The following is a 137,223-nucleotide window of genomic DNA, read 5'->3' as shown; positions in this document are numbered from 1 at the left end:
CGTCTTGTTCGTTGTGTTGGTCTCAGCAACACAAGTGGTAACGAACAGGATTTTGGTTTTGGATCGGATAACACCTTCAGTAAATAACGTGTGTGTGCGTAAAAAGTCGTACTTCGTGTCATACTACCGTATATATGAACGTTATGCGTTTCATTTCATGGTATGCTGACATAATTCATGACTTCGTGTCAGATTGGTACGTCCACTAAACAGACTGCCTGTCGTTGGAAACTGTTCCAAAAATGATGTAATGCTCCCAGAGTGCATTAAAAATGGTGATAAAACGCAATTATGACTAACTCATGCCCTCTGTATTAATGGAAATGTTCTGGCAGTGTGGGATAAACAAACATACCTACCGGGGTGGATGGGGGGGGGAGGGTGTGTGGTTTAAACGTTCATGTTTTAAAAAATAAATCATTAAGAGTTCATTTTCAAAATACATTTTGCGTCATCAAATTTATACATAAGAAAAAAGGCAGGATAGAAACAGAACGACAAACTGGTGACACTCGTACAAATGTAGAGCTAAAATGAGTGAAAGCTTCATGTCTTAATGCACACCAGCAGTTATTTGTACAAAAATATTCATTTGTTTGAAGTTGTCGTTTAATTGCGAGAGTTCGAAGAAGATTCGGCGCAAATGAAGGAAATGTAACTAAAATTCAAAATGAATCAGTAACACACTAGACTGCATGTGTAAGTAATGAATGTTGAAACATGAGGTCCGCGGTCTGCCGGGGATCACAACAGGCTCAGAGACAACGGTCCACCGATCTCTGCAAAAAGAACAAATGACAGTTACTTAAAGCCGCATAAAAATTACATTTATGTTATTAATGTTAAATGAATGTTATTACATAGGGGTACTGGTAAATTATACCAAAGGATAATTAGCTAGCAATCAATTTGATTCAAACCAGAAATAGTCCCACACAGGGACATTTATCATGTCTTCAATTCTTCGATAAAGAAACATCAGTATTCTGTCTTTTTTTTTACAGTTTCTAGTTTATTTTAACCCGTTATATTTCCCATTAATATTTCTTTTGTGGCTCTTTTGGGTCATCTGAACTTTGTACTTCCCGCCACTGTGGTAGATATTTGGTAAAATGAGGAGTTTAACAAAACTGCACCTATTGGGGGGGGGGGGGGGGAGTTCGAGCTCCCAGCAGCTACAACCTGACTGCACCACAGGCCTGTCAATCAAACAGACACGCCCCCAAGAACATGTCATTTTGAAATGTATTTTCTAATTAATGACGGGATTATTTTCAGATGGACCTCCAGAAAAACTAATAACAAGTTGCGACTTTAGCTAACAACACCGAGATAACTCGTGCACAAAATGTATTGACTTAGAATTAAATCTTTACTCGTTGAATGGGAGTCTATGGAGCCGGAGGCTTTTTGGAGCCGACCTCTAGTGGCACTTGGTGGTATTGCAGCTAAAGGCGCTTCCGTATCAGCCTCATTTTTCAGATCCGGAAGCTACGAACACTTTTATATACAGTCTACGGTCTGACTAAAAGGAAACACAGAAATTAGGCACCTGAAGCAACCATTTTACTACCTTTATCTCTGGATACTTGCCAGCTGACCTAATCACCAGACACGCATAATTACATTAGTGCCTCAATACGCAACTCCGGGTCTCCCGACTGAAGACTGTAAAGTTCGCCTGACCCACAGAGAAACGGCAACCACATTAATGGGAAACACACCGGGTTGAAATAAACGGGATTTTAAAAAAAAATAATTTTATTCTCTTACTTTAACCCAAATGAAAGGTCGAGGAGTCTTCTAGCTGCACGTCTTTGCAGTATTTAGAGTACGGGAGCTCGCCGGGTTTCTTTGTCTTCCTCCAGGTTTCCATCTCCGGCATCCTCCTCCTCCTCTTCTTCTTCTTCTTCTTCTTCTTCTCCTCCTTCGAGCACTCCTCCCTCTCTTTCCTCTCCCTCTCCTCTTCCTCCTCCTTCTTCACCCTGTCCTTCTTCGCCTCCTGCTCCCTCATCTGCTGGTTAAATGCATCAATCTAGAAAAAATAAAAGCGGTTCAGGAGGACAAAATAACTTTGTAAAGTAATACCAAAATTTAAGGTTTAGTTTAACAGGATTGACAACTTTTTATTGTTGCCATTGTCTAAATATCAATTATTCTGTGTAATATTTTGCATGTACAAAACAAAAATATATCATTTTTAGTGAGCTGACTTGTGCACACAAAAGATTTCTTTCTCTTAAATATCAATAAAGTGTTTCAGGTTCAGAACCGTGCTAACAGCTAAAAACACTTCTACCTCGGAGTAACCTTTGAGAGTAATTTATAAAGTTTTCGACACAGACTCTATTATTAATTGTTGACTAAATTAAAAATTTGCGCTCCATCCGTAAAGCGAACGATAAGTGGAACGTAACAAACGGGACAGAACCTCATCTCAAATGATTTGGATCAGGGAGTCGACCAAACCAACACTGGACCGACCTTCCTCCTCAGTTTGGCCATAATTTCCTCCTCGGTTGGCGGCTCCTTCTCCTCTTCCTCCTCTTCTATCTGCTCTTCTACCTGCTTGGTTTCACCCCCCCGCGGTGCGCCGACCGCCGGCGCCGGCAGTCCACTCTTTCTTGCTGCCTTTTTTTGTTTCTGCAACGCCACCCACTTCAGTCTCCTCTTCTGTTTATTGAGGGCGTCCCCTCCTCTCCGACAGCGGCCCGACGTGAGCACCGTCAGGCAGCGCCGCCTGTTCGTCTGCTCGGTGTTGATGACCGTCAGGCAGCGGCCCGCCGAGGACCCGCTCTGACCTTCGCTCTCGGCCAGGTCGGGATTAAAATACGAGACGGCGTCGTCTCGGGGACCTCGGTAAGTCCTGTCGGGTGCCACAGCGGCGCCGTGGTGCGGGTAGAGAAGCCAGCTGCTCTGTGGAGAAGGAGGAACGGCGTCCTGAGCGTACGACCAGTGAGAGCTCGCGGCGCTGCTGTAGGCGGCGTAATCCGAGTACTGGGACGAACTGTAATCTGGAAATGGGGAGGCGGCGGCGGGGTGAGGATGAGGATGAGGATGAGGATGAGGATGAGGAAACGTTTGGTTCTGTGGATACAGGTGTTGATAAGAAGGAATTTCTGCAGAGTGGATTTCGTCTTCGTGCCTCTGTGCGTCTCCGCTGTCCTGATGCGTCAGTCCATCTCTGCTTCTTTCTCCGGAGCGGCTGCGTTCGGACTTTCGCTTTTGTTTGTGTGAGGGGCTCCGACTGAAGCTCCTAGAGGTCGACCTCCAGGGGGAGGAAGAGGAGGAGGAGGAGGAGGAGGAGGAAGAAGAGGAAGAGGAAGACTTCCTGTCATCCCTCCGCTGGCTCTCCTGCTCCCCTCGGCTGTCAGTCCCCTGTCGGCCCTCGCTCTTCTTCCCGTACAGCCTCTCCTGAGTCCGATCTGCCATTTTGCTCATCTCCTCCACTTCCAGACTCAGCCCCAGAGTTTTGAGAATGTTCTGCAGCTGTTGGTGCTGCTCATCCCTCTTTGGGTTTTCCTCTTCCTCTTTCTTCCTCTTCACCGCCGGGGGGGACTTCGATCTACTACACGAGCCCAAGCTGCGCCCTTTTCTGCCCTCCTTCTTCTTCTTCTTCTTCTTCTTCTTCTTCTTCTTCTTCTCCTCCTCCTCCTCCTCCTCCTCGGCTTCAGGTATAGGCGGCCTCTCAGCGAGGGGACGAGCGGGCGAGTCCGTCCTCGTCTCCACGCCGTTGTTCCGGCTGCAGTCCGGCAGCGAGGGGCCACTGTCCGACCACCGCCTCTTGCCCCCGAGAGGCGCCTCGGACTTCTTCTCCACGCCGGCCGGTGGACTGTTCACGAGCTCCTCGCCGAGAGGAAGATCATCCGCGTCATCGTTGACGATCCTGCTGAGCACGTTGATGTCCACTCCTTTGTTGAGCACGCTGAGGAAGCGCTGGAAACCTTTGTCCACGCTGTTCTCCACCTCTGCCGGTAAACTGGGCGGCGGCGGTGCGACAACAGGGACCTGAGAGAAGTCAGATACACAACAACCGTTTAAACATTCATCTTAAAAAGCAAAGTACCGCGACCTGTTTTCATTCCCGTCTCTTACAGGTTTGTAGGAACGAGTTCAGAGAGGCTGAGAGAAAAATAACAAGACGTTCTGGAAGTCTTTCAAATTAAATTCTACTTTAATCTATAATCAGGATTGTGGTGTGTATTTTAATAACGACCTGATGCTTGATTCGCACTAAACAAAAAAGCCACTGTATCGTAGCCCAGATGTGATTTTTCTTGACATCGTGATGGTGTTTAATAAAAAGCTTTATAACCAACCTGCTCACTGGCGCCGCTACATCTCCGCCTCATGAGCGCCTTCACTCGGCGCTCCAGCGGATGTTGTTGGCGCGGAGAAGCGTCTTCACTCGGGCTGGATGAGCTCCTTCTCTCCTCAGGTGACCGGACCTGAGCACGAGAAGGGAAATAAGAGTGTTTTTATGTGGACGGGAAGCACACTCTGAAAGTCAAGACTACAACTCCTCACCTTTGAGAAAAAGCTTGGAGGATGCCGCTGCTGCAGAATCTCCATCACCCGGCCTCTCAGAGCTTCACCTCCGCACGTACCCGACGGCTCGGTGCAGGAAACGCCCGGCGGCGACGTCTCGAACAGCCCGACTGTTTTCAAGGCGATGGCAGCTTTCTTGTGGATAATTCGGTCCTCTATGTCTCTGAGCTCCTGCTTCTTTCTCGTCAGCTCCGGATCTGCCTCGTCCTCCTCCAGCAGCTCTCCGTCCGGGTCCTCCGACCCCGAGTCCTTACTGTAAACGGAGGGAGGACTTTCTTCCTTCCGGGCCACTATGCTGCTGTGCGGCCCGGGGTATTCGAGGAAAGCGTCCCGGTCACCGGTGCTCCCGGAGGCGCTGCTGTGGACGCAGCTCCGGTGGTTGGGGTCCAGGAGTGTCTGCAGTCTTTGAATGGAAGCTGTCCAGTCGAGTGGGTTCATCGTGAAGTCTCTGAAGGAGAAGCAATGTGGGGAGGAGGAGGAGGAGGAGGAGAAGGAGGAGGAACCAACGTGGGTTAATAACCACAGACTTGTATGAAATAATATAAACAATAATAACAAGCACCAACCAGATGACACCAATCTCTCCCAACAGTGAAGCTTACATGTTGACTGTTATAGACAAAAACAAAACTAACTGTGCTATTGTAACTTGGTATAATATGAATTATTTTGTTAAATATGACAGCATGATAATGCATATAATCGTATCGTGTATATATTTAGCTTAGCAGGGGCAGCTAACAGACGGTTTACCTGGTCAAAACCGACTTCTTCTGCTACATCGCGATAAATATATGCTTTTCAAACGAGTCTTACTCTGACGGAAGAAGGATTAAATTCCCATATTCTTATAAAAAAAAATTAAAAAAAAAAAAAAAACATTGCAGAAGGAGGTCAGGAAGACTGTAAAGTTAAAAGAAGAAAATAAATAAAACAGCTTGAAGTGGGAGAGCAGAAGGGACCGAGGCTGACCGGAGCTCCCCGGTAGCGCTGTAAGAAATGGACGTGGTTGGCAGCGCCCCCCGCTGGACGGAGTACGAACACTGCAGGGATTAAAAAAAAAAAAAAATACAAAAATACAAAAAAGAGATAATAATCAGCTCCTGTGAAGGTTTCCGATCGTTTCCAGGCTTGTTCTCGTGTTTTACTTCCCTCAAATGGAAAATCAGATTATGCACATTAAAAACAGCAAACATTTCAACGATCTGTAGCACTTTGAACACCTCGTGGTTGATGCTTCAGATGGACATCCGCCTCCCACACTGCATTCCCGTTTGGTTTCAGACAGCTGGTCAAGATATTTCAGCCACAGAAAACTGCTCTGCGTCTACTATTTCACCGTTTACCCTCCACCCCAAAGAAGCCCTCTGTGGATGTTTCCTCCCTTTATCTAGCCCTCACCTAATCAGTTCATTTTATGGACAACAATCATCATTTTTAAAACATTACACATGGAAATGTTTTTTGTTTTTTTTAACCGTTTCCATAGCTCTAAAACGTCTCTAGCCAAGGTGACAGGGGTGAAAATGACAGAAATCTAAAGTCTCCAAATCATAACAATCTTTGATGTTGGGGTCGGTGTCTCCGTGTCACAGCTAACGCTGTAAAATGTTTATTTTAAGCTTAAGCTCATTAATGCAGGCCGTCACTCCTTATTCAATGTTCCTTGACCTCATCTAAGCCTTTGACACAGTGGACGACAATGTTATAATCAGCGACCTTAAAAACACACTGTTGGCATCGGTGACGAGTCCTACGTGTCCTCTTCCTCCTGCGTTATTAACTCAAGTGCAGGTGGACTTTTTTAAACAAATCTTTTCCTTTCCCTAACCAGATAGTTTTAGTCAGACAGACTGAAGTGCTTCTTATGAGCATCTGACATTTTTTGAAATTATTATTCCTAATGTGAAGTTTATTGAACCTACAGACTTTGGCATATATAAATATGCAGAGAATATATATATATATCTATATAGATATATATAGAGTGTGATTTACCTGGAAGTATAGAAATAGATACGTGACATGACACTTTAAAATCCTATTTAAAGTCCTATTCTGATGTTGTAATAAACCGATGCAGTCACACAACTCTTCTTCATCATTGACTTTGAATTATGTTTTAATATTATGCCGTTCAGTATTCATACAACAGTTTTCTGCACAGAAAATAAACCTTGACAACAGAAGCTTACAGTGGGTGTAGATCATGTTTTGTGAACTGGTCAAAAACGGCGCTGAGGACAAATTTCAACAGCAAAAAATCATAACGTATCAATTTATAAATGACAAAATCAGGTAGGCAGAGTGCTCAAATCAAATAAAAATTAAAAAAAAAACATCTCCTGGACACTATTTAAGTGTTTTTCTCCAGCGTGAACATCTGCAGGTTTGTCATTCAAGTATTGTTCACGTCACTGGTCCGGTTGATGTTCAAATATGTGAGATTTGCGGATAAAAATGGGAGATTCCCCCGAAGGCCCTGCGACACGTCGGTCAGTTCATGAAGTCTCATTTTGAGCCTCATCCGGGCTGTTTGGTTTCTATCACCTGCAGACAGCGGCGCCTGATCGCTGGTTTGGATTTCTGCGTGCTATACACGGGTTTAAAAGTATTTATATTTGGTAGATTGAAAAGCGGTGGGTTGCTGAGGTGCGGCGGGAGGAAGGGCGTCGTTGGAAACACGTTCAGAGGTTGGGCACGGGGGTGAGGGAGGAAGGGAGGCAGGTGAGGCACGAAGAGCCCGGGTCCGAAAGGGGGCACGACGGGAGGCAGAGCGGGAGGAAAAGCGGGAGGAAAAACCGGACGAAGGGCGGGAGGTAAAGCGGGAGACAGAGCAGCGTACGGCAGCGAACAGCTGACCGGAGAGTACGTCGGCATCACGGGAGCAGCGGGCGGTTCGGTGCCGGCGTACGCGGGGTTGGTGGAAAATGTTTGTAATGCGGCGGTGCTTTCCTGAGAGTTAGTTTCACTCTTCTCGGCGTCTTGCGAAGCGCCGCTGCTCGTCGTCCCGCCGTATTCGTCGGACTGACGCGGCTGCGCTCGGTGGGCCTCCGTCGCGCCGTAGGAGTCGTTCTTGGAGTAACGGTCCCCCGCTAGAGGGCTGACGGTCGATCGGCTCGACGAGGATCGACTTCGACGCCGGGGGGAGGGCGCTGGTCTCGCGCCGCCCTCCTGGCTCGCTTTGCTTTCCTTCTTCCCGTACAGCCGCTCCCGGATCCGGTGTGACATTTGTCCGAGCTCTTCGAATCCCAAATCCATGCCGATGGCCTGCAAAACGTCCTGCATCTGCCGGCGCTTGCGCTCATCTTCGGGCGTCAGCGTCGCCTTCTCCGCCACCGGGGGAGACTTGGACCGACAGCTCCGCCCGTCACCGCCGTCCTGCGGAGACTTTTCCTCGGGCGGAGGAGGGCGCCTCTGCGGACTGAGGGACCGCTGACGAGGCTCGGGAGAAACCCGTCTGAGGGATCCCTCGCTCTCACTCCAGTAGCACTTATTTTGGTGGCTTCCCGCTCCCCTCTCGGCAGAACCGGGAGAACACGGACGAGCCGCGGGTTTGGTGAAGGACCTCGGGGAAGGCGGTCGATCGTCGACTTCTGAACAGGTCTGACTCAGCACCTTGGTGAGGACGTTGACATTCACGCCCTTGTTGAGCACGTCGAGGAACCGCTGGAAGCCCTTTGCCGACTTCTCCTCGGGAACAGAAGCGCTCTGGGTGGTGGCATCACTCTCGAAGGACTGATGGGAAACACACAGAGGACACTGTGTTTACAGAGGAAGTGAGGTTTTAGGAAAGGTGTCTCCAACCTTTTTTTTTTTTTTTTTACCTCCGAGAGCTATTCATGTTTATAACATTTATTAACATAGCTGAGCTCCACTCAAACCAGCTGAAAAATAACAAATAAATACTCAACACAAACATTTTGTATTACAGCAACATATGCATGTTTTTTTCGGCATGCTTTTAATTTAAAGAAGTTGCGTCATCCAGCCGACATGCTTTGATCTCTCGCTCACTCGCTGACAGACCCTCTTTATAGCTCTGCCCCCCTCCCCCCTCCCGCTGTTGCAGTCCAGACAAAATCATTGTATTCATGTTATTAACCTAATTTCTGAGCAGCCGTTTGTTTTCCAGCTCAGTGTGAGAGTCTTTGATGTGTTTCTGTCCTCTGATCTCTGTGTGTCTCACTGTGGGTGGAGCTCCACCTCTGCTGCACTGACACTTAGACCAAAGCAGAAGCAAATCAAAGGATGGATTTTTTGTTTTACTTCAGGGTGTTTCTAAGTGCGTGTTTGGAGCTCTGCTGGCTGAAACCGCACCTTCTTAAACATGTGAAATCGCGGCGGATACGCGGTCGACGCACCTGTCCGTTAGATCCATTCAGCGTAAACCGTGTCCTGCTTTGATGATAATCTTCAGGGTACATCGATGCGGGAGGGCTGTCGGTCTTCTCTCTGGGTTTGATGTAATTCTGTGAGGTAAATTCATGTTATTATTAGAACGCAAAAGACAAAAACACCCCCGACGCCCATTTAAAAAAAAAAAAAAGAGGACTGACCTTCGTGGAGCGATCCTGCGATCGTGTCCTCTCTTGTGAACGCTCCCCGCTCCTTTCACGGCCGTCTCGATCTTTGTAGCAGCCGGACGACCGCCCGTAAGTCGACTCGTCGTGCCGTTGCATGTACGTGAACTCCTCGCTCCGATGCCCGTGTCTCGAGTCTTGAGGCGTTTTCCTGTATTGGAAATTCTCCTCTCGCGGCGGAGTGTCTTTAAACTCCTTGTTTCGATGCGCGTGTGAAAAGCTGTCAGCTGACTGGCGGTAGGTGTTTTCCTCACACCTGTATCTGTAATCCTTTTCATCATCCTCCGCAAGCCTTCGCCATTTATTTTCAGAGTCGTCCCGGACGGGGGAGGACGCGCGTCTCCTCGCCGGGCTCATTCTGCTCCGGTCCCTGTCCGACGAATCTTTACCGTACGGCCTCTTCGGCGAGCCGCTGTACTCTCTGCTTCTGCTCGTTCTCTCCGCGCTACCGCGTCCCTCCCCGGCGTATTTGTGATAGGGATCCCGCGGCGCGTCCCGGTGCGGTTTCCGTCTGTCCTCGTATTCATCCCACTGCCGGGAACTTCGGTCGCCGTGCTGCCGCCTGTGGCCGTACTCGGACCTGTTCGAGTACATTCTAGATTCTCACCTGAAAAAATGGGGACAGGGATTCAGTGCATCTTCAACTGAACTGCAGGTGGGAAGACAGGGACAGATAAGGTCAAGGGAGGGGGGGTGGTAGTAAACAGAACAGAGAAATAGTACACGGAAATAAAATAAATGGAGCATGGCTCAAAAATATATATAAATATAAATATTCCTAAGACCGTCTGTGCTGAACTTGGAGGCTCTTTGTTGGGCAACACACGTACCTGGCCCACCATCTGATCCATTCACACCTGCTTCAACATGTACAACATCTGGAGCCCCCCTCCCCCCACAATACTGACAGCACTTGTGTTTCAATGTTTGTAAAGTAAATTACCAAAGAAATTCCACTTATGTCTTTTTTTTTTTAATGATTTATGACATTGTAATTGTTTTATACGGCACAAACAAAAAAAAGATATGATTGAGTTCTTTTACTTCTAGTAATGATTGCGCTATTTTACACCACTTTTTTTTTTACACTGGTTCAGTATAAAAAAAAAACGAGCCCACAGAGGTTCAGAGGCTTTAAACAGATTTTAGTCTGACATGAAGCCTAAAATAAAAATTAGAAAATTAACACACTCATTTCGTCTCGATTAAAGAATAAAAAAAAATCCCAATAAAAAATGTACAGCAGGTGATCTCAGCTGTTGGCTAAAACACAATAAAGTAAACAACTGATTTATTTTCATTCTGAAACTAAACTACACTGAAAAACACTAAAAATAAAAATAAAAATGATGGAAAAACATTTATTACTAACAGGAGACCAAACTGTGTTTTGGCAAGAACTAACCAGGCTGACAAGAGACGCTGTTCTTCCACTAATTGTTCAGTAAAATAAAAAAAAAATAAAAAAAATAAAACGACCTGCTGTTTACATTTTGTTTAATTTAATTTTGTTTGTTTAAATGTTTACATTTGAAATTCGTGCTGAGCTCCGACGGACAAGTTTGTACATATTAGCATTAGCAGCATTAGCATTTTTAGCTTAGCAGAGCTTTAGCCAGGAATATTTATTTTTAATTTTTATCAAACTTACAGTTATTATCACCGGCAAGCGAGTTTGTCCAGCTAACAGCGACGTGTTTGTATAAATCATCTCGGCCTCGCGTTCAGTTTAATCGGTTTTTATCAGGATCGCAAACGTTTTAACCGATTTAGCGACTCTCAGCCGACTGAACGTTAAATTACCTTTTCCGTTGGACGACTCCACTTTCTCTTAAGAGGGGGGGGGGAGTTAAATTGAACCACGGGTAAATGTTTTAAACTATGTTTTGCAATTCATAAAAGTGCCAAAAGATATGAAGAAAATAAAACATGTTTTATAGCAGTTTGCCAACATTTGAAAGCAATTTGTGCCCGAAGCCACCGGGATATGTTAGGTCTTTCACCCCTCCCCCACCCCACGCCCACCACTCAGGTTGGTTTATACTACCGCCACCTCTTGGCTGGAGGGTGAACAACCTCGTGTTTTATCCAACTGGGTTTAATCTGCAAGTAAATCTTACAAAATCAGAAATAAATGTCAGATTTTCTCACGGCAGGCTTCTAGTAGTGTTCAGATTAACTCATGATACACATTAAAATAATATGGTTTTCGGCTATTCCACTATTCAATGAAAGCATCACAACATCGTTCTAAATATATTACGAATGTCTTATTTTACTTTGCATTGAATATTAAAACAGTAATTGAGAACTTAAACCTTCCTTTAATTTATATCAAAGCATGAGAGATAGATGATGATAATAAACTCCAGGAAGGAGACGAATGGTTATCAATTTTTACCAAACTATTTTTTTTAAATTAATAATACAAAAGTATTTTTGGGATAACTTGTGCTGTCAGAGGATATTTACAAACAAACATGACTGGAAAACATGAATTAAATTTTTTTTTTTTGAACATTTCTGTTGTTGCTCACAAACACAGTCATATGCTTGGAGCATTAGCATTATCTTCATTATCTGAATATGCTGCATGTGTAAAATAAACAACACGTTCATCATTTCAACTCGATGTCATGTTCGGATCTTGTTTCTGCTGCTCCCAAGTGGCCCCAAAAAAAACAAAAAAAAAAACAGTCATCGTGAGTTGAATAATAGTTTTAATTTACCTGTGAACATCTAACGAGGTCCAATGAGTTTCAGAGGCTTTAATCTTCAAGTAGAATTGACACTAATGGTAAAATCCGGACCTGCGGGTGTCTCTAAAATGAATGAAAAATCTAAAAAAATCTAAACACTCATTCGTTTTTTTCTTTTTTATTTGACAGGCTGATCGTGAACTGTGTGTCCGATCGTCCCTGCAGCTTCGTCTTTAGTGTATGTGTGACCGAAGAAGCTCACCACACACTCGGGGCAGACTATGCACCTTCTTTATTAGATCCTTCCCTACAGGCAGCCAACAAATGACAACCCATTCATTTGCAAACAAGAAAAAAACAAAACGTTAAAACGAATGCCATACTCACTGTATTTTGTGCAGCGTCGCACAGCTCTACGTGGGCGCCTGCGTAGTCTACGTCTTTAAACTCACTAATGAGGTGCAGCCATTGCTCCCTGGGTGATACAGATGATACAAATGCTCCAATCACGTGTGCCGGTTTAGACATTTAGGTCTGTGTTGATGATGGAATGACGGGGGTGGGGGGGGGTCAGAGGTCAGAGACTCTGTTGTGAGGCGGTGGAGGCCAATCAGACGACGGACGCTGGAGGTTTTTCAACATGTCCCGGGGGGGGGGGCTTCTCCTGCAACGCTGCGAGCGCCGGGGGTGTCCACCTGAGGGCGCTGTGACAGAGGACAGAGAAAACGCAGCTGGTGTTTTAGCAGCTTATTTATCCTCACAGCAGCAAGCGCACAAGTGTGACTTTCACGCAGGGATATTTCTGAATGCGAGAAGTTTCAAGTTCCTACATTCGCTGTGACCTTTTAATCTGACTTTCTAACTGTAGATGTGTGTTTTACGTGCTTCGCCTCTGCAGGGATGCTGTCAAAGAATCACTGGCTGGTGCCAAAAATACACCAGAAGACTGCTAAAATCAACTTCATGTGCACTTCACAGCTGCCGGGCTGTAACCAGGTCAGGCTACAGGATCCTGGTCAGATGCGTCCGTGTTATAACATTCAGTAATAATTTGTACGAGGAGAGTAGGTTCCTTTTTCAGACTCTTCAAGAATAGGATTGAATCAGACTCTCTTTTCTTACCCTCACTTAATCACCACATTTTTTTATTCAAATAAACATTTTTATTGATATAAAGAATTGAGTACAGGCGTTTTACGCTTTTCTCAGACTTCCCTAACACACAAACTTTTTTGATTTTATGTTGGTTAAGTTAATGAAATATTAGGTTTTATAATCGGGTCACAAACTAATTTACACCTCTTACGAGCAAATTATATTTGCAGGAATACAATTCTCAAAACTAAGCCCCAGTGACCATTGGGAAGACGAGCAGGGTGCTGTATGAGGGCCACTTTGTTGAAAGTTTCCAGGGAGCGCTATTTAGCCATTTTGCAGCACTGCAGGCCTATAAAAGATTTACATTTTTGCCACTTCTGACACGTGAGATTTGGAGCATACTTTAATCTTCAACAACAACAACTTCCCGTGTTGGTCTGGTTAATTCTGTTTGTTAAAATACAACATGTAAAATTGGCAAAAATGGACACTAAATTCAATATGGCTTGACTACCTGTTGAGTTTAGGTGGCTATGCACCACCCCTGAAAGCAGTCTGCACTTTAGGGGGCGCTGTCGAGCCATTTTGTCACACCCATGCTTGAAATCAATATTGCATGTCAATTTTTACCAATTATGACGTGTGCACCAAGTTTCGTGAGTTTTCGAGCAGCTTCAATCCTTCGAAAATGCAACTTATTCGGGAGATGAAAAAGAAGAAAAAATACTTCCTAGAAAAACAACAGGGCCTTTGCAACATTTAATGCTCGGGCCTTAGATATGACAGTTCTGGTTAATTAAAGTGTTTTTACGTATTTAGTTTTGTACAAGTCTGAGTCCGAGCTTTCCAGCTTGTTGCACGACGTTGATACACTTCAATTAACATTTAAAAGTAAAATTTTGTTGAACAAAGCCAAAAAATAAAAAGCACAGTCAAAATTGAGACAAGTGAGATGAAACAGGTTAAGTTATTCAAAGATCTGTATGTCTGACTTAGTCTTTTGGTTCTTTTCACACCACAATAACCAGCTGTGCAACTAGGAGAGATTCTTTATCACAGCCAAGCATTCGTGCTCAACTTTCTTGGCATCTAAACCGCATGTTTAAACTAAAGAGTCATTCATCAACAATTTCCCACCTCCTCACTGGTAGAACTTGATCTCTGTGTCCACGCAGTCGAAAAACAAGTCCCCGAGTTCATCTCCGGGTATCTCTCCGCTGAGCATGGCCGAGATCTCGCTCAGACACTGCGCCTCCAGATCCCTCAGGATGTCGTACACGGCGAGACCTGCATCCTGAGCCGGAGAGCAAACACAGGGAGAGACGTCAGAATAACAGGGAACACCTCGGTCAGACGTATGACATGAAAAAAAGATATGAACAATCCCCGTGCGTGAAAAGTGCTACTGGGTTTTGCACACAGCTTGGAAGACAAGGGAATTATGTTTTTATTTTGTCACTCTTCGACACAAGTCTTTTACGCCTTTAGCAAATATATCGACATTTAAACCAACACAGACATCCCAAATTATTGTTTTGAAAGATTTTTGCTTGTTTTGTTTCAGTCTTTTTTTACGAAAAGCTTCACTCGGTGAGAAAGGAGCTACTGTTGGCCCGTTTAAAAACAGTCTGATTCAGCCAGACATCTGTGGTGGGAGTCGCAGTCTTAATAACAGCAGTTACACACCTGCTGTCACACACACCTACATTTCCTCTACAGGCAAATGAGCAGGACGCTCGTACAGAATCTGGCTGCACAAAACAACAGCCAATAGTAACAGAATGTACTAAGATCATACTCTTTCTGTTAAGTTTAAGTGCTTAACTGCTTTGTATTAGCATTAAATATATGAAACAAAATGCATCAACCAAACAGCCAAATTAAACTGTAATGTGGTTGAAGGTAAATAATTGAAAAGTAGCCGGCGAGACTGCTTAACTTTTTAATGAGAAAAATAACTTTCTTTAATTTACAAATGAAAAGCTGAAATTGTTATTAATATAATACACCAGTGCTCACTCAATTAAGCCTCCAATTCAGAATTTATCTGTCGCCATCTTGCTAGTTCGGAACAGGAAGTAACCATATTTGGACAAGCTGGGGGAGGAGCAAGCGGTGGATCTGACTGATCTGATTGGAAACGAGACGATACTACGGTGGAGACACCCTCTAGTGGCCCTCGGTGGTATTGCAGCTTAAGGCACTTCCGCATCAGCCTCATTTTTCAGAGCTGGAAGTTACGCCCACTTTTATATACAGTTTATGGATAAAGTAGCAAAATCCAGGTTGAGGCTTTCTCCAATAAGAATGGAAACTCTAAGAGCTCCCAGATGGGCTTCTGTAAAGTAAAGAATTAGTGTCTGACTACTTTTGTAAAACGGAGATTTCATTTTTCAAACAATTTTTATCATATTATTGCTTTGGGTCTATGTAACTATGGGTTACTGAGTTTAGATTAACAAAGAAAGGTCAATTGTATTCCTTTAAAATTAAACTGGCAATGAAATAAAGTGTCTGAATGCTCTCTGAAGCGGCTATCAAGTTACAACAACCGAGTTCTTGTTTATCTCTACATACAAACACCAGGTTTCAGTGCACATAGGACACCGGCCTTCCTGTGACTTCCAGTTGACCTCGTAATCATGCAAGTAATCTCAGACAGGACTTTAAATGCCTAAATGAAAAATGATCTTGAAGCACTTTGGTTGTACAGATTGAAACCCTGCTCTTTGGTGTTTAAATGTGCACTTGTAGTGTGTTTATGTTTAGTCTACCGTGATGTCATTGCGTCTTGTCTGCACTAACGTTGAGGTTGCTGTTGTGTTTTTTTGCTCCGCGCTGGGAGTGTCGGCCTGTAATTTATCATCAACAACCAGATCGACTCTGAATGTAGATGGAATAAATATGAACTTGTCGCTCTGCCTGGATCTGTGCGAGACTATCATTGACCTAGGTCGTGCGTCAGTGCCCACCGGGTTGGTCTCCATGGTGTTCAGCGCCACCTGGTGGGCCTTGTACAGGTCATGTCTGCGGTCCACCTGGCTCTGAAAGCGAGGCTGCTTCCTGACGGGGTCGTCTGGGCCGAACTGTGGGGAGACCACCCTCGACACTGAGTTGGAACAGTCCGAGAAGATAAAAGGCTTGAATATAGACCTACCGGGGTGGGATGGGTGGGTTGACATGGAGAGAGACGGGAAAGAGAGAAACCAATACTCAGAAAAGTCCCATCTCACCCAAAGTTGAGATGCAAAGTAGGAAAAGCAAAGATGAGGAAGGAAAGAAAACTGGTGTCTCAACATCCTTGTTAAATATGCATGTTTTATGCTTTGGGCATATTTATTCTGTAGTGCAGTCTTTTGCTTTTAATATTAGGTTGACTTGTGTGTTTTCCATATTTTCTACCCCCAATAAATCAGTTACTATAAGCCACTTTTGTGACTTGCATTGTTTATTCAATAAAGCTATTTCTGCTAATGCTAACGACTTTGTTTCTGATATCTTACGGTGCCTGTTCCCACCTGGCATTAACTTCCGGCCTCGGGGATTCAACCACCAGTGGTCAGCTCAAAGTTCAAGTGTGAACGCAGCCAAGACCGAGATCCAATCTGTTTAGACCACATTCGGAGGTGTAAGAAAAACACAGGCCGTCTACCTGACGCTGGTTTCACCAAAGACTGCTCTGGGTTTAGTTCTTTTTTTTTTTTTTTTTTTTTTAAATCAACTTAGTTTGTATATATAGCCAGAGAATAGCCCCACCCCTGCACACAGTTCATTTATCCACCGCAGCGCACAGCCTGACAATTCAATAATCTAAGTCTGAACCTACGTGATTGGGTGGAGTCTGACGGTTCAGGTTGTGAATTACAAACTCGAGCGTTCAGACATTTACTAACTTGAAATATGTCATAAATTTCGAACAGACGAAGCAATAAAATGAGGCTAAAAAAAAGCAAGGAAGTCTCCTTCGGTTAAATAGCTGTTGCTTTGACGGCTCTCCTTGTGTTTCTGAACGATTTCACGTGTTTATTTACTTGTTTAGTTACGTGGGGTACGTGGTCATTTGCATATAGATCAGGAAACCAATCACAAGTGGTCGTTAATGCCAGGTGTGAACAGGCAGCAATGAAAACATCACTTTCATTGCAGTTTTTTTTTTTTTTACCTAAAAAGAAGCTACGACACACCAGGAACACAACTAATATGAGAAGTTTTTGCAACCTTATCCAGTGTTCCTCTAGTTAAACAATATTTCAACCCCTACTACTAAGATTGAATGGGAATAAGAATGAAATGCATCTAAAACACAAAATAAATTTCTGATAATTTCCTAAAAGTTTCCCAGAAGAGAGTTATGTCAATGTGTACAGGGTTACATCAAGCATCGGCAAAAAATTTTTTTTTTAAAAGGTGGTGAGACTATTCATTCAATTGGATCAAATAGTTGTGTTGAACTTATCATTGATTTTTAGCACAATTTTCCTGATAAAACTAGAGTAAACATGTATTCATTGCTCACTTACTATTGGAAACACTAAATGAAAGTTTGTAACAGTTTAACTTTTCATTTAATTGGAAAAATCTACCGGAATTAGAAACTTCTGGGCCCTTAAAGTCAGATATCTCGACCCATATACGAATACGTTGGGAGTATAAACTGGTTAATGTGGCATTACCTGGTGTTCAGAAACTAGATGGAGTCTTAGTTTAGTTGGTGACAAACCTGGAGGGGTCCGGGGTGGCAGTGAAGAAGTGGATGCACGGCAGGCTGGCGTCTCTGGGCAGGATGGACACCATGCTGCCTGTGGTGCAGAAACCTCCAGAGTCCATGCAGATGCCGCTGGGCTTATCCCTCAGGATGGACATCATCACCTCCGCCGTCACGGAGCCTAAAAAAACACGCCGAGGACAGACACACAGAGTGGGCGACAGGCAGAATGCCAAAAGAGGAAAATCCCCGACGGCAGAGTGGGAAATGTACCGTCGTGCTGTTGGAGGAGCTGCGTGCCTCCCTTGTAGCGCTGCTTGGCCAGCTCCATCCTGGCCGGCGGGTTCTCGGGGCTGAACACCTGAGAGAAGTTGAACTCTCCCTCTCCGTCCCACCAGCCCTGAGCCTGGGCGACGCTGCGCAGCTCGGGGTGCTCCGCCGAGATCTCGGCGCCGATGGTCAGCTGGTTGGAGATGTTCTTCACGCCCTCTGAAAGGAGCAGTTAGCGTGTCAGGACAGCCTCACGATGTCGGCTGAAGTTACGACAGTCTTGGTTCATACACGCGCATAAACCTTTTAGTGCCAAAACTTTTACACATCTTCACACGTACCCGAGACTTTCTGCGCCACCCACAGCCGCCCGGCGGTCTCCAGCACCCAGGCCTCGTTGCGGTCCACCAGCAGGAAGGTGTTGTGGTAGCTGAAGGGCTCGGGCTCCTCCCTGCACTGCCCCCCCTGGCCGTGCTGCTCCAGGAGGACGGTGATCGCCATCAGCGCTGCCCAGGCGCTGTCGCCGCGCTCCAGCCCGAGTCTGGGTGATCAAAACGCACGCCGGGTGATGAATGAATTTACTTGTAGCTATCGTTTAATCAGTTTGACAGGGTTTTTTTTGTTTTCTGAACATGCTCATACGCTGCGCTGGCATGTGTTTCGCAGGAATCAGTTCGAAGATCACTTGGCAGCTCTCCATGCCGGTTGAGTATTTTTATACACAGCGATGAACAGATACGGGCTGCTCGTCAACAGCACTTACTCCACCTGTCATAACATGCTCGAGACGATCTGCGCTCCCTTCTGATCAAAGCCCGAGAGGATTAAGTCAGAGCCTCCGCTGAATGCATCTCATCCATATTCTATTTAATGAGGATGCAGCCAGCAGTCAGATTAATTCTCCTTTATTTGATAAGCTTATTTTGATCCAAACATGTTTCTGAGAGAACAAATGAAAAGGCTTTCTGCAGCTCACCGGACCAGGTCCATGCCCAGCAGGGCCTCTCCGGGGGCCACGGCCTCCCGGGTCCACACCGCCTCGTTCCCGATGCACACTCCCTGGTCGTTGGCTCCCATCTCGGCCCCCCACATCCAGGCGGGTTTGCTGAGGACGACGGCGTGCGTCTGCTCCACCTGAGGGATCTGGATGTACGTGCACTGCAGATAAAAGACGCAGGAGGGAGAGGTTTTGGTTTAAACTGCGGGCTCATTGCATTTTTAACAAAGATTTCAGAGTTCTGTGTCGGCCTGCAAAAAATAAAGCGCGACGTGTTGGGGCTCAAAAGTGACCAGAAATCGAACCTGCCAACGAGGATGTCTGAGGCAACTTGAAACAAAGACGCTGTTGTATTGGGTTTTTTTTTACCAAAGAAATGAAGTTTCTTTTTTCAAGCGTAGCAACCCGGTATCACGGCAAAGCGTGAAAAAGAAGCGCCAGCCCGCTGCAGCAAACCTTTATCCTTAAAGCTGCTGTGACAACTCAATTTCCCCGCGCTGGGATTAATAAAATCTTATCTTAAATAAAAAGGCTGAAGTGGGAAAAAAAACAACAACAACTGAGAACAATACTTATCAAAAATTAATATTAGCTGATATTTAGGATTTTGTAAACTCCTGATATCAGTGTGAAATTCTGGTATTTAGATTCAGATATAAAGCCGAGCTAAAACATTTTTACTCTAACTGCACAGAAGGTGTATTAACTCCTCTGTTAAAGGACAGTTTCACATTTTTACTTTCTTGAGAGTTCGATGAGAAAACAGACAACAAGAAGGCACATAACCTCCATAATTTAAATTAACATTTAACGTGACTTTAAATTTCTTTTTTTTTCCCCTGTTTAAGCTAAGCTAACTGTCTCCTGCCTGAAGGTTCATGTTTAACAAACACATGCGAGAGTGTTGTCGACCAACTCGTGCAACTCTCTGCAAGAAAGCTAATAATTAACACATCTAGACGTTGGTGTAATTTGCAAATACGACCACTATAGGATGCTAAATGTACGAGAAAGACAAAGAAAACTGAAATAAAAGGGGGAAATGCAGCGGCAGTCGTTAATGCCGCTGCATTTCGAGGACACATTAAGGCCACTCTGCAGTATGCAATATACAATTCTGATGGGGAAAAAAAAAAAACTTATATCAGAACTATGAATTTATCCAAGCAAAAAAAAACAAACAACAGCTTTGAGAGCACATTTCTGGCTTGATTTGCAACCAAAAAGTCTAGTTTCATGAGCAAAAATCTGAATTATGTGACCAAAACTAACAAAACTGTAAGCGCATATGTGTGTAATGCAAATAATTTGATCTATTTTTACTTAAACACTTGATTTTTGATTGCAGTGCAAGCTAGACAGATCCATTTTGCTGGATAGAGAATTCCATCACTAACTCCTTACCCATTAACCGGTAGGAATGTAAGTACATGACGTCTGTGTGTAAATGATCAACCGCTCAGACTCCAGCTTCAGATAGATTAGATTTTGAAAGGTGATTTTTTTGACACTTGAATTTGGTGGGACTGATTTTTTTTCTTTTTTTTTACCTGCAGCGCGGAGCCCTGAGGGTGGGATGCTGCAGGATAGTGGGCCACCTCCTGCACCTCATCCCGCGGACGGTCCGAGTTCTTCCCAAAAACCACGTGGTCATCAAGCGAGCCGGGGGGCAAGGACACAAAACAGTCGCATGACATGGGAGCTTCTGCCATCCTGCAACAACAACAACAACAACAAAATACACCAGTTTTGAAGTGAGGGGAAAGAATTCAAACTGATCAGATGTAAACAAGCTGACGTCAAACTAATCACGCAGAGTCTGACAACGCGTTTGACATCCAACCTCCCTCCAGGGCATAATGTGCATGTGTGGAGTGAAGAGGAAGAGCTCCTTCCACTCCCCACCGTGCCTTTTTTTTTTTTTTTTTTTTTTTTTTTTTTTGGTGTGCAAAAAGTCAGATTCAGCCGGTGCACTGCCCATCCCTTTCACACAGGGATTAGGCGCCAGTCTTGTGCAGAGCACTTTATTGACTGTAATCTGCACAAATCCGACCGCCACGTTGCTCTGTTACCGCTTTCCTCGCGCCAGTTTTTCTTTCTTTTTTTTTTTGCGACCGTGAATCGCTTTTCATTCCGGAAATAATGTCGCCCACCCACCCCTCAAAAAAAAAAAAAAAAAAAAAAAAGAGTGATCAGCAGCTGCAGCACCGGCGGCGGAGCTCGGCGTGGGATCAGTGTTTCTTACGGAGATAAGGCCCCAACGCGGACACTTCGCGACTCTCTCCGGAGCGAGCGACGCGCCTTTCGCTTCGTGTCATTTCGCCTTTTCTCGGGAGGAGGGGAGAGCCGAGCGCGAGGTCGAATTTAAGGGGGATAATGGTCAGTAAACTCGAGCTAGGCGGCGGATGCTGCTGCAGAAAAATGTTTACCTTTTTTTTTTTTTTTTTTTTTTTTTTTTGTCTCAATGGTTGAGAGCGGACAGGACCGGCTGGGAGAGAGAAGGCAGGTTGGAGCTCCCGAGTCACGTGACCGAGAAATCCAAAGGTCTGTACTTAAAGGTCTCGTCTCGTCTGGCCACAAGCACAGCTCACCGTCTCACGGAGTCCCAAGTCCACACCTGTGCAAAGCTGCACGGCAGGCCTTGCTGATGATGATGATGCAGCAGCTCTTCATCATGAGTCTGCCCCCCCCCCCCCCTTCCCTCCGTCTGTTTAACCCGCAGCCGACACGATAATTACAACTAAATTCGTGCTCGTAAATCCTGTCTTTTTAACACTCAAAAGTTCCCACTAATAAGACATCAATAAAGTAAATTTCCCTCTTCTTGCTTTTTTTTTTATTGGATATATATATATATAGAGAGAGTGTATAACTGTATAATTAAAATGCCAAATGGTTATCAGCTTCCCTCATGAGTTCATGTCTGTGTGACTTAAAGGATGAGCTGGACAAACCTCTTACTCTGCAAAGTAAACAAGTCAACATTTTCAGAGTTAAAGGAGCACTGCACTCATTTTACCAGCTCTCAGCCTCTAAAACTGTTAACTTTGGAAGAAACTTTCCAAAATAAATAAACCCTCCTGATGTCGTCAGGTGCACTATGGGTAATGTAGGAACTAATCCATTACTGAGCCTTTAAAAATACGGTTTGATTAATTCTATATTTTAACTTGATGTTATTTTATTAATGTGTTGTTTGAACCTCTGCGCATTTCCATGAAGAAAAATGCAGTGTGAATGCTGCAAGAGCTTGCTGGAAACTGTTGAGTGAACTTTTGCTGCTCTAGGTTTGCAGCAGTTGCATCCTTTTCGGATGGATGCAAACATGAATAAAACTGACAAATGTAAAATGGGTGGAGTGCCGTTTAATTCTTATGTATATGTTGACTTGTTTACTTAAAAAAAAAAAAAAAATGCAGAAAAGAAAAGCAGCGTGAATGCTGTAAGAGCTTGCTGGAAACTGCTGAGTGACGTTCTGCTAAACATGTAAATGTTACGCCTAGGCAGGCCAAAGCGTGTCTATTTCACGTTTAGCTGTGATACCGGGTTGCTCCCCCCTCGCATGAAATTTACGTGCGTGTAAGTGTCACGCTTCCAAAACGTGTAACTGTCACGCCCGGGCAGGCCAAAGCGTGGCTATTTCACGTTTCACTATAGTGGGCCCGGCATGTCTATTTCACGTGTTGCCGTGATACTGCCCCCAAGTGGCTACAAAAAAACAAAAAAAAATCGATTTGACTTGAACTTAAAATGCTGTCACTGCATTTAGATAGAGGCAGAAAAACACCACAGCTAGATATCACAACAAGTGACTGTTTAAACTGATAATGCAGCTCACTCACTGAACATTATGTTAGCAACATTGATAAGGTCACTTGCTCAAAGTAATAAGGTGGACCTGCCCAACTGCATTACAGCGACTTACGTCATTCTCCATGATCTCATTTCCAATTTCCTAACCACACTATTGTTGTGTCAACAATCAATATGCATACCTCTAACAATCCCATTCTCAAAACTGACTCACGTTGCATCTATAAAGTTTTGGTGATGCAATCAGATTTGCTGGTGCAGTCTAATAACAGGTGAGCAGCACATATATATAGGAAGCAAAGGAGCGCTGACGTAGCCGCTCCGAAAAGGTTGTGTTTGGAGATGCAACACCTGGGCCCTCACTTGGTGCTCACTTGTGCCACATTGGGAGGAGGTGTTGAGCGATGTGTCGAAGCGGCGCGGTGGTGAGTGGCGTTTTCCCTCGTGGCTCACGAGGAATGCTGGAAGGCGACCGGACGGAATTGTCGAGAAATTTCTGAAAAGACAACCTGTTACCTGAAAGTCAAGTCGGCCACTTCCACTCCCTTCTCCGGCCTTTCATCTCCCAGGAGCGTGCTGACAAGCACCGCACATCCTGTCTGCCCACACGCACAAAACACCACGAGAAGTAAACACTCACCTGAGCCAAAAAGGCAGACACACCCAGGCAAGACCTCGCACACGTATATAGTACACAAATACACACACACACACACACATACACACACACATGGGGGTGCAGCAACAAGCAGGGACAGAGTGAAACTAACCAGACCAGTGAAAAACAAAGCTTGTAAATACACCTATACATCAAACCGCCCTGACAACAAACAGTTCTGATGAGTGATGAGGTGATAAAAAATGATTTAGGACACAGGTTCAATCAGGCGCAGACAAAAACAAAACTCAATCTGGTCGGGTTTTTTTTTTGTTTTTTTTAAACCTTTTTTGTCTTTGTTTTTTTTTTTGCTTGAAATTTAACATCTGTTTCAGCTGAACCTTCAGCTAGATATTTATAACTCTGATAAGAGTATGAAATTACATCCGTCTGGGTCTGAGCTTCTTCAAGTGGGTGCAAATAAGACGGTGTAAACCACGCAGGCTCAAAGATTTCATCAACTCATCAACGTCTGGACACCGGGATGCGTTTCGAGTTTTTTTTTTCGGCTCACCTTTGTGAACGCACGCACACGCGCACACACACACACACACACACACACACACACACACACACACACACACACACACACACACACACACACACAATCAGCGCTAAAGCCTCGGACCTGTCCCGGGAGACACGCAGGCGTTGTGGGCCCAGTTTTGTGAGCCCTGCCATGTGAAGCGGAGGGCCGGCCGGTAGAAAGATGAGGGGTGTTAAGGGACGGAAACAGCTGGTGAGAAGCCCAGAGGATATTAATCTGAGGGGAGGGGTGGGAGACAGGATGGCAGCAGAGGAGGCTGTCTAATAAAGCATGGTATTACTGTTGCAAAAGGTGTGTGTGTCTGTCTGTTTATCTTCCTGGAGGATTACTGGGGAGCCAAGGAAAAAAATAATTTAAAAAAAATAAATTAAAAAAAAATATTGGGAGTCTGTGTCCATGTGGCTACCAGAAATTAAAAAAAAGTTTCTATATGAGCACTTTTGTTGTTGTTGTTGTTGCGTTTACAGCTGTCAGGAAATCTGTGATAATCTTCTACTTCATCCGATAAATCCAGCAAGGCAATTTCAAGTTTTAAAACCCACACACGCACACAAAAAAAAAAAAAAAAAAGAAAGAAAAAAAAAAGGAAAGGGACAGAAGGGGGGTTTCGAAAATTAGATAAAATGAATTTTCTCTGAGCAATTAAAGTTCCGGTTAAAAGGCAGAGGTTGGAAGATGGGAGGGGAAGCTGGGCGGCATCAGTCGCACAGACTGTAATGACGGCGCCACTGCTGTTTAACAATCAAAGATGGGAGGCGGGGGCTCGCGAGGAAGTCTCTCCTCGAAAAATACAGGTGTTTGGTACAATCAAAGCTCAGCTCGAAGAAATGACTGGGTTTGAAGTTGAAAGGGGAGGCAGGAGGAGAGGAGGGGGGCGGAGGTGGGGGGCAGTGTGGTGAGTGAGTGAGTGCCTGCATGAGAAAAAAGAAAAGAAAAAAAAAAAAAAAAGGTGACTCAGAAGACAACTGTGGGCCGGGATTTTGAATAATTAACAAGGATAAGGAAGTTGACTACTAGGTGCTTACTGTTTACTTTGCTCGTTTTTTTTGTGTGTTTTTTTTTTGGCTGCCTGTGGAGGGGAAGTGGGGCTTTAGCCGGCCTAGCTCTCTGGAGGCCGCCCTGTTGGCAGGAGGATTTGTCTGGGACACCGGTGTGGGTTCCCGTGGGACTAAGGAGGAAAGTCAATCCAGCCACTAGGCCAGGCCCAGAGAACCAGAATCAGAACCAGCTTTCACGTGGTGGGAAAGCTTGTATACAAAACACGTGTCTTTAAGAAAGAAAAAAAAAAAAAAAAAGTAAGGTCCCACAGAAATAAACTCAGCACACACAAAAACCGTGATCTCAAGAATTCAGACGGCTGTAAACTACTTCGACCTTCGGGGGAATTCAAGAAAAAAAAAAGCTCCGAAAACTTGTTCCCCTCTAATTACTGTAATTAAAAATACAAAAGATGCTAACAAGCAAGGATATAGTCAGCTGAGGGTGTGTCTAGCATGAAAGATACCAAGTCAGCAGCTTTTACAGCTATCAAGAATTATTTTTGTGGGGTTTTTTTTCTCCAAAAGTCAGAAGAAAGACACCTCATGGATATCTGTGTGTAATATGAAGCTGGAGTCAGGAGGTGTTGGGTAACTGCCTCCAAATTCCTGACTCTAAACCGGGTTTGCCAGATTAGCAGAGTATAGTGGAGATTAAATTAAATCCACCTGCACTTCTAAAGCTAACTTATTAACATCCTATCACATTTGTTTAAATAATAGACATAGTCACTTTTCTTGGTGAATCCACAGAGATTTATCACCCAGCTTTACATCTCCACTCAGGTCTACTTGTTTTTTTTAGCATTTAGCAGCAGCTTTAAAACTTGATATTTACCTAATACGCTGGTGGAGACCAAAACGGATATAAAAATAGGCTGAATATTGGACCAAAAAAGAAGTCTGCAAATACGGTCTGTTAGATGTGTAATTAGGCGATTGTTTGCCAACGTGTGGCAATATGTCATGTTAACTGTTTAGTCTGCTGCCCCCAAGTGGCCAAAAATGAATTAATATTCACCTAAACCTGAACACAGCGACTTAATAATGTGCTGGAACCATAAACTGTTTATAAAAGTGGACGTAGCGTCCGTGAGGAAAAATGAGGCTGATTCAGAAGCGCCTTAAGCTGCAATACCACAGAGGGCCACTAGAGGTCGGCTCTGAAAATGCTCCGGCTCCATAGACTCCCATTCAACTTCTCTCATGAAATACAAAGGCAACACATTTTTTTTCCACAAGTCAATTTGGTGTCGTTAGCTAAAGTCGCTCCTTCTTATTAGTTTCACGGTGGTTATAACAAGATGGCGAGGGACAAAATAATCAACTCCAGGCTTCATAAAGTCTGTTCACAAACCACCGTGTGACGTCACTGTTGGTTTCCGCTTCGTTTCAAACTGTATGAAGACACTTTGTGAGGTTCAACTTGATTTTTTTTTTTTTTTTTTGCACGCTGAAACTTTTCGGACAAAGCTTCTTCCTTCTGTTTGAATCTATCTGTTAAGACCTTTAAAAGTATTTTATTCTGATGTAACTGCAGCGATACGAAGGTTAGCTTCATAATCATTGTTCAGACACGAGAGTAGTCTCATCACCTCTCAGCAAAGAATTAAATAAACATATTTCAGCACAACGTATTTATAGAAATGGAATATTATTCTTGAAAAATGAAATATTCTTAACCTTCACTCACTTCAGTAATCCCTGAATATTTTGTATTCTTTAATTTCTTTGAGTGCTGTTCTGGTTTAATATGACTTTTTAATTTCATTTAATATTTGTCTTTTATTTGTTTTACATTTTATATGCTCTGTTTAAATTATGTTTGAAGTTGTGCAGAACTTTGGTCAACGTATATATTGCGTTTAAATTTGCTGCATATAAATTAAATTATTTTATTTTATTTTTGCCATATTTCAGTCCTATAATGCTCCATATCAGCTGCATAGTAATTCACAGTGTTAAAATTACAAAATCTTACTTTGGTGATTTTTTTTTTTTAAGTGTCTTACAACAGCTTCAAGTAAAGGTCAAACGTTTCTGCTTATATTTCTGTGGTTTCCAATATTGAATATTAAAGCACGCACCCTGAATTATATTATATTTTGGTCTTATAACTCATATACTTATAACATTTAGTGAGAAGTAGCCGGCAGGAGCTGGTTGGGGTTTGGTCTGAAGACAACTACACTTTTAATACGTAAAGGTCAAAGGTCACACAGTCACACAGAACGTCACTGAAGTTCAAAGGGATTCTGACAAAAGTAGACGTCAGCACTCTTTCCCTGTGAACCACAAACATTTTCATGTACACACGGCACAAAGTCATAAACAAAACAGAAAAAAGGAGAAGAAGAAAGGAAACGTAAACAGCGACAGAAATTTAAAAAAACAAAAACGGTCAAACAAGCTATCTAAACACGTTTAAATCATTAGGAGAATTTGTAAGCGCTCCCCGCCTCCCCCCCCCCCAGCTTGAGATGCCACTGTAATTAAATGTTATTAAGCAGTTTTCTTTCTGATTGTGCTGCGTTGTATTCGCGAGGAAATATGTCGGACTATTTAAAGACGTCGGTAAACAGCATTTAGACGAGGTGTGTGGTCTTCGGTTCAGTGGCCCGAGCTCCTGTGTGTGTGCGTGTGTGAGATACGAACTCATATTAATTTGAATTCAACTTCGTTAAATCGTCTGGTCAACGTTTCCACTCTTTAGATCCCTCGAGCCGCATGGCGAATCACGATATCGTCAATATTTCCATTCACATGAAGCGTCACGCAATCGGCTCAAACTCAGCACATTTGGTAAAAAAAAAAGTGCTGTTTCAGAGAAAGAGGAGCAGAGCGGGTAGGAAGTGACTTCCCGCCGGCCTGTCTGTGGTCTGTGTTTGTCAGTTGATTTGAAGCCGCTCCACCGACATGCCGTGACAGGAAAGGAATTAACTCAGCCAGGAGACTAAATCAAAAAAAAAAAAGAAAAAGAAAAAGAAAAAAGGACCTCAAAGGAAAAAAAAAAAGCTGCTAAAATCTATTAAACGAGTGATGAACATTCAAGGCGACTGCCGTCCGTTACAGTTTGACGTGTTGCAAGAAATTCAACATTTAGGACAAATATAGAGGAGTTTTGATCGTCGTATTAAACACAGACTGTTTTTTTTTCTGTCGATATAAGCTGAACTGGTGCAAACACAGAACGAGCTGTTTATTTGGGAGGTTTTGAATATTATTTCTGCTTTAACTTGACAAACCTCTCAGGAGTGTCCGCAATCACAGGATCTGATTCACAGGCTGCAGACACTCACAGGTGGATGCAACTTTTTCCTCAACATCACTACGATTCACGTTTATATATTTCCTTCGGGTGTCAAATTGTTCGCAGTTTAGAAAATGATGTCTAACAGGTGTTTTCAGTTGGATTTGCTGTCTCAATATGAACTATGTTTCCTCGAAAGCATGTGAAGAGTCGGGTGCGATAAAAGCCCATGAAAAGGCCGTATGTTATTACTATAATTTTGATTGACTTGAATCCTAATTTTAAAAGTATTCATTACGCATTAAAGGGAATTTAACTCTACTTCAACACAACCGTGTTCAGGAGGGAAAACACATGAACATACGAAACGAGGACAACGAAGCTGAACACAAACATGATTATCAGAGACATATTTATATGGAGCCGATAATAGAAACAGTAGGTTGTCTACAGGTGAGTGGAAAGATTTAAGAAAGGCTACATCGATCTTTACAAAGACAAGCTTGCAACATAAAAAGATCATTAATAAAAAATAAAAAAAATACATAAAGGTAAATAAAAGAGAGAACACATACATGCAGAAATAGTCATTAATCATAACTAATTAAGAACAGGAGTTCAGTGTTTAAAAAATAGTATAAAGTGACTTAGTGGCAGCAAAAAAAAAAAAAAAACATTGTGCAGCGAGTGCTGAAATAAACATGACTTGGTAATAAATTAGGTGACTCTTAGTATTTTTTTGGGGTCAAATTATTGTTTCCATGCTGGATAATTGTTTTCCTTTTTAAGTTGTGTTGACTAATATTTGTTGTTTAATTTGCTGATTTTGTTCAATTGATCTATTTCCTAAAGAGTCCATTTGCCTCAAAGCTGATTTCCGATTTTCTTCCAGTTCTTTCTAGTATTCAAATTAGACTTTACACAGAAGAAACAGATGTCTGCACTGCAGCTGGGAAGACGGAGGAGTGACAGAAAGTGAAATATTATAATCTAGTTTTGACATTTGAATTTGAAACAGTTTGGGAATCACTAGGGTGCAAAGGATAGTAAAAATCCTACACTGTATATATATATTTATGTACATTCAAGCTGTATACCTGTTTATTTATTTCTGTTAAAATTCGGATTCTGGAAAGTTCGCAATCGTCAGCAAAATTAAGTAGAATATAAGTAATATAAGTAGAAAAGTAAAAATTTGTCGAGCCAGAAAGATTTTTCTCCCTCTTTACTTCAAAGCGTTTTTTTTTTGTTTTTTTTTCTTCCAAGTGCTATGGGAAGATGGTGTCTGTGTTAGATTAATCATCTTTATATTGCATATTGAACACCAGTCTCAATACAAAATTTTAAAAAAAGCCTATATAGGCTGGGTTATATGAAAAGAAGAAGAAGAAGAACAGATCCCCTAAATCTACATTAAAATATAATTGCTGATGCCTTACTGTGTCCCCTGTAGTGTTTTTACTCGAACTGATTTGGAGCCAGTTGACGTGCCTGTTGATCAGATTCATCTGTAACTCATTATCTTAAGTAATAAAAAAAAACTATAATATATTCCTCTGAATTGTTGCGAAGAAGTCATGAAATGAAAAATACTACTCTGGGTTATGTAATGTAATTTTATACACTTTAAATTTTTTCTTGATTGTTCCTCCAGCAGTCTGTCCCTCTGATCGGTGTTTTCCCAAAGCGAGCCATTTCCTCACCTCTAGCCGAGGAGGACGCATCTTCAAAGGTGGAGGAGGGGGTGGGGGGGGGTGGTGGTGGTGTAGAGGGGGCGGAGCCTGCGGAGCTGCGGATCCTCAAGACGCACAGCCTATCATAAAGTTTGTCACTGCTGAGGACGCCGCTTACCTGTGTGGCCAAAACGCCGACATCGCCTCACACCTGGGAGCGTCCGCGATGGAGAAACTCACATCAGAGATATGATGAGGATTTTAATATTATTATTGGTATTATTATCATTTTTTTTCTGAGCGCATGTTCCGACGGAGGGAAGAAGAAGCAGAGCTGAACCGAGACAAGAGTTGTTTTTGTTTTTTGTTTTTTGTTTTTTTTTTATCTCAGAGAGGAAACAGCAGCAAGCAGCAAGCAGCAGCAGCAGCTCCAAGGACGGACAGGTAACTCCGGAGTTTGCATTTTCTGTTCCCGTATCTCTTTATGTTATCTTTATCACCGGAAACACACTTTATCAATCATAAATTAAAGTGTAAAGACTTCCTGTCAGCTACGGAGAGCGACAGATTTCTGTGAGAAAATTCAAAACATAAAAGGAGACAAAAGAAAAAAAAAAAAGCTTCAGTAAACTCAACACGCGCTAAAACTGCTTCAACGTGGAGACAAGACACTAAAAATGGACAAAACCGGGGAGTTAACTGGAATATTTTCACTTATTGTTCTGTTTGAAGCTCTGATTGGGTCAAAAAAAGTTCCGGTTAAGTCACGTAGTAAATAAAAGATGAATGTAGATGCAGTATAAGAGTATAACAGCACCGTTTTCTGTTATAAAAACATCAAAATGAACTTTTTTTTTTTTTGCAGTGGGAAATAAACTGCACGTGTGACATGGGGAGTTTCAATGTGATGCTGTAATGTTTATTTCCTTAATTATAGATAATTAAGCAGATTTTCTATCTTTAAATATTTGTTTAAATTATATTTCACTGAACAAATTTGAGGGAAATAAAATCAAAAACTATCTGGTGTGAACGTTTTATATTCAGTTTTAATGTCTTATCTTTTTCTATAAAAATTACATATAAAGTGGAAAGCTATGATTATTTAATGTCCCGAAGTACGTACAATCCGACATTCAGTAAAAAATGGAGAGAAATTGAAGATTTAATGCAGTAAATTCAAATGGAAGAAGATTTCAAATTAAAATTCAAAGATTATTTGTGTATTAAGGGCAAACTGTTATTACACTTTAAAAAAAAATAAAAAATGATAACACCCATTAATATGATTCTTTTCACACTAATCTGCAACTCCAGTTTTTATTAAATCATTTTGTATAGGGATGAGTTTTACTCAGAAACGGTATTTTAAATGACGTTTTTTCCTCCACTAAAAGTAGCCGTACAACACAGTACTCAAATTTTACACAAGAAGAACAATTAGCAACAAAATGAACCTAAACTCGCAAAAACCAAAGCATCAACACAAAGAACGGTCTGTCATATTATTGAATTTTTATTAATGTAAGTGGTATTTTAACGTTTTAAATGATGTACGTGGTGTTAGTTAAAGGTATTTTATCTACTGTTGGGTAATTTACTGTACAACAGTGCTTTATATTTTATACACTGCTTTTTTTTTTATACGTAAAAGTACAAAAGATGCATAAAATGGAAGAAAGTCAATGAAAATTGTACTTAAGCATTGAAATAAATGTTCTCAGTAACTTTCCGACACAGTATGTTTGTGTCTTGACGGTTACATTTTGATGTTTTTACAGACCAGGAGACCAGAAGCTGCTTTTCTAAAGATTCAGTCGCGTGAAAAAACTGTCTGCACGGCTGTTTGTCCATTCAAACTTAAAACCACAAATAAAACTTGGTCCAGAGGAGTTTCTGCTGAAAAGACAGCGTGTGACTGAAGAGACTCAGAACTGCAGCCCGGTTGTCGCTCCTCGAACGGCGTCTGAAAACTCTTCATATCAGCATTTCTGCTGCCTTGCGTCTAAAGCGTTTGTCTCCAGGACTGCTGTGTACGTTCGATTAAAACATGAATTTTATGGAGCTGGGTATAAATCAGTGTCACACCGAACTCTTAAATCACTCCGGATGTGAAGCTGTCATCCGTATCTAAACTACCCACCTCATCACAGAGGAGCAGATTAGCAGAGATTAGCCAAACCTCTCGAGCTCAAATTTAATCCTCCACTCGGGTGTGTAAATGGTTTCAAAATCAGCATCAGGATTTTTTGAAATTGTTTTTTTAAATGTTTGTTTTAACATGTTTTTGCACAAAGTTGACATAAACAATTAGATTCGGAGGGAAATGAGTTTAAAGTTCATCACGTTACACCTGCTCATCTCCAGCCGCCTGGCACCCCCCCCCCCCCGAGCAGGTCAACACAAACTACTCGTTGGTGCCGTTTGACCCAAACTGGTCTTTCTGAAGTGTCCACAGAAAAGACAACCATTTACATCTGGGATGAGAAAGGACGACAGACTGAAAATTCAATTGGACCTGTAGATTCCTGAAGAAAACCGACTTAAAATCTTAAACTTAACTTCTCGGGTTTTCAAATCCCAAATATTTAGAGGATTAAAAGAAGAATGTAGCTCAAACTCAGGAGGAGCGCGCTCATATAAATCAAGCACCGGTAGAGAGACGAAGTTTTGAGACGTTCCCTCCTCGTCGCCCCTTCGTCGGGCCTCCTTCTCAGACTTGTAAACCGGGGGCTGTGCTGGGTCTTGGTCGGGCAGGTTTTATGACCAGAGTGCTGTCATTGCTCTGTACCATCCTCCTCCTCCTTCTCCTCCTCCTCCTCCTCCTCCCCCCACCATGCCAGCTGTTTCCCCGAGGAGCTCGGAGCGCTCCCAGCACTTTTGGGCGAGCGGAGGAGGAGGAGGAGGAGAAAGAGGAGGAGGAGGAGGAGAAGGAGAAAGAGGAGGAGGAGAAGGATGCTGTCTCGGTTTGTTTACGGTTCTGTCAGTAAGAGCGTCGGCGGGGAGGAGGGGGACCATCCCGCCATGCGTCTGAGTCGCATTCTCAAAAAATTACAGAGCAGACGGGGTTTTTCTTTTTTCTGGCTGCGGGCCGACGTGAAATAAATCAGCTTGACCTTTAACACCGGACCTTTCATTAGGGAATTCCGAACTAATTGCTTTACGATTTCATTGGGGTCTAGGGAGCATCTCCGAGCGGCTTCGAATCAACGTTTGAGGAGGAAGTGTAATCCTCTCGGTTTGAGCTGTATTGACTCAACAAATTGGAATCTACCGAGAAGATCCTTCACTGTCAGTCTGTGAAGTCGCTGAACCTCGCGCACCAGCTTCCTGCCCCGGCTGTCGGACGGGTTTGTAGGTCGACTTCTTCTTCCCGGACGGTCTCGCGCGGGTCGGGTTATCGGATCTCGAGGCTGAGATACGGGCCTCCGTAAAGCCTCAGACTGCTTTACAGTTTCCTGCCGTAAAGATAATTGTCGACGTCGGCGTTTTTTTTTTTTTTGTTTGTTTGTTTGCTGGACGTCAACAAGACTTTGTTGGACCTGTTTGGAGCCGAGCGCCAGTCTTAGAGGCCGGTAGCTTCTCGCCGTAAAATTTCCACAGCCTCGTTCGACTTTAACAAGTTTCCTGTCACCTGAAAATCGGAGCCCCCCCCCCCCCCCGCGCCGGCTCGCCCGCCATGACGCGGGCGAGTGTACATTCCTGGAGCGTGCTGGGGACAGGATGCCGCTTTGGGAGCGTGCGCCCATAATTATATCCATAAAGTAATTGTTCTCGTGTTATGGTTGGACTCCCATTCTCAGGCTTCCTGAATGCCATCTGTGTGCAACTGTTGATGCTTTCTGCCGCCGGTGTGTAAGAGGCAGGGCGGGTTTTTTTTTTTACAGCTCTCCCCTTTTGTAACATGCCTGCAGGGCTGTTGTTGTAAATCATGTGTGATTCACAAAAAAAAAAAAAAAAAGAACTGGTTCTTCTGTCTGCCAGGTTTCATCTCCACAAACCTCAGAGACGTACAAATAGGCTTTGGCCCGGAGCCATACCTCCCTGGAACTTCTTACTTTACCAAAATGCTCCCCTGTCAACACTCTCCTTCGCTCTCGTCCCTCCCTCTCTCTACCCCCGCCGTCCCCCCGTCCCCCGTCCCCGCCCCGTCCCCGACGCTGCCTCTGCGCACGGCCGAGGATGTTGTTTTCTTTGACCGTCTTCCATGGGAAGTACCTGGCAGCGGATGCGTGCGGCAGGCCTCTGCCTGGACACGTCTGCCTACCCCCCTCCCTCCGTCTCCACGGCCACGCAGCGTGAGAACTGCGATATCCATGGCGATGAGGGAGGTGTGCTCGGCGGTTGGTTTATCTAAAATGTTGTAGACGGGAGGATTTGGGCCCGAACACGGGACCAGCTGAAGTCGAGTAATTTCAAAGCCTAAAAAAAAGTTACAAGATTTTCACTGGAGAAGGAAAAATGTGAGAAAAGACTGAGTTCGTGAGGTAACAGTTTGTCCGTTGTTTCTCTCTGCAGGTTTTTTACTGCATCATCCTCCCACCATGTGGTAATCTCCTCGGTTGTTACCCAGAAGACACTGATCAACACTCGGAGCGGCTGACCTCATCCACAGTCTTGCACCTGCACCAGCTGCTCTCATGGCCCACCCGTACGAGCCCTGGCTACGGACAGCACCACCTAGTGGCAGCTCAGAAGACATGAACATCCCGTCGTGGTGGGACCTTCACAGGGATGTGCAGCCGGGCAGCTGGATCGACCTGCAGACGGGGCAAGGTGTGGGCTTACCGTCGGTGAGTCCGGGGAGCTCCATGGGGCTGCAGACCTCTTTGGGGCCGTACGGCTCCGACCCTCAGCTGTGCACGCTGCCGCCGGCTCAGCACGCCCCGGCCTCGCACTCGTCCCACCTCTTCCCCCAGGACGGCTTCAAGATGGAGTCGTTGGCGCCCGAAATGCTGCAGCAGGAAACGTTCTCCTTGGAGGAACCTCAGGAGACGTCCGTGTCCGCTCGCCCCAAACCGCAGCGGCGCTCCTCCTCCAGGGGCGCCGGCCAGGCCGTGTGCCGCTGCCCCAACTGCGTCCACGCCGAGCAGATGGGCCAGAGCGCCGACGACGGCCGGACGAAGCACATGCACAACTGCCACATCCCCGGCTGCGGCAAGGCCTACGCCAAGACCTCCCACCTGAAGGCCCACCTGCGATGGCACAGCGGCGACCGGCCGTTCGTCTGCAACTGGCTCTTCTGCGGCAAGAGGTTCACGCGCTCCGATGAACTGCAGCGCCACCTACAGACGCACACCGGCGCCAAGAAGTTCAGCTGCGCGCTGTGCCCCCGAGTGTTCATGCGCAACGACCACCTGACCAAGCACATGCGCACGCACGAGTCGCCGCCGGGACACGGGGAGGAGCGGGCGAACGGAGACGGCAGGCTGGAGAAGGGCTTCGACGCGCCGACGGCTCCGCAGCCGCCCTCCAACGTGTCGGCGGCCGACAGCTCGGAGCCGCCGCTGAAGCTGAAATGTGAGTCAGACGCCTCCGTCTCCGGCGTCACGGGGCAGTCCGGCTAACTTCACCACCCTTCAGAAGGTTTCTGAAGGTTTTACCGCCCCGGTTCCCTCTCGAACACAGAGGTCATGATAGTTTTAGAATAGAGAGTAGAAGAAAGGTTTGGACAGACTTTTACAGATGAAAGCCGGATGGAACAAAATACACGGCCCTGTGAATCGGTGATAATCGTGATGTTGCGGCTCCCAGAAAAACAGGAGTTATAGTGATTCTGTGCATGAAACTTTCCTCTGTGAGTACAAGAAGGGAAAGGAGGCGACTGCAGGAGCTGCTAGAGCTACAAGTAGACCAGGACACTGGGACGAGTTCATCAGAAAGTGGACTGTAACTTGTTTACAATGAAATCAAGCAAAACTGGAAGAGATGAGCGGTTTAATTTCAGACTGTCACTGCGTCTGTGTAGCCAACTAGAAGATATTACAGCAGTTTGTCTTTTTAAAGTCATAATGGATGGGTGACAGTACAGAGCATGAAACTGTGTGTTATTAAACTGTAATTTTGTGCTATGGCAGCCTGCTGTGATGCAACAAAATTATGTTGATTTAATATAGTAGAAATTAATATAATATAAACTAATATAACATAAACTAATACAATATAATTTAATATAATGGTAAATATAACGTATTTACCTTATTAATGACAGTGATCACACAACAGGAGAATGTGAACAGGTGTTCAAGGTGGAACACGACAAAACTAAGAGCCACTACGGTGACGTGAAACCGTTGAAACGGACAAAATCGCAACGAACTGGAGCCGCAGAGGACGGAGGTAAGAACGTGGACAGGAAATGCTCCCCGGTTAAATGAGTCCCGGGTTCTGCCGGGATGTGCTAACGAAAGCGACGACATTGGACGACAATATAAACTCCGCAGATACAACGCTTCGTTTAATCCAGAGCCGGAAGTCCAAAGGTTTAAAGCCACACTTAAGAACAATTTTATGGTCAAAATGGATCAAATGACTGCGTAAAATGTGAAAGAGGTCACTTTTAGTGATGAATCCACAGAGCTTTACAATTCCACACAGCTGTTTTCGTTTTTTTTAGTTTTTTTTTTAGCATCTTTTAGTTTTTTGGTTTTCTGGCCCCTCGACTTTAAATCGTTTTCAGCACCCAACTTTCTGTTAAACCCACTACAGGTTCGGTTCCCGGCGTCAAAGACCAAACAGACAACGCTAGCGCCGAGCCAATTAGCATTTAGCAGCAGCTTTAAAATTTGATATTTACCTAATACGCTGGTGGAGACCAAAACGGATGGAAAAGGAGGCTGAATATTGGACCAAAAAAGTCTGCAAATACGGTCTGTTAGATGTGTAATTAGGCGATTGTTTGCTGACGTGTCACAATATGTCATGTTAACTGTTTAGTCTGCTGCCCCCAAGTGGCCAAAAATGAATTAATATTCACCTAAACCTGAACAGAGCGACGTAATAATGAGCTGGAACCATGAACTGTATATATAAGTGTTCGTAGCTTCTGGGTCTGGAAAATGAGGCCAATGCAGAAGTGCCTTAAGATGCAATGCCACCGAGGGCCACTAGAGGTCGGTTTTGAAAATGCTCCGGCTCCATAGACTCCCATTCAACTTCTCTCATGAAATACAAAGTCAAGAAATGTTTTTCCGCGAGTTATTATGGTATCATTCGCTAAAGTCACTCCTTCTTATTAATTTTCTGGCGGCCCATCTGAAAAAAAAAAATCCCGTCATTAATTAGAAAATAAGCCTCAAAAAGAGGGCGTGTCTGTTTGATTGACAGGCTTGTGGTCCTTTTAGGTTTCTGCAATAGGTGCACCGCTTGCTCCTCCCCAAATACGGTCACTCATGGCTCCCAAACGAACTGGCAAGATGCCGACGGCCAAAATAGCTTTATATCAGCCTATATGAGCTTGTCCTATAAATACAACATTAACATCCTCCGGATATCATTATTCGCATGTCGGATCTTGCCCCAATTTTCAAAACAAAGCATGTGCGAAGGGCTCATCTCTCAAAACAATTTATTAGGAGCTGGTGGTACGTCTGAAGCGGCAATTTTTCCACGTTCACCGACAAATCATTAAAAACGAACATCCGTCATGAATGCAACTCGAGCAGCAGAAGAGAGAGAGAGAGAGAGAGAGAGAGAGAGAGAGAGAGAGAGAGAGAGAGAGAGAGAGAGAGAGAGAGAGAGAGAGAGAGAGAGAGAGAGAGAGAGAGAGAGAGAGAGAGAGAGAGAGAGAGAGAGAGAGAGAGAGAGAGAGAGAGAGAGAGAGAGAGAGAGAGAGAGAGAGAGAGAGAGAGAGAGAGAGAGAGAGAGAGAGAGAGAGAGAGAGAGAGAGAGAGAGAGAGAGAGAGAGAGAGAGAGAGAGAGAGAGAGAGAGAGAGAGAGAGAGAGAGAGAGAGAGAGAGAGAGAGAGAGAGAGAGAGAGAGAGAGAGAGAGAGAGAGAGAGAGAGAGAGAGAGAGAGAGAGAGAGAGAGAGAGAGAGAGAGAGAGAGAGAGAGAGAGAGAGAGAGAGAGAGAGAGAGAGAGAGAGAGAGAGAGAGAGAGAGAGAGAGAGAGAGAGAGAGAGAGAGAGAGAGAAACGATTGTTTAGGTTACTTGTGTTTGGATAGTTAACTTTCATAATCAATACTGTATGCTCAATAGTTCTGTAGCAGCAGTGCGAGCGACACTATTAGGATGCGTGTAAACCATCACAGACGCTAGGCAGATTATTGTATATTAGAGAGCTTACATTATTGCAGGCTCCCAATTGCTGTATTTATGTATAGAAGATAAAAAAAACAGAAGACAGTGCTTAAACTTTAGTCAATTATTGTGTATTGACTATTATTATTATTATTATTGTTTGTTGATGTTCTTATAGATAGCCTTATGATATTTCCTTTTATTGACAAGTGTTTAAATTGATTGCTGTAGTAAATGTTTTAGCTGTGGAGTATGTAATAAAACAAGTTGAAAAACTTTTAATAAGTTAAATATCATGGTGTAATAACTTGTATTTAATCTATTTTTGTCCTTTATTAAATAAAACTATATATATGCTGTATCCACGTTTGACTTTTATTTTTAGAAAACAGATTTGATATTTGTGCACACAAAATAAGAGCATTCAAAAAGTTATGGACCAGAAAAATATGATTGTTACTATTGTTATTATTGGTAGTAGTAGTATAGGTGGTGTTGATAGTAGTAGTAGTAGTAATGATACAAATAGCTGGCCAATAAAGAGCATATAAATCATTAAAAATTAAACTCTGGAATATTCTATGAAGCTGTTTTTAAGAAAATAACAGTTGTAGTTTTTGGAATTCCAATGAGTTAAAAAAAACAACTTGATTTTATTTTATTTTTCTGATTATTTTGTTATTACTAATCCACGTGAAATTGGCCTCTTTACACCTAATAAATTATTTTAAGACACGATTCAGACGAGCTTCTGGGACTGTGGTGTTCAAGGACAGGATGCTGTATTTTCCCTGTCAAAAGCAATTTAATCGATTAATTAATAGGCATCATGACAGCAATGCGAACATTCTGGTTACGTACGATATATTTAATACAGTTTGTACAATTAATTCATAGCAAAAAATAAATAAATAAATAAGGAAAAGAATACTTTCGACAAATACTTGTTGAAGGGACAAGTAGGTCTGTAATGTCGGAGCTTTTAACGGGCCGGTGAAGGCACCATGAGCTCATACCGGAAGTAGAACTGTGCAAAAACAGGAAATACGCGAAACGCATCACACGCAAGCGGTGGTCGCTCCATTTTCTAGCTGGCGGTGGACTTTTCGTCTTTCCACCTTATTATTTTTTTTCTTCTTCTATCGGTTAAGATCATATTTGTTCATTTCCATTTCTTGTTGGGCTGAAAAGACAACATATTTCAAGATGGGAGGAGGCGATCTGGTGAGTATAAACTAAACCTTTGACGACGCGCGCTCCCGCTGGGGAGATCAAATGATAATGCAGAACTCCGTTGAGAGAATATGAGTTTAAGGATGTTTTCTGAATTCTCGTCTCCTTTATAGAGTTTTTAGGACACGAGATTTTTTTTTTTTTTTTTTTTTTTTTTTTAGGAACCTCGGTTCATCAATGTTCATTCACTTTCACCTTGCTCCCTTTTGTTCTCACATTTTTTAACATATATAAGTTGTTAGAAGCTGGCTCGCTTTAGTACGTCTAGCTGAATAATATAGTCAATTTTGAGATATGAGATATCGTTGATATTTATTAATTTCGTTGCCGAATATACCTGAAGAAGTTAAAGATTGCTTATGTCGTTGTTAGGTCATATAAATGGATCATCAAAGTGGGTTTGTCCTGCCATGGTGGTTAAAAACCTGTCCCCATTAGAAACTTGGATGCTTATTCTCTTGCTGTCATTTGCTACCACCTGATATTTTGTCACTGCTACAGAAGCTTGATGTTTTTAACTCGTCTTTTACCAGAACCTGAAAAAGAGCTGGCACCCCCAGACTATGAAAAACATCGAGCGCGTTTGGAAAGCTGAGCAGAAATTCGAGGCCGAACGCAAGAAGATCGAGGAGCTCCAGAAAGAGCTGAAAGAGGAGCGAGCTCGAGAGGAGATGACAAAATTCGCAGAGGTTTCCGGAGCCATAAAGTGAGTTGGTGTCTCTCCAGAAGGAGACGTTGGACGTTGCTTGAAACGAAACGATCGTGTCTGAAGGTCGTGTTGTATTTCTTCTGCGCGGTGACAGAAAAAAGGACGACCGGCTGGACTGGATGTACCAGGGCCCGGCCGGTCAGGTGTCCAGGGACGAGTACCTGATGGGGCGCCCCATCGACAAGCAGATCACCGACCAGTACGAGGAGCCCGAGAGCGGCCCGTCAACCGAGACCGGCCTCCTGCCCGGGTCCATCTTCAACCCCGTCACCCCCGCTTCCACCCTCGACCTGGCCGCCAAGATCAGGGAAGACCCCCTGTTTCAAATCCGGTCCGCGAGTCTTGCCTCTTAATTTTTGTTTTTTGGAAATATTGCCAAAAGTCGTAAATTATCGTACTCACGATTTATTTGTGTCCTGAAGGAAACGCGAGGAAGAAAAGAAGAGAGAAGTCCTGACGAATCCAGTGAAGATGAGGAAAATCAAAGAAATGGTAAATAGTTACATGTAATGACCTTTATTTGGAGATTTTATTACCACGAGACGACAGCTGAAAAAAAGGGTGCTGCCGTGTCTCTAGTTCATCATGTTATCAAGTAATACAAATTCAAAGCACGTGTTTATAGTCGCCTACAGTAGAGTTATTATTATTAATGGTTAAACATGAGGTTTTTTTTTTTTTTTTTTTACAGCTGCGACAAAATCTCGACATGAAAGACAAGAAAAAGAAGAGGAAGAAGGAAAAGAAGGAGAAGAAAGAGAGGAGGAAGGAGAAGAAGCACAAGAGGAGGTGTTCGAGCTCGAGTTCGGACGAGGAAGACGAGAAGAAACACAGGTGTGTGAAGAAGATGGTAGAAATGTTTAGGACATTAATGCGTGATGCTTAACTTGTTAACAACGATCTTTTGTTTTCTATAATTAAATTCCCACTATTATCAGTCGAATAAACAGTTTTAATGATCTTTTTCTTTCTTTCTTAAAAAAAAAAAAAAAAATCGATATATATTTTCAGGTATCACTCACGAGATGAATCGTCAACAGACTCCAAGTCTCGCTCTCATCATATCCCAGGTTACGGCCTGCAGGTCAGTGAGCAGCAAAGCCTCACGTCGGATAGATTTTTTTTTTTTACACATTGAATCCAAAATATGTTTTTAGAGTTTCTCCACGTCACAGTTTTAGTTTTTGTTCGAGTGTTCTCACATTGAAAAACGGAGCTTCTCCATGTTGGCACACTTGCTGAAAAGGCGATATTTACCGGAGGCGTCTTCGGACAATATTCTTACTTCTACGTGAGAAAAAGACATCAGGAATGACGAACAGCTGCCAAACACTCTTCACAGAAGAGGACACACACACACACACACACACACACACACACACACACACACACACACACACACACACACACTGCTGTCTTTTCCACCGTGAAGTTTACCTTTCTGTTTGCCCCCTCCCCTCCCCTCTCCTTCCCCCCGTCAGGTCCCCGCAGGCCGACACCAGCAGTTCTCGGCGCCGTCCAACCACTCGGGGCGCCGCGACAGGAGCCGATCCCGCTCGCCTCAAAGGAACAACCGGGACGCCCGCTCGTACTCGTCCTCCTCGCACAGAGGAGACAAGAAGGCGGAGCCGAGAGCCGGCAGCCCGCAGAGAGAGCGCCACCAGCGGCAGAAGAACAACGTGTCCAAGTAAGAGAGAATCTCCTAGAATCACCCACCTGCACCCGAACCCGTCACCTCCCTGATCACCTCGCTCTCACCAACCGAACCACGACTTCACCTTTTATAATATTCACACGCTGAGTACAACTTCACCGCCCACTCGATCCTCACCCACATGCACACAATCCACAACACAAGTCTTTGTTTTGTTTTGTGCCCCGGTCCACATATGTTGCTACACGAGTTCTCCCGCCACCAATGAATTAAACTAAACGTGGCCGAAGCCCCGAACTGTCCAATCAGGCCCCTGATCTTCTAATCTAGTGAGAATTATTCTGGTTTAGTTTATGTTGAAGACTTTTTTGTTTTTTTTGTTTTTTTTGCCTACTGTACGACCCGGAGTCATCATTTTAGTGCCGGTAGGTTTATAATGTCTCATTGCGGTACCGTTTACGTTGCCAGCATTTCAAACACCATTTATTTATTTTGATGCGATTATCTGCCTGAAGGTGATCGCAAAACACCGTTCGAACAGTAATGCGTCACATAAAGTCTTCTTGAAATCGGCTAATTTTAGGAAGCTCTCGGTGGACGAGCTGGAGCGGAAGAGGCGCGAGATGATGGACGAGGCGAAGCAACGCGAGGAGGACCGGGAGAACAACGTGAGGAGGTACAAGAGGCAGGAGGAGCAGGAGAAGCAGAGGGAGCAGAACGTCAAGCAGGAGCGCCACGCCGGCTTCATCCAGTGAGTTCGGCGTCGAGAGATGACGGGACGCTTCGTCGTTAAATCGTCGATTTAATCGCGTAACGCTCAACCTTCTTTCTCCCCGACAGCGACATGAAGCTGGAGAGCGCGGCGAGCTCGTCGTTGGAGGACAGAGTGAAGAGGAACATCCACTCCATCCAGAGGACGCCGGCCTCGCTCGACAACTTCATGAAGAGATGAACGAACTGACCGGAGACGCTCGTAGAGACTCACGAAGCCGTCAGGAGGCCAAATAGCGGCTCCGGCCCGTGGCTTTTATTTTGAAAAGCAGATTCCACATTATTGATATTTCGGACAAAAACAAAAGGTTTTACGTGTCCGACCTGTTTCAGCTACTTTCATCTACGTAAACTTCCCTTCAAAAGGTTCATGTGATGGAAACTTTGTACAATTTGGTTTTGGTTTTACAGAATGAGTTTTATCTCAAATTTTGTTGTTTTTTTAATATATGTTTATACTGTAAGTGGTATAAAAAAAAAAAACTCTGCAGCTACATTACGTATTTTTCTTTTCTTCTTAAAACAAGTCTCTGTTATCACTGGGGGAACTCTAGCCTTCAGATTCTGCTGAATTTACAATCATAAATAACCTCATAATTAACAGCAGGTGCAGGTTACATAAATTGACTGCTTCTTCAGTTTGTATAGTGGGACTTTGTATTCATAATTCACGGAGACAGGATTTCTATATTACTTGTCCCACACCCTGGTACTGAAGTATGTTAAATGTATTTGTCCTGTGACGACACATTTATCCTGTTTATATTTGACTAAAAAGGAACAGCATTAGCAGATTGACCCAGTGAATGTACACTTCTTTCCATAAACATTGTCTTTATCTCAATTTGATCTATATTTAGTGTAATCACTTCTTTCAATCCTTTACTTATCAAGATTTACTTTTAAGATGCAGTTGTTTTTCTTTAAAAAAAAAAAAATAATTTCAAACTTTTTTCTTTGGTTAAAAAAAAAAAATAGATGCATTTATCGGTTTTTGTTTACTTATTTCTTTTATACTATTATTTCACGATAGTATGTTGATTCAGGGTTTTCATGCTATGGTTGCAGCTGGTTGTTTTACAAGATATTGGACTGTCATGGTTATATTTATCTAGAAATGTACAGAATAGTTATGACAAAACACTGATAAAACAAAGCCTGTGATTTTCTCATCTTGATTTACTCGGGCTGGAACCAGCAGCCAGCTGTAGGGACAGTTATGTTTAAAAAAAAAAAAAAAAAAAGAAGTTGTTTTTTTTCTCAACCATACATGTATTATTTACCTTGCTGAACTTGGCATCCTTATGAATCCTTTTCAGAAATTTCGTCCCTCATTTGGTACCATAATAAACCAGGCTGTGGTGTCTGGAAGACAACAAATACATTAAATTAGTAATTTCCCATTCACATGTCTGTTACACTGAGTCCAGTCAAATTTTTTAAAATATATATATTTTTTAAAACTCTAAAACGGGTCAAATTGTCCCATAACAACACAACATAACAGAAGGGTTAATTTGTTGTTTATTAAATTGAGTGGTTACTGACAATATAAATATATGTTTGGTTTTTTTTCCCGTATTAGCAGGGATTAACGTTCAATAAAAAGTATCTGAAGTCGGGCCGAGTCTCGTTTTAAACTTCTCGGTTTGAAAAACCAATCGTCGTTTGCGTACCTCGCTCGGTGAGAGTGGCGGAAACACCCGAACCCCTCCGGTTTTAATTTCACTTTAACACTCCTCCACCAAACTATCCACGCGTTAGTTCACGACGGCTCTCGTCGTCCAATCACAGCGCAGAATATATATATATTTTTTTTACTCATCCAATCACATTCGCGCTGCTTGCGATGACGTAGAAAAGTCACGCTTGTGTGATCTTTTGTTTCTCTAAATCGTGTAGTCACTCTCGAGAAGCTAGTAGCCCGTCGTTTCTTGAAAGCGCCGGAGGAAGCAAGAGTTTACCGGGTTGCAGCGGAGAGGAATAACCAGCGACACCATGGTAAGAACATCACGGTTTTAAAAATCACGGGCTCGATGTTTGTCCGGGAAAAAAAAAAAAAAAAAAAGTCTCTAAAATTAGTGAACGGTCGCGAGAGAAGCGGGCGAAGCTAATGTTGCTAATAGACGTTAGCATGCTCCCTAACGTCAATATTAAGAATGATTTGTAAACTTAACAAGTTATCATAATTTACTTTTACGTTTCTGAGATGTTACAGTTTATGATGCGGAAGAATAATAATAATAAAAAAATAAAAAAAATCTTAAAAGACAGTGAAAACCGGAAAGCTAAAGTTAGCTTAGCTTTAGCTCTCCGCCGCAGGTTTATTCTGAATTTAATTTTAGGAATATTTTCCTTCTAAAATAAAATTAAAACAAACTGAGGAATATGACCGCGTCAGCACCGCCCGACGTTAATCATAACATCACCGGAACTTCACTGGATTCACTGAAATATTTCGGATTTCTCTTCGTCTTTATTTAAAACTTACAAAAATTTGGACTTTTATTTTCCTTTTGTTGTTTTCCAGTTTCAATCGTCTCCATGTTGACGTGTTTGTGTGTTTGTGTGTAGAGTTTCTCCCCCTCTTAGGTGCTCGTACTTCGGTTGGAGTTTTTAAGGATCATCCGTCTGGAAAAAAAATTCACATTTTTCCCAAAATTAAAATTGTGCAATTTCTTTTTTTTTTTTTTTTACAGTGTATTCTTAATGTTTAAAAGTTGGGGTGAAATTGTTTTTATAATCGATTAATGCCTTTTGTTTTTCTCAATGAACTTGGATTTTGAGAGATTGTGATATTTTATGGACCAAAGAATAAATTACTTTTTAAATAACATGGTTCTTGCTGATAATTTTATTTAATTAATTGTTCTGGCCCTGACTGACTCCTCCTCTCCTCCTCCTCCTCCTCCTCCTCCTCCTCCCTCATCCAGTCTATTATGTCGTATAACGGCGGGGCCGTCATGGCCATGCGGGGGAAGAACTGCGTGGCGATCGCGGCCGACCGCAGGTTTGGGATTCAGGCTCAGATGGTCACCACAGACTTCCAGAAGATCTTCCCGATGGGAGACCGGCTGTTCATCGGGCTGGCCGGGCTGGCGACGGATGTTCAGACAGTGTGAGTGTCTCCGACCTAAAAAAAACCAAAAACCCACCCCGTCATCACGATCGCCGTTTCGACTAATATTTGAAGTCTCGGTCCACGGCGACCGGGTCTCTCTGATGTCGCTGGCGGTGACCGGTTTTCTTGTGCGCAGATCTCAGAGGCTCAAATTCAGACTGAACCTGTATGAGCTGAAGGAGGGGCGCCAGATCAAACCCAAAACCTTCATGAGCATGGTGTCCAACCTGCTGTACGAGAGGAGGTGAGTCATCAGAACACCCGAGACCCATGTAGAGGGGGCGGGGGAGTGGGCGGGGGGGCGTGGCCTACTTCAAACGGAGTAAACACCGAACGTGCGATATTTTTTTGTTTGTTTTTGTCCCCCCCTTTCAGGTTCGGGCCGTACTACATCGAGCCCGTGATCGCCGGACTCAACCCGAAAACCTTCGAGCCGTTCATCTGCTCCCTGGATCTGATCGGCTGCCCGATGGTGACGGAGGACTTCGTCGTGAGCGGCACCTGCTCGGAGCAGATGTACGGCATGTGTGAATCTCTGTGGGAGCCGGACATGGTCAGTACCGCGACAAGGTTTCTTTGGGGTTTTTTTGTTTGTCTTTTTCGGTTTAAAAATTCCCCGAGCGTTGTTTTTGTGCAGGAACCAGAGGACCTGTTTGAGACCATCTCGCAGGCGATGCTGAACGCGGTCGACAGAGACGCCGTGTCGGGAATGGGAGTCGTCGTACACGTCATGTAAGTACAGGGCGCTCTGGCTTTCGGTCGTCCGTCCTCCGCGTGGACGCTCTTATTTAAATCCAGCCGTCAACACGGGCGTCTCATGCCGTCCCCTCCTGGAAATAGTTGATACAAATTCAAGCAAAAAATATTTGCGTGAGCTCGCAATTAAAAAAAAGAAATTCCCTCGATTTCTTTCTATATTATGTTTTTCTATATTAAAGTCACAGACAAAATTTCTTTAGTCACTTTTCTCAACCCGTGGTTCTCTTCAATAAATTCAAGTTAAAAAAATAAATAAAAAGAGATTAGAGCTCAAATATTTCTGTGATGTGCAGCAGGATTATTATCACAGGAAGTGGTTACATATTTATTCCTTTATCAGGTAGAGCTTTTTCTTTCCGTTTTCTTCTTTCACCTTTTTTTCTGATTCCCACAATTTTACGCCCAAAATAAAAGTGTTTAAAACAACATTTTTTTTAGAAAATCTGCCAGAAAAGCCTCCAGGAGGTTTTTTTTTTGTCGTTGTGATTGTTCGTGTTTCGCACCATCGACCCGCCTATAAAACGCGACCTGACGAATATTTTTTAATGCGTGTAACTTTGCGAAATTAGTCCAAAACACAGTTGTCCTACAGCTCAGCACTGCGCCTGAACGCCTCCTGCGTGACACCGGACTTTGTTTTGTTGGACTCTCCGGACACGTTTTTCTTTTTCTCCTGCAGTGAGAAGGACAAGATCACCACGCGGACCCTAAAGGCCCGGATGGACTAGAGCTCCTGGTTCTGCTTCACCAACACAAACGTTTTGTATAAAAATGCCTGTACGCTGTCTTTTCTTTTTTTTTCTTATCGATGCGGTTCAATAAAAGAACGTAGGTTTAAAGAATAAACACGGCTCATGTTGTCATTTAAACCCGATTCAACTTCAAAAGAAGGAGATGAAGGCAGGATTGTCCGATTTAAAACTTTCTCTCTACTTTTTGCGCCCCGGTTCTTTTTAAAAGTGACCGACACCGTTGCAGAGAGGTTTTCTAACCCTTCAAAAAAAATTTTTTTCCAGAAAAATCAAGAAGCCAGTTTCGTTATCGGACGACTCGGGAGATCAAAAGTTGTGATTTTTCTGGGGTTAATAATTTAAATCACAAACTACATGTGATACCGTCAAACTAAACGCTGGATTCAGCCGCATACATTAAGAGCTATATAATGAAACCTTTACATCGGTAGTACTGTTTTATAATGTCTGATGTGGAGTTGACACGTTTGAAACATTTATCAAAGCCGTTATTTGCTCACCGAGGGACGTAGAGTTTGACGGGTTCATGTGTTCAGCGGATAGGAAGAGTCGAACAAAACAAATATCCAATAGAACGGCATTGTGGGAAGTGTTGTTATAACGGGGCCGACAAAATCACGCTTTAAATCACACCAAAACACGTCCACCGGTGTCGTGGTGCTTCCGCATCGGGTCTGGAAGCGGTTTCAACGATTCGGCGATTTTTTTTTTGTTTTGTTTTGTTTTTTTAAGTCTCCAAAACTGAAAGCAAAAGTTGGTTTTCGATCATTTGACCTCCAACACTGCAAATGAAATGCTCCATTTCAACAACCTCCATCGGGATAATGACACTGAATTTGTAAAGGAACAAAGAGAATTAAAACTGAGCAGCGATATGCGAGCCCTCAAACGCTGCGGGAATATACGGACCCTCGCGGGCGAGGGTCCGTATATTCCCGCTTGCAGTTTTAATTCTTTTCTCTATCTCGTTCCTTATTACTCTTTATAATAAAAAGTCTTTTAACATCTTCAAAAACTCACGAAAGTTGTTGCCCGATGCATTTGCGAAGTTTCGTGAGGTTTGGAGCATCGTTTGACCTTGGAACATCAACTTCCTGTGGCACGGCATGAAGGTTTTCAACACGCCTGTCGAGATTCTTCCTAAAATTGAAAGCTAAAGTTTGAAAAACCGAACAAAAACACGACAACCGTCAGAAACCGAAGCCTGAAACTGAAAGAAGAGCGAAACGACAGAAAACAATTTAAAACTCCCTTTAATATGCAATGAATCATTTTCAAGTAACCTTTCTTTTTTTTTCCTAATGTCTGTCGGTAACAAAACAATACTGTATACAAACACAAAATTGCTACATTAATGTAAACAAGATATAAAAATGATCCTTATGGTAATAAAACAAGTATTTGCTGCAGAATTCCCCTTTTTATGACATTTTCTTTTTAAAGTTTTTTTTTTTTTTAAATTTCCTTTAGACCGACCTCCACCAAGCTCACGGTTAAAAGTTCAAAAATATCCAGAAACAATATGGCAACAGAACATTCAAACACCGAAGTTGTTGTTTTTTTTTTAAGGGTTTTTTCTTTTGCTGTTTTTTTTTTCTTTTTTTTTCTAAGTTGTAACACTCAGATGCTAAAGTTCAGTGGTTTGATGTTTTGACTGGTGGAGTCTCATGTACACGTCAGCCATGCATTTTTTTTTTTTTTTTTTGATATTGCATTCATTTACTTAATACACCGTTAAATATTAATGTGTTTGTCCCCCGTCGATCCAAATTCGTCAGCAGTACTTTTTTCTTAAAAATCTTTTTGTTTCCGAGAGAGAGAGAGAGAGAGAAAGAGAGAGAGAGCCTTGATGGCGACTGTAGGAGAGTTTGTCATGCAATCTGACCATTGTGCGCGCGTGTGCGTGTGCATGTATGTGTGTGTGTGTGTGTCTCTAGCAGAAATCATAAGAACAACAACAACAACAACAACAACATGAACAGAAACTGAAAAGACTCTACTGACGGACTGTTAACTGCTGAAGCTGACACACTCGTTCAAGGCATTAGTGAGACAGTTTCCGTGCTGGCGTGAGGAGCGACGAGGTGGCGGAGGAGGACTGGAGAGTAGAAAAAAAACAAAACAAAAAAAAAGAGAAACAGAAAGGACAGGGAGATTTATTGGGATCCAGATTCAGTGAGGACATTGATGAGGAGGAGGAGGAGGAGGAGGAGGTGGAGGCGGTAGGGGAGAGTGTAACAGGCTTGCTGCGTCCTTCCTAGTGGGAGGACGCTCTGGAAGTTTGGTGAGACGGAGCGACGCAGGAGGAAAAAAAAACAAACCAAAAAAAAAAAAAAAAAAAAGGTGAGCGGCGGCGTCGCCGTCGACGACAGGAAGTGAGCGGGCCGAGGCCGGGAGATGATGAGTCTATGATAAGATGTTGGACATGAACTCGTAGAATCGTTTGGAGTACTGCTCCGGATTCACCGTCGAGATCTCGGCCCCCGCCTGAAGACGACAGAGGAGGAAGAGGAGGAGACGGGATGAAGCAACAGGATCTGATGGACAACTTGTAAAACAATATTTATCAATCCCTCCAGGATTTCACCGAGGTTTTTTTTATTTTTTATCGTTTTGACCGAAATGTTTTTATTTTGTGGCCGATATTCTCAAAAATTGCGATGTAATTCATGGAGTTTGAAGTGAACTTTTTTTTAGTGGTAAAATTGCAAAAGCTCCATCTGCTGTCACAATAAGAGCTTTACATGCTTTTTAAATCACGTTCATTCAACACTAAAACAAAGTTCAGTCTCTTCCAGCTGGAAGTGTGGAGAAAACTCGTTTGACATATTCCTCATTCCCATCATAAGAACACATTTCGTCACTTCCTGTCAGCTGGCAGCAGTTTGTTCTGATGGCGAGAGGAGAGGGGGCGGAGCCTCGCTGGTTGGAAATGAACTCTTTAGTTTTGGTAGTAAAGAGAGTTTCATTTGGAAATGTAACTTTATGCTGCGATACTTTCAGCACAGCTTCTTTTGACGATGTTTTTTTTTTTGCAGAAAAATTGTGGGAATTTGCGCTTATTATTGCGATCACGGGATCATAATTTCCAGGGGGGAATGATTTACTGCAACTACTTGCTTTGATATAACAAGTAGCTGATTAATAGAAGATATTTGTAAAAAAGAACAACAACTGAAACATCCCACAATTTACCAAACTCTAATCTTCGTCTGACCAACAGTCCAAAACCCAAAGACGTTCAACATCAATGACATAAAACAGAGAAAAGCAGCGTTCTGAATGAATGAATCGGTCCCGTATGGAGCGAGAGCATTTTCAGCCAACAGCTGCAAAGCATCCTGGGATATAACGCTATATATAATGATTGACGGACGTCCTCTAAATAACCAGATGATGACACTGCTGATTAAATCTGTAACCAACCAACGCCTCTTTAATCTCTCCGCGGTTTCACGGTGTACAGACTTTTTTTTTTTTTTTTTAATATATTTATATATTAATTTTTTTATAAATCTGCCATCTGATCCGAGAAACAAATCGGATTTGTCTGCGGTCTTGATCGAAGCCTCGACACACACACTCACCCCGTGTTTCACAGTTTTGGCAGCATGTGCAGCTTTTTTCTTTGCGTCGTAGTGCGTGAGGATGTCGATGATGGCCATGAAGTACACCTCCTTCTTCACAGCGCCTGGAAAACAACAACACATCAGGAGGGTTTACACCACCACAACAACAACAACAACAGCTGCCAGGCTCTTTACATCGTAGTGCAAAATAAATAAAACTCTCACTGTCGTGGCTCTTGATTGCGTAAACATCCACCGAGGGGTCGAACTCCCCGGGCCCGAAGAAGCCCCCGCAGTTCAGAGGGTTCCCGGGGCTGTCGGGCGGCGTGCCGAAGGAGCCGGTGAGGACGCCGACTCCCATCCCGTCGTTCTCGTACTCCTCCTCCTCCCCCGCGCCCTCCACGTCCATCTCCTCCTGCTCCGCCCGCTCCACGTCGTGGATGCCCACCAAGAGGCTGTAGTCCATGATCTTCAGGGTGGCCAGGAACTGACACGGTAAAAAACAACAACAACACAACAGTGAAACCGCTTTGCCAACACGTCTTGGGTCCCTTTTGGGTTTTCTTCAGGTCACAACTGACACGAGTTTAGTAATCATCCATCAATCTCCAAAATGCATTAGTCCGCAAGACTTTCGTTCTTCTTTATTTGTTTTTACCGGCGCCCGGCTGTAATGTGTTACCTCCGTCAGAAGGTGGCGGTAATTCCCCTAAAAGTTGCCTGACAGCCGGCATTAAATAACCCGGGGAGAAGAAGAACACGCTGCTTTCGGGGGTCCGCAGGTTTGTAGGTAAAACTATCCCGATAGTCGAAGAAAAATCTAATAGTTCAGAGCGAATTTCCAATCGTAGTTTTGCTTGAAATACGCATCCCTAGTTTATGTTTCCAAAAAGTGAAGCCTGAATCGGTGCGACAGCCTGAGATAAGTATCGACATTCATACTGAATATCTGCAGGTTCACCACAAAAAAACAGCCTTCGAAAAAAGGTGATAAAAAGTCCTGCATTTATTTACGAAGGTGACCACATTGGGACGAGCTGGAGAGGAGCGAGTGGTGGATCTGACTCGACCCGATTGGCAATTCGAGGACATAATGCCCCGCCCACTGTCAGTGGAAACTTAACCTGCCCAACGGGCCTGTCGATCAAACAGACACGCCCCCAAACATACTGCATTTTGGTGCTTTACCATAGACTGTGTAGAAAAGTGGACGTAGCTTCTAGGTCTGAAAAATGACGCCGATGTGGAAGTGCCTAAAACTGCAATACCACCGAGTGCCACTAGAGGCTGGCTCCATAGACTCCCATTCAACTTCTCATGAAATATAAAGTCCAAAAAAAAAATCGTATCCATAACTTATTGTGGTATTGTATAAGATGGTGACGGCCAACATCTGAAATCGAGGCTTCAGATCGGCAGCTCACAAACCAGTTGGTGACATCACTCCTGTTTTGTGTCTAATATCCAATTAATGACGGGATTATTTTCAGAAAGATTACCAGAAAACTAATAAGAAGGAGTGACTTTAGCGAATGACAGCATAATGACTTGTGGGAAAAATGTATGGACATAGAATTTCATGAGAGAACTTGAATGGGAGTCTACGGAGGCTTTTTGGATCCGACCTCTAGTGGCACTCGGTGGTACTGCAGCTTAAGGCGCTTCCGCACCGGCCTCGTTTTTCAGACCCGGAAGCTACGAACACTTTTTATATCCAGTCTGTGGTCACGTCTTCATTTTCACCGCCGCTCGTGTTCGATCGTCCGGCCGACCCTTCTCACCTCTACGTCACGTTTTAGCTTCTCCAAGAAGTACTTCTTGTTGTCGTCTCCGATCTGCAGCTTCTGGCCTTCATTCAGGAAGTCGTTGTCTTTAAAAGTGGGGAGCTCTTTGGCCTGCAGAGAGAGAAGCACGTACATCGTCAGAATTTTAAAGCCACGAGCGTTGATATAAATATTCATAACGATCATAACGTGGACGAGTACACAAAGACTCCAGGACAGAATCACAACAGCAGACAGTGACACGGAGTGACAGCGTGTTACACGCCAACAGCATGAGGCCCGTGCACACGCTACTACCAGAACACATCTGCTTACTAATAACGACTTCATTTAGCCGTCATCGGACGAGTGCGTTTTCTGAGGCGAGCCGAGGGGAGTTTATTTTTGTCCCATCGTGTCAGCAGCCGTCAGAAATAAAACGTACCTTCTCCTTGTCGCTGGCTTCCCTTGAGACCGTAGAACCCTAAAAAAAAAAAAATTAAAAAAAAGAAAGAAAGAAGAAGAATAAAAATAGAATCAGTGAACGAGACATCAGAGGGATCTTTAGCATTTTAGTCGTTTCTGCTCAGCAGCGTCTTTTTAAAGTGTCAGTAGTGGAAACAGATGGATGTTTTTGTGGGGGGTTTTTTCTACAAAGGATGTTTGAACGAGCGCCGAGTCGGCGTGCCGCGTTCACGGCTGCTGTCGACTGTAATCTTCAGCGCAAACCAAGAATCATCAGACTCGACTGATGAGCAGCGTTTGTAGTCTCCTGAAAATGTTCCTGCACGACTACAAACCATCTCTTAAAAATGGGTCTTTAAAAATGCAAAAAAAAAAAGGAAGTTATTTAGCAATCAGCATGCAACGCAAGGTTTTTGAAATTAGTTAAAAAAAATAAAAAAATAAAAAACATTCTTAGAAGGGAATAAAAAGTCAAATTGATTTGTAAAGGCCTCGACTATATTGTTTTGCCTGCAGGCGAGGAAATAAAAATGTTCACAGTTTTCTTGACTTTTCTGTTTCCACGTCGTTAGGTCATTATTTTAAATGTCTGTACGTGATGTATATGGGCATCCCCAATGTTTTTTTATAATCTATTAATTCTAATACACGTTTTAAATGACCGGGAGGTAGCTGGATGTTTCTGCTGCGATTCTCAGGCGTCGACGGGTCGTCTCCGTTGTTTATGCTGCATACGTCTCGGCCGCCGCCTTCACTTTATTTCACCACGTTGTTAAAGCGGGCGTGCGGTCGGCGGCGCGTCCTACCTTCAGGTCGTACTTGCGGTGCACGGTGAGCCGATGGCTGAATACATTCCGGGTCACCACCATGTACGTCTCCACGCCGTCCACCGTTAGCCGGTACATGCCCAGGAACTGTGGGAGGAGCGTGTTGCCATGACACTCCACGATAAACTGCACACAAATCAGGAGGGGGAGGGAGGGAGGAGAGCACAGAGCGGGGAGAGTGGGAGTGAGGAATCAAATGTACAGTATGCAAGCTGATTAAAAAGGCAACACGGCATGCGCTCCGCCGTCCTTCCACTCCTGCAGCACTTCATTTATATGCAGGTTTAATTTTAGATTAACAGGAGATTTTTTTTTTTTTTTTTTAATTCTCTTCACACCGGTGCTCCTGAATTTCTCTCCTAAACGGCAGTGCAGATACTAAAGTTTCAGGGTCTACGAGAAGGTGATAAATAAATAAATCCTCCGGGAAAGAGGTGACGGACTTAAAAGAAATGACACGCTTTGTGGTGATTTTCACAATTTAAATAAAACGGAAACGGAGGTGAGTCACATGTTAAAAGTGAGAAGGCGCCGACATTCATCGAACGCTCAAATCGAACTCGTGATCTCGCGGTTACAACATGGGATGTTGTGTGCAAGTGGTTGAGTGGTAAAAAAAACACCGTTGCTAGGCAACAGCAGCGTGGCCGGCGTCTAGAAGCCAGAGGCTAATAATTTATCAAACCAACAGGGAGGGGAACGTAATGCAGGAAATACAAAAGTCCCAGAGAGAACAGATGAGGCAGATCAACATTTTCCTCAGACGTAAACCGTTATCTAAGTTACGAAGACAAACTCTACACGAGTAAAATTACAACATACAGCTGAACATCCAACCAAACATGAACTTCCACGACACCCTGACATTTCTCTAAACGACGTGGTGAATACCACCAGAGGGTGCCGTTCGTACGCACTCTTCTCCTGTACACCGAATACGACAACAGTTTAGTCACCTAGGATTTAATATTCAAAGACGTCGGCGTCACTTTTAATGGGACTCTCCATCAGGATGAAGGTGAATACAAAACAACTAAAGAGCTCTGTGAGGGCCTTCAGAAAAGAAAAAAATGCCTGGGGATGTTTTGGGGGGATTTCAAAAGATCTAAAAAATGTTTGAAATAAAAATTGGTGTTGTTCATTGAAAGGCTTTTAACTTCCTCATTTATTGGCTAGTTTAACGTGTTGGTCTATGAAGGACAAGAAAAGTCTGAAATGATATCGTGACCGCAGCAACTTTAAACGGCTATAAAACAAGAACTTATTATATCTTGTATATTTAGACGCTGCTGCTGCTCCTTTCTTTTGCGTCGACACAATTGATTCCCATTTCGGTCCGAGGGGACCGTTCGGTGCAAAATTAAGTCTCCAAGAACCCCAAACTTCCTTCACAGCGTCAGCAGGTAAATCTCTCTAAGCTGTTGGTATCAAAGTGAATCCGACTGCACTCAGAAAGAGATCGAACACATTTGACCTGCGTGCGAGACGCGCCAGGAAAAAGATTTAACCGTCCAAAAAGAACACGAGTAAAACTGCAGTTTACCAGTGAACATGCATACTAATGGCTCAATGTGCTCTGGACACAAAGAGATCAGAGTAACAGCAGAAATGTTTCGGTGCCGACCAAAGACAGCTTTTCAGGAGAAGAGCCTCGTACCAACTGTGAAGCACGGTGGTGGGAGTATTATGGTTTGGGGGCCAGCTGGCATCCGCCGAGGAATGACTCAAAAAGAAGAAATGGAGCGGCCGAGTCGAAGCTCAAATTTGAATGTCACCTTGAGGAGATTTGAAACAGCTTTCCTCTGAAGGAGGGTAATGTCAGACAATGGTTTTTTTTAAACAGGACGATCCTCGCTTCTGATGCCAGGGGTAGGCGTTACTATTTCCACAGAGAAACATTACATTTGTGAATTTATGCGTTTCATAAATGATTTTTTTTTTTTTAAATGAAAAAAAAAAAGCCAAATTTCCTTGTGGTTTTGCTCAAGTGTAACACCTTTATTTTTAGGTGCTGTATCACCAATTTCATTGGGATGTATGCTGATCTTTTGCGGTTACTTCTGGCCCTGGAGCTGCACGTCTCTGGTCTGCGATGAGTTCACGGTCCTGAATCACTACGCTGTTCTTTTCTCTCTCTGCTCTCCCCACATTGTCCGACTCCTTTGTCTAATGTTGCAAAGCTCCGTTGTCAGAACTTTACTACGTCAAGTGCCCTGAAATAATCTACCTGGTGATATTTCTTTAGGATGTTGTGCATCTCAGCGATGTCCTCGCTGGACACGGTTTTGATTACAAAGCGGTGGTCGTAGCTGGACAGGAAGCGGTTGCCGAAGCGGCCCTGGGAGTCGCTGTTGAGCGGGGCGCTCCGGGTCAGAGAGTTCTGCCAAAAGGAAAGACCCGAAAAACATTTTTTATTTTCATTCAGGATACAACAAACACCGATGCTTTAAAAACATGGAATGAAACGCTTTGTTTTTCGCGTCTCACCTGGTAGTCCTGGTCGTCGATGCAGAACCTCTCCCTCAGGTTTCTGAACACCATGGGACAGTACTCTTTGAACTTAAAGCGACTAGGCAGGTTTTCTCTGACAGGAGAAGGACAGAGAGAGAAGCAATCAGCGCAACACACACAAGTGACTGAAAATGAGCAACAAAACAATGTTTGTTTGTTCATTGTTGAGCTTTCTTTTTTTTTTCTTCCTGCTACTGTTTGGATCCTGAAAGAGACTAATAAAAAGCCGAGTTGACAGTTCTAGAAAAAAACTCATTAATAATTTACAAATCTCAACAGCACGTAGATTCCCAAAGAAAAAAACTCGCATATTTGGGGAATTTGGACCCATTTGCATTGACCTCCTGTTTTTTTTTTTAAGTGGCAAAAACTGATGATCACGAACAAACTGTAGCAGCAAATCAAAACTCGTATGACTAAAGGGGTAACGGTTTGTGTTTGATTGCAGCTCCTCATCGCACCGAGACAAACATTTCAGTGGCGGTTTTTGTTGTTTGGTTTGTGCTCGTAAATATCTTCAATTGGACGTAATAAATTCCATATCAGCAGCTGTGGACGTGAGGCTTTGATGCAGTGCAACCGAGCATCGAAGAGGCCGTACAGTCTGCGCCTGTAACTGCAGGCGCATCGTTCAAAACAAACGACACAAAAATCATATAAACTGCCGAATGTCATAAAACATAGTTTGGGACTCCTCTTTGGTAGAAAGTCTGTAATGCTGACTTGGCTATATCGCGTTAAAAAGTAATTTTACTCAGCGTTTAAATCATTTTGTCCACCCCGGTATACAGACAGCCCGGCTGCGCCGACTGTCGCTCACAGCTTCAGAGTTTACTTTACTCGGCCCACCAATCAGTGAGCAGCGTCGGTGGTTAACCGCGTTTGTCCCGCCCCTCCGTCGCTGGGATTGGACGGCTGGTGACCGTGACGAGTGCGGCGCAAATGTTTTTTTTGAACCGTCATCGCCTGGAATTTTTATGTTATACATTTTTTGAATTCGCTGCGCAGTTACACGTTCAGTGCAGAATAAACTGTCAGCAACTCGTCAAGCTGCTGCTGTTCATTAAAACAATTTAGAAGATTGCACTCGGAGGGGTTGGGTGAGGGGACACACTTTGGTGGATAATTGCTGCATATTTCTCCGAGTGCGTCAGTGGTTCTGTACGGCTGCTTTGAAATGCAAAGCTGCTCAGTTACGTGTTGAGTGCAGCTTTGACTACAACTTGACCCTGCAGAGACAGACAGACACACACACACACATACACATTCAGGTGACACAAGGCCACCTAAAGTTCTGCTGTGAAGGGATCCAATGAGTGCAGAGAGCTATTAAAAGAGCCTGTTCAGAGCCTGTTCGGCATTAACCCCCCCCCCCCTCACACACACACACACACACCCGTTCACACGAGACATGATCAGGTATCTCGAGTGACCACTTGAAGTCTAAACACATGCTCCACATAAATAAACACGCACGGCAACGGTGTTTATTTATAAAGAGAGAGAACGTTTGACACGAGACGTCCTCACTCACTGCAGCCTCATTTTAGAAGTGTGAATATCGAAATTCATTCCACGTTTGTAAATTGTCCGAACGCTCGAGTTTGTAATTCACAACCTGAACCGTCAGACCTGACCCGATCACCTGGGTTCAGGCTCAGATTATTGACTTAGCAGCAGCTTTCCAGCAGGTTTGAGGGCACGGCGGCGGGTCGACAAGCTGTGCCGGGGGGCGGTGCTCTTCCACAGCTTGACGAAACCAGCTTCAGTTAAGACGGCCCGAGATTTTCCTTCAGTAAGCAGCTGTCGGCAGGAAAGCGCTTCTACTTCCTGTACAGTTCAGCTGCGTCGTCACAATCACAGTTTTTTTTAAATTTTCCTATTGGTTATTCAGAGGATGCAAGTTGAGCAGGTGGTCCTTCAAATGTTCCCGGGACACATTTACGCGGCTAAAATAAAATAATGTGGACACGTACGTCCCAGACCACCTCTGAACGTGGTCTGAGCAGATCAGATCTCGATGCTTCCTGGGTGTGTTCACACCTCAACTTCCAAGCTGTCCTCTTCGTGATCGTACGTTAACACCAGGTGGGATCAGACTCAAAAAGGCACAACCTGTAATTTTTGACCGTATAAACGGCAGCTGTCTTATCATATAATTGGAGAGTTTGACCGAAGATGTGCAATCATCGCCGAGGCAGCGACAGAAGGTGTTTTGAGCTCCGGCGGAGGCGCGACCCTTTTTGTTTACACTCGGGATTGCACATCGTGTGTTCAAGAGACCCCCCCCCCACCCCCCAACAGTGCCCAAACTGTGATGTACCTACTTGTTAAATAGGTGGTTGTCCACTTTGATCTTACTGTAGGCTTTAAAGTCATCTGGCATCAGCATAACTGGTACAGGCACATTACTTAACTCGTTAATCTGAGGGAGAGAGAGGTGAGAAAGAGAGACGAGAGATGAGAAAAAAAAAAAGATCCTGCAAACAGCTGATCTTCACACAAACAGATTGCACAATGTTTTGTTTTTTTAGGAATAACAAACCAGAGGAACAATATTGGCTTCTTGCAATTTCTATTTGGGCACGATTAGAGCCTCCTACATAAAGTATTCTGCCGTTATGGGCAACAAGGAGTGCTTTAAAATGTTATATTGGTGGAGAAAAATACAGATAAAGTGTTTCAATTTGCCCCGAAACACACAGTAGTGATTAAAATGTGTCGTTGGTTTCATGTGACTGTGAATCTGATAAACCCCAGAGAGTGTCTACCAGCACCACTGATTTACTCTGCAGCCAAACACACAGTTTGTCCTGCTGCTGCTGCTGCTGCTGGGCCTCCAGACACTGATCTTATCTGCTGAAACACATCCAGAGCAAAAGCTGATGAACTTCACACATAAAAAAATAATAATAATAAAAAAAATAACTCCGCGTAGATCACTAACAAGGGAAAGCAAAGGGGCAGTAAACAGTCACGGATCTGCTGCTGCCTGGTGAGTATTAATGCTGAAAAGTAAAGCGCAAAAATCCAGATTACGTGTTGAATACCAATAGAAACAACTGAAGTTGATCATAATCCGATTCCAAGTTTTTACTTTCAGATTAATAACATAAAAGACCAACAAAACGGTCCATTTCAGCCACCGGAAAAAAACGTAAACAGCCGTTGGAGCCGTCACAATCAGGACATTTTTTTTTTTTTTTCCCCCTGTTCATTTCATGGCACTATTTTACGATGAGTCGAATCATAGTTTGATGAATTACTTTATGAAAAAGAAGAGGAGCCATTTATTAGCTTTGAACATATCAATAGAAAAAAAATCAATAGTTTGCCCTTTTTGTCTGTTTAAACAGAGACGGCACAGGGCAGATATGACCTACATAAATTGAATATATAAAAGAAATTACAGACAAACTGGTACCAAAAATCTAAATAAACACTGTTGCGAGGGTGATGCTGATTCTCCACTCGCAACAAGGTGACGTCATTAAAAGAGCGTCAGGCAAACTTCAAAAGAGAAGAGAATAACGTGGAAATGTGACTTTTCTGCGAGTGTAAGCCATCTGATGAATGGAAACTATGTGAAATGATTTGGGTCATCTTAAAATAATTGCAATTAGGCGATGAAGCAAATAATTGTGACACTAATAGGTGTTTGCACATTACATAGTTTCGGAGCAAGATTTTCAACAACTTAACAATCCAGTCTGGTAGCTTCAGAGTGCCCGCGTGAAGTGAACGCCCGTGCAGGCAAATTCGTCACAAGATGCAGTAATACGTTAAGAAATATGTATGACGGTGTCCCGAAAGAGCGTCGGCAGCGAATACAAACACTCCTTTGACTTGTGCTTCTCGTAAATCAGTTTTGTTGACGTCACACAAAAACCGACAGGTGGTGCAGTACATCACCTGAACACCAACTGACACCGCATTCAAATAAAAACGAAAAGTGCAAAACCACCACTAAATCACAGCTCGGCCACGATTAAACACGCACACAACTTCTGACTGGACGACGACGACGAGCTGCTTTGATGAGGATTCTGTTTGATGTCTTGAATCGGCTTCCCGCCCACACCTCGGACGGTCGGGCCCGAGCGCTGCACCCACACACCCACTGCCAAAGTTCACCCGCCGAATACCGGAGCCGCTGCAGCGACAACCATATCATTAGCTGCTCCCTTAATTCCTCAGCAGTAGGCACTTTCTTTGCCGCGTCATTATTTCGCCGAATCTGCCGGCGCTCGCGTTTGTGCTTCTCGCAGAAATCGGTGCGGCGGGATCAAATGTGCCGAGAGAAGTCCACCTCAGAGTTTCCGGCAATTATTGACGCAACTCCCGTTTGTCTGCGATAATGGTGCCTCTGTGTGTGGTGACTTTTCATAAGCAAATGTTGGATCGGAGGGGAACACGGTGTACACAATTCATGGGACCACCACACATTTGATTCTTTAAAAAAAAAAAGGGCTATGAAAGAGCAAAAATAAATAACAAAAGGACCGACACCTAGGGCGAAGCAACCATGCGAGCACAAATGAAAACACTGTGCATACTTCAGTGTCACACCTGAGAGGCTGCTTTTAATGCATCAATCAAACTGTGCAACAGTGACTCCCCCCCAAACTGCTGGCGCAACCCCCTCCCCCTCCTCCCCCACTGCATCCATCCTGCCCTCCACTGTGCTTTTCATAGCCGCAGGGCAGCCTCAGCCAAAAGTGAAGGGGAGATTTTCTGCTCTATTAATAGAGATAAATGATGTGATGGAATAACGCGCCAAATGCAGAAGGGTGCAAATGCAGAAAGGGTGAAGTGCGGGTTTATTTGAACGACGTGCATGCAGCTGTCTGCAGCTGAAAATGCGTGCGTGCGTGTGCGTGCGTGTGTGTGTGTAACCTGCTGCTCCGGCTTGCCTGTCACACCCCTCCCACTCCGAGCCCGCACTACAGCAGCAGCAGCAGCAGCAGGGCACGACTGAAACACTCCACCATCCACGACTTGTGATGCCACACAAAACATCTACAACCCCCCCCCCCACACACACACACACACACACACACACACACTTTGTGCTCTGAGAGAAAAGCCACAATCTGTCGAGGACGTGCAATATTTTCTAAAAGTCTTACACTTAAACAAAATAAATAAATAAATAAATAAAATCGAGGCACAACGCGGCGTGATAGCAGCAGCAGCAGCAGCAGCAGCTCCCTGCAAACCTAATATACGTGGCGAGTGTGCACCAAAATAAGACAAAACATGTTTTACGCGGCCGAGAGGAAGCTTCGAAGCCGGCTTGAGGGACGGAGGAGGGACGGAGGAGGGACGGAGGGTGGGTGGGGAGGAAGCCGGCTAACGAAGCTCCGGCTAAATCAAAACAGCGAGCATAAACAAACCGCACAAGGGAAGGACGCCGGGCGCGTATTTACCGTATGGTTGACACCCCACATTAAAACGCTGAGAATGGGCTCGCTTGCGCGGAATAGTTTCACTTTCTGTCCTATAAAATGCTTCTTTTTCGTCTTGGTTTTGCTCGCGCTGACGGGCGCAGCGGCGCTCGTGCAGTTGGACGACATGGTGTCTCCGGCTGAGGGAGGGGGGGGGGCGAGGGAGGGGGGGGGGGGGTTCACGGCACGCGCTGCTTGTCTTGCGTCGCGGCTCGCGGCTCGCTGTCGGTCGCGCGCCACGGAAAAAAAAAAAAAAAAAAAAAGGGGGAAAAAAAAAAGAAAAACAAATCCCGAGTGAAGCGCGTTGAGAAGAATCTTTATAAGCGCATCGTCGTCGTCGTCGTCGTCGCAGAGAGTCTCTCCGGGTGGGGATGACCGGGAGTCAGCGGCAGAGCATTGTGCGCCGTCACCACCCTTCCCTCCTCCCGATAAAAGCAGGCCGCTGGTGGAAGCCCACGGAGCAGCTAGCCGGCCATCGGGCTTCAACAGCGCGCAGCCTCTGTCGCTTTTGAACGGGAGCGGAGAACCGTCGCCGGACCCCGGCTGCCTCCTTCCTTCCTTCTCCCTCCGTGACGAGCCGACCTTTTTTTTTTTGTTTTGTTTTGTTTTGTTTTTTGTTGTTGTTGTTGTTGTTGTTTGTTTTTACTCCGGTGTGAGTGATCCCCTCATGATGAACCCTCCTTGATTGTTGTCAGCTGCCACCGACCAAGAGCTACGCCCGGGGTCTCCTCAAGATGGCGTCCGGGACCTGCACTTCGCAGTCAACAGTGCCCCCTAGCAGGCCGCCTGGGGAACTGCAGGGGGTTCCCACATTTAGGTAGGTAGGTAGTTTTACTTTATTAATCCCCGAGGGGACTTTTTTTTTTTTCCCCCGCTACAGCAGCATACAGAAGCAATAAGATAATAATAGAATAATAGAAAAGCAATAAAATAGTAGTAAAATAGCAGTACAAAATATAAAATATAAAATATAAAATGCACAGTATATACAATATACAATATTATATACAAACAACCAAGAAACACAGTCAACAGTGTTATTGTTATGTGATGGATTTTGCCAGAGGTGAGTTATTGTACAGTTATTGTACAATCTTATTGCGGTCGGCAGGAATGATCTCCTGTATCTGTCCTTGAGATCATTTGACGAGGGTGTGCGCAGGTGGACTGCAGAAATACTGAGGCCAAAAAAAAAATTAAAAAAAATTGTTTACTCACTTTATGTTTACATTTTTGTTGGTTTTATTGACCAACATGAAGATATAAATTCTGCTTTAAAGCCTTGTACACAACTTCAGGCAGTAGTGGAGAGTAATATTTATAATATCCTCTCAGATTTTGGATAATAAAATTGTTTCACATATTGCATGCTTTTCTGCTCTGATTAAATTAGCACTGATCCCACTTCTGCCTGTCACCATGTTAATACAAAAATAAATACGGGCAATAAGGAGTCGCATTAGAGTGTCACACCAATGTCCATCAAACCCCACCTGAAGTCACCGCTTTGCATAACTGAGATGTGAGATAAGATACACGTCTCACGGCACAGTGTTTTTCCCTCAGGAGACCACAGGCACAAGTTTAACAACATTGTGCAAAATCTGGGAAATAGTTTCACACACGAATGCATTAACAGCTATATGTTCAAATGAATAACAGAGATATAAATAGATAGATAGATAGATAGATAGATAGATAGATAGATAGATAGATAGATAGATAGATAGATAGATAGATAGATAGATAGAGGTTTATATGTAGAAATATAGAGATATATAGATAGACATATAGCGAGATATATATGGACATATAGAGAAATTGTGATTTATTTATATATATATATATATGGACATATAGAGATTTATATATAGACATATAGAGATATATAAATAGACAGATAGATATATGAGATATAGGCTATAGCTAGATATAAAGAGATATATAAATAGCCATCTAGAGATATAGAAAATAACATAAAGATATAGAAATATATAGATCGCTATCTAGAGATTCAGAAAATAATATATAGAGATATATAGATAGACATATAAAGATATGAGATATATAAGTATAGGGAGAGTCAGTAGCTCAGAAGTGCTCCAGTAAAATATTATAAAGGTAAAATATAATTACAGAATGACTCAACTTTGAAAGGACTCGCAGCTGATTTTAAACATGAACTTTTATGTTGCTCATCACGTGTAGCATGAGAACACTGTCACAGTTCACAGAGAAAAGAACCTAAATACAAATGACAATGACACAACAATGAGGAGAAACAAAAGAACTTTACATACAAACTAAAGACTACAAAGCCCAGGCAACAGGGACAAACGCACGGTGGAAAGCAAAGTCCGAAAACCGCGAGGAAACCTACGTTAAAACCACATTTGGGGTCGATGGGTGTGCTGATGCCGCTGGGACTAAGAGGTGAACAGGGAGCGGGTGAGGAGGCGGGTAAGGGGCCGAACAAGGAGACAGACCGAGGACCTCTGGTGGGTAAAGCGAGAGACACAAGCGGAAACACAGGGTGACCGTAAACGAAGTAGGAGAGTGACACAGATACAGAGAACTTGTGGCGGGTCGTCGAAATGAGACAACAAGAAGCGGGACAAACACAGAAGTCAAATGTCTCCTGGGAGTTGACAAGAAGGAACTTAGTTCCCTTATTGGAGCCTCCCAACATCGGCATCCTGTTAAAAGTTCTGCTCTTATGAATCTCTTGATAATCAAACCAGCAGAAGTCTCTCACACGGCACCTCGTTCACGGTTCCAGGAGGAGAGCCGGAGGACGGGACCTCAGTGTTCGGGACCTTCTGCAGTCGAACCAGCTCCTTAGTTTGGCTCCAGGAGGCCAACGCGACCTCTGCTTTCAAGATCAAGATTAAAAAGGAACCTTTCTGATAAAGATTACAATAAGAACCGACTAAAATGAACTTAAACCATCTCCTCATGCAGCCACTACGACCCCATGCTTCTTTTTTTTTTTTATTGTTTTCTTTAACATGGACATTTCCTTGATATTGATATTTAACAGTACTAATTAAAGGTGGTTGTCCATCCTAACAATAGGCCCCTTTAGTTGTATACTTTTTTATTTCAATATTTCCTTGCCAGGGAGATATTAATGTTGTTTGTTTTTTTTTAACTGTTTTGCTTTGACATTTTAATGCGTTCGTTCTTTATGCTCATATTGTAGTGAGACCGTGTTCAGTGGTGATTTTGCTCTGCAAATACATTTTCATTGAACCGAATTTTGTAGTTTTTGAGGAGCTTTTGTCACGTCGAGAAAAAGAAACCTGAAGAATTCAAATTTGTATAAAACAACCCGCAGGTTTGCAGAAGATGTGGATTTTTGAAAGACAAACGGTTTCCTGCAGGCAGAGACAGTCTGGTGAACAGATGCTAGTGAGCGGCATTGTGGGAAATGTAGGATGCAGTGTTTAATACTATTTCTGCCATTTGCTTTTTGTTTTTGTTGTAGTTGCTGTTTTTTTTTAAAAAATTTATAGAAGATCTCACTGTGAAGACTTCACGATCCAAGATGACAGAAATAAGGCTCCCTGAAGAATGCAGTTTTCTTTTTCTTTTAATATATAAACATCTTTACATGTTCATAAACACAGTTCATATATTCCCTGCATCAGTATGCTTTGTCCAATCAAATCTGTTCACATTAGTCATGAATATGGAAGTCCAAAGTTGTTATCACCTAAAACAAATTTGGAAAGAAAGTTTGGAAGTTTTCTGTTTTTAAAAACACCTGCTGACTCTTTGTTAGTTTACACTGTTTAACAATTCTTTTTTTTTTTTTTAATCTTTATTCTGTAATCCTGCTGGTTCTGTTGTTATTGTTAACGGCGTTATTTAGAGGAAGAGATCTCTCATTTCTTTTCTAATCTTATAGAATTACAGAAATAATATTATTTGCATTTTGCTTAATTTTTGTAAGAACATTTGAACTTTACCTGAAAGTAACAAAAATTCGACTTTCATTTAAAACCGTTAAGCATTTATGAGCCATTTGTATATTTATTCATCAAATAAACACCTTGGGATTTGTCGTTATATTTATTCCTTCTAAGAATTCCATTTGAGAAATGTGATTTTTATTATACATTAAAAAAAAATTAAATAAAAACGAAACTGATTCCTTCTTATTTCTAATTAAGCCTCACGTGTGTTTGTGGGCCAACCGTTTGGCTCGGGCCCCGGACGGGGAGGCCCGCGGGGCCTCTCGACAGTGAATCAGACCGAATACTTCACGGTGAGTCTGAGCGAACCGGAGGGCGGAGCGGCACGTGCCTCCGACGGGACACAAATTAACGATAACGGGAGAAATAAAGACGAGGATCGGCGCGCGGCCTGAACGGGACGAACCTGCGCGCGGAGAATCAGGGCCTGCAGACTCTTGGGTGGATTGGACACCCTGTTTGCCCCGAGAACCAGGCGACAAAATAATGTCACGTGATCCAAAATGGGCAGTCCTCTGACGGGGCTGAAAAAAGCCATTTTCTGGCGCTGCTGCAAATTCTGCCCAAGTCCCACTAATTTGTGCGGCTCGCGGCCGGGAGCAGAGGGGAACTTTGATGTGCGATCAGGTAGGAACGAAGCGCCGCTCGTCGCTCTTTATTGCGGCCGCCGTTTGCGGAACCGCACACGAAGCGCACGGTGTCACATTTGAGTCTCTTGTTCGCCTCCTGATCCAGCAGCCCTGTCAGTGAATTTAAGATGGCTGCTTTGTGTACCAGGGTGATTTTTTGTGCGGCTCTGCAGCCCCCTCGGTGTCCGGGCTCTCTCCGGGTGAGCTCGGCCGTGCCGCTCGCTCGGGCCGCGGTGCTCCGGAGAAATGGAGCCGCTCTTTGTTGGTCCGCGGCTCGAGGAGCGGAGCCGCCGCACGAGATGAGGCCACACAGGGGCGATTGAGTGTTGGGGCTGCTGGAGCCTCCTCCGGCTGCATGCTGCTGCTCTCAGACGGTTTAAACGGGAGTCAGAGCCGCTTTCTTTGGGCTCCGCCGCCGTTTGTTGTGGTTTCACGGGGCTGCTGTCCCAAGGACGAGCTGCAGACATTGTCTGAGAGCAGCACTCATTGTCAATATGGGAGACGCTCACAGTCCCGACCAGCATTATGCACACATCCATCTGCTGCTGCTCCGTACTGTTTATTAAAAAAAAAAAAAAAAAAAAAAAAAAAAAAAACCTCGTGCCGTGTGTTTCTTCTGCAGATCTGCAGTCCAAATGGATAAAATGCAGCCGAACCGGATCAAGATCACAGATCTGAATCCACACCTCACCTGCCCACTGTGCGCCGGCTACCTGATCGATGCCACCACCATTGTAGAGTGCCTGCACTCCTGTAAGTCCCTCACGTCCCTCCATGCATGCATGCTCTCCGGTGTGTATTAGACCTCGCACGTGAACATGATGCTGCTGGATCCCGTTGTGTTTGTAGGAAGGTGAGATGGACGTGGAGTCAGACAGGAAGTCCAGCTTCAGGTTCATTTAAAGACTAGGAAGGCAGGAGGGCTCTTCACGGGTCATAAATGTGCACAACAGTCATGTGAATTATTGTGCTGCCTGCAGAGGCTCCTGATGCATCTTTTGGATCCGATTTAAGGTCTTCATACTCAAAAGAACAAATAATAACAAAGACATTGTTGTGTTGCATTAAATGAATTTGCATGCAGAGCTGCAGCTGCATCATTTATACCTCGAACGAAACTTAAAATGAACCTGCATGTTGCACATCTTTGTCCCGTCTCGCCTGTCGGCCTCAGCAGCTGTCTCCAAACGCGCACACACACACACACACACACAAAGAGAATAGAGGCCGACCATATCAATAATCTCCACCTATAAATTTATATTTAAAAAAAAAAAATCAGTTGTTCATCAAGTTCATGGTAAATGGTCTGTACTTGTATGGCGCTTTATCACCTTTTGGTCTCAAAGCACTTTAACATGGTTTTTCCCATTCACACACCGATGGTACACCATCGGGAGCAACTTAGGGTTCAGTGTCTCGCTCAAGGACACTTAGGCACGTGGACAGGAGGAGCCGGGGATCGAGCCACCAACCTTCCGATCGGTGTGCAACCCGCTCTACCGTCCGAGCCACAGCTCCCCTATAGAACATACTTTTCCACGTCTCGGCTTCGTCTGTCAGTTCGGTAACAAACATGCTTCTTAAACACGACTGGAAAATGTCAATTTATCGATTTAATATTCAAGAAAAATTAAAAAAAAAAAAAAAAAAATTCCAGGGATGTTTGGAAGTTCTTACAAAATAACAATGATGGAAAATACGGCAGACGGGCTGACGTGTGTGTGTGTGTGTGTGTGTGTGTGTGTGTGTGCAAACAGGAAACGATTCTGGACATTTCTCTGTTATCAGAATTTTTTTTTTACAAACCATCAGTTAATTTAGAAAATAATCAGCAGATGAATCTAAAATTTAAAAAAAAAAAGATCAATAGTTGCAGCTACGTTCAATATCAAGTCATTTGTCCTCGATCATAATATTGTGCAACACCACAGTTGAATACGAAGCAACGTGTGTCTGCTTGTAATAAATTTGCCGACTTTTATGTTTGTTCATTTATTTATCTTTGCACTGTTATTGTTGTTTTGTTTTATGGGAGCTCTGCTGCTCAGTTGGAAATGTTGTTTAATGTCAGTTAAAAAAAAAAAAAATATCGATTTTATTGTATTCTAGCAGGATACAAAATCGTTAAACAGCCAACAAACTGCGACGGAAGAGAATCCTGCTTTTAAATTCGTGCATTTGATTTTATTTCCCCTCTGATAAAATGGATTCATTGTAACGGATAACATTTAATAGTCTTATTATAACTGAAACTCGTGACCCTGCCGACTGAATCTGCGTCCTGTCTCCTCGTGCAGTTTGTAAAACCTGCATCGTTGCCTTCCTCGAGACGAATAAGTTCTGTCCCCGCTGTGACGTCCAGGTCCACAAGACGTGTCCACAGCTCAGCATCAGGTAAACGCACCCGTTACATCCAACGCACGTCTGGCTTCGCCGCGTCTCATATCTAACATCTAAGGAATCTCTTTTTTTTTTTTTTCTGTTTCCCCAGAGCGGATAAAACTCTACAAGACATCGTTTATAAGCTCGTCCCCGGTTTGTTTAAAGGTGAGGCGGCGGATCGTCTCGACTCTTCTCCCGCCGGCGTTTCGTCGCTTCCCGTTGTGTGAACCCCGTTTTGTTTTTTGTTTTTTGTTTCCTGTTCTTGAACCCCAGATGAGATGAAACGGAGGCGGGACTTCTACGCGGAGAACCGCGTGCTGGAGCCGGGCGAGGTGGTGGAGACGTTCAACATCGCCGAGGACGAGATCATCAGTCTGTCCATACAGTTCTACGAGAGGAACAAGTGAGTCGGCCGCACCTGAGCGCTTGCTGGAAAAACTTAAAAACCGGGAGAGAGAAGTTTAAAATCTCAGACCTGCCGAGTGTGAATATTCTCAGAAGAGCCGTTCATCATTTTTGTATTTGATATTCTCCCGCAGAAACAATGAGAGGCAGCACTCGGAGCTGGAAGGAGACAAGGTAAAGCGGAGTAGAAAACAAACGTCCACCGATTTACCGCGTTTCTTTCTGGTCCTGATCCTGGGTTTATTCCCCTTCTTCTTCTTCTTCTTCTTCTTCTTCGTTCTCAGACCAACGGTAAACGCTTCCTGCAGTGCCCGGCAGCCATGTCCGTCATGCATTTAGCAAAGTTCCTCCGGAGCAAGATGGATATCCCCAACAACTACCGGGTAACTACGGACGCGCTGCAGCCTCGCATGCGTCACGGTTTCAGGCTCCGTGACATAAATACCTCGTTGTCACTTATCTGTCAAACTAGGCAGGTTCAAAATAAATACCAAAAAAAAAAAAAAATCGTGTCAAACTCGGGCTGACGTTTTATTTTTAATCCGGGCTTTTAGCCGCCCCGATAAAATCAGTTACTTCTGCTGTAAATCCATCAACTTGTTTAAAACCTTTTAACGGCCGACAGTTTGTCGGGTCGGAGCAGGGAGAGTGTAAAAGGTGCTGCTATCACTTTAAAAAAGTGGCTGTGCATCATGAAGTGTCCGTGGCGGTGATCTGGAACAGAATCATTCTGATTAATTAGATTGATCACATCTGGACCGTTCCCGCCGTCGTGAGCCAAACGTCTACTACGAAAAAAGAAAAAAAAAGATCTTAAAATTTGTTGGCAGTCAAAAAAAAAACAGCTTTGAGATGTTCAGAGCAGATTAATGAGTTGTTTACATTTTCCCAGCCAACGCAGCAGGATAAAATCTGTTTGGACGGAAACCGCAAACTTTAAAAAAGAAGAAAAGAAAAAAGAAGGGACACTTGAGTCTATTGAGACGGTTTTAAAACGGAGGCTTTCTTTCGTGTCGTAATGTTGATGTTCGTTTGTAGAGGTACTTTTCGCCAGAACGGTTTTATTATGGTCATTAATGTTGGTGTGACACATTTGCAACAGAAGAATATGATTACGAGCCTCTCTGGTTTCAAGTCCTGACCTGTCAGATGGAGATTTTTCCCGCCGTCACTCTGTGTTTAAATGTTGGGGTTTTTTTTTTTTTTTGGACTGTTTGCAGGTGGAGGTGTTGTACGGAGATGAACCCCTGAAGGATTACTACACACTAATGGACATCGCCTACTTCTACGAGTGGAGACGAGTGAGTGACATTTTTTTTCTCCATTTCTTTTGACTTAAACAGTCTTCACAAGTTGATTTGCATCAGAAACTGGTGTGAAATAAAAAAAAACAGCGGCTGCCGGGAAGGAAAAGGAAAATCCTCTTTTTAAAAGAAAGATTTTTATTAAAACGGAGTGGATCACCAGTTTGGTTCTTCATCATGACGACTTTTGTCAAGTTTGCTGTCTGGTGAGAAGATTTAACTCTGTCTGTACAGTTCCTGCTAATATCAAACTCCCTATTTGTGAGTTGCGAACAGAACGGAACAACAACTGCGATCGACAATTGTCAATAAATCCAGTGAAACCTGACTGATGCCTTCAAGCTTCAAGTCCAGTGGTTCCTACTGAAGCCATAAAACTTAAGACAACAGTTCACATAGTATAGGTACATTTTAAAATTAAAAAAAAAAAAAAGGCTTCAAACAGCTGTTGTTTTTGTTGTGTTTGTTGGGGACTGTTTTCAGCCTCGGACGAACACGCATTTCCCTTGTGAGAATTTTTTGCAGCAGAACGAGATACGATCAAAAAGTTCAGAGACTCTGCCAATAATAACCAAAAATCGTACCTGATTGAGACCCGGCCGACGTGCAGCAGTTAACTTCTCCCGGAGGTCCTGCCACGCTTGGTACGCTCTACCGTGTCCAAGCACCGTCTGCAATTTGGCACCGGAGCTCCTCCGCAGCGATAAAAAGCGAGAAACTGACCGCTGGTACGTGAACATTTATGATTTCCCCCGTGGACCTGAAACTGGAGCAGAGAAATCTCAGATTTCGTGTCAAACTTTTGGGGAACAGAAACCAAGTCCAGTGAGTGAGTTTCAAAAAAGGTAACAAAACAAACTCGCCAAGAGGGAAGAAGAGCACACGGACTGAAAATACAGCAGGGAGGGAAGGACAACGAGGGACAGATGAAACCGATCAGGGCGGGGCCAGCAATCACACAAAAGACAGGAAGTGAAAGAAGAGGAACACAAAATGGGGAGTGATTTAAAAATTTAAACGGGAAGCACAAAACCCAGACTGACCCGAGACCTTCAGAAGGTCCCGGTAGAACTCGTCGTTGACAGTCTTGACTCCGGGGGACGAATTCACGGTTGCACAGACTCCACGGTGCCGTAGACCTTCTGAAGCATTTCAAGGTTCTCTGTTGACGATTTCCAGAGTTTGACACAAAATCTGATGTTTTCTCTGTTTCAGTTTCAGGTGAAATCACAAATGTTGACGCACCAGTGGTCACAAAAAAAAACAAAAAACACTATAAATAACTCGGGTGCTGACGCTGATCAAGACTTAGAATCGTTACTCAGGAAGGTCGTTGCTTCCTCCTGCTCCGTGTGCATCACTGCGCTGCGTTCAACAGTCACGGTCTCCGGACTTTTTGATTGCACCTCGTAACAATCTGCCTCCGGGGTCGTTGTTGGTTTTTCCGTTTTTTTTTTTCCCTCCTGTTGACGTGCTGTGTAACTCTTTTGTGCGCAGACCGGACCCATACCGCTGCAGTATCTGGTCAAACCCACCCGGAAACGCCGGAGGCCGTCCCAGTCCGCCGCCCAGGGCCACTCGGACGGCGTCAACACCAGCCCGACGTCGGAGAGCGACTCTCAGAGCGACAAAGTCCACAGTCCCGCCGCGGCCCAGCTGCCCCGCGCCTCCTCGCAGTCCAGCCCCGCGTCCCACAACCTCCCCGCCGCCATCCAAAGCGCCAACGGTACCGCCGCGCCCGGCAACGCTCAGCGACACGCCCTCGCCTCCAAACCGGGCGCTCGCAAGGTGACTGTGAACGGCACGGGCTCCGGCGCCGGCAAGGAGGAGGCGAGGGGGGGCGACAAAAGCGGCATGCCTCCGACGACCTAACGTGCGCGCGCGGGCGCGGGGCGGGGGAGGACAGTGTTTGAATTGCTCCCTCGTTTTGTTTCTACAGAGGACAACAACAACAACAACAACAACAACTACAGAAAAAAGAAAAAGGAAAAAGAAGAAGAAGGAAAAAAAAAAAAAAAAAAAAAAAAAGGACGAGCGCGCATCCTTCTGGACGACCACGAGGAAGATTACTGAAATCTTTCAGCAGGAAAGACTGAGACGTGCAGCCAAATAGACACTCGTATGTATGTGTGCGTGTGCGTGCGTGTGTGTTTATGTGTGTTAGACTAGAACAGTGCACACATACAGACTGTACAGTATGTATCAAATGTGAGCATGTGTGCATACATATGTATAAACTTATCTTTTATACAAGATATTGTAATCGTTTTGTATTGTATATGCAGTGGGTCTGTTTTCATTTCCATTCACTTTGATTTGGCTTCCATTTGAAAAACGCAGAGAGGCGTTTCGCCGCGCAAGGATGGATGTAAAGGACTGAAAAAGAAAAGAAAAGAAAAAAAAAAAGAACAAGAAGAAAAAGAAAAAGCTAATCATTGCCTTTAAACAGTCATGTTAATAACTGCTGTATAAGTGTCCAGTATAAGCAAACGGCTCATCAGGTTTAACATGTACGTTTTTATTTTAACGACTGTCGATGCACTTTGTTCAGGTCCCGTCACACAAACCAAACCACCCGGAAGAAGCATTTATATTTACAGAAGCACTACCGCCATGTTCCCAGAGCTCAAAAAGGGATTTGAATATTTGGCCATGTATGTCGTAGTTCCAGAAATTTCAACATTCCTTTTTGTTACTTTTTTTTGACAAAAACTGATGCTATTTCTTTCTTTTTTTTTTTTTTTTTTTTTTAAATCAGCCATATGTGCATGTTTTTAGGTCAATAAAATGTTTACTTACTAGGTTTTTCTGACCCGAGCGTCCTTGTTTATGATTGTACGTGAGTGTGAGATGAGGCGGTTCCGTTTACAGATTAGTGTCGCGGCCGACGCGGCAACAGACCGGTAACTTGAGACAAACTGACGAAGAGGGGAAGAACAGCGTGGACTAAATACACCGGGGAGGGAAGCACAACGAGGGACAGGTGAAACTAATCGGGGCGGGACAAACGGGCTGCGTTCGACTGGAACTCGCGAGCTCGTGGTTACGACATGGGAGGTCGTGTGCGCCGTGTGCTCGGTGTTCAAATGGTCAACACCGTTGCTCGGCAACAGCAACATGACTGGCATCCAGATGCCACAGAGTCTTGACACTTTAGCAAGCCAACAGGAAATGATGAGGCCGTTGGGAGGATCAACATTTTCCTCAGACGTTATCCAAGTTATGAAGACAAACTGTTGTGGCGTTACTGTTCTTTTAAACAGATTTTCCAGTTTAAATACCCCCTTTTTTTTTTTTTTTCCCATTTTATTATTTTATAGCATTGTTGCAGACAGATCAACCTACCTGGTGCATAAACTATTTATTTCTTAACTTAAAGTGACAAAAGCATAAATACACACACCCACACCTCCCAAAAATGAAAGGGGAAGACGACGTGACATTCTCCATGTAAAAATTAAACGTCGTTCGTACACAAAAATACAATGAAATCCCGTCTTTAGTTTCTTCTTCTGTTGACTTTCTGCCTGTTTATGTGCAAAAAGACGTAACTATTAAAAGGGACCGTTTCCCCAGTATAGACGACACGTAAAGATCTCTCTGGTGGTAACGCTCATCTCCTCCGTCGTCCGAATCTCGCGGACGAAAAACAGCGCCGGGAGCCGAGATTCGGAGACCCGCGTCGCAGTCGGGTCGTGTTTTTGCGTTTTGATCCGACGGGGTGTTTTGTGCCTCTTACGTCCTCGTTCAGGACTCCGTCGGTTCGTGCAGCGGCGCGGACGCGATGAAGTCCTGCTTGTGCGTGCCGTCGCAGTAAGGCGGGTTGCCGGTGTGTTTGCATCCGCACAGCCAGGCGGCGGCGTCCTTCTCCGGAACGAAGCGCAGCGGCGACAGACCGGAGGCTTTGGTTTTATGGGCTCCGTCGCAGAAAGGCTTGAGAGACGACACACACACATGAAATCAGAGAAGTGTTTCTACTTTGTATTCACACTGAGAGATGTTTAAATTTTTTTTTATATTTACCTGTTTCTTGCTGTGTCCGCAGGCGCACCACGAGTAACGCTTCCCACCAACCAGCTCCGCTTTGAACGGCTTCTTGGACGGGACGACCGGGTCGGGAGGAAGAGTGGACAGCCCGGCCTGAAAACAGCGGAAGAGTCCTTTAATTGTCAGCGGCTGTACGATGACGTTCCTGCCGTCTAATATGGACTCTTATTACGCCAAAATAAAAATGTTAAAAAAAACAACTGTTTTCTGTTATTTAGTCTCCTCTTAAAGACTGACCGACATCGTCGGGGTTTTTTCCGGGTGAAGATGGGTTCAGATTTAACGATGACATGAAAAACACACGGGTGTAAATAATATCAATAACGATGTCTGAGTGACATCCAGCTGCTTCAGTTTCAAGGTCACTGATGAGTGATGTCGATCAATGATGAGCCGAGTGGTGTCCTGTTTCACACTAGGTGGCGTTAGCCATCATCATAATCATCTTTGTTTTCTTTCATCTGTATGTTTTTTTTTTTTTAAATCTGAAAAACAACTACAGCCATCATCGCATCATTTAGATATTAAATTTTGGATGATGTAGCTGGAAACTTTTTACAATTTTGCTGCACTGAAGTCACTGAAGGGAACCGTTAAGGGAAAGTCATTGTGCCATAAAAGCGTTAAACATTTTTAGATGAAGCCTTCGTACGGTCTGAAACACACTTCAAAACGTGTCAAATTTTTATTTTGTTTGGGGAAAAAAAAAAAAAAAAAAATCAAAAAAGGGATATTTCAGTTTCTTTTCTCACATTTAGTCCACATTCAACCTGGTACAGATGTGAAACCACAATACTTAAGACAGGTCAAACCTGGAGTAGATTATCACAGAGAGACTACAAATTCTGTAAAAACACAGTTTCTAATTTGTGAAACTTTTGTTATATTTGTGGGGAAAAAAAAAAAAAAAAAAAAGCAAATTAAAGGATCATTTCACTGTTTTTTTCCCCCTCCATCTAGACCACATTAGACCTGGTTCAGATCTAAAAACCGCTATACTTGGACTGGTCAAACCCGGACTACATTATCATAGAGGGGCTAAAAATTATTTGGACTAGATTTCTGACTTGTGAAACGTTTTTCCATTTGTGAAAAATGCATAAAAGGGACATTTCACTGTTTCTTTTTTCCATCTACACCACATTGGTTCGAGTCCCAATTTAAAACCAACGATAGGCTAAATCTCAGGGGATATAATCTTATTGATATTGCAGTTATTGTTTCAAATATTCAGACTCCCTGTATTTCTATGTTTTGGTTACATAATAATATAAATCCAGAGTACATTTCAATTATTTTTGCGTCATATTTAATCGCAGAGGCTCGCAGAAGTCAGTTTACCTTTGCGGCTGCCGTAGCTGGACTCCAAGGTGGTCTGAAGGTGAAACGGACCCACTTCAGGTCCAGTTTGTTTACCAACCTGTTCATGGTCACGCTGACAGCTGCTCACGTGCCGCCGCTGACAACAACAACAACAACAAACAAACAAACGAGCGCGACTCAGCGAGACGTGACCCAAAAAAAAAAAAAAGTTGACGCCGCAGGTGCAGGAAGTGAAAAAGGAAGAGTGAAGTCAATGAAACGGAGAAAGAAAAGCGAAAGAAAAAGCTCCGAGAGACGGCGGAAGGTTTCACAACCTGGCGACTGACCGCCGTGATCAGGGAAATCGCTTCCGGATGAGTCACGTGTTAGCAGGCGGACCAATCAGGAGGCGGAATTCAAACTCAATAATTAGCCCAATAAAAATGACGACATCAATAAATATACAAAACTAATAATTCACTAATAAGTGATGTTTTGTATACTTTTTTTTTTTTTTGCATACTTCTAAGTCTGTATGGGTTAAATTTAAGATGCAGGAAAAAAAAAACACTTTTTAAATTTTAGGATGATAATCCACACAAAATATTAAATAATGGTAACAATAAAATTTTTTTTTTAAATGTAAAAATTATTAGATTTCTGCAGAAGTAGATGAAAATGTTAAAATATCTGGGAGTGCAGTGTGATTTCAACCCAAGTGGACAACAATTGAAAGCGTAGAGCATGAAATGAATTCATGGACTGAGTAGTTTTATTTCAATTTGTTCAAACTAGTCAGAAAATACTTAAAAAAATTAAACTACGCAAGATTAAGCTGAATTGGACGCGCATACATATTTACATCTCAACTTCTATTTTAGTCTATCGGATTTTGGGTCAAACTCTGGAAATGGTCAACAGAGAGCCTTGAAATGCTTCGGAAAGTCTACGGCGACGAAGCGACGAGCCGGGCGAGGTTGTTCTGAGTGACGTTCAGGTTTCAAGAGGGGGCGGAGCTTCACCGTCCGAGACCGAAGAAAGTGCTTCAGGTTCAGGAGACGCCGGGTGGGTTTTCTTGTGACGTTGGCGGTGGTTGTGCAACCGTGAATTCGTTCCCCCAGAGTCAGACTGTCAACACCGAGTTCTTCCGGGACCTTCTGAGGCGTCTTGAGGGTTTTGAGGTTTTTTTCTAATCTCCGGTCAGTCGGAAGCTTCAGGTGTTTCGTGTCAACAAAAACTCATCCGTCACCGGGAAAACAACGTTTTTAAAGCGTTTTAATGGTTTTACATCAGTCTGAGAACGTATTCTGCAAACCATGATTTAAAAACACTGTAATTCATACGGACTAAACATCAACTGATCTCCTGACACAGACAGGCTGCAGTAAATCATTCAGTTTTAATATAAAAAAATAAATAAAATAAAGATTTTCAACAACAGGATTCTGACGAGTTAAAATAAAGATAATTTTCCTGTTTTTTTTTTCATCTAAAGAGGCCTTTCACCGACTTCACCGCGTCCTGGAAAATGACCTTAAAGTGCGAGCCGTCGCAGTACGGAGCGTTTTTGGTTTGCTTGCAGGCGCACAGCATGACGGTGCTGTCTCTGTCGGGGGTGAAGCGGAGAGGGGAGATGCTCGGGGATTTCGACCTGTGAGCTCCGTCACAGAAAGGCTGTCGGAGAGTAAAAATAAAGGGTCAGGACACAGATAGTAAATCTTCTGATCAGATGCATCTCAAGTTTTTTTTTGTTTTTAGTTTTTTTTTACTGCCTAATACTATAATGGTGTGGACTTTTGTCTCTGGCTAAGTTTTCACAGGCAAATCTTATTTCTAAAGTATTTAAATGACTAACAACTGATTCTTACATCATCGTAGTGATGTACGTAACAACTGCCTGTACTATGTAATGAAATTAAATGAGTTTTTTGGGGGGATTTGGGCCAGTTGGAGTTCAACTGTTTCAGTTCAAGGATCTTGCAGACCACCAGGTGGAGCCTCGCGTACCACAAGTGGTACACAGACCACAGTTTGGGAATCACTGCTAAACAGTATTGAGCTGTTTTGAGTTTCACAAAAAGTCAAACTCGCACATGTAAACGAACTAAAAAAAATAAATAAAAAAAAAGGCCGTTTCAGGAGGCAAACTTCTGCGTTTACTTTTAGTCTCACTTGAAGGAAAAACATAAAACAGATTTTTTTTTTTTAAATGCTTCAGGTTGCAAAGTTTGCACGACCCACAGAGCTACAACAAATAAAGGAAATTAATACAGCAGGTTGAAATAAAACAGAATTATCCGTTAAAATGTTAAAATCAGTGACATAAGTGGATTATTCTCATTTGATCAACCTTATTAAGTCCTTTTTCTTTACACTTATAAAACACTACAATGTGTAAAACATCTTTACGATGCAACCGTTAATATCCGTGAAGACTAGTTTTATAAATAATACTATTTTCCAAATTCAAAACTACACTTGGTCTGAACTTTGCACAACACACCCAGTTTATCAACTTTAAAATCACTCAACGCAGCGGCCCTTTAAATCCCTTCTCCTCAGACGTATCATAAATTCTCGTTTGTGGTAATGTCATTGTGCACAAATGAAGTGCAGCAGCTATAAGCTCTGTAGAAACCACGTTTTTTTTTTTTTTAGATACTCTGCAGCTGCCTTGAAGATCAGCCCCGAATCACTACGTGTAAATGTTTTTAGTTATGGACACATAATATGTAAGTTTACTGTTTTTATACTGTGACTGATAATCTACCTGGAACAGGATCGACTCTATTAACGACCTTTAAACATTACTCATGGTAATAAATAGCACTAATCAGAGGTATGCTCGTTTTATCACACTTTCAAGGCTTCAGGTGGACGGAGTGGTTTTCCTGCTGTGACATCAATAAGTCACACACAAAAAACAACAACACTCCTTCGCTGTGTGGTCGTGTGTCTGCGCTAAATTCAAAGACTTCTCATTGGTTTCCCGGCGCTGCAGTTTGTCTCCATCGGCAGCCTTTCAAACTGGTGGGAATGTAAACAGCAGTAAATGAGCCGAAGCCGAATGACCGGCCTCCTGCTTTACAACAGGTGTCCTCCAGTCCAGGTGTGTCTGAAACCCGAGCTCTGCCACAACACACACACACACACACACACACACACACACACACACACACACACACACACACGCACACGCACACACGCACACACACACTCACCTGTTTCTTGCTATGACCACAAGCACACCAAGCGTAGCTTTTCCCAGCAGTCAGCTTCACTCTGAAGGGCAGCCGGGCCGCGGGGATGGGCTGCGTGGACTGTAGACGGCACCGTACCTGGAGGACGCGATTCACTGTTACACCGCATACAAAATATTTACACTTCCAGGCTTCGTGATGGAGCTGCATCGCATGACTCCCGGAGTTCTGGCCGCAGCGGTGTTTTGTGAGGTCCAGATAAGATCATACTTGGGACCAAGTGAACACTTGTCCCAAATTTGAAGAGAACCCGCTCAAGGTGTTCTTAAGATATTTTGTTCACAAGAACGCAGGGATCTTTGACGCGTGATCGGCCAAAATCGAATCAGTTCCTCCTTTTAGACCGAGTGAATGTTTGGGCCACATTTGAAGAAAGTCCCTCCAGGTGTTCTTGCGATCTTGTGTTCACTAGAATCGGGACAAATGTGGGTTCACAGTTACCTTGACCTCTGACCCCCAAAATCTAACCAGTTACTCCATTGGGACCAAGTGAACGTTTGTGCCACATGTGAAGAAAGCGCCTCAAAGCGTTTCCCCGAGATATTGTGTTTACAATAATGGGACGTGAGGTCACGGTGACCTTTGACCTCTAGCATCGAATTAGTCCAACCTTCCGACTTAGTGAACGTTTGTGCCAAATTCGAGTAAAGTCCCTCGAGGCGTTCCCGAGATATTGTGTTCACAAAAAAAAAAAAAAAAAAAAAAAAAAAAGGCCGACACCAGACTGATGAGGACACAGGGAACCACGACCTTTGACCCCCAACATCTAATCAGCTCACCATTGGAACCAAGTGAACGTTTGCGCGTAAACCCCAAAAACACTCCACCTCCGGCTGCAGCCGCAGGTTGACGTAGGCCCCAGTTTTATGACAGACTTATCTGATTATTTGAACACATCGGTGCTAAAGGTGAATGGAGGGTGTGCCGGGTAGTTTGTTTAAACAGAAAAACAAAGACAGACAGAAAAAAAAACAACGGCAGCCTCCGATATCTATTTCTTGCCATGTACTTTAAAAAAATCTGCTGCAACAGGAAAAAGCAGTAAGACAACACATTATAATATATTAAACAGTTCAAAAAAACAAAACAAAACAAACATGCGGGACTGACTCACCCCGGGGGAGGAAGCGAGCAGGAGCAGCTGAGGTCGGCTGAAGTTCAGCGCGCATCGTCTCCGCACTGCGACAAGAAACCTGGAAGTGTTCATCGTCCCGCAGGGCGCACGTGGACCGGGTCGTGACGTGGCTTCTTCCCGCACGCACGAGAGCGACTTTTCCAAGTGATGATCGCGCGCGGCTGCTTCACAAAACCTGAGACTCACAAAACCTGAGACTCACTCCAGGAAAAAGTTACGACATGGAAACGAAAGGACGGCGAACAGCTCACCGCGCCGAGGACACTCCTTCTGGGGACGCCCCTCCTCCTCCTCCTCCTCCTCCTCCAGAACATTTAAAGGAATAATTACACCTTTAATGAAAGTGTACATGTAGTAAAAAGGTGACTTTATTGGCAGGTAATGAACCATTTAGTTATTCTCAGGTCATTTATAAGAAGAAATTTGGTATTTATTTACTTATAAATGTCCATTCATTAACACATACTAATGGTCTTAATATCAGTATTGTTAATAACCCAATTTGTTGTATTACCCTTTATAAATCTTGCCTCATAAAAAAAAAAAACCCAAAGAATATTGATTATTTTTAAAATTATGAGTTCTAATAACTATAATATTGGGGATAAAGATGGTCATCACTCACCTACACGCTGCCTAAATATGGGCTTTGGGCATTTTGAAAAATGTCCCGTTGAAAGTTTTCACTCGTGTGCACAGATAGAAACTTTTACCGGAAATAGGAAGTATCATGTTGCCGTGGCGACACGACTGCAGGATTTAAAAGAAATCCATTTTGAATTTGTTTACATTTCTAAAACTGAGGTACGCTTCCCATAAATCATAAACCAAAAGGGAATTTGTTACAATATAAAATTAGTTTTATTAATAGAGTATAACCGACAATAAATTACATCATAACCATACGAATCGGTTGTTAATAAAACCCCAATTTACTGCTTGTGAAGTCTTAACGAGGGCGAGAGCTGATGAGTGAGGTGGGTGGCCGAATCACACAAACACTCGAGATGGAAAAAAAAACGAATGGACATATAAAAAAAAACATTTATTCTCGTAAGACCCGATTTTTTTTTTACTTCGGGTGTTTTTTGGTCTTATTATTGTTTTTCAATTTCTTTAAACGGTTGCACTTACACCTAAAAGTAAAAGATTCATATTTGTCCTTAATATGTTTTTATCGCCTAATTTGTGGTGCATTTGCCCGATCGAGTGCGTTTTAATCGTGTTCTGCAGCACCTCGGTGAGCACGTGTTGTGTTTGTGATTTGAGAACTGAATTATTGTCAGATGTGTTGGAACCGTTTTGTTTTCCAAACTTGGCCGAAATTAAAACCCGACTCGCAGCTTTTAAATCCCACGTTCAGTTTTCCGACTCGCTGAAGACATCTGTATCAGATTCTGGAAAACACGATGTTCGTCAGAGGTATTAGTAGCTGTTATATTATTACCTATAAAGTTAAACTCTTTAGCACTTTTACCTGCAATGACCGGCTGCTTTCTACATAACGCGGAGAGTATCGACAGTCAAGTGATTCATCAACCAGAGAAAATGTAAAACGACTCGGTAAAATACATTTATTGACAAAAAAAAAGTCGTCTTAATCCATCCTTTTAATTTTACACACAAAAATATCAAAATACTTTACAGGGCTTTTAATCTGAATATCGTCAAATTTGTTTCAATCAATTCTCTCAAACAAATACACTGTACAACGACAACGTGCTTGTCCTTTTTAAAATTCAGTGCTCACGTCATTTAATTTCTTTTCCTTTTCTTGTCAGGGAACAATGCATTTAAAATTATGCATAGTTATTACTTGGTATTTAGCAATACATTTGAGAGACGTCACTGCATATCATGCAATTCATATCCCGATAGTTAACTCGCTCTCCGCCGAACCTCGTTCAGAGCCAGGTGCTTAAACGTTGCAACACATAAAAGATACACAGTACGACATTCATAACATGGATTATCTTGGTTACCCAAACTTCAAAGCTTAAAGGAATGAATGTGTCCTTACACAAACATATTAAAGTATACAACTCGTATTCCAACAAAATCTTTAAAAAAACAAAAAAAAGGTACTAAAAAAACAAAAACAAAAACAAAAAGATTTACAGTTGGGCTCGAAGCGCCCCAGTGCAACATGAGAAAGAAACCACTTCAGAAATCCTTCGAACCGCTCAGGTCCGATCCGAACTTTGTCAACGCTGAGAGGAAAAAACAAACAAAAACAAAAACAAAATCACACTTGGTACATCGCAGAGCTCCCGCTTTGGAGTCACGCATTGGCTCATGTCTTTATCAACTTCATCAACATTCTCCTCTTGTCGTTGCTACAGTATTTATCACCGACGAGTGAGCCGCTTGGAGTTTCTTTCTACGACCGAGTATCAGCGCCACGTTAAGGGAAAAAAAAAAAAAAAGGAATAAGAGGAGCGATTCGTTTTTCATTTTGCTCTCGAGAAAAACGTCGAAATGTCGAGAGCGAAGTTGAACTAGAATTTTCGAGAATGAAGTTAAAGTGGTAAAAAAAAAGTTGGAACCTGAAGAATGAAGTCGAATCGTCGCGAATAAATTCAAGATGTCGAGAATGAAGTTTCACAAGTATTTTTGAAAATAACATTTGGGCTTTTTTTCTCGACATTTCAACTTCATTACGCACATTTTGACTTTACTGTCGACATTTCGTCGTCATTCGCAAATTCTATTTTCAACTTTATCGTCAACATTTCGACTTTATTGTCAAAACGTTAAAAAAAAAAAAAAAAAAAACAAAAAACCAAACTTCCTCCTCTAATTTCTTTTCTGAACGTAGCCCTCGCGCTCCGTCGTACCTCTCTGACGTCCGCCGCTGACAAAACAAAACTTACACGTCACATGTTTGGGAGATCAAGATTGCGAACAGAAGTGTCCGAAAAGGCGTCCCGTCGACAGAGAGAACGAAACGATCCCTCCTTCAGAGAGGGGGGGGGAAGAAAAAGAAAGTGAAACAGCCTCGGTTAGTGAAGCTCGAGCTCGACGAGAGGCGGAAAAGTGGGAGTGGAAGGAGAAGCTTCGGTCTCAGCGGTGTCAACGGTCACGCCGCGTTATCGAACACTGTCGCCGCAGAACTTAAATAATAGTGAACACCTCTGTAATGACATCGCTGTGCAGGCTTCGCCGGAAGAGGCCTCTACAAGTCCCCGTTTCTCCGAAGCACGAACGACTAAAGAACGTTGCACCTGAAGACAAAAAAACAATTACAATAGAAAATGGTTTGACACTTCAGTTACCACTATACGCTTTACTCACACGTTTCAACTGTTTGAATTCATCAGTCAGCTATCAAAAGTATAAACAGGTTTTTAGGAAGGAGTGCTTTCATTTTCCGTAACGTGCCCGTGCCCCCCACCCACCCACCCAACCCCACCCACACCCCACCCATGTGTGCCCGAGATATAAAAACAACAAAAAAAACACCATCAAAGAAAGACGAGAAGAGGGTGAAGCCTTTGGGCTCGTGGTTTTCCTCTGTAAATCTAGCATCATTAAGGCATTTATCTATCCAGTATTGCTAAAAGAACAGCTAACGTTGGACATGAAAAGATTTATCTATGTATGAATGTAACATTTAAAAAAAAAAACAACAACTGACACTTCAGGACAAGAGTGCAAAATACTCATATAAACCAAAAACACCTGTTCAGTCCCTAGTGGCCTAGTAAGTACCGAGCGTCCTTTACAAGGAACCGCGTGGATGGCTAATTTGCTCTGTTAGCTACGAACATGCAAAGTGCACACTTGTTTAGGAAAAAAACCACAAAAAAAACCACAAAAAAACCCAATGAATTTCTTCTTACTTACAATTTCCAAATGTTTGGTTTCGTCTGCTTAATCTCGATAGCAACTGCAAGGATATAAAAGTCTTTAGAAACTGGTGGTGGTGGTGGTTCGGAATAAAAAGTCGGTGCGGTGCCGACGCCGGAATGCTGCTGTGCCATCTTTACGTCTAAAAGGAGTTCGATACCCAGGTTTGTTTTTGTTTTTTTGTTTGTTTTGGTGGGCGTTTATATCCAAGTGAAGGCTGTCGTGGTAAAAACGAGTCTGCACAAAAAAAAAAAAAAAAAAAAAACGTCAACAGTGGAAAAAAAAAAAACGAGTCGGCAGAAAGTCTGAGGTAATAACTAGCTCCGTGTTGAAATGCCACTAAACCACACAACGGGGGAAAAAAAATAAAAAAATATTGACCGTTCACATGAGAGGTGCCGCCGGCGAGAAGCGGCAAAACACGGAGAAGATCTGGATGAGGTTCAGAAATTCGGAACACAAAGGGAAGACAAAATATCGAGGAAGACAGTTGAGGTCGCGAGAAGTCGGGTTTTTCTCTCGCCGGCCGGCCGGCCGGCCGCTCGAAGCTGCGGAAGGTGGGGGGGGAATTCGGTGAGCGGCCGGTTCTTCCGAGAAGTCCGAGAAGAGACGAGCCCCGCCTTCGGTTCAGCAGCCCCCGTGGGTCCAACTAACAAATTAGTGCAATTTAATAAGAGACCACCGTTTTCATGCTCTCTGAAAGCTGCCTACACGCAAATAAAATAAACAAAACAAAACAAAAATCCTATGAGAAGAACCTCCGGTAATGGAGAAATCACGGGGGAAAAAAAACCCAAAACAACAACTTCACCTTGATGTTCAAAGTCCATCCTGTTATACATTCATAAAAGAGGGTGAAAGATGAAGGTGACGGAGAAGGAGAAAAGTCCTGCGAGGTGACCTCGGGTTCTTCGAGGCGCCGCCGCCACGACGGGTATTTTCACGCCAGCTGCCTTCCGGCGTTCCCGAATTCACCCGTTCTTGTCTCCGCCCTTCTCTCCCGCAGCCTGAAAACGCCATCACGGGATTCGTGTAAATAAAAACCGGCAAGGAGACGGACCCGGTACCGATAAGATTCGTGCGGCGCCACTCACCCCGGGCTTGTGGAGGACGTTGTCCTGCAGGCCGAACAGGCTCCCCCCTCCCTGGCCGCCCTGCAGGGGGGAGACGGAGGACAGCAGGCCGGGCGGCTGGGCGATCATGGGCGAGCCCGGCGTGGAGGCCAGCGCTCCCGTCAGCGTGAGGCGCTGCAGCTCCCGCTGCCGCTGCAGCATCTGGCACACCACCGCCTGCTGCTCCTGCAGGAGGAAGAGGAGGCGGCGGGATGAAGAACATCTGGAAAGCTGATCGGACGCTGGTGACCCCAGCTAAAACCACGTTTTGTTCTTACAAAGATCTGAGAATATTCGAATGATGTTTTCAGCCAGAAGTTTTTTTTTTTTTTTTTTTGTGTGTGTCCAGAAGGTTTTAATTTTCAGAGAAGAGTAATGTGCTTGGTGGTAACAACTTTTTACATATTTTTAACATTATTCAAAAGGTTTAAAAAAAAAAAAAAAACACTTCCAGCTGAAAGTCTTTCAGCTGGGTCGGTCGGTGAGAACAAAGTTGTGAAAGACGTGCTTAAAAACTGCTGACATTTCAGATAATCCCTCCATGAAGTGCCACAAACACAAGAGAAACCTCGTGGCCGTCCGACTCCTCCGACCAGTCAGACGTCAGTTTCCATCCATGTCTCTCCGGACTCGTATCAAATATGTCGGAGAGACTTTAAAGAAGGCGATGCTTCAAATGTGGAAGATTTAAGCTGGACATCCAAGATTAGTGTCTCCAACTCAAGTATCTGACCCCATATTAAAGATGGTCCCGGTCTCCCCTTCTGCTTATCAGTTACGGAGCTGATGGCGCGAAGGTGACCTTCGACCTTTTGGATCTAATACGTCACGTCGTCATTTTATCCTATTAAGACACGTGTGAACGTATAAATTCTTGAGAAAAAAAAAAAAAAAAGTGCCTTTTGAAGTCACAGTGACCTTTTGGCCTCCAAAATCTGTTCAGTTTAATCCTTCGGACCGAGTGGACATTTGTGCCAAGTTTGAAGAAATTCACCAGATAACGCGTTTATGAGAGTGGGACGGATGGATGACGGGTCCGACGCGAGGTCACAGTGACCTTTAACTACTACAAGCCAATCTGTTCGTCTTGGATGCCAAGTGAACGTTCGTGCCGAGTTCGAAAAAAATTCCCTCGAAGCGTTAAGAGAGAAATCGCCTTCACGAAAACGGGGGACGTTTTGTCGTAATTCGTGTGAATTCTGAAGTCATGGTCACCAATGTGTTTTGCGGGGTCACAGTGACCTTTGATCTTACATATCCAATCAAAAATATAATCAGTTGAGTTTTGAGACCAAGTGAACGTTGGTGCCAAATTTGACAAAATTCCCTCAAGGCTGTCTTGAGATACCGTGTTCACGAGAACGGGACGGACGACCCGAAAAACGGGAAGCGTGAGGTATAAAAGCAGAGCTGTTCACCGGGAGCACTGAGCCTCACTTCCACACCGCCGGCCAATCACGTCGGATTGGTTTAGTTCAGACACACCAAGGATCTTACGTCAAACAGGTTTCAGTTTCTGCAGCAGCAAACGCGACGATTATTCCGTCTGTATTCTTTTTTTAAATAAACTAAACCTGCAGCCTCTCAGCTGTAGAAGAACTGCTGACTCATCCTGTTCCTCTCTCATCTGTGAACACTTCCTGTTTCTCTGGTGTCGGAGCGCAGCATCTTGCACCGGCTGAAGCTTCGCAGCCACACAGGAAACCCTCTGGTTTCTATATTTACTGCGTCACAGCGCCTCGCTGCACCAGACGTTCACCAGTTTGCAAGTCAAATCAAGTCGTCTGCTCGGCTGCTGCTGGAGGCGACTCAGCAGGGTTACTCTCACGTCCACCTTCAGCAGGCATTATTAGTTATTAACTAACTACGTATAAAGTATTATTAACGGCTGATATTCCAGCTCCTTAGTGGGAATCTTTTGGCAGGAGGTCATTGTTGGGAGACGAACCATTCAGCAATATGAGGAAATATGAAGGAGTAATTTGTTTGAACGTGTTAAGTTTGTCTTGGATATAAATATGATTTTAGGACTGGGTAAATCTAAAAAGTCTGCTGTGGGTCTGTGAAGCCTCTTTAGGACGGCTGCTGCTTTTAAAGCGCATTCAAATCGACCTGATTTAGCTCGCGTCTCGATCACAGGTCGTCATTGACTGGCAGAAACCAAAAGGTCAGGGGACGTGATTGGCTGTTAGAGGCTTTAATTAAATCCAAACAACTAAATATTTCACCACCCGTGTGATGGTCGGGCGTGTCAGCGAGCTAAAGATTTATAACACAACGGCCATAAACAGACTTGTTTGGAGAAAATCGTCACGGTAACAACATGGAGCCATAATTCTGGGTGAATGTTTAAATTTGCTGCCTACAACTAAACAGTTCGTGAACGAAGCGCGGCGCAGCGATGCACACGGAGCAGGAGGAAGCTACGACCTCCATGAGGAAGTTTTCCAAGTGTCGTCTTTTGATCAACATCAGCACCCGAGTTCAACACGTTTCTGTTACGACTGGAACGTAAACTATTTGTGATTTCACCACGGACCTGAAACTGGAGCAGAGAAAACATCAGATTTCGCGTCAAACTCTGGAAACGGTCAACAGAGACCCTTGAAATGTTTCAGAAAGTCTACGGCGACGAATTGTAGCTGCTCCGCGTGCGTCACCGTGCGGCGCTCCCACTCACGTTTCACGACGTTTTGATCGCGCCTCGTCTTCCGAAACTATCCAAAGAGAAAAAAAAAAACCCGGGAGATCCCACGAGGAGATTGTGAAAACATTTGAAGCGTGCCGGTGAGAACGAGTGAGAAAAGTGAACGAAGGGAGCGTCCTTACAGGCGTGAAGTTCTGCGAGGTGAGGAACTGCTGGAGCTGCTGCTGCTGCTGCTCGAGGAGAAGCTGCTTCTGCTGCTCGGACAGGAGAGACGACCTGCAACACACACGGCGTCGCGTTAAGACGGCCGACAATCATCCGACACAGTGCGAGTGTAATTATTCACTTAAGGCAGCCGTGTCCTTCCGGTGGTTTGAGGACAGACGGAGGAGGGGGGAGGGGGTGGGGGTGGACTTACGGGCTCACGCTCTTGGGCAGCTGGAAGCCCTGTGCCAGCGCCTGGGGGTTGAGGGGCGGCGGCTGGGGCCGCAGGGCCGGCAGCGCGCTCTGAGGGGCGTTCGGCCCCGAAGACTGGATCACGCCGTTCAGGCCGCCCAGCACGCCGTTCATGATCAGCTGAGGACTCCCTGCGAGGGACGCCATGAACCCGCCCACCACGGGCAGCGAGGAGCCGCAGCCGCCGCCGCCCAGACCGTCGCCCAGACCTCGACTCAAGCCGTTCATCAGCGGTTGGCCGAAGGGGGCGGGGCTCTGCTGAGGGGGAGGGGTGCTCTGGAAGGAGAGGGAGGAGCTACTGCGGGACGGACTACCGGAGTGGAGCTCCTGGAACGAAGGCAAAAGAGGGGATCAGCTGTTAATACCGGAGTTTACTGTAAAAAAAAATAAAAATAAAACAGGAACAAGAAGTATCATCTGTAATTTAATCCTATAAAGAGGCTTAAAAGGCAAAACTGACGGGTCTGCGTGGTGCGTTCAGGGTCAGAAAGGATCAAGGAGTTTCTCACCTCCGACGAGGTAACGAAGGAGGTGTCATTCAGGAAGCAGCTTTTGGACAGGGGGCTCTTATTGGTGCACAGGGGGTCTGGGGAAAGGAGAGGCGGAGGGTCACACTGATGTTTCGATCTGTCACAACATATGTAGCATCTAACGTCGATAAATGACCTGAGGTGTGATGGAGGAAGGAGGGATGCATGGGGGGGAGGAGGAGATGAGGTGGAGCTCTACGCGACACGGTGACGTTAAAACAGTGAGGGGGACTCTGACCTTGGCTGGACGACAGGAAGTTGATCTGGGCGGCGTGAACGTGCGGCGAGAAGGACACGGCCATCTCGGTGTTGAGCAGCTGCAGCCGCTCCTTCTTGGCCGTCAGGCTGAGGATCTGGTCCTGGAGGCGCTGGTTCTCCTGCTGCAGCGAGTGGAGCGACTGGAGCATCTCCACAACTGAGCGGCACGAGAGGAGACACGAAGCATTTCAGAGGCGGTCTGCAACGATTCCCACACAGACTTTTACTTGGGCACAAACCCACATACATTAACAAACACTGGGTTTCAACCACAGACTCTACATAAAAGTGTTCGTAGCTTCCGGCTCTGAAAAGTGAAGCCGATGCGGAAGTGTCTTAAGCTGCAATACCACCGGGTGCCACTAGAGGGCGACTCCGAATAGTCCCCCGGCTCCATCGGCTCCCATTCAACTTCTCTCATTAAATACAAAGTCAAAAAATTTTCTCGAAGAGTTATCTTGGTGTTGTTAGCTAAAGTCGCTCCTTCTTATTAGTTTTCTGGAGGTCGAGCTTAAAATAATCCCGTCATTAATTAAAAAAATAAGCTTCAAAAGGACCTGGTTTTGGGGGCGTGTCTGTTTGATTGACAGGCCTTGTGGTGCAGTCAGGTTACGGCTATCGGTGGGCGGGACGTAGTATCGTCGGATTTCCAATTAGATCGAGTCAAATCCACCGCTGGCTCCTCCCCCCCAGCTCGTCCAAATATGGTCACTTCCTGCTCCGAACCGCTCCGAACTAGCAAGATGGCGCCGGACAAAATCCGAACTCGAGGCTTTGTAAACAAACCGTTCACAATCCAACTGTTGGTTGCCGTTTGCCGCAAGATGCATCAACAAATGCTTAAAAGGACCTTCTGAAGTATCATATCATCCCAACAGAACAGTTAACTCTCAGAGTGCTGGGTCTGCTCGTGGTTACTGGTTTCCAACAGTAGAATCTTTCAGGCCCGTCTCCTGTGGAACCAGTTCTGGTCCAGGAGGCAGACACCCTACCCACTTTAAAGATTAGGAATAAAACTCTCCTTTTTAAAAAAAAAAAAGATGAGTCAGGCCAACACTGCATCACTTTGCATCTTCTCTCATCCTGTAGTTTTGTGTTTTGTCCTCTCTTGCCAGTAGGATTACTTCCAGACAGATTTTCATGAACCGGACTCCAGATAACTCGCGCACTTCCGAGTTACAGAGTTACCAGCGAGTGAAAAGTCCCATTTTTTTCAATTTAACTATGACTGAATGGAGATATTCATCCTGCATGTATCAGGATAAATCAGTTAAGGCTTAACTATCAACTGATGCACGGTGGAATATCTTTGATAAACGACCGACCCAGTAAGCTGAACATGGCTGTTTGAGTCCACTCTGTAAGGTTGCGCCCCCACACAGGTGTTTCCAATTACTCTGCTCTTCGGGCCCCGGTTAGGGTTGAAGCAGAAAAAAAGAAGAAGAAAAAAAAAAAAGGAGGTCACAGAACTGAGGCTGTGTCCTGAAAAACCTCCAACGTCTGCTGCTTGACTTCATTTTATCTTTACTCAACATCCCACAATGCAATGTGACGTGACTGGACGGCTCCTGGAGGTGGAGAAAAAAAATCCTCCATCTTCATCCTTTTAAAAAAATTTTTTTTTATTATTAAACACCTCTGGAAGATTCACACGAGTATATTTCGTTTCATTTCCTGTGTCACTTCAGCAGCGGCCTGAGGGAGGAATTTGATCCCTTTAAACGTTTCCTCACTGATTTTTCGCCCACACACACACACACACACACACACACACACACACACACACACACACACACACACACACACACACACACACACACACACACACACACACTCCTCTGTCTCATGTCTGCAGGGTGGAGCAGCTCCACACACTCATTAGGCTGAAGCAAAGTCATCCCTGGAGCACAGATACGTATATTTAAGGAGAAGACTGAGGAGGTGTTTCCTTCAGCGAGAGGGTGGAGGGAGGAGATTTAGAAAAAAAAAAACCAGTTAGGAAGCTGTGAGGAAAGAAGGGACCCGATTTCAGGAGAAGAAATAAATGGATCGAAAGTAGAAAAACGATGACACGAGCCGAGAGTAAAAAAAAAAAAAAAAAAAAAAGGAGTGAAGAATAGATTCGAAAACAAGTGTCAGCTGATGAAGTCACCGCAGAGGAATAGAACAAAAAAGCCGCTTTCAGTATCGAGTACATTCATCGACTGTAAACGGCAGCAGATTGTCAGCGTAGAGGTAAAACACAATCGAGTGCAGTTCACACCGTATATTTTACAGAGGACTGCAGCAGTTTTTTTGCAGGTTTCCCGCTCCACAAGTCAAATGTCAAACTCTCTTGACTTCCACTGGCTACAAAAGCTGAAACTCCACGACCCCGAATGAACAGAAAAACAGGCTGTCGTTGCGCATTGAGCGGACAAGAAACAGACACATTGTTTTACTCCCGTCAAGTTACGAGCTCCAGTGTGAAAACCTTTCACTGCTTAGACACAACTATGATGCGACACAACTCGGGCCTGCGCACTTTTATAAACACTCGGACCAAAAAAACGAAAAAAACAAACAAAACTGCAACGTGCAAACACTTTTTCAAACGAGAGCAGCAACAAGGACTCTCTCTCCCATATTTAGGAGATCTATCGTCGTTTTACAAACTTCACGTTCGGCTTTTCTGTCGTCTCGTCTCATCGCTCAGTATTTCAATTCATCATTTTGTAGCCGAAGCTCCTGAACTTTACATTTTCCTGCACGTTTACTTCCCTCAGCACATAAAATAAAAATATTTACTGAAGTGTTCGACACTTGTTTACGAAAAAAAACCAACCAAAAAAAAAACACTCGGCCAACACAGTCAACACCTGAAATAACAAAAAAAAAAATTAAAAAGACTTGGGAAAAATATAATATTTTCATGAAATGCATTTCAAATTTAAACATGCAAAAAAAACAAAATCTGTTTATATTACACGACTTGGCCCCCCAAAAATTATTAAATCCCCTGAAGAGCTTTTAAAAGTCAGAATTATATCTGTATCACTGTCTTCCCAATTTAATGTACCTCACTGTAAATACACACACCAGTACTTATTTAATCTTATTTCATTGAATTGTTTATAAAACATTATAACAGTTGGAAAAATGTTAATTTTACTTTAAAATTTGCTGAAACTGAAATAGAAATTATGTAAAAAAAGAAAAAAATTGAATTCCCTGATATTCTCTGACCTGCGTTGTTATGTGACTCCTCATCAAAACTGTGAACCAATGAGTGACTTCTGCCTCTCAGGTTATTTTAATTTGAAGGATTTCAAAGGAAATAAGATTGACGTAAAGACAGAAAAACCTCCCTTAATTTCGGGTAGAATACATTTTTCTCCCTTTGATCATCTGGTGTTTTTTTTAATGTGTGAGCTGCGTGTCGGTCGTCTCACTCACTGTTGACTCCCATCTCTCCGTTGCCGTGTTTCTCCAGCAGCAGCTCGATGTGCGAGCTGGCCGGCGGGACGTTCTCGGGCCGGGCTCGCACTCCGGCGCCGAGCCCGTCTCTCTGGTCGAACAGCAGAGGAAGACAGCTCATCGGAGACCTGCGAGCGGAGGGGGGGGGGGGACACGGCGGACAGGAAGTCAAGAGAGTAAAGGGGCGGAGGGGGAGGGGGACGCAGGAGTTCAGCCTGCGTCTCTGGAGGTTGTTGTTTTTCTTTTACACAATTGATGCAGTTTTCATTTTCATGCGTCCCGGGACTCGACACCAAAAGACAAAAGGAGTAGAAGACGGAGACGTACTGCGAGGACAGACTCTCCCTCGGCGAGTTCCCCTGACACGGGAAGCGACAGTCGTCGAGGTCGGACTCTGAAAAAAATAAAAGAGGACAAACAGTCGTGAGCTTTACTTCCGTTTACTGAATCACTGAGGCGTTGTGCACCGTCAGCAGATTTTACAGTCAGGTGTTCGAAGAAAAGTGTCAGAGGAAGTGTCCTCCGCACACCTGGCAGTGAGGTCTGGGCTTGACTCAGTAGTGGCGGCAGCGTCGGCGCTGCGGACAGGCAGCTGGAGAACGGCTGAGAGGAGGTCAGGCTGTAGGAGGCGCTGGAGCCCGGGTGCACCTACGAGACAGGAGAACGTTAACATCTGTCTGACAAAGTTAAAACATCTGGAGGATACTGAAAATATTTCTGTTGTTCATTTATTTTAAAAACACACAACGGCAACAAAATAGATATTCCAGTTTTACACGTCAGCAGAAACAACAATTGGCCTTCGAATGTTCAGCATAAACTAACATATTACTGTCGTTTTGTTGAACATCTGATCCACATTACTGCAGTCCCCCCCCCCCTTTTTTTTCTTTCGGCCGTGTTTGTCGTACGTTTAAAAACAAAAATGTGTATTAAAAACGCGACACCTCAGTCCTCTGCGTGACGTTTACCTGTGCGATTGACGCGGCGCTGATGGACGGAAGAGACAGCGAGGAGACGTGGGACGTGAGGAGTCCTGAGGAGAGAGGGGTGCTACACATGCCCCCCCCCAGGGACAAGGAGGTGCTGCAGACGCCTCCGCCCAGAGACAGAGGGGTGCTGCAGACGCCCCCGCCCAGCGTGAGAGGGTCCTTGAGGCTGGAGTAGATACCTGAGGGAAAGAAAGATGACGGTGTCTTGTCGTCATTTTTAAAATCTCAGAAGCTGTGAGAGTCCTGCCGGGTTTGAGGACACGAGGGAACGAAGGAAGAAAGTAGGGCAGGAAGTTCGTCACTCAGACATTAAAAAAAACAAAACTCTATCTGGGGCATTTTGTTCTGCCTCACACAGATTGAATAAATACTCAGAGGCAGATTTACTAAACATTCTGAAAGCAGAGAAACAGGATCTGTGTTCGACTCTGATGTTCAGATAAGCTGCCGGAAACATTTCAACACTTCAGAGTGGAGCTGCGAGCAAACACGGCAAAGTGCAAACACACACGCACAGGAAGTTCGACCACACACACACACACACACACACGCACACACACACACACACACACTCGCTGAGACTCACCGGAGCCGAGCAGCGAGCTGCAGCGGCCTGTGGAGAAACTACCCGCGGTGGAGGAAAAGGAGGAGGAGGAAGACGAGGAGGAGGTGGTGGAGGAGGAGGAGGTGGTGGTCGCGGCGGGAGAAGGAGGAGGCAGCGCGGAGGGGAATGCGGGGTGGAGGATGGAGGAGGGGCTGGGGTAGAGAGAGGAAGTTAAGGCTGGAGGAGGAGGAGGAGGAGGACAAACAGGAGGAGTCGCCGCGTGGTGGTGGTGGTGATGGTGCTCCTCGTCCCTCCTCTCTCGGTTCTTGCTCCCCCGCGGGCGCCCCGGCCCGTGGCGGCTCTTCTTGTTGCCGCGGTGCCGCCTCTCCCGGGGCGGCGGTGGCGGCGGCGGCGGCGGGGGCGTGGCCTTGTCCTCCGGGCCGGCCTCCTCCAGGATGGGCGGCGTGCTCAGCTGCTTGCAGAGCGACTTGGAGGGCTTGTAGTCGCCCGATGACGAGGAGGAGGAGGAGATCTTGCGGATCTTGCTGCTGCTGCCGAGGCCCGACGAGGACGTGATGCGCATGATGGAGCCGAAGGTGGAGATGGTGACCTTGTTCTCGAATGGGCTGGCGTTGCCCTCCGACCTGTCGTGACCTTGTGACCCCGCCAGTGGGCCGTCGGCGGGGGTCAGCGCCGGCGGCTTGTGGTATTTACAGTCCTCCTCCTCTTCCTCCTCGTCTTTGTCCGCCTCCTTCTCCTCCTCCTCCTCCTCCTCCACGTCCTCCTCGTGGACCGCCGGCCGCCTGTGGCGCTCTTTCCGCTCCTCCCCGCTGTGGTCGTCGCCTCCTCGCTCGTGGTCGCGCTCCAGACGGGAGGACGAGGAGAACTGGTGGAAATCCTGAGCGGAGGACAGCGAGCCGCCTGCAGGACAGACACACACACACAGTTACAAACAGACACACGGACACACGGACACACACACACACACACACACACCTGACTGAAGGTTTCGTCGTTCACGTGGTACCTGTGTTGAAGGGGCTGGAGGAGCAGGAGGAGGAGGAGCAGCTCTTCCCGGTGCTTCCCGTCTTCTTGCTGCGGTGACCGTGACTGTGTGAGCTCAGCTTCTTGGGCTTCCCCTCGCCTTCCTTGTTGCCGTGGTGACTGGACGAGATCTGTCCAACAGACGCGGGACAAAACAGAAATAATGAAAACCAGACATGACTCGTCAAAATGATCTTTTATATCATGAGGCCGTGTGACGTCGGGTATTTTAAATCCCACCTCCACAGTGACAGACACATTTGTGTTTTTGTTTTTTTTACCTTCTCGATGCTGCTGGTCGTCACGGAAACGGAAACAGAAGAACTGAGGCTGTCGGTCGACTTCTTGTGGCGCTCTTTTGGCCGAATCTTATCCTTATGGCTCTGAAAACACACACACACACACATATCTTTAGAATTTATTTTTTTTATACCAGTACCAACATGATCCCATTTTACCAAAAATATTTCTTACCCTGCATTCCGAATTGCACACTACTTTTTTTTTTTTTTTTAATAATGACGGGATTATTTTCAGATGGACCGCCGGAAAACTAAAAAGAAGGAGCGACTTCAGCAAACAACACCGAGATAACTCGTGGAGGGAAAATTCACCGACTTTGTATTTCATGAGAGAAGTTGAATGGGAGTCTACGGAGCCGGAGGCTTTTTTCTGAGCCGACCTCTAGTGGCGCTCGGTGGTATTGCAGCTTCAGGCACTTCGGCATCGGGCTCGTTTGTCAGACGCGGAAGCTACGAACACTTTTCATACACAGTCTGCGATGCGACCGCAGTGAGGCTCACCTTCCTCGGTCTGTGGTGGTGGTGCTGTTTCTCCTGTGACGGGGAACTAGAGCGCCCCCTGGGATGAGTGAAGGAGCTGCCTGTGTTTTCACTGGAGCGCAACTTCTTCTGCTGTTAAAAACCAGAAGAAGAAAGTCGTGAATGTAAAATGAAATCAACTTTTGCGTGTTGTTTTTCTTCGAGCCGGTTAGTTTAATAGACGGACGGCGAAACAGCTCGCCGAGCACCGCCACTCTCTAAACATCGCTACTACTTGTTTATTGAATTCGAAAGGAGAAAAACAATTTGTTGTTGTTTTCACAGGAGCTTCACAAGGTGAACTCTTTATCAGTTGGGCAACATGACTTTTCAGATTTGTGACGTCACCGCCGGTCGACCGGGCAACGACTCCAGGAAGTAAACGCACCGGGCCGGCACTTCTGTTGTGTTTGTAAATAACAAACAATCCGGCACCACGACCTCACACAGAATAACAGCATGAAAAACAAAAAAAAGGCGAAACTCTGTCGGGCTGATCCACGACAAATGTTATAGTGCATTAAAACAACACGTTTAAAAGGAGGGTTTTCTCATATTAGTTGTGTTTTTGTTTTGTTTTGTGGTTTTACCATCTTGTTGTAGTGATGTTTGCAGTAGCCACAATATTTGACGTTATCGGCTTCTGGTCCTTCTTCCTCACACAGCAGACCGGCCATCTGAGCACTGAGCACACAAGAGGTTGCGGGGTCACAGGGGAGAGGAAACAGGAGAGACACACACACACACACACACACACACACACACACACACACACACACACACACACACACACACACACACACACACACACACAGACAGCTGCACCTGGGTGTTGCCAGTGTCGCCTGAAAGCGTTTGATCCCCGACGGATTAAATCTCGGATGTTTTACCGATGCTTGGTCATTAATACTTTTCATGCATTTTATAACAAATATTGCAATGATCCAAAAGGACATGAAAATGCAGAGCTTTTTGGTAAAATAACTGACCACCACCGCCCGGACACCAATGAAAAACCCTGCGCGCGCACACACACACACACACACACAAAAACTAACACTCACCAGGTGACGTGGAAGGCCTGTCTGCAGCCCTGGCGGTTGCAGGTCATGCAGGCTCCGCAGGCCGCCTTGCTCTCCCTCCCCTGGTCCTCGCAGATGTAACAGGTCTGGTGTGGAGACGCATCAGCCGTTACTCTCATTATTAACAACAGGTGTCGCGGCGGTGTGACCGGGGGGCTGTGTGTGTGTGTGCGTGCGTGTAAGTTCGCGTGTGATGTGGATCATTGTTTGACGGCGGTTGCGGAGAGGATTGAAAGACTGCTTCTGCAGCTGGACTGTAAACGATCAGGAAGTTTTTTTTGCTTGTCAAGACAACAGATGAGGTTTCTTGAAGCAAAACTGTTGCCCAGATGTTGTAAGAGAGCTTTTATTATCCGGATAAGATATGCAAAGCATACAGATGTGAGCCTGCAAAAGCAAACACACACACACAGCTTTTGTGTTTCCACTTTGTGTGTGTGTGTGTGTGTGTGTGTGTGTGTGTGTGTGCTGCAGAAGAGGCCTAGGAACAGGTGCGGGACAAAGGAACAGCAGGCTCCTTTACCTTTTTCACTCCGTCCCTTTTCTCTCCCTCTTCCTCCCAACATCCCGCTCAGCCCCCGTCTCCCCTCGGAGGACGGCGGTGGCTCGCAGACACGACCGACACCGAGCGCGGAATAAATAAATAAAAAAAAAAAAGGGGAAGAGTTTCTTCTCGAGTTTTTCGCTGTCCATTGTGACGCTGTCGAAGAATGCGGGCGGCCAAAGTGCGGATGAATGGCTCTGACGGGGAGGAGGGTGGGGAGGGGAGGGAGCTGCATGCAATTTACTGTAGCTGACGCGGTAATATGAAACCGGGCACTCAAACACTCGCACATGTACATTTATATGCAGGCATGCACACAAATGCGCTCCGAGCACGTATTGATTTCTTTGTGCTGTGCGTTGCTCTGGATCCACTTCTATCAAAGACTTTACCCAGAAGAAGAAGAAAGCTGGAGGGACGGCTGATGTAGGGTGACAATAAAACGGCAGGAGACTCGTCTTGCGTTTTTGTTCTGTGGAACATTTGACTGTCGGGTTTCTGAGCGCCGGACTCTCTGGGGTCTTAATATCGTTGCGTTTCGTAACTCAACATGTCGCCGAACAAAACTAAGGTGTCGGAGAAAGCGGCGGTCAAATGTTCAGAAGAGAGTGTGCGATTTGAGACGCCGCTGTTGAAATCAAAGTACGACACCAGTAAGAGTACTAACGTGGAGGAGTATTAGATTTAGTTTTAGTTTAGAGTTGTTTTTAGTCGAGTTTAATATTTGATTTAGCTTATAAGTGAATTTTATTGATTTATTTGACAATCTATAAATACATTTCAGTTGGTTTTATTAGTTAGTATAACCGTATACTGTATTTTTAGTGTTGTAGTTTACAACTATGTGCCTGTGTGTGTGTGTTATTGTTTTGGGTTAGAAAACATTTGTATGAAAAGAGCTCTACCAATCACGTCTGATTGATTGATTTGATTGTTTTATTTTTTCCGTTTTGTCGCTTTGATCGTCGAGAAATTTCGTCGAGTTTTTTTTCTCTCTCTCTTTTTCTGGTTTGTGAATAAAGTGCCATTTTAATGTGTTTGTTTGTTTGTTTTATTTTTGTTGTTGTTGTTGTTGCATGAGCTCCAGAAAGAAGACGATCCAAATAAATAATAAAACATGATTATTTCTATCATAGATTATTTTGGGGGGGATTAAATTTTCTTTAATCAGTAAAAAGTCTAATTCCAGAGCCCAAGGGGAGGCCTTCAGTTTTTTTTTCCCCTCTGACCGACAGTTCAGAATCAAAGAAGATTAAATTCTTAGTAAAAAAGCAGGAAGCAGCTGGTGGATGATTATTTTTATTTTTACTCTATTTCCATCTGCTGTTTGAGCTAAATGTATTTCTTTGTCGTTCCTCAAACTGCTTCTCCTTCTCCCCCATTTCCCAGAATGCCTTGCGGCAGCCTCCGGGGAGCGGCCGTGACCTCAGTACGTTCACCTCTGACCTGCAGGTGGAGGCAGCGACGGCGCCGAGAGGCAAAAACTGGTTTTCCCGTTAAGGAAGCAGCCAGAGTTGAGCTGTTTCCTGCACGTCATCGAGCTGCATCATGAAGCTGCTTTTGTTATTGGCCGAGAAATTGTTGTTTCACTTTTACTTTCTGTGGGATTTCTGACACTGAAAGTCCCAACTCTGGATATTTTTGTGGCCTGGAACCAAAACTTGTGTTTAAATTGAACTTAAAGTGGAGAATTTAATACTAAAAAAGTGTATTTTTCACCTACTTTAGAATTAGAATGACCAATTATGAACAACCTCAAACATTTTTATAAAGATATCAATGTAATACCTGAGTTTAAGTACAGACATTAAAACCATAAAAACCTAAACACCGTATTCTTATCAAAAAATACATTAAATTTAAAAAGGTAATCCATTTTTGGAGACTTTCTCTCTTCACGACAAGATCCGGATCTAAGAATCTCAGTTACGCTGCAAATTCAGCTTCTTTTTTAGCCTCATGTTTTGGAAAAAGAAGTACGCCGAATTCACTTTTGACACTTAATAGGTATAATTACATGACCCTGATGCACAGTTCTATTCCTGATCCTGATTTTGAGGCCGTTTTCTCAGAATCAGGAGATATTGTACAGGCTAATGGCGCAGGAAGAGGAGCAGAACAGAAGTTGCCCGAGAATCTTCGTGTTTTTAACATTTCTTCAGAATCGAAGTAGTTCGTTGACAGTTGTCAGTTCATCCAGCAGCATACAGTAAAAATAAACTGTTAGTAGCTAATTCGGCTTAATTAAGTTTTATAGGGCACCCTCCTCTGATGAAGACCGACAGTGTGAGCGGCGTGTGTGTCCGTACCTTGATGTATCTGTCGTGGGGGACGAACTGCAGGATGATGGGCTCCATGGTGAGGACGTTGGCGAACTGCACCTCTGGGATGTAGAGCGCGCACACGACGTGGGCCCAGCCTGATGGGCAGAGAGAGATGGGCAGAAGGTCAGTGGTACTGATGAGGCTCTTTATGAACGAGTAATGGAAATGTACTGGAAGATATTTACCTCCGCTGTCTGTCCTCTTGAGGGCGCCATCTTTGTGGGGACACAGCTCACACCTCTGGGACAACACAGGAGAGAGCAGAGCATGTTAGGGAGGGAGGGAGGAGGGAGGGACGGATGGAAGGATGATGGATGGATGGATGGATGGATAGAAGGATGATGGTTGGATAGATAGATGGATGAATGGATGGATGATGGATGAGTGAATGGTTGATGGATGGATGGATGGATGGATGACGGATGAATAGATGGATGAGTGGATGGATGAGGAATGAGGGATGATGGATGGATGGATGAACAGATGGATGGATGGATGAGGGATGAGTGGACGGATGGCTAGAAGGATGATGGATGGATGAGGGATGATGGATGGATGAGGAAAGGATGGATGAATGGATGAACAGATGGATGGATGGATGAGGGATGAGTGGACGGATGGCTAGAAGGATGATGGATGGATGAGGAAAGGATGGATGGATGATGGATGAATAGAAGGTTGATGGATAAGTTTTCCTTGCTTCCCTATTATATCATATCGTGACTGTGCGCTACCAGTCGAGATGAGAGATCGACGTCCATTTCAAATATAGCACATTTTAATTAAACGTAATTTCACATAACATAAACATCTATTTTTGACACGCAGTCCTGCATCCAGATTAGTGTTTGGCATTTTATAAGAAGGGATTTGGGGGCACCTCTGCATTATTACATGTTTATATTTCTAAAACATCAGTAAGGTCAGAAATACAGCTCCCGATGATGCTTTTTTTTCCAACCAGTCCAAGTTCTAGAGTTTATTTAGCTTAAGAAGTAGGAGAATTTTCTCAACCCCCGAAAAAGGAACATTTACTCCTACAATTTAGCAGAAAAATTCAAGATTAAAACCAACAAATTTGGAGATACGTGAAGGTGTGACCTCAACGTAGAGGATGGAAAGTACAAAGAAGCATCAAATGGACCGGAGTGGAGTACAAATACCTCCAAATTGTACTACGGTGCAGTACTCTAGTAAATGTACTCGGTTACTTTACCCCACCGGTGTCATGCTGTGTGTGTTGGCGTACTCACCACGCGGGCCGCCCGCTCTTGTGACTCACACTTCCGACAGAACCACGGGCCGGTGGGCACCTGGACGATACCGTAGCATGCTGGCAGACACACACACACACACACACACACACACACACACACACACACACACACACACACACACACACACACACAGAGAAAAGATTCCAACGTATAAACAGTAAAGCATCCACCTGATCTCCTCCATATTATTTAGATTTTCCAGTGTATAATGTTTTTTTTTTTTTTTTACACACATCTTGTGTTGACCTGTTAAAGCTGCTGTCATCCTGATCAAAAATCATTCCAGAGCAGTCTTTGATATAAAGTTGAATTTAACAGAGACGGATCTCTGCTCCACCTGATGTTGTCCAGACTCATCTTTCTGGGTCACATTTTAACAACACTTTCTCAAGACTTTAGGGAACACAATCTTAATTTATTTCCGAGGTGCGAGGCGGAGAGGAGTCCGAAATCTGCCCCTTTTTCCCCTCACGGGGGTCCCACTCGGAAACACCTGAGATCCTCTTGAGCTATCTGCTCCTCAACAAAGCGAGTGGACACAACGTAACACGGTGTCCTAAACCGGCGGGCCTCACCGGGGCTGCACCGCCGCGCAGACGCACGCCTCCTCCTGCAGGGTGCAGCGGACCCGACCGGGCCAGACAGCCCTCACGGACCTCAAGGGCCGCCGAGGCGCCATCCGGGCTCGGTGTCAGCACCGCCTGGCCCTGTGTGCTCGATCATGTGTGCGGAGAGGAAACAACAAACAGCACGCCTGCCTGCCTACCCCTCCCACACACACATCAACACACACGCACACACACGCAGAAACACGCACGTAGACAGAAGGCGAACCGACCGATCTCCGGCAGCCTCCAGCCGCCGGCTCGGCCGCCACAGCTGCCCCGGTAATCACACGCTAACGGCGGCTAACGTTACCTTGGTGGACAGCGACGCTGCAGCCGTGTCCATCACAGTACACCAGCGGATTCTCAGCCCAGCCTCGCTCGTCTGAACACACGCAGCAGCCTCCGACCATTTCCCGCATGCTGCTCCCACATGAAGAAATGTATTTCCCCTCCCGGCAACGGCTCAGACCTCGGCCAGGCCCGTCAAGTGGTCGTCCCGGACTCTAACGCCGCACCGGGCATAGTCGTGGGCCGCGTCCGTCGCGCAGTTTTGGCGCAGCGGAGAGACGAAATCTCGGCGTGGGGTTTGTGGTGCTGTTGCTACGTTTTTTCCGTGATGTCCTCCCCGTCCCCATAGAGCCGATGCAGTGCGCATGCTCAGATCTGCTCCTCTGGGTCGGAATAAAAGTCACAGCAAAGGCAGCAACTTGTTCTTGTTTTGTTTTTGTTTTTTTAACACGAACCTCCTTTTCGCCGCATGTTATCAGACTATTAACAATAAAAAATAAAACGTCACCCGTCGGATTAAACCCAACCTGCGCACCTTGTTCTTTAATAAAATGAGATAAGTAAAACATGTGGATCAGTCAGTCAAAAACCGCTGGCTGCGCTCTTTATCAAGTGCGTTGCAACAGCGCCATCTGCAGGATTTAAAGAGAATAACGGGGCAACAATTACAAGCTATTTCACCATCCAGTGTCCTGACCTGAAATGAAAAACATCCTCAGTGTGAAAAATACACCTGCAGGGTTTTCCCTGATATTGTAAGACGGTGCAGCACCTAAACCACTATAACGTCACTACAACCTCCGTTTTACTCGTGATTACTATTTCGTTATGGCAGACAGCGGATTTAAGAATTAATATCGTAATGATAATAGTCGAAAATTACATGGAAGTGAATGTTTTAGTCAAATTACTTGTCAGACCACAGGACAGTTTTCCAGGTCTCGTCAGTCCATTTTAAATGAGCTCGAGCTCAGAGAAGGCGGCGATGTTTCTGGATCATGTTTATATCTGTTTTTTTGTTTGCATGGTCGAGTTTTAACCTGCATTTGTGGATGCGGCGATGAACCGTGTTCACAGACGATGGTTTTCGGAAGTGTTCCTGAGCCCATGCAGTGATTTCCGCGACAGAATTGTGTCTGTTTTTAATACAGATCACGGCCGTCCAATATTGTTTTTCAGCCTTGCCCCTTGTGTTTAGAGATTTCTTCACATTCCCCGAACCTTTTAATGATTTTATGAACCGTAGATGATGGAACCCACAAATTTACATCGAGAAACGTTCTGAAATTGTTGCACTATTTGACCACACAGTCTTTCATAGAGGGATGAACCTCCCCCATCTCCACTGCTGAGACTCTGCCTCTCTCAGATGCTGTTTTTTATATTCAATCCTGTTGCCAGGTAACCAAATTAGTTGAGATGTTTTCCAGTCTTTTGTTGAACCCGTTCCAACTTTTTTTGAAAACATGTCAGCATTAAATTTAAAAAAAAATTAACATTATTTTCATAAAACAATTAACATTTCTCAATTTAAACATTTGAGATATTGTCTTAGTTCTATTTTCAATTAAATGCGGGTTTACATGATTTTCAACTTTTTGGGGGGAAACCGGATTGTACATTCGTATTTCTTTTCATTCCGATTTATTCAGTGAATTTAAAGTTTGATATGATCCACAAACGTTTGAATTCGATTCTTTCTTTTTTTTTTTTAAATGGCTTTTTCTCGAAATGCAAACAGAACAATATTAGTTTGTCCCTCTGACGCAGACCGAGGTTTCATGACTCAAACATGATTGATATCGATGATAGTGCATCAGCATAGATTATACTTTGAAGTCTGGCTTTGAAGCAGGTATATTACTCAGTCAGCAGATGTCAGCAGAAGCTTTTCATGTTGACTGTGTTGACGCTCTTTGACTCTGGAGTAAACTCTGTCTGGGTTTCGAGGTGGAAATTGGACTTCACAGTCCATTCCCATTTCCCTACATGTGTCTTTAATGCTCACAGGTTGATGTGTCACAAAAATACCCGGTACGATTTTTTTTAACCCTTCCACATTACCATGAAAAACCCTGACTCTTATTTTAGCCACCATCTTACTCAACATCATCGAACTACTCGGAAGTCAAATACCCTGAAGTCTGCCTGTTATAATTGGAAAAAAAGAGAAGCGGTGCATGTTGTATCTTGAAATGGATGACTGGGCTTTTTAATGTGGCATGTGGACGCGAGGCTGCGATGACAGTTTGCCTCACAAAGTGTCGAGTCTCTTCAGACCGAGAGAAAGAAAAAGGAGAACTGGTGCCGATGGAGGGGACAGATAGCGAGGTGGCAGCTGGATTTGGAGGCCAACACCCTCTTCTGGTTGCGAAGGGCGGCGAGGCGTGACCGAAGATGCATGCAGCTCACCGAAACTTCCCCCGACACACACACACACACACACACACACACACACACACACACACACACACACACACACACACACACACACACATATATATCTATATGTGTATCACAAATTCCCATAAAACCCTCTTTTTTTGTGCTAATTTCTCCTCTGACACATCTAAATTTCCACGTGGAGTTTTATTGCCAGATAAGAACAATTTACTGCCCGTGTGGGTGAGGTGAGAGTTAAGTGGGACGACTGAAACCACTCATCTGCATTAGCATCTTTTCTTTTCTTTTCAAGTTAAAAGGAACGACATTAAGCTCTTGTTCATTTTTGCCTGCGGGCCCCTCGCGGCGCCTGGAAACCCCTGACACTCAGGGATGATGCATAAAGAGAAAAGAAGCCGCTGTCGTGCAGTGCGACACTTCCCCCAGCAGATGGACGCTCCTCCTGAGGAGAAACGGTGGGATCTCAATCCCGTGATGAAACGAAGGGACAATCCCATAAAAAAAAAAAAAATACAACTACATGCCGCCATGCGACCTCCCTCCTCTAATGTGATCATTTTCAGAACATTTAAAAACACTTAAAAAAAAAAAAAAAACGCCCGTGAATAGACGCTCATCCTCTTTCCTCACAATTTGATGACTGGCTGTTAGATAAATCTTAAGTCGTGTTATTTATATTTATTCTGGACCTATTTGAACTTCGTATCTCTATGCCCCAGCTCCCTCCGACCTTCTCAGCTAGACCACAGTTGTGTACTTTCCTTTTAACGCATTTCTATTTCGTGTGACACAAAACGTCTCTGCTGAAATGCGAGGCGTCTCTAACTGAATCAGTGATGTACTCTGGAGTGAGAAAAACCGAGCGAGGGTGCAGAGTGAAGTGGTGTCCTTTGAAGCCGTGAAACGCACTTTTTTCAAACCACAACCTTAAAAAAAGAGACATGTGACCTTCTAGATAATAGGATTTTTTTCTTGAGTGTGTGAGAGTGTGTGTGTGTGTGTGTGTGTGTGTGTGTGTGTCTGCAGTCTTGAATTGGAACGTGTTTTTTCTCGACACGCTGCAGCGTACGCGTGATGAAGGAAGGATTTGTCTTTTTATTTCTACACCTTTACACATAAAAAAAACAAAACACAAAAACCCGGCAGATACAAAATAAATGCATTCATTTGAGTGAATATATGGCTTTGTGATATAAAGAGGAACAGCAAAGGACAAGTTACTTTTGAATAAACACTTTACAGTTTTACATGTTTTCAGATGACTAGAGTATGAGTAAGAACACTCTGACACCCATCACACTCCTTTAACGTCTCTCTACCTCTCACACACACACGCATGTACGCACGCACGCACACACACACACACACACACACACACACACACACACACACACACACACACACACACACACACACACACACAAAGACAGAGATATAGCTGCTACTTCATGCTTTCATTTTTGATACTTAAATGACTAAAAATGTGTTGGTCCTCATGCAGCAGTATCTGCCTGAGAAGAGTTACGTATAAATGTGTTTGTATTAAGGGTGTTCCATGTCATATTATTCACGATAGCACTGGTATAATTTTTTTTTATAAAAAAAAAGTTTTGGCAATAGATAAGAGCGGGAGATCTGGAAACTTTAGCCTGCAGCCAGCCCCGCCCCCTTTTGTAGGAAAACAAGTGGCACTTGTCAAAAATAACGCCACAAAACCAAACTAATAGAAAACAAATTAGGGGAGAATTATTTTGTGAATGACCCCAAAAACACCCTGTCAAATGAATATATGTCCACTCTGCCTGCCGTAGAAAAAAACTATAGATGGAAAAGTTTCATTTGGTCCCTCCACAGTCATCTCTTTAGTCTCCCGGCTGGTATCAAAGCCGGTGCTGTAAACCCACTCTGTGTTCACAGGCGTCCTACGAGACTTCTATTTTTGAACCTTACCGAGTCTCCAGGTGAGAGAAATATTTGACTTTTTCCACGTTGCTCGACAAACAGGACGCTGGCTAACGTTAGCGTCCTGTTGTCTTCCCTCCGTGCAGCTTGGAGTCATAAAGTCCTTCTATCAGGATCGTTTTTATGGGGGACATATCAGAGGGGAAAAAATTAGACAAACTTTCTTTCTTTTTTCTTTTTTTTTTTACAATATCGTTGATGCAACTAACTACACAACAACTCTTCAGCGTATCGTTATTATTTAAACCGGTTAGTTTGGAGAAAAGTCTCAACTTCCTTCGGTTCATCGTCTGTGCAGTATGTGGGATTGTTTTCCCCGGTAAGAGGCGGGACGACGCAACGCCGGTCCGATCTATACTCAGCGCTGCTGACGTAATGACATTGAAGCGTTATGAACCGTTAACCGCATACGTTCGCAGCTTATCAAGCAACAAGCATGTTTTAAAAAAAACAAACGCTACATTCGACAGGTTTTCAGCTCAACGTGAGTTTAATCGACGGTCGTGTTTTATTTTTAATTTTTTTTTATCCCGTTGCTCCACAGAATCTGACGACAGCGGCGAGGACGTCGTTGAAAGCCGTGACGCTAATCGTGCTAGCGCCGGCAGAGCGGCGGATCTCCCGCTGACACAGCTGCACCCGACCGTCTCAGTTATCGTTGTTGTTTACGGACTACAAACCCGAGAGAACACTTTTGTTTAGTTTTTCTGAAATATTTGGAGGAAACTTGCTGCCCGTTGACAAATTCATCTATAACACTTATTTTGTTGAAACCGTATGTTATGTCATATTTTTGTGATATGGTGATGTTATTTTCCCGGGCCGTGCCGCCCGCCCCTTGTGTGTGTGCCTGTGCTGAGTGCGATCTACTTCAGTTCTAGGCGGTGCTCGCCGCGGGCTATGTGGGAGGAGAACTCGTAGCGGTCCCGGCTGCGGTGGCCGCACACGTTGCACTCGAGCGGGTCGCGGAAGCCGTGGCAGCCCATGTGGATGGTGAACATGACGTAATCCAGGAAGATGACCCGGCAGTGGCTGCAGGGGTACACGGCGCCCGGCAGCGCTGCGCCCTCCCCGTCGGCCCGCATGACCCGCAGGGCCTCCATGGGCGACAGCGGGACGGGCTGCGGGTGGGGGACGCCGTTCTGGTGACTCATCCCCCCCAGCAGGTGACCAAAGCTGTACATGACGGGCTGGGACACCTGGGAGACGTCAGAATGGAAGGAGTCCACGCCGAGGGGCGGCTGAGAGAGGCCGAGGAGCGGCATGCCCATCTTGTGGCCGTTGGTGAGGCCCATGGAGCCGACGTCGCCCCGGCCTAACGGGAGCCGGTAGAGCCGGTGAGTGGGAGGCGGGTCGCCGTCCGGGCCCGAGAGGAGGGGGGGATGGTTCTGATGGTGAGCGTCGGGCCCCGGGGAGCCCGGCAGAGGGTCCTTGACGTCTAGCCGGTGGACCAGCTCCCTGTTGAAGCTCAGGTCCAGGCAGATGCCGTTGTCACCTAGCAAGACGACAGGAAAGACTCAACGGCAGGAGGTTTCTCGCACGCTTCAGCCGGCAGCTGAGAAAAGCAAGCAGCACACGGACGAGATCGAAGAGATCTTTACGGGCCCTCGAAGGGGGTCCTCGCACCCCTGATGACTGGAAGCTATAAAGCAGAAGAGCATCCTGAGCCAGCGGAGGACGGAGAGGAAGCAGACGACGAAAGGCCTCTGCTGCAGCTGCACCTCACAAGTATCGACAGAGAGACACCTGCTCACGTTTCTTTCTCGCCTCCCGCCTGTTCTCTCTCTCTCTGTGGTTGCTTCTCTTTACTCCATGTGGTTGTCATATTGAAAGATTGCACTTCATTTGCCGACCCGATAGAGACGTAGGAGGCTTTTTTTCTTCTTCTTTTTTGCCGATACACACTCGTTTTGTGAGCAGTTTGAGGTTTGATTGCGAAACTACAAGCCCAGAGTTCAGCTTAACCAGAGATGTGAGAGCCAACTATTGAAAATCCTATGTGTGAATGTATGTGTGTGAATGTATGTGTGTGTGTGTGTGTTACGCCCATAAAGTTTGGGAAATCGCCGTGTCAAGTCAGCCATTTACTGAAACTGATATTATTCATCAACTTATCTCCGTTTGAAATCGAAGCAGTGAGAAGTTCAACATGCGGGTTTTTCTCTTCTCTCTCTTTGCATGCATTTCATAATATTTAACCATGCAGGGTTAGGCGTACCCACCTATGGCACAATTCCTGCAGAGAATTTAGGGCAGTGGAAGACCGCTCTGTGGCGCGAGGCAGGTGCTCTGCCCTCACTTCCTGTTTGGCGAGAGATGGAGGCCGGCGGAGACGAAAACAGAACAGGCAAGACAAAACGGACGGCTTCAAAACACAGAGTCTGTGTTGCAAAAAAAAAACAAAAGCCGAGTAAGCAGCAGCAGTATCAAAAGACATAAACAGTAGCGGTGGGTTTTCTTCTCGAGGTCCGACTCCCTCCCTCGTGTCTGCGTTGCCTCGCTCTTACCTGTGAACTTCTGCGGCATCGAGCTCTTCCGTTTGGCCACGTTGCTGGCGAGCCGGTCGAGCAGCAGCGCGCGCTCCGTTCCCATCTGAGCTCTGGATGTTTGGCCGTCCTCTGCGAGAGGTGAAAAAAAAAAAAAGAAGAAGAGGAAGAAAAAAAGAGTTGCAATGATGCGTAAGGGAGCTGCGAGTGTGTGTGTGTGTGTGTGTGTGTGTGTGTGTGTCCACCTGTCTGAGCCTCGTGTTATGAAGAAGAAGAAAAAAACAAAAAAAACAGCGCAGTCACACTGGGAGGAAGGAGATATTTTGATGTGATATCAGAGGCTGCGTTGACCTCACTTCCTGGTTCTGTCTCGCCTCCACCGGCGGCAGGAGGGGAGAGACCACAGGGTGAGGATGTGCTTCCTTCACCGCGACGCCACTGTCAGGCGTAGAAAAACAAAACGCACTTACGACATTCGGTGGTCACAGAAACGACCGAGCGTCGTGTTGGTGTTGCAACCGTGCAACTGTCCTGTCAGTTGTGTGGAGGTGTTATGTGTGTGTGTGTGTGTGTGTGTGTGTGTGTGTGTGTGTGTGTGTGTGTGTGTGTGTGTGTGTGTGTTTTGGGGGGTTGTGTGTCTGGGCTCAAAACATTTGCCCTACATATTGTGTGTCCGCGTTGCGCTGAGCGCGGCGGCCGCAACCTACTTCGCTGTAATGACTCGGCGCTTGTTGGTTTTTAACGAGGCCGTAAAAACAGGATCTGTTGGCAGCAACTGCTTTAAATGTCGCTCCCGCCGCGTATCGACGAACGTGTTAATGTAAGCGTGTGCGGCGTTGCGAGGACGTGAACGCCAACATGTGTGTGTGTGTGTGTGTGTGTGTGTGTGTGTGTGTGTGTGTGTGTGTGTGTGTGTGTGTGTGTGTGTGTGTGTGTGTGTTCGTGCACGCATGGGAAGAGTTGCTCACCTCTGTCGGCAGGACCTTTGCTCTGGACGTACATGTGGCACCTCTCCCGGTGCTCCTCCAGCGAGCTGCGCTGCTTGTAGCTCCGGCTGCAATGGTTGCACTTGAAGGGCTTTTCGACTGCAAGTGGCAGTTTCAGTTAGTGACACACCGACACACACACACACACACACAGCGAGTATTATCATATTCTTGTTGTTTTCCCTAAAGTGTGCGGTTTTCTTACAGAAGTGATGAGGTCTGCATGTGAGAACACGTGAGACATGGCGGTGTGTTACTGGAAGCCGACCTGACACCGTACGCAGGTGTGTGTGTGAAGCTCACGTGTGTGATAGTGTGTGTGTGTGTGTGTCTGTGTATCTGCTATACCAGAGTGGGTGCGCAGGTGTCCGCTCAGCGCGTCACGGCGCCGGCAGGCGTAGCTGCACATGGGGCATTTGAAGGGCTTCTCCCCGGAGTGCAGTTTGATGTGGCGAAGCAGATTTCCCTTCTGGGTGAAAGAGGCGCCGCATTGAGAGCACTGGAACGGCCGCTCACCTGCAAACAGACACACACACACACACACCCACACCCACACACACACACAACACACACCTGTGTGATCAAAAATACGACGCTCCTGGACTCACTGATCGCACAACGGAAATCGATTTAAAGACCGTTGAACAACACGCTGATCTTCTCCTCGCGAGTGGGAATCTTCTGATATTTGCTGGGTTCTTTTTTTTTTTTTGGTCTTCAGTTGTTGTTTTTTTGTTGTTTTGTACTGCAGTGAGTTGCAAAACACACAATCGTTCACCATCTCTAAAAAGGGGAACAGGACGACAGTGCACGCCGACAAGACTTGATTCCTGTTGTTCTGGGTTTTGTTCCCTCATGGTTGAAATGTAATCGCTTTGGATAAAAGCGTCAGCTAAATGAAACGTAATGTAATGTAAAAAGACGACGTTCTCGCGCACGTCAAACACATTGCTGAGAACTCGAATTCTAACGTTGAAAAACGGCTTCAGAAAGTTCCAGCCGGAGACGAACGTTCGGCTCCGACCGTCGGGACAAAAACGACCAAAACTCTTTAAGCCGAGCGACGCCGTCGGACTGGCGCGTGAGGGATTGTTTACTACGGCGACCTCGATATCTTCTTTTCTTACGCCGATATCATATTTCCAGAATAAAGTCAAAATGTCGAGAATCCAATGAAGCGTGTTTGGATCTCTGTTTAGCGCCGACGCTCATCTCCGCTTCACACATGCCGGATCAAACAACTCGATCGGTCGATACAACGTATCCCTCTTTTGTTTTTGCACGCAGGTGTAACCATGGAAACCCTCACATCCGTCCGTTTCCATCTGTCCGTTTCTCCCTCTGAACTCTATGCACAATTTCACTTCAAAATCCCCGAAAACGTATTAATCAACTGTGTTTGTGCGATAAAAGAGACCGAATTTGAGATTCTGAAGAACGACTGCAAAGCCGGCACTCTGATTTATTCTCAAACGTTCACCTTTAATCTTGAAATGTGATTTTATTCCGGAAATATAATTTCATCTTTATTCTGAAAGAAAAGGACAAAAAAAAATAAAAAAAATTAATCCTCCTCCTCTTTACTTCTTTTCCTTGATGTGGCTCTGATAGTCCGGAGGAGGAAGGAAAAAGGTGATCGTCATGTTCATTATGTTTAAATGCAGAGTATGACAGCTGCGCGTTTCAGCGGTTAACGTTGTTTCATGTGAACAGAATGTCGGCCGACCACAATGCTTCACGTGTTCGGGATGATCGTTGTTTTCCAAACTGCTGCTCGGCTCTGAGCCGACAGATCTGAATACCCGACTGAGTTAAAACTGTCCGACCCCCGCGACAGCGACACATCCATCATGTCCAGCGTGCTGTTTATCGGAGGAAATGATGACACGGGAGTCTTTATCAGGTCGTTTTTGCAAATTACTGCAATTTTAGGTAAAAAAAAAAAAAAAAAAAAAAAAGTTTTCCTTCGTAACAATCTCAGAAAAAAACTCTTCATATCTCTGACGGCGATCAAATCACACAGTTCTTTCTTGTTCTTTCTATTAAAACGACAATAGAGGATATTTCACAATCTGTCTGCATGCGTCATGTGTGTGTGTGTGTGTGTGTGTGTGTGTGTGTGTGTGTGTGTGTGTGTGTGTGTGTGTGTGTGTGTTTCAATCCTCGATCGAACATCTGGAGGAGGTCGGTGTGCGATGATTGCGCAACCGGTGTGCATGCGTGTGTGTCTGTGTGTGTGTGTGTGTGGTCAAGTGTTGGGTCTCTGCTCACCTGTGTGGCTGCGCTTGTGCACCAGCAGGACGTTGATGCTGATGCAGGAGAGGCCGCAGATGTCGCATCTCAGCTTGCCCGTGGTCTGGATGCTGCGGGCGTCGGCTCCGGCCGCGTAGGGCCCGTCTTCTTCTTCTTCCGCCGCCGCCGCTTGGGCGTCCAGCAGCGCCGCGCCGTCGTAACGCGAGTACTCCACCAGCGACAGGTCCTGCGGCTCGTTGGGGGCGTCTACATCCTCGTCCCCCTCCTCGTCGTTCTCTTCCTCGTCGAAGCCTTCCTCCATGCCGTCCTCGCTGCCCGCCTCCGCGGGCTCTCCGTCTCTCTCGGCCCCGGGATGCCGCTCGTTGTCCTCCGTGTCCTCGGCCTCCGTCTTTATCGCACCTGAGCGGGGTAGAAAAGAAAAGTTGAGACAAAATATTCTGAGAAGCCGAAGCAGCTCGCGGCACATTTTCCACTTCTAAATAAAGAGCTAAAGTCACATCTTCACTTCTACATTTCTGTACTTAAAAAAGCGGCCATTAGCGCGAGAGCACATCTCCAGAGTGCGGGCAGGTTAATTTGGGCCGATTGCATCGCTTCACAAACAGATTGAGAAGATGTGTGCTTGAGATAAGGGGGAAGGCATTTCCTCTGAGCGCACAGAAACTAGAACCAGGGCAGGAGAGAGAGACGACGGCAGACGCCTCAGACGCACAACACAGAGTCCTCGTCTGATTTTAAAGACACACTCCAGATGGATTGCTTAGCACTTTAGCTCAAAGACATCCAGGATTAAAAGTAGATTGTGCACCGAAATCCCTCAATGAGCCGAGCGCTAATTTCTACAACACCGAGTTTTCCTGTTAATCACCCCCCCTCCCCCTCCCACACACACACACACACAGGATTTGACCAACTAAATATTTTTTTGTTGTCGTCACCACAGCGTCCTAAGGCCCCCGGTGTGCAGGACCCTCTTGCAAGGTGTCACACCAACCCCCCCCCCCCCCACACACACACACACACACACACAGGCAGCACACCAAGCTACGTCCAGAAACCACACTGTGGTCTCGGCGGTGGCTGCTGATGAGCTGCAGAGTGGCGTTTCGTACCGTGGAGAGCGCTCAGAGGTGCAATGGAAACTTTGCACACGCAGAGCTCCGAGAGACCAGATATAGAGTCCAGAGCCTGAGAGCAGCGGAACCGCAGGCTGCTGCATGAGACGCAGAGCGAGGGCTTTAGGAAGTGCAGCCAGAGAAGGTCGACAGGGTGGTAGGCAGCAATAGAGGAGAGCTCGCTCTGACAGCATATTTGCATGACGCTGACGCCACGAGAACAATGTGAAAAACATGTCCACGTAAAGAAAAATAATAAAAAAAAATTAAAAAAAAAACATCATGTGGGAAAGCAGAGCGGTCACTGTTTCTAATACAAAAGCCTTTCAGGCGACAGTACATCCCCAAGAGCTTCACAGAGGGAAGATTAAAAAGCTAGAAAATACAATAAAAACAAGAGAAGATCAAAACAAAGCAACAGATATGCCTTGAAGTTTTCCACAGAGACTAAAGGGCCTCAGATCCTCCGGTAAAATATTCCAGAGCATCAAAGAGGCTAAAAATGACTCCCCATAAGCTTTAGTAGCGATTCCGGGAACAACCAGGAGATCAGCAATGATTTAAAAACAATTCTAAAAGTACCCAGGCAAAGAAATGCTCATTGCCTTTGCTACCTGCTCAGTGTGGGATTAAGTTTAAAGTCTTACTCTGTGTGTGTGTGTGTGTGTGTGTGTGTGTGTGTGTGTGTGTGTGTGTGTGTGTGTGTGTGTGTGTGTGTGTGTGTGTGTGTAAGCGGATAAACGACCTGTTGCACCCCCGAACGCCTTGTCACCTGCTCAGGTCTCTGGACCGGCAGCTTTCAGTGGCTCCTACATCCGGACCGTCTCCGAGGGGGCCGACTGCTTGGGACCACGTCATCAACGGAAGCTATTTTCGCTGACATTTTCTTACCTAATTTAAATTCTTTTTCACGAGTATTACTTACTGCTCGTCTATATGTTTGTGTGTACTTTGGCATTATTTATTTTTATTTAGTTTGTTTTATTGCTTATTTTGTTCCAAGTCTATCTGGTTGTTTCTGATTGGTCGAGGCAGTACCGCATCTGAGGGTCTGAGAACAATGGAGTGTAATGGAAAGATGTCGATGTCAGTGTCTGAGTGAGTGTGAATGTGTGAGTGAGTGTGTGTGTGTGAGTGTGTGTGTGTGTGTGTGTGTGTGTGCGCGCGCGTACGTGTATCCGCGACACCTTCGTCCTGCTGCATTCCCCCCTCGCTGCACGGGTTCTCCTCCCTCTCTTCTTCCTCCTCCTGCGACTTCACACCTGCTGCATCACCGCATGTCTCTGAGGAGGTGACACATCGTGCACGCGAGAAAAAAAACACTGCGCGTTACTTTTTATTTCAATTAAAACAAGTCCTTTTCTGCAACATGAAGAAAAAAACAAAAACACCTCGGCGACGAACAAACGTGCAGGAAGTTCTTTGAGCTGAAACGTGTGCAGACGGATCACCTTATCGTCTAAAAAGATAAAGCAATCACACACTCACCCATCCCGTCCGCCTCTGAAGATGTAGAGTCAGGATGTTTGTCTGAGTTCATGATGACAAAATGTTCTACGGAGAAGAGGAAATGATTCCTTTTAGAAAATAAAAACCAGGTCTGTTTCGGGAGTAACGAAGGGAGACACTTCACACAAAAGGAGTCACATTTTATTTGACGGCTCTTCACTCTAATAAAAGACCCCTCGCCCCCCCACCTTTTACTATTTCTACTGAGCATGTGAAGAAATAGAAGCAGCACTTGCCTCTCGCTGTTCCTGTCAGTCGGGCAGCGGTAAAAAAAGAAAAGAAAAGTGAGTAAAAAAGCTCACGGTTGACTGCTCGGCCCTGCGTCTACATTTAGCCTGATGAGAAAGAGACGATGTTCGCTGCACATGTATTTCCTGCCGAGTTTTTTTTTTTTTTTTTTTTTTTTTTTTTTTTTTTTGTGTCACGCAGGAGACGGAGTGACTCCAGCACAGTTTAAAGAAAGAACCCAGAATAAAACAAATAGCAGTTTGCACTTTTTAAAGCGGCTTTAATCAGTAGTTTTTTTTACTTCTAAAAAATAGTTTTAAAGATCTATATTCACTGTAATTAAAAAACGATGTAGTCAGAGTAGTTTTCCATCACTTACAACTTACAGCGATAGGAAACTCTCTCAGTCAAAGTGAAATCTCAAAGCACATGTCTGCAGGTGAACAGAAAGTCTGAGTGGTGATTAAGATGATGATGATGATGATGAAGAAGAGATCTTACCTGCTTGTGGCTCGGCACCTGGAGGAGAACTGCTTTCACAGCTGGAGATTCCTCCTCCTCCCTCCGCCGGCCGCTGGACTTTCTCTGAATATGGAATACACGCAAAAAAAAAAAAAAAAGTCAGCGGTGCAGTTTGAAGAGATGCCTTAAAGGAACAGGGGCGCATTTTTTATTTTATTTTTTTACACACGAGGTGCAGCAACAAAGACTCGGAGCACTCAGACACTGCAGGTTTATATGCCTCCTCAGCATTTTTATTCTCATCGTATCAACGTATCTTAACCCAACCTGAATGTGGAGAGTCCCGATACGTTTCTGTGGGGAAACAAAGAGTAGATTACGGGTTTGATATCACTTCAGGCCGTCCGCATGCTTCCTGACTGGTTCCCCATTTAAACAGTTATGACTCCATCTTGTGGCCAAACAACAAAGCGACTTCTCAGTCTCTCCAGTCAATAAAACAAGTCAATAAAAACCCCTCTGCTTCGTGGACTGCAGCTCTCAGGATTCATATTGTAATTTATTTATTTGGGGTGCACTAGAGTTATATGTGTCAAGCTGCTTTGGACAGAAGCAGAAAAGGGGGTTTTTACTACATTTGAAGCTTTAAGCAGTGATGTTAAGAGGCATTTAATAAATCAACTTCAGAGCTCACTACAAAAACAGCAGGATAATATATGAGATATGAAGAGCTGACGCTTGAATCTGCAATGAATTAAAAATCAGTTCCACGTGAACACTTAAAGGTCTTTCCACAAATGAGTGAAGTTTATTTCTATAATGCACCTTTCACAGATAATGGTCACAAAAAGCCTCATAAAGTAAAAATAAAATACAAAATAAACAAACTTGTGCAAACAAGCGGCCGTTATGAAGCCTTGAGTTTGGATTTTGTCCGTGGCCATTTTGCTAGTTTAGAGCGGGAAGAGACCATATTTGGTGCTGGGGGAAGAGCGAGCGGTGGATCTGACTGATCTGACTGGAAACCTGATGATACCACATCCCGCCCACCGATAGCTGTAACCTGACTGCACCACAGGCCTGTCAATCAAACAGACACGCCCCCTAAAACACGGATTTATTATAAGTCTAATATGTAATTAATGATGGGATTATTTTCCGACAGTAAACTAAATAAGAAGGAGCGACTTTAGCAAACGCCACCGAGATAACTTGCGGAGAAATATTATTGACTGAGAATTTTACGAGAGAAGTTGAATGGGAGTCTACAGAGGCTTTTTGTAGCCGACCTGTGGTGGAGCTTGGTGGTATTGCAGCTGAAGGCGCTTCTGCAATCGGCCTTATTTTTCAGACCCGGAAGCTACGAACACTTATATAGACAGTCTGTGCATAAATACTCACAGAAGAAAGAAACAATGTGAAATGGAAAGCCTTAAAAAGCCTCCTCTGAATCAGTGAAACAAAGAAACGACGGCAGCTCATTCTCGAGTTTGAAAACGAGTACGACCACCTGTAATCCTGTAATTCTCCCTCCTGTGAGCTGAACGCTCTTCTAATGGAAATGATTGTGGGGCAAAATCTTTGGTCCTCATTCTCAAAACAGTTTAACGTTAACGAGCTTTTAAACACGAAGCTCCGGGCAGTTCGTAAAGTTTCCTCTTTGTGTTGCGAACCCGGCGATGTGATTTGTATAATTCGTATTAGCTTCAGATAAACTTCAGATTTTGTTCCCCCCTTCAGAGGGATTTTAAAATCCTGTAACAAACTGTTTCCTGCTTTGTTTTTCCTGCTTGTAGCTTAAAGGTGAAAAATAACTTCTTCCAAGAAAGAGAAAAGAACACAAGTTTTGTATGCAAGAGACACATTTTTCTACTCTGATAACTGATTTTTATTTTTGCAAAACATGTACTTATATGTAATTACTCCAGATGTCTTATTCATCTCTGTATATTAACTTGACATATCCAGTATGTTTGAAAACTTTGGAATCTGCACGAGAAATTAACACTTTTTTTTCCAGTTTGTTTTTTGGGGTTTTCAGTGTTTTGTTTATAATAACCGACCGGTTTTGTCACGAGGTAAACAGCCAGTGTGAACAGAATGAATAAAGGTAGAGAGACAAAAAAAGAAATAGCTTAAACTTTTCTAGTAACCTCATTGTTGTTTTAGGACTTCAGGAAATTGTGAACTTATCCTTTAAGGCACGAATGTCCATGTTTCACACAGACTTCTGTCACACATCAACCCTCAAAACAAACTCTCCTGATTAACAGAGGCAAAACATGGCCCCCCAAAACACTGGGAAAAAAACCACCCACACACACCACCCACACAGCTCATTAGCACAGCCAGCATCTACAAAACAGCATTACTAGCCACCGTTAACCTCTGAGTAACCACCCTGCATCCCAGAAACCCCCCCTACCCTCTCTAAACACACACACACACAGTGGAACACCTCATAAATGACACATAATGAAGCTGCTGGCCCTCCTGAGAGTGCGGGGACCAACTTCTAACTGCTTCAGTAGGTCGTTCTTACACTCTCATTAAAGACGTTTATTAAAAAGCTGAACAGATGTTATTTTACTTTTTAAATCGTTATAAAAAACAAGTTGCACCTTTCTCGGACAGGGCTTTGACAGAAACGCAATCTCACGCCGTCGACACCTCGTCGTAACCCGACAACGCGCCCGGCAGCTCCTCCACCTGAGTGCTGCGAGGCCTCGTGAGGCTTGGCCGCGGCCCACGGCCCGCCTATGGCAACCGGCCACCAGCCTGAAGAAAAAAAGCTGAAAGAACGCACTCGCACAAAAGGCATTACAATGCATGCTGGGTTTCCATGGCAAAATGGAGGCAGGGGAACACAGGAGGAGGGGAAAAAAAAAAAAAAAAAACAGAGAGGGAGAGACGGCGTGTAATAAAAAGCCATGATTTAAAAACCTTAAAGGCAGGGCGGAGGGAATATCTGCACACACAAACAGGAACAAAGTAACACACTGGATTTACAGACTCTTTCATGATCACAAACACACGCACGCAAACGCGCGCACACACACACACACACACACACACACACACACACACACACACACACACACACACGTATAATAAAGTGTCCCGGCAGCGCAGCGCTGTTAAAACATATCCCACCGGTGGGAGGCTTTTTTAGAAGCGGGGGGTTGGGGGCAGGGCAGCAGTGGAGGAGGTGGGTGGGAGAGGGTGGGAGTGTGTGTGTGTGTGTGTGTGTGTGTGTGTGTGTGTGTGTGTGTGTGTGTGTGTGTGTGTGTGTGTGTGTGTGTGTTCGACTGTCCATTTGCCTTTTATAGCTGCCCACTCCAGTTAGTGGCAGGAGAGGAGAGAGAGGGAGGAGGAGGAGGAGAGATCTGGGAGCCCAGATAATGAGGGGTGGAGGTGGTGGGGAGGGACGGGAGAGAGCGAGGGAGGGGGGCGGGGGGTGTATGAGGGGCAACGGGGGGGGGACTGGACTGGACCAGACTGACCACTGGACGTAAACACACACACGCACACGCAAATGTTATGGCGTCACATACGCAGTGAGGAGGAGAGTAATCTGGAGAAAATCAATACATGAGAGCGACGTTCACGTGAAATAAGTCAGATATGTGGGACTGTGGAGGGTTTGTGTGTCTCTGAGACCGAGAGAGGACAAGTGAGGGACAGTGTGTATAAGTTTGTGTCTGCGTGAGAGCCAGAGGGAGACAGAGGGAGGCAGAGAGTGACAGAGAGTGACAGAGGGAGACAGAGGGTGACAGAGAGTGACAGAGGGAGACAGGGAGAGACAGAGAGTGACAGAGGGAGACAGAGAGAGAGAGAGACAGCGGGAGACAGAGCGAGACAGAGCGATAGAGGGAGACAGAGGGAGACAGACAGAGACAGAGGGAGACAGAGGGAGACAGAGAGAGACAGAGAGAGACAGAGAGAGACAGAGAGAGACAGAGGGAGACAGAGAGAGGCAGACAGAGACAGAGGGAGACAGAGAGTGACAGAGGGAGATAAAGGGAGACAGAGGGAGACAGAGTGACAAATGGAGACAGAGGGTGACAGAGAGTGACAGAGGGAGACAGGGAGAGACAGAGGGAGACAGGGAGAGACAGAGAGAGACAGCGGGAGACAGAGGGAGACAGAGAGTGACAGAGGGAGACAGACAGAGACAGAGGGAGACAGAGTGACAAATGGAGACAGAGGGAGACAGACAGAGAGAGACAGAGAGTGAAAGATGGAGACAGAGAGACAGAGGGAGACAGAAAGAGACAGAGAGTGACAGAGAGAGACAGAGGGAGACAGAGGGAGATAAAGGGAGACAGAGTGACAAATGGAGACAGAGGGTGACAGAGAGTGACAGAGGGAGACAGGGAGAGACAGAGAGAGACAGAGGGAGACAGAGAGTGACAGAGGGAGACAGACAGAGACAGAGGGAGACAGAGAGTGACAGAGGGAGACAGAGAGAGGCAGAGAGGGACAGAGGGACAAATGGAGACAGAGGGAGACAGAGAGAGACAGACAGAGAGAGACAGAGAGTGACAGATGGAGACAGAGAGAGACAGAGGGAGACAGAGAGTGACAGAGAGAGACAGAGGGAGACAGAGAGAGGCAGAGGGAGGCAGACAGAGACAGAGGGAGACAGAGAGTGACAGAGGGAGATAAAGGGAGACAGAGGGAGACAGAGTGACAAATGGAGACAGAGGGAGACAGAGAGAGACAGAGAGTGACAGATGGAGACAGAGAGAGACAGAGGGAGACAGAGTGACAGAGGGAGACAGAGAGAGGCAGAGGGAGGCAGACAGAGACAGAGGGAGACAGAGGGAGACAGAGAGTGACAGAGGGAGATAAAGGGAGACAGAGGGAGACAGAGAGTGACAGAGGGAGATAGAGGGAGACAGAGGGAGGCAGACAGAGACAGAGGGAGACAGAGATAGACAGAGGGAGACAGAGAGTGACAGATGGAGACAGAGGGAGACGGAGGGAGAGAGCTCCAGTCTTTTCTCCACTGTGCCTTTCAGCTCCTCTCGCTCTGTAGGAGGAGGCGTGTCCACGGACCAGTATAAAGTCCAAGGAGAGCCACTGGTGTTGAGCCATTCTCAGGAGTCCTTTTGCACTACACAGCAGCGAGAGGAGGAAACAGCAGCTGTTACTTCAAACGCTGCCTTCGGATGACCCGCTTTGCATTCGGACACTTGTAGAAGAAGCGGATTTTCTTTTTGGTGTGCGCGCGCGTGTGCGTGCGTGTGCGTGTGTGTGTGTGTGTGTGTGCGTATGCGTGTGTGCGTGCGCGTGTGTGTGTGTGTGTGTGTGTGTTTCCACGAGCTGACTCACCTGAACACGCCGGTGGATATATATTCTCCTTCCTGTTCACTTCCACCACAACAGAAACTAGTTCTTATCACCGCGGCGTTCGCACGTCGAGAGCGGGCTCCTATTTCTGCGTTGTGAAATTGAATCGGAGGAACGGAGCGAGGCAACACAGCAGCGGCTTTGTGTCCCCTGCAGTTGAAACACTAACCAGCTGAAAAATATCAAAGAGTCTCCTGGACAAAAGCGCTCCTCTTACCAAAAAAAAAAAAAAAAAACTCCTGCAATTCTGCTGCTGGGGAGGAAAGTGATTAAACACTCAAGAGAGGAGACGGAGAGGCTGACTGGGGAGCGTACAGGCGAGGGGGTGAAGGATTGCGTGCAGGTGCCGGGGGGCTGCCATGGGTCGTGGAGGTGGCGTGGCGGCTCCGTCCCACTGCTGGGGCCTGTGGCTGTTCGCCGCCCTGTCGCTGGCGGCGCTGTGCTCGTCGGACCAGGCCATCCGCTGCCCCGTGTGCTCCGAGGAGAGGCTGGCCAGCTGCCGCCTGCCGGAGGGCTGCGAGGAGACGGTGCGGGAGCCCGGCTGCGGCTGCTGCCCGACCTGCGCGCTGCCCAAGGGCGCGCACTGCGGCGTCTACTCGCCCCGGTGCGGCACGGGCCTCCGCTGCTACCCTCCGCGTGGCGTGGAGAGGCCGCTGCACTCGCTGATGCACGGCCAGGGGGTCTGCACCGACGAGAGGGAGATGGAGGACAACTCAGGTGAGGAGGGGGGGGGAGATGGGGAGGAGGGAGGGGGGAGGGTAGGGGGTCAAGCATGTGACCTCGTGACACTTCCTTGCACTTCTTCTCAATTTCCGATTCCCTCCCGATTGTACGAAAGCGTGTGCGAGCCACAGGTTTCGGTGTCCGAAACCCGACGTGGCGTCTCCACGCCCCCCCCCCCCCCCCCCAACCCTCCTCTGCTGCCCCGGGGGCCCTTTACCTGAGCCGGGAGACCGGGAGCGGTGCCACAATGTGCCGCCTGTTTGTCCCTAATCTCCGCTAAACCCGCCAACCGGAGCGCGAACACGCAGCAGCTCCTGATGGGAGAGCGCACACAGTCGCTCTGCTGTCCTGCGGCCGCCGGCTGTGAAAGGGGGGGGCGGAGGAGGGGGGCTGCTGTAAGACGCAGAGCGCTGAGGTGGGCATGTGTGTGTGTGCGCACTGCGCATGACTGCAAGTTGGACCACACCTGTTTTAGTGAAGGAACTGTGCGTTCGACAGTCTTACTGCACGCTGACCTCGTCATGTCGTGTTACAGGGAGATCCTGCAAGTAGCTGTGCAGGCAGTGCGATGCATTGTGTTGCTGCTGAGTGTGTGTGTGTGTGTGTGTGTGTGTGTGTGTGTGTGTGTGTGTGTGTGTGTGTGTGTGTGTGTGTGTGTGTGTGTTTGTAATGGGAGGCGGTAATAAAAGCTGCTGTATGAAATGACTGTAATGGAGTGTGGCCAGTCTGGGGCTATTAGAGCTCTCTGCGATCAGTAATTCACTTCATGGATGCCCTCACTCATTCTTTTACTACTGATGTCTCTATCAGGCTCCTCTGGCCCCGGCTCCTCTTCCTCCTCCTTTGTTATTGCATTCCTCTTGCAAAGAAGAAAGTCTGTTTCCACTTTCACGCAGTGGGATGTCTAATGCTGGACGTCTTATCTGCATATCCAGCTCGCTGCTCTGACGTTAACTTCTCTTTCTCTGCTCTCCACAAAGGGAGTGGTGTCGATTTCCATGATGCCATATGAGACAATTGTTTCTGAAGTGTCGCAGACGAGGTGGTTCCTTTTCATTGTTTCCAGATTATCGACTATGTGGCTCGCCGCTGCCTCCGCTGAGCTCCCAGACAGTCGCTGTAATGGTAGTCGGCTATCTGCTAGCGCCAGAACACCAAAGAGCTGGAAGAGCTGTAGCCGGTATAAAGGCTCCCCGGACGCCCGTTCTTGGTTGCAGCATCTGTTTCCCCTGGCCTAACAAGCCTTCGAGCGCATCGCCCACCGCCGTCCAGCTCCTTCATGAGGATGAGCTCATCGCCACTCTCGCTGCCAGAGCTGAAATTAGAGCCTGCTGCTCCCTGCGCCGGGCCAGCATAGGTTAGGCCGGCACATAGCGTGACTGACTGGAATCAGAAAGAAGAGGAAAGCTGTTTGGAGCGTGATTAAAAAAAAACAAAAAAAACCCGAGGGCTGCTCTCAGTTTGGCCCCGGCTCCGTCGGTCCACAACATGGACTGTACATGAAAGTGTTCGTAGCTTCCGGGTCTGAAAAATGAGACCGATGCGGAAGTGGCTTAAGCTGCAATACCATCGAGTGCCATTAGGGGTCGGCTCCAAAAAGCCTCCATAGACTCCCATTCAACTTCTCTCATGAAATACAAAGTCAACAACATTTCTCCATGAGTTATCTCTGTGTTTTCAGCTAAAGTCGCTCCTTCTTATTAGTTTTCTGACGGTCCATCTGAAAATAATCCCGTCATTAATTAGAAAATAAGCTTAAAAAAGATGTTGGTTTTTTTTTTTGGGGGGGGGGGGGGGCGTGTCTGTTTGATTAACAGGTCCTGTGGTGCGGTCAGGTCACGGCTATCTGTGGGCGGAACGAAGTGTCGTCAGGTTTCCAATCAGATCAGTCAGATCCACCGCTGGCTCCTCCCCCAGCTCGTCCAAATATGGTCACTTCCTGCACCAAACCACTCCGAACTAGCAAAGATGGCGACGTACAGAATGCAAACCGGAGGCTTCGTAACGGCCGTTCACAAACCGACGGGGTGACGTCACGGCTGGTCGCCGCTCGTTCCACACCCGTTTGTCTCGCGGGCCCGAACATTACCGCTGCTCTTTTGATGCTGCGTGGTTTCCGATTAACCGGCCCCCGAGGCACCGGTGGGGAGCCGCGGGTCCTTTTACCCTCCTCCTCGGCGCTGGGCCGGCGGCGAGATGGAACATTTGGGAAAGTGCCTCAGATTTTGTTTTTTCGTGTTCTGTAATCTGAGTTGTGTTTGCCTCCACACTCTTTCTCACCCCAAGAGTCTGTCATAACAAAGCAGGGGAAGCTCGGCTGCCCAATAAATCAATTGTGCCGGGCGGACGCTCAGATCGTCCCGCGTAAGAATGTTCGGTGCGAACCGTGGCGGCGCAGAGGCGATCGGAGAGAAGCGAAAAGCAACTCCAGTCGCAGGCAGGAGATTTCCTTTGTGGGGCATTCGCCGCACTTATGCATTATTAAACACGGGGGTGCATCTCCTGAATACATGTCTGACACTGTCCCACTCCTAGCAACAGGGAACATGCTAGATAAAAATAGAAGAGGGTTTTCAAAAACCAGGAGAATTCATAATAAAAAAGGAGCACATCTCGGCGGCCCATCGAAGGGAATTTAGGGCTCCTGCAGCGCATCCGAATCTCACTGCTCTCGCGCTCCTCGCTTCATTTTCAAGGCCGGCTGACGAACCGGCCGACGAGAAAAAAAACAAAACATGAAATCGGTCCGCTTCTATCCTCCCGAGCTGAATTTCCATAGCAACAACAGGCACCATCCTCCATATCACGTCGACGGGTCTCAAGACGCCTAATATCCCGTTCTTAGAAGCCCCAGCTAGACCGCCGTACTCAGAATACATCACGGTGCGTGCGTTGGCGTCGGCTACCGCGTTCCTGCCGAGTCCGTCCCGGTGTCGGGTGGTCAGACCCCTCGCGGCGAAGCGGATATTATTTACAAGCCAATACAGATGTCAGATATGAAAAGTCTTACACCTACAGGCACCGAGGGAACCGCATGAATGAATGAAGCTGTCAGCGGAGACTCGGTTCACACACACACACACGGGCAGCTCTTTGTGAAGACGGGAGGGCCGAATCCTCCGAGAAGTATTTGATAGAAATGAGTATTTTTTTTTTTTTTTTAAGCAGGTGTCCCTCGACATTGTGTATTTGCTTTCTTCGGGTTGTGCGGTGCATTTGTACAGCTGGGGGCTCTCGTGCGCCGGTAAAATGCGATCGGCTTAATTGCTTTTCCCTCGGTGGGACGGGGACCCCCCGCCGGCGTCGGAGCCGAGAGATACACAAACAATCCGGCTTTTGTCCCGGGCCGCGACACACACCCTTGAATGTGAGGACATCACGGATCCGCACGGGGACACAACTTCACGCGAGTCAGGAGTTCAGGAATGAAATTTTTTTTTAAATAAAATCCCACGGGGATCTACGTCTCCATCTCTGATAACAAACGGCTGTTTTAATAAGACGTCCACTTCCCTGACAGATCATTTTTCGTGAAGATTACGTCCTACGTTTAAGCAACGTTACACGAGAGCGTCTTTAACGTCATTATTGGCACGGCGGTGATGCGTACTATTGCGATTATACAACAGGTTACCAACTAAATCAAATATGTAATCAAAATCTATTCATATTTGTGGGGCAATTTGCTTTCAGAATATCAAACTTTTAGTTTGTGTCATCTCCGTTTCCATGGCAACACACGGGGTTATGACTAACGACTGGAAAACGATCAGTCGCGTCAGTAGAAGCGAATGTTAACTCCCTCGGGAAGTAGGCCGACCCCTTAGCAACGACCCTAGCAACAGAGAGGATTTCAAGTCCGTTTTATTGCTTCCTGGAGATGGTTTCTCAAACTGAATAAATACAGCACATAGAAAAACTAAACTGCTGAGCTAGCTCGGTCTGGTTGGAACTAAGATATCCGCTGAAAAAAAGAAATCGATGGACTCTTAGATTTTAGCACCGTATCACGTAATAAAACCAAACCACTCAAGCCAGCCGCCGCTAGGATTTGAAGCGCGCGACTATCCGCGGTGTTACGGTACGGGTGCTGGGAGCGACAATAAAGGACCAAAAGAGACCCGATTTCACCAAACGGGTCACAATTAATAGACCTATAACAAGTAAAAAACTAACTTTATATTGCACATTATAAGAAATTCAATTCCAATTCTATATATTGCGAAGGCAGAGTGATATTTCTAGATGAGGGTGTGATGTCATGCTGATTTGAGCACGTTCCAAAATGCACCGTTGAACCAATCAGATCTCTGGGTTGGAAACTACTTGTCGTGTAATTCGTGTGTCAGAAAATGCCGCAGTGGCGAGTTCCCCTCTCTTCGCACGACCCTGATTCTGCACGCGCGCTTTAAAACAAGAATATTCAAGTGCAAATTAAGTTAATGGTGCAACCCAGAATAGTTTGACCTAATTCAGTTGCAGCTGCAGGTTCCCCTCTATTCATAGAGCCGCTCATCACACAGGGCAGAAGCGGTGCATGGACACAGCCAGGATTACCCCTCAGTACGACGGGAGTTTACTCACATCTCATCTGCAGGAAAATAAACGTACAGAAAAAATACGCAGGCGGGCGATGGGAGTTTAAAATTACACCTCGGCTCTGTTTATGCCGAGTTCTGGTTTTATCTGGATGAAAAACAGAACTCCTTCCTGAAAACAGAGAAAAATATGAATCTCAGAGGAGGTGGTGAACCCGCGTCCCCCCCTCCCCCCTTCCCCCCCTCCCAAACAGACTTCACTTTCAACACAGGACCATGTTTTCATCCAAGATTTTTTTTTGTTCCGTACAAAGAATAATAATGTTTATGCTGATGATGATCCATCTGGAGGAGATTCGGCTCCATCCGTCACTCATGTTGTTGTCGCTGATCCACACCTGTGTGCGAATGAGTGTGCGTGTGTGTGTGTCTGTGCGTGTTATATCTGGCTTATAAGCGCTTCAGGCCTCAGGCTGAAGAATTACACCAGTTTTAAAGCCAAAGCAACAGAATTATTTTCTTCAGTCAAAGTTAAGAAAGCTGCTGTTGCTGAGAGCGATTACATTCCCTGTGATCTTAGTTCTGCAGGCGCATTAATGGGAGAAATATTCTTTTAAAGGTGTCTGTGAAATTAAATAGAAGTGTTTAGGAGTCAGTATTCAAATAGGCATGTTTATTTCTTCTCATTATTTCTGCTTTCTCAACACTAAGTCTGTTTCTCTTTTGGCTCAAACTGACAGACATCAGTTAAACTGTATGAAGCAGCGTCGGTGATTTACTACCAACTGTACTTCTGTCTTTCCCTTGACTTGGACTCCGTAAAGACGTCCCAGACTCTCATGACTCTCCTCGGTAGTCTTGAACAGCGTTCTCATAACAGCATCAGGCATCAGCTGATGATTAACTGATTCGGAGAAATCTTGTGCCTGGAAACCGACGGTCAGACGCTGACACTCTGGCAGCATCCAGTGTTGACTGAAAGCAAGAGCTTTTTTTTTTTTGGTAGGAAGCCGAGGTGGCTTTTGAGCTGGCTGCCAGAGAGCCACAAAACATTTAGGAGAAGTCGCCTCCCCCTCGGATTTACGTTAGAGATCCTATCGAGTGTCATGAAGACGACACTACAATCAATAAGTTTTCTTCATAATCTGAAACCAGGCTATATTTGGACAGAAATTAAACATAAATGAATAAGATGACAGAGCAGGTGGGACTAACAAACAGCGTGCATAAATTTGATAATGTTTAACTTAATATCTCAACAGTGCTAAATTATACTAAAACAGCCCCGTCTTGGTCAGTGAAGATGTGAAGTTGCTGATGCAGCGCTGATACTACAGAGGGTACGATCGGCACGGGAAAACTGAATTCTGAAAAGTACCTGGTACCTGTAGCCGGCAGAGGAAAAGGGACGTTAAATTTATAGGAGTAGAGATTCATTTGATCAGGCCGAGTTGGATTATGTCGTCTCTGTCATCTTTCATACACCTGTAACCACACCAGTCATACCTGTAGCCACACTAGTCATACCTGTAACCACACCAGTCATACCTGTAACCACACCAGTCATACCTGTAAACACACCAGTCATACCTGTAAACACACCAGTCATACATGTAAACACACCAGTCATACCTGTAACCACACCAGTCATACCTGTAAACACACCAGTCATACCTGTAACCACACCAGTCATACATGTAAACACACCAGTCATACATGTAAACACACCAGTTATACCTGTAACACACCAGTCATACCTGTAACACACCAGTCATACCTGTAAACACACCAGTCATACCTGTAAGCACACCAGTCATACCTGTAAACACACCGGTCACACCTATAATCACACCGGTCACACCTATAACCACACCGGTCACACCTATAACCACATCAGCAGAAAAATGAATGAAAACAGCAAAAACTAGAGATCCAGCAGATTTCAAGTTGCTCCTTCATCAGACTTCTTTTCTTGTAGTTTCTTAAAGAATTGAATTAAAGAACATCACCCAGGAGAAAAAGTATCTGCTAAAACGTACGCCAATATAAAGATACCCGGGGTGGAAATGTGAGCTCGTATTGGCTAAAACATCAGTTCGGTTCCAAATCCTGTAAAGAAGTTACTTAGCAGCTCTTCTTGCTTTCGAGACTTTTTCTATCTCCCTCACTTTGAGTTCCCTGAAACGATCTCCAGCGTTTCTGTATTAAAATGAAAGCATGTAATCAGCCTTTAAAAGGGTGCATCTCATGTTTTTCTCCATAATGGCCTCTCTTTCTATTTCAGAGCCAAGATCTGAGTTATTGGAAGTATAAAGCCCTGAAAAGTCCTCTGCCAATCTCACGGAGCAGAACTAAATATTTATTTGAGCAGGATATTTGTCTTTGGGGTTTACGAGCTCAGCCTTAAAAGCCACTCAGAGAGGAATCTGAAATCCGATGACCCCTTCGTGTCACCGTTCCTCGGACTGCCAAAGAGAAGGCAAACATATAAACAGACACATGTGTGGGTTGGACTCGTTGTCACGGTGTAGATTCAATGATGTAACCGCAATGAACTCGCGTAAAGGAGTTTTTTGCACGACGAGTGACGCTCCTGATTTGATGTCTTTGCGGCAGAGCAGCAGTCGACATGTGAAAACAAACATTTAGGTAAGAACTTGATTGGGCAAGCGATGCGGCTTATTGTGTAACAGAATTCAAAATTTGTCAGCCAAATGCAGACAACTGGAGCCAATCAGAGTCGTCATGCTCTGCTATTAAAATGAGGTAATAAAAACTCTTTTGTTTCCATGGATTTTGGTGACTTAGCTTTGGCTTATTGCATTGCACCAAAATACCAAAGAAGTCAGGTGAAGGCCAGGTCCTGATTATGATCGTTTCCTCGAGACTTTCCCTTTATCTTTGCTGCGCACCTGTGACGGGCAATAAATCGCAGAGTGTCGGCTCGGGGCTGATGACGCCCTGCAGGAGTTCTCTTTTCAACGCCGCAGCGCTGGTGATCCAAATCAAATGAAACCGCAGAGAGAAACAGGGACTTCCCTTGTGAAAAACAGCAGTGGTAGCAAACAGGACATGCCACCCCTGACCCACTTCTGAACCGCTCTGGCTCGCCCTGCGAAAAGAGCGTGCAATTGGGAAAAAGTGTGAACTGGCAGAAAAAAAGAAAAAAAGAAAAAAAAAAGGAGAGAGAGAACAAGTTGGAACGAAGGAAGCAGCTGAGACTCTGTTGGCTCTTATTGTGGAGGAAAAGTGCTGATGGGCAAGGCTTTACAGCGACAGGACTAAAAATACAAACAGCCGAGAGACACTTCCCCCCCCAGACGGGCCGAGCCAAGCGAGATGACTGTCTATGAGGGTTTAAAGAAACTCTGGTCACAGGGCTGTAAAAACTTCTACTCATCACCAGAAAATGAGGGACTTGCTTGAGAACTAGAAAAAGCTTCCACTGGTTTGGACTCCTTCGTGCACTGCGAGCCTGAGAAAAAGGCTGCGCAAGATTAAGGAGCCTACCGACCGTTCCTTTCCTTGTCGCTTTTGCCAACAACAATTAACTGGATACCTGGCAGTGACCTGAGATATTAACCAGAGCTCAGATCTGGTTCAGTGATCAGAGTGAGAAACTGCTTCAGAAAATGGAAATGCGCAGTTCAGAGTGCTTTGATTCCTGTGCCAGTCTGTGTATAAAAAAAAAAAAAAAAAAAAAAAAAAAAAGCCGTTGGGTTATGAGCTGAAAGCACAAAGCGCTGCCAAGTCTTTCAAGCCACAGGTGAAAGGGGGAGATATGCATGCGCACGAAGAGGGACACACTTTCATCCCTCGTTCTGCCCGTCTTACATGTCCCCCCCCCCCCCAAAAAAAAAAAAAAAAACCACACGCTCACCCGCATGTGCCCACTTGTGACAGTGTGGATACCCTCTAACAACCTCCATCTGGCATCAGTCGGGGTTGTTGTGGAGAGTAATGAGGGAGGGGGTGATGGGGGGTGGGGGTGGGGGGTATTTCCTGAGGAAGCAGCTGGGTGCCTGCAGGGCCGCAAAGCTGCAGGATTACAGGGATGCAAAGGTGAATGCGGCCCAGACCACAATGTTCACAAGGGTGGCAGAACAGGGGTGGTACGGTTCTTTTAAGAAAAGCCTCACAGCTCGTGGCGCCTCGGCTGTGGCGCTGAAATCAAAGAGTACCGGGGGGCAGGAGCTGAGGTGCAGATTACCCCCCAGAGCGGCGCCAGCGAGGCTCAGCGTCCTTGTGGTTAACCTGGACTCCTTTTTAGCCTACATTTCACCACGTTCAGCTGGAAGTCGAAGGACGAGGGAGGACGAGCAGAGCGGGACGGACGGACGCTGCCCTAAATTACGCTCGAATTGGGTTGCCCCGACAACCGTAAAACAAAAAGCCCTGCGCATGTTTTTGGACAAACTCGAACACGTAACACGTTTGACAGTGGATTTCAGACGCTAATTTTTTTTTTTTTTTTCCCCTCTGTTTTAGCGATGGAAAGGCAGGACGAGATCATCCTTGAACACCCGAACAACAGCAACATCCGGTGCAGCCCGCAGGACAAGCGCTGCATCCAGAAGACCCTCGCCCGACACCCGCCCAAATCCACGAATCAGAGGAGCAACACCGCCAGGGAGGAGACCAAGGCGGTGCTGGTGAGAGAAACCGCCTTTCCGCCTTCCTCATCGGTGTTCGCGGAAATCGCCGAACCCCGGCGATCCGCTCTGTGGCTTCAGGGCTTCCTCGGCCCCAGCAGGTGTTTCGCATTTGGGCTTTTATAATTCCAAATCCACAAGCGTAACAGTCGGGTTATAAATAGTACAAATTACTTATTTACAGACCGTAACATTTCATTGCGGCCTTGTGAAATAAAGTTCAGGTGCATATTGACATCAACATCAATTTGCCGTTTTAAGACTGGCGAGAGGAGCATCATTACGGCCCCATTAATCAGCAACAGGCGCACATTTCAGGGCTCTAACGCAGATATGTGTTGCAGGAGTACGTAGCGATACCACCTCCTACACACAGATTTATCCGGGCCGCCCACCCGAACAGGTTCACCACGACCCCAAATCCTTTATAGACATTTATTTTCTATTATCTTTTGGTTTTTATGTCTTTGTTGGGATGCAGTCGGCCCGATTGCGCAGATGTATTTAAAAAAAAAAATCCTTCAGAATGATGGTTTGGAAAGACACTGCAGATGATTCACAATGCTCCTATCAGATATAAGAGTGTAAAGGAGTTTATTTTCGCATGGTGACAAATTAAACCTGTGTGGTACTGAGTATATGTTCACGGGTCGATCAAAAAGTTGCGGAAATGTCCCTGTGGCGTTCGAATGCAGCGCAGCACAGCGATGCTCACACAGCAGGAGGAAGAAATAACCTTCATGAGGAAGTATTCCAAGTTGATCAACATCAGCACCCGAGTTCCACACGTGAATCTGCAGCTGAGAAACATCAGATTTTGGGTCAAACTCTGGAAATGGTCAACAGAGACAGAAAGTCTACGGCCATGAAGCGACAAGCCGGGCGAAGTGTTCTGAGTGACATTCAACGTTTCAAGAGGGGGCGGAGCTTCACTGTCCGAGACCGAAGAAGGCGCGTCAGGTCGGGAGACATCAGGTGGATTTCTGTGACGTTGGCGGTGGTTGTGTCACCGTTAATACGTCCCCCCCAGAGTCAGACTGCCAACACCGAGTTCTACTGGGACCTTCTGAGGGGTCTGTGGCACCATGGCAACAGGGTTCTCCAACATGACAACACGCCCGCTCACAGTGGAGAAGAGGAATCGGTGGAAATCACTGCATGGGCTCACGAACACTTGATTGTAAGCAGGCGTGTTGAAGACTTTGCTCCTAAAAAATTTGACCCAAAATCTGATGTTTCTCTTCTCCAGTTTCTGGCCCGTGGTGAAATCACAAATGTTCACGTACCAGCGGTCGCAAAAACATGTGGAACTCAGGTGCTACGGTCACTTCCTGCTCCTAGCTAGCAAGATGGCGACAACCAAAATACCGAACTTGAGCCTTCATAACAGCCGTTCACAAACCAACGAGTGACGTCGCTGTTGGCTGTCGCGTGGTTTCAACCCAACGTATGATCGTTTACTAAATCCAACCATGTGATTTTTTTTATGTTTAAACCTCCCCTTCCTTCATTTCCGATCTTGGCGCCCTCTAGTCCACTGATGGGAGTATTACACTCGGGCGTAGTTGAATGATAACATAAGATGGTTGATTTTTAAGTATATGGCTAAACTTTGTCATGAATTGTTTTTACCATTTTCGAAAGTTAAAGAATTTTGCACAGTTTTCTCAAGAGTTTTCTCGTGTCAATAGAAATGTCTACGTACGTCTATGTTGGTAACTTTGCCGGCGAGCGAACATGAGATCCAAACGTCTTTCTCCTACAGGCCCCGTGTCGTGCCGAGCTACAACGGGCGTTGGACAGATTGGCCTCGAACAGCCGCACGCACGACGACCTCTTCACCATCCCCATCCCCAACTGTGACAAGAACGGAGATTTCCACGCCAAGCAGGTCTGCGATTTCAAGCACAACACTCAACATGAGCTTAACTGAAACGCTGAGCCAATTTGGCCGCGTACCGCTGGTGAACTGTGAATTTGCGCGACGCAGCCAACACATATAAAAATGCCTATCTTCGCGCTTCATACGGTCCCTTTCAAAACCAAAACTCAAACCGTGCCTGCAGTCGATGACAGACGGTCTTCCGGGTTCAAGATCAACACAAACGTGTCTCCAAGCAGGCTGTCATGAAAACGCCAAGACCTTATTTTTCTAAGCTCGCACAGAAAGTGATTTACGTTTGAGAAATCAAGACTCTGCGTCCTAAACTGTCGGACAATAATCACTTTACTGCCATGATGGATGCAATTAGATTTTGGATGCAGTTCCTTTTTCTGCTTTTTTTTTTTTTCGCTTTGTTATTCTGCCTTTGCAAAGATTGGGCAAACACGCAGATAATCAGTGAAAACACAGATAAGGCCCGCGCGTGCAATCAGAGCGGCAGACGCGGAGTCAGTGATAAAAGGAAAAGCTGTGCTCCGGCACCAGTCATCAAAAGTCTGAGCTGAGTCGATTGTGTAACGTGGTTCGAGTATCTCTGTCTGCTCGGATTCACAGGCATCTGTTTACTGTTTAACTAAAACGGAGCTGTGATTAAAAAAAAAAAAAAAAAAAAAATATTGGGAAGTAAAGCACAGGTCATTAAGGACAACTGGGAATCATTTCATGGCAGGGCTGCTCTCAGATTGTAAACTAAGACTAAATCATTATGGCAAACACACGCAATAAATTTTATATTCCTGGAATTGTTCACAGGGGGGAATGTTTGGGGGGGTAAGGGGAGGGCAAATAAATAAATAACTTAAAAGACTTGTCACACTTTAAGTTTCAATGACAGCTCGGTGTAATTTACACTCCATCTGACCTTTGATTCGGGACAAAGTGCTTCAAAACAATGAAAATGTCTTCGTCGGATTTTAGCCCCGTCAACAGAGCATGCTGTTTATTTACAAATCCAGCAGACACTGATCCATTTCCAGTGGTGTTTGTGTGCCTTGCCCCCCCCCCCCTTCCCCCCTCCTCTTTTGGCTTGTTTTTGTTTCTGATGTAAATATCCTCAGCTGTTACATTCTCCTCCATGTTTATCTCTATCTCTGTGTACAATGGCTATTTTTTGTTGATAACAATGAGAAGGAACCAAAACATTCCAAGTTTTAAGCAATAAAACCAAAACATCGATTTAATAATATGAAGTGTGATCAGGAAAAGGGTAACAGACTGTTCCTGTTGCGCACGGAGGAGGAGGAAACAAATAACCTTTCATGAGGAAGTACTTCAAGGTACGTCGCTTTATCAGCGTCGGCAGCTGAGTTCAACACGTTTTTGTGACCGTTGGCACGTGAAACATTTCTGATTTCACCGTGGACCTGAAACTGGAGCAGAGAAAACATTCGATTTTTAAAAAAAAAAAATTTTATGCGCTGAGCAGATGTGTTGTCATGTTGGAGAACCCTGGTTGCCATGGCGCCACAGGTCGGTTCAGGTGGTTTGCAGCGAATGTTTTTCCTCAGAAGCCTCAGAACCACAAACAAACACTAAACTCATGCTAGCAACCAGCAAATGGACAAAAACAACGTCAAAGAAAACCCACCTGACGTCTCCTGAACCTGACGCGCCTTCTTCGGTGTCGGACGGTGAAGCTCCGCCCCCTCTTGAAACGCGACCGTCACGCCCGGTTCGTCGCTTCATCGCCGTAAACTTTCTGAAACATTTCGAGGGTCCCTGCGGGACGGTTTCCACAGTTTGACCCAAAATCTGATGTTTCTCTGCTCCAAGTTTCAATCACAAATGTTTCCCGTACCAGCGGTCACAAAAACGTGCTGAACTCAGGTGCTGATGTTGATCAGGAGACGACACTTGGAATACTTCCTCACGGAGGTCATCGCTTCCCCCTGCTCAGTGAACGTCTCCGCGTTGGCCTCCGTTTGTACGCAAACGCAGAAAAAAAAAAAAAAAAAAAAAAAAAAGTCTCCGAACTTTTTCATCGAACCTCGTGTATAAAACGAGCTAAAAAAGTTAGTGATGAACTCACAAACATCGCCCGTGTAGGAGTAAATAATAACCGGTCCGTGTTTACGCCCGCAGTGCCATCCTGCACGCGACGGCCAGCGGGGAAAGTGCTGGTGCGTGGACCAGAAGACGGGCATGAGGCTGCCGGGGCCGCTGGAGCTGCGAGGCGATCTGGACTGCCACCAGTTGATGACTGCGACCCTGAGGGATTGAGGAGGGAGGGAGGGGCAGTTTGGGGAAAGGGAGAGAGGGGGAGGGAGTGGTGGGAGAGGGATGGGTAGGGTTGGGGGTGCAGGACCAGCTACTGGTGCTCATTAGTAGAACTACATGACGAAAGGACTTCATCCTTAAGCCTCCCGAGGCCGACGGTACTCGAGCTCTTGCGACAAGAAGGAAACCATTGAACGGAGCTCTTTTGCTATTTTTGTTTTCTGTGTCGAGAGCGTGCGATTGGAAAGTCTTCTGAGCACTTGTTGTGTTTTGTTTCTACGATGTGAAGTTCAGACTGATCGGAGTCTTTAGACACATGCGCTTTAAAGTACCAGGTGGCAGGGAAAAAAAGAAAAGAAAAAAAAAAGCACACTTCCACAAGTGTAGTTGTGATCTTTGTGGTAATGAGTGTGTTGTTTTTCTCTAGTCAAACTTCAGTGTAGTATTCTTTAAAAAAAAAAAAAAAAAAAAAAAAAGGAAAGGAAAATGCATTCACTCCAGCCGGTAGTCCGACATGAGATCAAACAGGAGCTGTTAGCGTGTGTTTTATTCTTTCTGGAGCATTAGATCAGTTGGAATCACTGCATCGGGACAATCCAGAAAGATTCTCCGTCAAAGGACTCGTCTTTCAGACAGTTTGTGCAACTTGTGGCTCTCATTTTACTGTTCTACATTTTCGTTAAAAAAAAAAAAAAAAAAAAAAAAAAACGCCCATCTGGTAACGTAGGTTAAAAGCAAACCATAAAATGCGTTCGCTGAAACACAAAGTCGAGTGCAGCGACGACGCCGGAGCAGCAATAAAAGATGGGAAGAGCAGATGCAAAAAGGGAAAAAAAACAAAAAGAAACGAGGGGGATAACGAAAGGAACGCGACAACCGCCTGTCTTCAGTTACCAAATGATGAAGCTTTTCACACCACGGAGACCAAAGTGACAAGTGAGATTAGTCCGAAAATCGGTATCTCCGAGAGCCCAGAATAGCTTTGCCTCCTCACCCGGTGGTTCGCTGGTGCACCGCTGGCAGCCTGAAACTCTGCACGCTGCTGATAGGATAATCTGGTTTCTCCAGCTGGTGCTCTCGTGTTGGTGTGAATACGCTGCGACGTACTGGATTTGTCTCCAAACAGGCTGCTTGGCAGAACTTTGCTGGTGCTATTGATTGTGCCAAAATACAAAAAAAAAAACACAAAACAGAAAAAAAAAGGCTTTTGCACTTTTTTTTTCTTTTTTTTTGGGGGGGGGGTATTGTTTGGGATTGGATGCGGAGCAGTTAGCCTCAGCGAGGGTGAGGAGCAGCGTCTGTACTGTACGCGCCGCTGACGAAGGACTTCCGCGCGTGTCTTCAACGTGAATGTCGAAATACAAAAAGTAACATCAGCTTTGCGCCGTCGCTGCATCTGACCCGGCCGAACGTTTCCGGGCGGTCGGCGTTGTTCAACTTGCTGCCGTGACGTGTTTTTAATACACAATAATTCGAACGGTAGCAAAGCCACTTTTAGCTGACAGGAAGCTTCGAATCAGTCCCCCCAGGATTTCCAGAAGTGGGTTTTTTTGTGGTGATTTTTGTTGTCAAAGATGCTTAAATGCTTAAAAATTCTGATGTAATTTGCAGAGGTTTAAGTGATTTTGTTGCGTACAAAATTGCTGAAATTAGGAAAAGTAAAAAAAAAAAAAAAAAAAAAAAAAAAGTCATTATGTAATCGCTTCTTTTGATACCAAGCATACTGCACATCACAGAAGTATTTTAGCTTCAATCTTTTTTTGAATTGTGGGGTTCAAAATTACAAAAGAAATCCTAAAAGTAACAGCTTTACAACAGTGTGACTGCATCATATTAATTCAACACATATCACAAGCAGAAGATCGAAGTGCAGTCTTTTATGATTTAGACGCGTGTTTAAGAAGTACTTCAACACGCAGTATTTCTCAATCCAATGATAAGACCATTATTTCCCGTTAACCCTGCGGCACTTCCTGTTTATCCGGTCAGGCAGCATGTGTTTGTTTTGATTAGTTAAGTTTTGTTGATATTTGTTTGAAAAGATTTACATTGTGCCCGAAACCTTCGGCAAAACTTCTAATTCTTGAATTCTTGCGTTCACAAATCGCGATTTCCCGCAGGGACCGTTCGCTTGGAGGACTCCGGTGTAGCAGTCAACGATAAAAACAGTGATAAGCAGGAACTTCCACCAAAGTACAGTGCAGTAATATGAGATATGTTGAAAAGATAACGACAGATATTGACAGCTGCGGTCACACGTGGATTTTTGCCTCTTATTTCTTTCTCTATCTCCAACCCTCTTGATTTGACCTCAACATGAGTTAAGCTTTAAATATGACTTATTTGAGCCTAACCCACTGAAGAGTCTCATTCAGCTCCAAACGGAAATAACAGAAGTGCCATGAAAACTAGTATTAG

The 137,223-nt window shown here is 45.1% G+C and overlaps 13 protein-coding genes and 1 long non-coding RNA gene across 23 annotated transcripts in view; 7 read left to right on the top strand and 7 right to left on the bottom strand.

The window, feature by feature from the left end:
• The window catches only part of LOC138634647 (group XIIB secretory phospholipase A2-like protein), a 4,394-nt gene extending 4,105 nt beyond the window's left edge, over nt 1-289 (top strand). The window contains exon 4 of the mRNA XM_069721699.1: nt 1-289. This exon is cut by the window's left edge and continues 277 nt beyond it. The gene's annotated coding sequence lies outside the window, so the exon portion shown is untranslated.
• A 151-nt stretch (nt 290-440) lies between these two features.
• On the bottom strand, nt 441-5,526 carry LOC138634646 (zinc finger protein 318-like). Of its 3 annotated transcripts, none has more exons than XM_069721696.1 (6): nt 5,302-5,526; nt 4,528-4,996; nt 4,320-4,448; nt 2,485-4,008; nt 1,774-2,035; nt 441-779 (listed from the first exon to the last, which is right to left on the bottom strand). In XM_069721696.1, exons 2-5 carry the CDS (start codon nt 4,984-4,986, stop codon nt 1,775-1,777), a joined length of 2,373 nt encoding a protein of 790 aa, XP_069577797.1. In that variant the 5' UTR covers nt 4,987-4,996; nt 5,302-5,526; the 3' UTR covers nt 441-779; nt 1,774. The 3 variants fall into 3 exon arrangements, with proteins under 3 accessions (XP_069577797.1, XP_069577798.1, XP_069577799.1); XM_069721697.1 differs by having other exon boundaries at nt 5,365-5,526; XM_069721698.1 differs by lacking the exon at nt 441-779 and having other exon boundaries at nt 1,970-2,035; nt 2,432-4,008.
• Nucleotides 5,527-6,654: 1,128 nt separating this feature from the next.
• LOC138634659 (serine/threonine-protein kinase PRP4 homolog) lies at nt 6,655-10,989 on the bottom strand. Of its 2 annotated transcripts, none has more exons than XM_069721711.1 (4): nt 10,935-10,989; nt 9,108-9,738; nt 8,913-9,020; nt 6,655-8,286 (listed from the first exon to the last, which is right to left on the bottom strand). In XM_069721711.1, exons 2-4 carry the CDS (start codon nt 9,723-9,725, stop codon nt 7,072-7,074), a joined length of 1,941 nt encoding a protein of 646 aa, XP_069577812.1. In that variant the 5' UTR covers nt 9,726-9,738; nt 10,935-10,989; the 3' UTR covers nt 6,655-7,071. The 2 variants fall into 2 exon arrangements, with proteins under 2 accessions (XP_069577812.1, XP_069577811.1); XM_069721710.1 differs by lacking the exon at nt 10,935-10,989 and adding an exon at nt 10,783-10,923.
• Nucleotides 10,990-12,107: 1,118 nt separating this feature from the next.
• Nucleotides 12,108-21,571, bottom strand: scrn2 (secernin 2). 2 transcript variants are annotated; one of them, XM_069721693.1, is made up of 9 exons: nt 21,492-21,571; nt 20,451-20,613; nt 18,880-19,061; nt 18,245-18,444; nt 17,907-18,122; nt 17,649-17,814; nt 15,901-16,081; nt 14,066-14,222; nt 12,108-12,534 (listed from the first exon to the last, which is right to left on the bottom strand). In XM_069721693.1, the coding sequence occupies exons 2-8, from the start codon at nt 20,610-20,612 to the stop codon at nt 14,070-14,072; spliced, it is 1,260 nt and encodes a 419-aa protein (XP_069577794.1). In that variant the 5' UTR covers nt 20,613; nt 21,492-21,571; the 3' UTR covers nt 12,108-12,534; nt 14,066-14,069. The 2 variants fall into 2 exon arrangements, with proteins under 2 accessions (XP_069577794.1, XP_069577795.1); XM_069721694.1 differs by lacking the exon at nt 21,492-21,571 and adding an exon at nt 21,146-21,223.
• Nucleotides 21,572-30,299: 8,728 nt separating this feature from the next.
• On the top strand, nt 30,300-37,531 carry sp6 (Sp6 transcription factor). Its single transcript, XM_069721706.1, has 2 exons — nt 30,300-30,322; nt 34,397-37,531. Exon 2 carries the CDS (start codon nt 34,519-34,521, stop codon nt 35,443-35,445), a length of 927 nt encoding a protein of 308 aa, XP_069577807.1. The 5' UTR covers nt 30,300-30,322; nt 34,397-34,518; the 3' UTR covers nt 35,446-37,531.
• A 1,648-nt stretch (nt 37,532-39,179) lies between these two features.
• Nucleotides 39,180-43,432, top strand: cwc25 (CWC25 spliceosome associated protein homolog). The gene is made up of 9 exons (XM_069721695.1): nt 39,180-39,341; nt 39,884-40,056; nt 40,154-40,390; nt 40,482-40,551; nt 40,751-40,893; nt 41,071-41,143; nt 41,541-41,746; nt 42,297-42,464; nt 42,554-43,432. Exons 1-9 carry the CDS (start codon nt 39,324-39,326, stop codon nt 42,663-42,665), a joined length of 1,200 nt encoding a protein of 399 aa, XP_069577796.1. The 5' UTR covers nt 39,180-39,323; the 3' UTR covers nt 42,666-43,432.
• A 1,976-nt stretch (nt 43,433-45,408) lies between these two features.
• On the top strand, nt 45,409-47,210 carry psmb3 (proteasome 20S subunit beta 3). Its single transcript, XM_069721708.1, has 5 exons — nt 45,409-45,602; nt 45,742-45,849; nt 45,981-46,158; nt 46,243-46,337; nt 47,044-47,210. The coding sequence occupies exons 1-5, from the start codon at nt 45,424-45,426 to the stop codon at nt 47,090-47,092; spliced, it is 609 nt and encodes a 202-aa protein (XP_069577809.1). The 5' UTR covers nt 45,409-45,423; the 3' UTR covers nt 47,093-47,210.
• A 1,141-nt stretch (nt 47,211-48,351) lies between these two features.
• LOC138634672 (phosphatidylinositol 5-phosphate 4-kinase type-2 beta) lies at nt 48,352-61,994 on the bottom strand. The gene is made up of 10 exons (XM_069721733.1): nt 61,681-61,994; nt 58,579-58,676; nt 56,228-56,324; nt 55,968-56,120; nt 53,720-53,866; nt 52,894-52,932; nt 52,467-52,580; nt 50,911-51,172; nt 50,704-50,807; nt 48,352-49,603 (listed from the first exon to the last, which is right to left on the bottom strand). The coding sequence occupies exons 1-10, from the start codon at nt 61,825-61,827 to the stop codon at nt 49,523-49,525; spliced, it is 1,242 nt and encodes a 413-aa protein (XP_069577834.1). The 5' UTR covers nt 61,828-61,994; the 3' UTR covers nt 48,352-49,522.
• Nucleotides 61,995-62,337: 343 nt separating this feature from the next.
• On the top strand, nt 62,338-64,955 carry LOC138634677 (uncharacterized). The gene is made up of 2 exons (XR_011312010.1): nt 62,338-62,515; nt 64,478-64,955. It is a non-coding gene; the product is annotated as an uncharacterized lncRNA (long non-coding RNA).
• Nucleotides 64,956-65,985: 1,030 nt separating this feature from the next.
• Nucleotides 65,986-73,210, top strand: LOC138634674 (polycomb group RING finger protein 2-like). Its single transcript, XM_069721734.1, has 9 exons — nt 65,986-66,302; nt 66,927-67,057; nt 68,605-68,701; nt 68,799-68,854; nt 68,963-69,092; nt 69,229-69,268; nt 69,379-69,477; nt 70,315-70,395; nt 71,896-73,210. The coding sequence occupies exons 2-9, from the start codon at nt 66,940-66,942 to the stop codon at nt 72,268-72,270; spliced, it is 996 nt and encodes a 331-aa protein (XP_069577835.1). The 5' UTR covers nt 65,986-66,302; nt 66,927-66,939; the 3' UTR covers nt 72,271-73,210.
• A 473-nt stretch (nt 73,211-73,683) lies between these two features.
• LOC138634676 (CDGSH iron-sulfur domain-containing protein 3, mitochondrial-like) lies at nt 73,684-80,418 on the bottom strand. Of its 2 annotated transcripts, XM_069721737.1 has the most exons (4): nt 78,969-79,059; nt 75,787-75,904; nt 74,422-74,538; nt 73,684-74,331 (listed from the first exon to the last, which is right to left on the bottom strand). In XM_069721737.1, exons 2-4 carry the CDS (start codon nt 75,871-75,873, stop codon nt 74,146-74,148), a joined length of 390 nt encoding a protein of 129 aa, XP_069577838.1. In that variant the 5' UTR covers nt 75,874-75,904; nt 78,969-79,059; the 3' UTR covers nt 73,684-74,145. The 2 variants fall into 2 exon arrangements, with proteins under 2 accessions (XP_069577838.1, XP_069577837.1); XM_069721736.1 differs by lacking the exons at nt 73,684-74,331; nt 74,422-74,538; nt 75,787-75,904 and adding exons at nt 77,005-77,421; nt 80,122-80,418 and having other exon boundaries at nt 78,969-79,085.
• A 4,130-nt stretch (nt 80,419-84,548) lies between these two features.
• On the bottom strand, nt 84,549-102,352 carry LOC138634655 (protein AF-17-like). Its single transcript, XM_069721707.1, has 20 exons — nt 101,997-102,352; nt 101,055-101,134; nt 99,987-100,041; nt 99,787-99,896; nt 96,916-97,019; nt 96,442-96,535; nt 95,834-95,944; nt 95,312-95,413; nt 95,014-95,161; nt 94,029-94,907; nt 93,422-93,621; nt 92,981-93,098; nt 92,778-92,844; nt 92,430-92,578; nt 88,975-89,151; nt 88,716-88,792; nt 88,169-88,533; nt 87,933-88,026; nt 85,086-85,289; nt 84,549-84,998 (listed from the first exon to the last, which is right to left on the bottom strand). The coding sequence occupies exons 1-20, from the start codon at nt 102,103-102,105 to the stop codon at nt 84,963-84,965; spliced, it is 3,279 nt and encodes a 1,092-aa protein (XP_069577808.1). The 5' UTR covers nt 102,106-102,352; the 3' UTR covers nt 84,549-84,962.
• Nucleotides 102,353-105,452: 3,100 nt separating this feature from the next.
• Nucleotides 105,453-120,806, bottom strand: LOC138634668 (zinc finger protein Aiolos-like). 5 transcript variants are annotated; one of them, XM_069721726.1, is made up of 10 exons: nt 120,716-120,806; nt 115,418-115,501; nt 114,925-114,936; nt 114,668-114,733; nt 114,352-114,462; nt 112,083-112,463; nt 110,160-110,327; nt 109,794-109,910; nt 108,847-108,957; nt 105,453-107,834 (listed from the first exon to the last, which is right to left on the bottom strand). In XM_069721726.1, exons 4-10 carry the CDS (start codon nt 114,717-114,719, stop codon nt 107,206-107,208), a joined length of 1,569 nt encoding a protein of 522 aa, XP_069577827.1. In that variant the 5' UTR covers nt 114,720-114,733; nt 114,925-114,936; nt 115,418-115,501; nt 120,716-120,806; the 3' UTR covers nt 105,453-107,205. The 5 variants fall into 5 exon arrangements, with proteins under 5 accessions (XP_069577827.1, XP_069577825.1, XP_069577824.1 ...); XM_069721724.1 differs by lacking the exon at nt 114,925-114,936; XM_069721723.1 differs by adding an exon at nt 118,000-118,156 and having other exon boundaries at nt 114,668-115,501; nt 120,716-120,804.
• Nucleotides 120,807-121,092: 286 nt separating this feature from the next.
• On the top strand, nt 121,093-134,817 carry LOC138634675 (insulin-like growth factor-binding protein 4). Its single transcript, XM_069721735.1, has 4 exons — nt 121,093-121,450; nt 130,483-130,646; nt 132,412-132,537; nt 134,671-134,817. The coding sequence occupies exons 1-4, from the start codon at nt 121,093-121,095 to the stop codon at nt 134,806-134,808; spliced, it is 786 nt and encodes a 261-aa protein (XP_069577836.1). The 3' UTR covers nt 134,809-134,817.
• Nucleotides 134,818-137,223: the final 2,406 nt, after the last annotated feature.

Source organism: Brachyistius frenatus, unplaced genomic scaffold (assembly GCF_029030835.1).
Source record: "Brachyistius frenatus isolate BFR_SWC_R1_liver_20210118 unplaced genomic scaffold, ASM2903083v1 Contig_271, whole genome shotgun sequence".
NCBI lineage: Eukaryota > Metazoa > Chordata > Actinopteri > Embiotocidae > Brachyistius > Brachyistius frenatus.
Note: the sequence above shows the minus strand (reverse complement) of the source record. Positions and strands in the feature narration are given on the sequence as shown.

Excerpts from the sequence above, each read along its gene's own strand:
- LOC138634646 (XM_069721696.1), bottom strand. The coding sequence starts at position 4,986 with ATGAACCCACTCGACTGGACAGCTTCCATTCAAAGACTGCAGACACTC. Across the intron at positions 4,449-4,527 it reads CTCCAAGCTTTTTCTCAAAG|GTCCGGTCACCTGAGGAGAG; the intron begins GTGAGGAGTTGT and ends TCTCGTGCTCAG. Across the intron at positions 2,036-2,484 it reads TGGCCAAACTGAGGAGGAAG|ATTGATGCATTTAACCAGCA; the intron begins GTCGGTCCAGTG and ends TATTTTTTCTAG.
- LOC138634659 (XM_069721711.1), bottom strand. The coding sequence starts at position 9,725 with ATGTACTCGAACAGGTCCGAGTACGGCCACAGGCGGCAGCACGGCGAC. Across the intron at positions 9,021-9,107 it reads CGCAGGATCGCTCCACGAAG|AATTACATCAAACCCAGAGA; the intron begins GTCAGTCCTCTT and ends TTTACCTCACAG. Across the intron at positions 8,287-8,912 it reads TGAATGGATCTAACGGACAG|TCCTTCGAGAGTGATGCCAC; the intron begins GTGCGTCGACCG and ends GTTTCCCATCAG.
- scrn2 (XM_069721693.1), bottom strand. The coding sequence starts at position 20,612 with ATGGCAGAAGCTCCCATGTCATGCGACTGTTTTGTGTCCTTGCCCCCC. Across the intron at positions 18,445-18,879 it reads CTGGGCATGGACCTGGTCCG|ACTCGGGCTGGAGCGCGGCG; the intron begins GTGAGCTGCAGA and ends TTGATCACCCAG. Across the intron at positions 17,815-17,906 it reads GCTCCTCCAACAGCACGACG|GCTCCGTGACGGCGGAGGTG; the intron begins GTACATTTCCCA and ends GTGTTTTTTTAG.
- sp6 (XM_069721706.1), top strand. The coding sequence starts at position 34,519 with ATGGCCCACCCGTACGAGCCCTGGCTACGGACAGCACCACCTAGTGGC.
- cwc25 (XM_069721695.1), top strand. Across the intron at positions 40,057-40,153 it reads GAGGTTTCCGGAGCCATAAA|AAAAAAGGACGACCGGCTGG; the intron begins GTGAGTTGGTGT and ends GCGCGGTGACAG. Across the intron at positions 41,144-41,540 it reads TCCCAGGTTACGGCCTGCAG|GTCCCCGCAGGCCGACACCA; the intron begins GTCAGTGAGCAG and ends TCCCCCCGTCAG.
- psmb3 (XM_069721708.1), top strand. The coding sequence starts at position 45,424 with ATGTCGTATAACGGCGGGGCCGTCATGGCCATGCGGGGGAAGAACTGC. Across the intron at positions 45,603-45,741 it reads GCGACGGATGTTCAGACAGT|ATCTCAGAGGCTCAAATTCA; the intron begins GTGAGTGTCTCC and ends TCTTGTGCGCAG. Across the intron at positions 45,850-45,980 it reads AACCTGCTGTACGAGAGGAG|GTTCGGGCCGTACTACATCG; the intron begins GTGAGTCATCAG and ends CCCCCCTTTCAG.
- LOC138634672 (XM_069721733.1), bottom strand. The coding sequence starts at position 61,827 with ATGTCGTCCAACTGCACGAGCGCCGCTGCGCCCGTCAGCGCGAGCAAA. Across the intron at positions 50,808-50,910 it reads CGCAATCAAGAGCCACGACA|GCGCTGTGAAGAAGGAGGTG; the intron begins GTGAGAGTTTTA and ends GTTGTTTTCCAG. Across the intron at positions 49,604-50,703 it reads CCAAAACTGTGAAACACGGG|GCGGGGGCCGAGATCTCGAC; the intron begins GTGAGTGTGTGT and ends TGTCGTCTTCAG.
- LOC138634674 (XM_069721734.1), top strand. The coding sequence starts at position 66,940 with ATGGATAAAATGCAGCCGAACCGGATCAAGATCACAGATCTGAATCCA. Across the intron at positions 67,058-68,604 it reads TGTAGAGTGCCTGCACTCCT|TTTGTAAAACCTGCATCGTT; the intron begins GTAAGTCCCTCA and ends CTCCTCGTGCAG. Across the intron at positions 68,855-68,962 it reads CGTCCCCGGTTTGTTTAAAG|ATGAGATGAAACGGAGGCGG; the intron begins GTGAGGCGGCGG and ends CTTGAACCCCAG.
- LOC138634676 (XM_069721736.1), bottom strand. The coding sequence starts at position 80,214 with ATGAACACTTCCAGGTTTCTTGTCGCAGTGCGGAGACGATGCGCGCTG. Across the intron at positions 79,086-80,121 it reads TGCTCGCTTCCTCCCCCGGG|GTACGGTGCCGTCTACAGTC; the intron begins GTGAGTCAGTCC and ends CGCGTCCTCCAG. Across the intron at positions 77,422-78,968 it reads GTGGTCATAGCAAGAAACAG|CCTTTCTGTGACGGAGCTCA; the intron begins GTGAGTGTGTGT and ends ACTCTCCGACAG.
- LOC138634655 (XM_069721707.1), bottom strand. The coding sequence starts at position 102,105 with ATGCGGGAAATGGTCGGAGGCTGCTGCGTGTGTTCAGACGAGCGAGGC. Across the intron at positions 99,897-99,986 it reads CAAGAGGACAGACAGCGGAG|GCTGGGCCCACGTCGTGTGC; the intron begins GTAAATATCTTC and ends TCTGCCCATCAG. Across the intron at positions 85,290-87,932 it reads CCTCGCAGAACTTCACGCCT|GAGCAGCAGGCGGTGGTGTG; the intron begins GTAAGGACGCTC and ends TTCCTCCTGCAG.
- LOC138634668 (XM_069721722.1), bottom strand. The coding sequence starts at position 114,899 with ATGCTCAGTAGAAATAGTAAAAGGTGGGGGGGCGAGGGGTCTTTTATT. Across the intron at positions 109,911-110,159 it reads ACACCTGCGCACCCACTCTG|TCGAAAAGCCCTTCAAGTGC; the intron begins GTATAGCAGATA and ends TGCCACTTGCAG. Across the intron at positions 108,958-109,793 it reads CAAAGGTCCTGCCGACAGAG|AGGACGGCCAAACATCCAGA; the intron begins GTGAGCAACTCT and ends CACCTCTCGCAG.
- LOC138634675 (XM_069721735.1), top strand. The coding sequence starts at position 121,093 with ATGGGTCGTGGAGGTGGCGTGGCGGCTCCGTCCCACTGCTGGGGCCTG. Across the intron at positions 121,451-130,482 it reads GGAGATGGAGGACAACTCAG|CGATGGAAAGGCAGGACGAG; the intron begins GTGAGGAGGGGG and ends CCTCTGTTTTAG. Across the intron at positions 130,647-132,411 it reads AGGAGACCAAGGCGGTGCTG|GCCCCGTGTCGTGCCGAGCT; the intron begins GTGAGAGAAACC and ends TTTCTCCTACAG.